Below are 144179 nucleotides of genomic sequence, written 5' to 3' on the forward strand. Positions count from 1 at the left end.
CATTCAGTGTTAAGTAAATTGGTTTATTATTGTCACATGTACCGAGGTACAGTGAAAAACTTTGTTTTGCATGCCATCCATACAGATCATTTCATCACATCAGTACATCGAGGTTGTACAAGGGGAAAACAATTACAGAACGCAGAATGGAGACACGAGAGACGGCAGATGCTGGAATCTGGAGCAACACAAAAGACGCTGGAGGAACTCAGCGAGTCAGGCAGCATCTATGGAGGGAAATGGGCAGTCGACATTTCAGGTCAAGACCCTTCATCTGGACTGGTCAAATGAAGTGTGGATGAAGGGTCTCGACCCGCAACATCAACTGTCCATTTCCCTCCACAGATGCTGCCTGACCCGCTGAGTTCCTCCAGCGTCTTTTGTGTTGCAACAGGATGCAGAATGAAGTGCTACGGTTACAGAGAAAGTGCAATGCAGGAAGACCATAAGGTTCAAGGCCCTAATGAGGTAGGTTGTGAGGTTAAGACTCAATCTTATCGTACTAGGGAACCGTTCAATAGTCTTATAATAGGAGTGTAGAAGCTGTCCTTGAGCCTGTTGGTACGTGTTTTCAAGCTTTTGTATCTTCAGCCCGATGGGAGGGGGGAGAATAGAGAATGTCCAGGGTTGGAGGGGTCTTTGATTATGTTGGCTGCTTTACCGAGGCAGCAAGAGGTGTGGATTGTGTAGTAAGTATTCAACTGCAAAATCATGGAAAACTTTAAAGCCTAGAACGACCGGTCAGTTGGATTTTCTCAAAACGATAGGCTATTTAGAAAGCGTTGAAACCTAGGATATGAATTACAGTTAATCAGGGGTTTCAGATAATGTCCGTGAGAGAGAACACAATGTATGCCCACTACCTGGCCTTCATGAGCTTTGTCAAATCAGCAGTGACAACGATGGGTTGCCAGTTCATGATGAGATCGTGCAGGGTCTGCCTTCCTCTTTATAAAAAGTAATTTGCAAACATAAAGTAACTTTAATATAGAGCAGTCACTAAAGTTGTCACTGGAAAAGTGGAAAAGTCACTGTCTATTGCATGTTTTTTTTGATCCCCAGTGAGAAAAAACAGAATCAGTTATCAGAAATCTTTGGAAGCAGAAGTCATGCCAAAAGAGTGTGGACTGGCAGTGTCTGGCTCTGTTTAAAAAGGGGAAAAGGAGAGGTCTGGGAAATTAGCGTCAGCCTTAACGCACTCTATGCAAATCTTGAGGAATCATAGCACGGGGTTGTTGTTTGTTCAGTGCTGGCATTCTTGTCTCTGTTCAGGAACTCAAGAGGTGCAAGCCCTCATCCAGCAACTTCTGTGCTTAGCTGACAATGAGGGAGTGGTGTACTATCAGATGAGATTTCACATTCCTGCAGGTGGATTTAAAAGATCCAATGATTATGTTCAGGAAAAAGCAGTGGAATTCTCCAGCTCTTGTCATGGATGTTCATCAGGCAATGAACCTGAGATATTGGGTTCAAAATTGGCTTGGCTTGGTAACAGGAGAAAGAGGGTGATTGTGGAGGGTCGCTTTTGTGATTGGAAGTGTGTGATCAGCAGTGTACCACAGGGATCAAGTGCTGGGACCCTTGCTGTTTGTCACATACACTCATGATCTGAATATGAATGTAGGAGGTACAATTAGGAACCTTGCAGATGACACAAAAAAAATGATGTTGTGAACAGTGAGGAGGATAGTCTTAAGATACAGAATGATGTTGATCAGTTGGTAAAATGGGCAGAGCAATGGCAGATGGAATTTTATCCTGATATGTGTGAGGTGATGCATTTTGAGAGGTCGAATAATGGTAGGGCGCACACCCTGAATGGTAGGGTCCTACAGAGTATTGAGGAACAAAGGATCCTGGTGTGCAAGTCCCTGAAGGTGGCAATGCTGGTAGGTAGGGTGATGAAGAAGGCATATGGGCTGCTCACCTTTATTAGCCAGGGTATGGAGTATAATTACAGAGAGGTCTTGATAGAACTTTATAAAACACTGCTTAGGCCACAGTTGGGTGTACAGTGCACAGTTCTGGTCACCACACTACAGGAAGGATGTGACAGCACTGGAGAGGGTGCAGAGGGGATTCACCAGGATGTTGCCTGGGATGGAGTGTCTCAGTTATGAGGAGAGAATGGAGAGGCTGGGTCTGTTCTCCTTGGAGCGGAGGGGCTGGGGGGTGGGTGGGGGGACAGATAAAGGGGGACAAAATTATGAGAAGCATAGGCACGGTAGTGTAGCGGTTAGCGCGACGCTATTACAGCGCCAGTGATTGGGGTTCAATTCCGGCCGCTGTCTGTAAGGAGTTTGTATGTTCTCCCTGTGTCTGCGTGGGTTTCCTCCAGGTGCTCCGGTTTCCTCCCACATTCCAAAAGACGTACAGGTAGGTTAATTTGGGTTTAAAATGGGCGGCGCGGACTCGTTGGGCCGGAAGGGCCTGTTACCACGCTGTAAATAAAAATTTTTAAAAATCTTAATAGGTCCGGTGGATAGTGGTAAACTTTTCCCCGTAACAGAGGGGTCTATAACCAGAGGGCATTGATATAGAATGGGAGATAGAAGGTTTAGAGAGGATCTGAGGAAGAACATTTTTACCCGGGGGGGGGGGGTGGGGTTGGAATCTGAAACACACTGCCTGAGGGGGTGGTGGAGGCAGAAGCTCCCACAGCATTTAAGTATCCAGCTGAGCACTAAGGCGGAGAAGGGTAGAGACCAAGTGCTGGTAATTGGTGTAGGTGGGTATTCATGGTCCCATGGAACATCAATAGGCAAGTTGTGTTTGATGAATTTAGTGAATAGTTTGAGAAAAATCAGAGACTGATATTAAATGAAGGAGCTGAAATGCATGTTGTACCTCTGTATATTTTGAGATCTGTTATGGTAGATTAAGACACACTGACATTAAAAGGAGCATAACATGGATTGAAACAAAAAACAAGGGGAGAAATAGTGTTCCTTTGGATTACTGGGGTGCGAAGAACGGTGGGCCCCGGGGTCCCGTGTTGGAATGTTTTTATTTGAATCGTGTTTTGCAACAGGGGCGATACCCGAGATAAATGGCCTGAGTCTGGAAGTCCTCCGACGGTCCGGTAGAGACAGGGAACTGAAATGCGGCGTTAGTTATAAGTACCGTTACACTGATATCCTCGGTCGCATCCGCGGACCCGCCGTTACCCCACTGGCTGCGGGTGGAAGGGGAGACAACGGGACGCTGCCCTGCCCCATCTGCCTGGGCTATCGCCGAAGATGGAGTTGTGCTCGCCAGAGTTTGTCTCATTTGATTAAATCAGCCCAGCCGACGGGATGAGGCGGGAATCTATGCGGTGAATGATTTCAGTCTCACATCAATATTTCTCCGGGCAAGTGTTTGTCAGCTTCTTCGTCTTAGATATCAGGGAGTTAATCAAAGCTTTTCATGTGGAGCATCGGTGGTTCAGTGGTAGAATTCTCGCCTGCCACGCGGGAGGCCCGGGTTCGATTCCCGGCCGATGCATCGTTTTGCATGAAGCACAAATGCTTTGTAATTCATTTCTTTACTTTGTAACTTGCTTTTAAAGAAAAGAGAATTTAATTAAATCTATTCATTCATCAGTCTTTTAGCATTCATTTGACGTGCAGTCTAATGTCTGATTTATCTTTAAACGGTTTTAAAGCAATTACTCAGCAAGGGCTGAGTAAAAGATTTGGAATCAACACGAGTTCAGTTTGACTGAACATTATTTCCACACTTTTTATTCGATTTTCGGCTATTTAAACACTGGAGAAGAAGGCCGAGGAGAGGCGATTTGACTGGATGAGCCAACTAGTGTCAAAATGCGAATTCCACACAATGGATGGAAAATTTTCACAACTGTCAAGTTTCACAACTCCCGTCGTGTGACCCAAGCATTCAGCTTAGACGAGGGTTGGATCACTTGGCGCTTTATTTTAGTGCTAATCGCACAAAATTTAATTTTTATCATGTCCAGCACTTATTGCCCATCCCTAACTGCCCCTTGAGAAGGTGGGGGTGAGCTTCCTTCTGGAACTGCTACCGTCTTTCTGGTGAAGGTGCTCCCGCGGTGCTGTTGGGGAGGGAGTTCCAGGGTTTAGACCCAGTGACAGTGAAGGACTGGCAATATGTTTCCAAGTCAGGCTGGTGTGTGACTTGGAGGGGAACCTGCAGGTGGTCGTGGTGTTAACCTGCACCTGCCGCCCTTGTCCTTCTGGGTGGCAGAGGTCACAGGTTTGGGAGGTGCTGTCGGAGTAGCCTGGGTGAGTAAATGCAGTGCATTGTGTAGACGGTGCACACTGCAGCCACCGTGCTCCGGTGGTGGAGGGAGGGAGTGTTTAGTGGGGGTGGATGGGGGGGGTCGATTGAGCAGCTGCTTTGTCCTGGATGGTGTCAAGCTTCTTGAATTGCTGCACTCACCCCAGAAAGTGGAGAATATTCCTTCGCACTTCCTGACTTGTACTTTGTAGATGGTGGAAAGGCTTTTGGGTGTCAGGAGGTGAGTCACTTGCTGCAGGATGCCCAGCCTCTGACATGCTCTTGAAGTTACGGTACATATGCGCCTGGTCTGGTTGAGTTTCTGGTCAGTGGTGACCCCAGTCTATTGATGGCAGATGTCGTGACTGTGAATGAGCCACACAGAGACTGGAGCCGCAGATATTTTTATAACCTTTCAGTTCAAAGATGATCAGATACACTTTCAATAGTTACAATTGCATGGTTTACTTCAACATGTTGGATGTAGACAAATGGAAGCTCCACAAATCCACAGAATTGCACTCTTACCATGGGAGCACATCTTAACTGACAAAATATACCCTGAATATTCAAGCACCTTTGCTGGGACAAACTGGTTCACAATGTTTGTCTAAAAGCTTTTGAGGACAAAACCCAGACACCCACATCATCCTGCTTTTACCACAGTGCTGTGAGGGGTGGCCCTCTGGATACACATACACCTCAAGTATCGACTGACAGAACAAGTATGACCATAACCGCATGTTATGTGATGAAATAGTGAGCCCTGTCACAATGGCACAAAGCTCAGGATGTCCCACGCTTAATGGCTGATTTCAATGCCTTGAATAAGCTTATTGTAATGATGGATGTCAAATTATTTAACAAAGCATATTTATACAAGTGTCATTGTTTGGGGTCATGGTTTGCATATCATCTTGAAGCAAACGTAAGATGGAGACGAATTTCTGTGGACAACCGAATTCAAAGGTAATGCTCCATATTCCCTCCTGACTGATGGATTGAGCAAGACAGTTAGAGTTTCTTTTTTTTCTGTTTACAAAGGTGGTTTGTTCAGTGATTATAAGAATCACATTAAAACAACACTACACTACCGCATGATACACACCATATACAGATTCAAACTAGAACACAGTCATGTCTATCCAGAACGCACTAAAGCCCCTGTGGCGCCCACTGGTCCTGGAAATCCCATATTGTACTCGTGGATAGCACATGCTCCTTCTCTAGAGAACTTAACACGGTTAAATGGACTTAATGAGGTCACATGGACTTGATGAGGTTACATGGACTTGACAAGGTTACGTGGACTTGATGAGGTTATGGGGTGGACTTGATGCGGTTACGGGGACTTGACGAGGACTTGAGATTACGTGGACTTGAGGACTTGACGAGGTTATGTGGACTTGAGGTTATGTGAACTTGACGAGGACTTGACGAGGTTACGTGGACTTGATGAGGTTACAGGGACTTGACGAGGACTTGACGAGGTTACGTGGACTTGAGGACTTGAGGTTACGTGGACTTGAGGTTACGTGGACTTGATGAGGACTTGACGAGGTTACGTGGACTTGATGAGGTTACGGGGACTTGACGAGGTTACATGGACTTGACGTGGACTTGACGAGGTTATGGGGACTTGACGAGGTTACAGGGACTTGACGAGGACTTGACGAGGTTATGGGGACTTGATGTGGACTTGACGAGGTTACATGGACTTGACGAGGACTTGATGAGGTTACGGGGACTTGATGAGGTTACGTGGACTTGGTGAGGTGACATGGACTTGAGGACTTGACGAGGTGACATGGACTTGATGAGAACTTGACAAGGTTACGGGGACTTGACGAGGTTACGTGGACTTGATGAGGACTTGATGAGGTTACGTGGACTTGACAAGGTCACATGGACTTGACGAGGTTACGTGGACTTGACGAGGACTTGACGAGGTTATGGGGACTTGAAGACGACCTGACGAGGTTACGTGGACTTGATGCGGTTACGGGGACTTGACGAGGATGACGAGGTTACGTGGACTTGAAGACAACTTGACGAGGTTACGTGGACTTGACGAGTTTACAGGGACTTGACGAGGTTACATGGACTTGTGGTCATCATTGCAATACGCTGCATTTGAGGAAGTTGTAACAGGGAACTCTATAAACAGTGTTAAGTTTGACCAATTTTGTACCTCAGCAGAACGATCTGGGGCCTGCCTGTTTCTTTTTCCTGATGCATCAGCCATATTTAGCTCTGAATAACCCATCTTGTTGCTGAAGGTTCGAGCCTCCGAATCATTGAACAGCTCCATTCTTTCAGAGTCAAAGCCTTTGGTGAGTTTGAAAAGGCCATGTACAGTACCTGGCGCCGATCCCTGCCTTTCCCTTGTTCTCACACAGGGAAGATCACATCCACTGTGCCTTTGGATAGATGGAACCCACACTGGGATTCAGGGAGCAGGTCTTCAGCCTCTCGGGGGTGGTGGTTGAGGAGGAGCTGGAGGTGACTTTCCCTGTGACAGACAGCAGGGAGACCCACCTGTAGTAACCACCGTCGGACCTGTCTCCTCTCTTGAAGATGATCACAATCACGGCACCTCTGAGGTGCCCTGGAAAAAATCCTCCTCTTTCCAGATGTGGGCGATGAGTCTGTGAATTTGTGACCGATGGTCTTCACCAGTGAATTTTAGGAGCTGAGCGTGGATACAGTCTGCTCCCGAGGCCTCGTTATGTTCAGGTTGGGTGATGGTCTTCGTGCTGGTCAGGAGTGGCAGTGAGGCTGGACCGGAGAGGCTGCTGTAGGGTGGAGTTGAGGGCACGCACACCAGGGACCGAGTCACAGTTGAGGAGTTCCTCCAGTGGGAATTGACTCCCTCTCTTTCCCTGATGAGTTCACCCCCCATTCTGTGCGTGTCATGGCTGTCAACAACTTGCTGAGCCTACTGCCCCTCTCCCACGCACCATCTATTCTTTAGATCACACGTTTTCTGCTGGACTCCAGTCTTCAGGTACCTGTAAAGCTGCTCCTTTTGCCCTGAGGCATGGTGAGACTTTGCATCCAGGAACACCTTGTGTTTGTGGTTAACTACCTCATTCACATGGCATAATTCCTCGCTCTTCTTGGTTGAGAAGTCAAGAGTCTCATCACGGGTGTCAATTATGGCAGACTTCAGGGCAGTCCGTACCCTGTGGACATGTGTGACTCCAGCAGTCGACAGGTTTCCTGAGGCACTGTTTGTGTAGAGCCAACTTTGTGAGGTCCTTTAGAGCTTTGACATTGATCTTATGGTAACACTTCAGCCGACGCTGATGTGCTGTGGCAAGGTTGGTGGAGGGAATGGTTGGTTGGTTGAGTCGGTGGTAAGGAAGGCAAGTGCAATGTCAGCATTCATTTCAAGAGGACTAGAATATGAAAGCAAGGATGTAATGCTGAGGCTTTATAAGGCGTTGGTCAGACCATATTTGGAGTATTGTGAGCAGTTTTGGGCCCCGTATCTAAGGAAGGATGTGCTGGCATTGGAGAGGGTCCAGAGGAGGTTTATGAGAATGATCCCAGGAATGAAAGGGTTAACGTATGAGGCCCCTTTGATGCCTCTGGGCCTGTACTCAATGGAGTTTAGATGGAAGAGGGGGGATCTCATTGAAACCTACTGAATATTGAAAGGCCTGGATAGAGTGGACGTGGAGAGGATGTTTCCATCAGTGGGAGAGTCTAGGACCAGAGGGCACAGCCTCAGAATAAAAGGACATCCGTTTAGAACAGAGATGAGGAGGAATTTCTTTATCCAGAGGGTGGTAAATCTGTAGAATCATTACCACAGACGGCTGTGGAGGCCAAGTCACTGGGTGTATTTAAAGATAGGTTCTTGATTAGTCAAGGCATCAACAGTTACAGGGAGAAGGCAGGAGAATGGGGTTGAGAGGGAAAAATAAATCAACCATGATCGAATGGTGGAGCAGACTCGATGGGCCGAATGGCTCAGAGTTGATGAGCTGGAGTCGCAGCTACAAACACTGCGCAGCATAAGGGAGGGAGAGAGTTATGTAGACACGGTGCATCAGGTGACAGTCACCTCCCCTTAGGGTAGGTACATCTGAGGTTCAGGAGGCAGATAGAATGGTGACGGTCAGGGGAGGGAAGAGGAAGAAGAAGTCAGGCAGGCAGGCAGGACAGAGAGCCCCGGAGGCTGTTCCCCTCAGTAACAAGTTTTCTGCCTTGGAAGCTGTTGAGGGGGATGACCTGCAGGGGCCTAGCTGCAGTTACCAGGTCTCTGGCACTGGGACTGGTACTGCTGCTCAGAAGGGAAGGGTGGGAAAGAGACATGCGGTAGTGATAGGGGACTCGATAGTCAGGGAAACAGACAGGAGGTTCTGTGGCAGTGAGCATGAATCCCGGATGGTATGTTGCCTCCCAGGTGCCAGGGTCCGGGATGTCACTGATCGGGTCCACAGAATTCTTGAGTGGAAGGGAAAGCAGCCAGAAGTTGTGGTCCATATTGGCACAAATGACATGGGTAGGAAGGGGGAGGAGGTCCTGAAGAGTGAGTTCAGGGAGCTAGGCAGAAAATTGAGGAACAGGACCTCAAGGGTAGCAATCTTGGGATTGCTGCCAGTGCCACGTGATGGTGAAGGTAGGAATAGGAGGAGGTGGCAGATAAATGTGTGGCTGAGAAGCTGGTGCAGGAGGGAGGGTTTTAGATTTCTGGATCATTGGGATCTCTTCTCGGGAAGGTGGGACCTGTACAGAGAGGACGGGTTACACCCGAACCAGAAGGGAGCCAATATCCTTGCGGCGAGATTTGCTAAGGTGGTACAGGAGGGTTTAAACTAGTTTGTGAGGGGGAAGGGAACCGGAGGAGTAGGTCAGAGGAAGAAGGGAATGGGGAAAAGTTAGATCAAACAGGTAGAGAGGCTTTGGGGAAGGAGAAGCAGAATACAGGCTGTAGAAGTAGTAAGGTAGAAGGACTGAAGTGTGTTTACTTAAATGCAAGAAGTATCAGGAATAAGGGGGATGAACTGAGGGCTTGGATAAGTATGGGGGACTCTGATATCGTGGCTATTACTGAGACATGGCTAACGTCAGGAGAGGAGTGGATATTGAATATTCCTGGTTTTCGGTGTTTTAAGAGGGATAGGGAAGGGGGGAGAAGAGGTGGAGGGGTGGCGATACTGGTCAGGGACACTGTTATGGCTGTGGAAAAGATGGATGTTGTAGAAGGATCATCTCTAGAGTCCGTATGGGTGGAGTTAAGGAACAAGAAAGGAGCAGTTACTCTACTAGGAGTATTCTATAGGCCCCCTGGTAGCAGTAGAGATATAGAGGAGCAGATTGGCAGGCAGTGTTTGGAGAGAAGCAGAAATAACAGGGTTGTTATAATGGGAGACTTCAACTTCCCAAATATAGACTGGAACCTGCTTAGTGCCAAAGGTTTTGATGGGACAGAATTTGTTAAGTGTGTCCAGGAGGGATTCCTGACACAGTATGTTGACAGGCCGACTAGAGGGAATGTCATGTTAGATCTAGTTTTAGGAAATGAACCGGGACAGGTGAAGGATCTATTGGTGGGTGAGCATTTGGGGGACAGTGACCATTGCTCCATAACCTTTAAAATTGTCATGGACAGGGACAGGTGCAGAGAGGACAAGAGGTTTTTCAATTGGGGAAGGGCGAACTACGAGGCTATAAGGAGAGAACTTGGGAGTGTAAATTGGGATGTCCTTTTTGAAGGAAAATGTACCATGGGGATGTGGTCGATATTCAGGGATCTTATGCAGGATGTTAGGGATAAATATGTCACGGTGAGGCAGAGAAGGAATGGCAGGGTGAAGGAACCGTGGGTGACGAGAGAGGTGGAACGACTTGTTACGGAGAAGAAGGTAGCATACGTGAGGTATAAGCAGCAAGGTTCAGACAGGGCCCGTGAGGAATATAGGGTAGCGAGGAAGGAACTTAAGAAAGGGCTGAGGAGAGCTAGAAGGGGACATGAAAAGGCTTTGGCTAGTAGGGTTAAGGAAAGATCCCAAGGCCTTTTCAAGTACGTGAAGGGTAAGGAGGATGGCTAGGGTGAAGGTAGGTCGATTAAGGCAAAGTGGGAGAATTTGCCTGGAGCGGCGGAAGTGGGAGAAGTTCTGAATGAGTACTTCTCTTCAGTATTCACCAGGGAGAGGGGTCTTGATGATGCAGAAGGGAGTGCTGGTAGGGGTAATGTTCTCGAGGTTGTTGATATCAAGAGAGAGGATGTGTTGAAGTTGTTAAATAATATTAAGACAGATAAATCTCTGGGGCCTGACGGGATTTTCCCCAGGCTGCTTCGAGAGGCTAGGGAGGAGATTGCTGAACCGCTGGTAAGGATCTTTGAGTCCTCGTTGTCTACGGGGGTGGTGCCGGAGGATTGGAGGATTGCGAATGTGGTTCCCTTGTTCAAAAAAGGTAATAGGGATAGGCCAGGGAATTATAGACCGGTGAGTCTCACGTCTGTGGTGGGTAAGCTGTTAGAAAGGATCCTAAGGGATAGGATTTATGAACACCTTGAGAATCATGGACTGATTAGGGACAGCCAGGATGGCTTTGTGAAGGGAAGATCTTGCCTCACAAGCCTGATAGAGTTCTTTGAGGAGGTGACCAGGAAGATTGATGAGGGCAGTGTGGTGGATGTGGTTTACATGGATTTTAGTAAGGCATTTGATAAGGTTCCTCATGGTAGGCTTCTTCAGAAGGTCAGAGGCCGAGGGATCCAAGGAAGCTTGGCTGTGTGGATTAGGAATTGGCTTGTCTGTAGAAAGCAGAGGGTTGTGGTGGAGGGAGTGCCCTCGGATTGGAAGGCAGTGACTAGTGGTGTCCCGCAGGGATTGTTTCTGGGACCTCTACTTTTTGTGATATTTATAGATGACTTAGATGAGGGGGTGGAGGGCTGGTTATGTAAGTTTGCGGACGACACTAAGATAGGCGGTGTTGTGGATAGTGTGGAGGGCTGTCGGAGCTTACAGAGGGATATTGATAGGATGCAGAGCTGGGCTGACAAGTGGCAGATGGAGTTCAATCCGGAGAAGTGTGAGGTGGTACACTTGGAAGGACAAACTCCAGGGCAGAGTACAGGGTAAACGGCAAGGTACTTGGCAGTGTGGAGGAGCAGAGGGATCTGGGGGTTCATATTCACAGTTCATTGAAAGTTGCCTCACAGGTGGAAAGAGCAGTTCAGAAGGCCAATGGGATGTTGGCTTTCATAAGTCGTGGGATTGAGTTTAAGAGCTGCGAGTTATGATGCAGCTTACAAAACTCTAGTTAGGCCACATTTTAGAGTACTGTGTTCAGTTCTGGTCGCCTCATTATAGGAAGGATGTGGAGGCATTGGAGAGGGTGCAGAGGAGATTTACCAGGATGCTGCCTGGATTGGAGGTATGAATATGAGGAGATGCTTAAGGTGCTAGGGCTTTATTCACTGGAAAAGAGGAGGATGAGAGGAGACATGATAGAGGTATATAAAATATGAGAGGAATAGATAGAGTAGACAGTCAGCGCCTCCTTCCCAGGGCACCAATGCTCAAGACGAGAGGTCATGGCTTTAAGGTTATGGGTGGGAGGTTCAGGGGAGATGTCAGAGGGAGGTTTTTCACCCAAAGAGTGGTTGGTGCATGGAATGCGCTGCCTAGGGTGGTGGTGGAGGCAGATACATTGAACAGGTTCAAGAGCTTGTTGGATAGGCATATGGAGGAACGTGAGATAGAGGGATATGCGAGAGGAAGGGGTTAGGTAGTGTGAGGGTGGTCTGATGGACGGCACAACACGGTGGGCCGAAGGGCCTGTTTTGTGCTGTATGGTTCTATGGTTCTATGTCTTATGGCCTTATGGTAATAGAGCCGATCAGGAGGTGGTCAGTCCGGCAGTCACTGGTACTTGTCACAGCACCGGTGATGCGAACATCCCTGTCACAATATAACACTTGCAAGTGTTTGGCTCAGAGATACTTCCATGATATTGCCACGTTCCTCTGACGAAATATGATAAAACTGTGGTCTTCCCTGCTCTTCGTCCGCTGATCACACCTTACTGGAGTGCTGCATCTTTTCCCACTGAGGAGGATCACGCTGTTTCCCTTTGGTCCGCCAACTTCCATCACCCTGCTCCTGATTGAGGGTAAGCTGGTCTTATGCTAACGAGGAATGGTCAGACACGCTGGGCTTGTATCCGGGCTTGTAAAATGCTATGTGCCTCTGTCAGTCGGTCTGGACGGTGGTTTACAGGCCCTGTCCGAGACTGTGGGGGGCGAGGCGGGTGTTGTTGTGTTTACCTGGATGGTCGGTAATATTATGTTCTTTATGTGGTCTGAGATGGAAAATGATTTGAGGAGTGTGTGAAATATGCAATAAAAACAAACTAACTGTAAAAAAGGAGTGGTACTGAGGGAATAGCACACTGTGGGAGGGGCAGTACTGAGGAAACCCAGCAGTTTGCGAGGGGCAATACTGATCCCTGGTCTCTCTATGCGGGAGTTCTCCCCCTTTACATTGGGGACCTGGGGTGGAGGGTGTTGCACAGGGCCGTGCCGTGCAACCGGCTTCAGAGCCGGTTCACCGACACCCCGGCTGCCTGTCACTTCTGCAGCCGGGAGGAGACGGTGTACCACGCGTACGCGGAGTGCGAGAGGTTGCAGCCCCTCTTTGCGTACCTGAGGGGGCTGCTGCTTAGGTTCTGGCTGCACTGCAGCCCGACGCTGTTGGTTTACGGGCACCAGGTGCGGCGCGGGGCAGGGCGCGCGGAGGATCTCCTGGTGGGTCTTGTGCTGGGCCTGGCCAGGCTGGCCATCCACGGGACGCGGCGGCGGGCGGCCGAGGTCTCCGGCCGGTCCGCCTGCCTGCCTGTCTTCCGTGCTTACGTGCGCACGTGGGTGTCCTCGGAGAGGGAGCGCGGGGTCTCCGCGGGCACCCTGGCTGAATTCCGCGCTCAGTGGGCCCCTCAGGGGATCACGTGCGTCGTGGACGGTTCCAATGTGATTCTGATCTGAAGTGTTGTGTGTTACGGTAGCGGGCGTAGTGTTGCGTGTGTGTCTCGCAGGTATTAGCTTGCTTAGTTGTTTCTTTCTGTATTAGATGCACTGTATTGATATTGGTTGTTTTTTGTAGTGCTTTTAGCAAATAAACGTTTTGTAAAAAAAAGGAGCGGTACTGAGGAAACCCAGCAGTTTGCGAGGGGCAATACTGATCCCTGGTCTCTCTATGCGGGAGTCCTCCCCCTTTACATTGGGGACCCGGGGTGGAGGGTGTTGCACAGGGCTGTGCCATGCAACCGGTTTCAGAGCCGGTTCACCGACACCCCGGCTGCCTGTCACTTCTGCGGCCGGGAGGAGATGGTGTACCACATGTACATGGAGTGAGAGAGGCTGCTGCCCCCCTCCGTCTATCTGAAGGGGCTGCTGCTCAAGTTCTGGCTGCACTTCAGCCCGACATTGCTGATCTACGGTCATCCGGTGCGGTGGGGGGGGCGGGTCGCGCACGGGATCTCCTGGTGGGTCTTCTCCTGGGCCTAGCCAAGCTGGCCATCCACGGGTCCCGATGGCGGGCGGCTGAGGTTTCCGGCCGGTCCGCCTGCCAGCCCGTCTTCCGGGCTCACGTCCGCGCGCGGGTGTCCTTGGAGAGGGAGCACGCGGTATCCGCGGGCACCCTGTGTGAATACCGCGATCAGTGGGGCCCCCCCAGGGGATCGCGTGTGTCGTGTATGGTGTGAACGAGATTCTCATCTGAAGTATCGCGGGTGCGTTTTGCAGTAGTTTAGTTAGCGTGATCTGCTGTAGTTCTGCGTCTGCTTCGTTCTTTTTATCGTCTTAGTTGCTGTAGTTTTTAACACTATGTCATTTTGTAGTGCTTTTAGCGAATAAACTTTTGTGTAAATCAAAATGAAGCATAAAATTGGATTGAGACTAATGGGGAACTGGCTGGTCCTGGTTCAGTGCTGGTTACTGGGTGTAAGCCTCCCCTGCCAACATGCTTTCAAATAGGTTTTTGAAAAATGTTCTGTTTTTTTCTCGCAGGGAACCTGATTTAATGTGGAGCCAAACAGGTCCATGTTTTAGTGCACCAAATATAGTGAAATCCAAGTTACAGGCATTAATGTGAAATGGAGTTGTTAATTTGTTCTGATCATAAACATAATTTCCAACATATCCCCCTTGTAAACACAGGATTTGCAATTGTATAACCTTTTCATACACTTTATTTCCTGCAAAATCAACTCCTCCAAATTTCATCAAACAGCAGTGCCGAGCACCTGAGCTCCGTCCGCCGTGACCTCCTGGATCTCCCCAGTGGCAGCCATTTTAATTTCCCCTCCCCATTCCCACCCCGACCTGCCTGTCCTCGGCCTCCTCCACTGCCAGGGTGAGGCCAAACACAAACTAGAGGAATAGCCCCTCATATTCCCCCTGGGGAGTCTACACCCCGATGGCATGGACACCGAATTCTCCAACTTCTCCAACCTGCTCTCCCTCTGTCCCTTTCCTCTCTCCTCCTGATCTCCCCAGTTCCTCCTCCACCCACCCCAGCCCCCACCACCCTGTTTCTTTCCCCTCCCCCACCCCCTGCCCATCACCCACACACCCCTCCCACTGGGTCCCCTCCCCCCACTGTTCCCATCTGCCCTCCCCACCTCCCTTATTTGGTTCCAGGCTCCACCTTCCTCTCCTATCAGATCCCACCATCTGCAGCCCTCTGTCACCTCCACCCCTCACCTCCCAGCCTCTGTCACTAGCTCATTCCTGCATTAGGGACATCTCCAAACCCTACCCTCAAGGAAAGGAGACTTCATCTCTTCTCCTCCAGTCCCCAGGAGTGACCACAGACATCTGTCTGCACTGCAGGTTTACCCAGAATACAGGCAGTCAGAGACTGCAGTCATGTCCGTATATAGACTCCCCTGGAAACCTCCTGCGAGAAACACCTGGCTAACCCCTGGAGAGTCTCCATGATCTACTTGTTCAAAGAGTATGTCTGCTGTTCCTTATCAGTCCCTCTGAGCTCCTGTGAGCAGTCTCCCACCCCACTTCCAACCATCCTTCAGTCACAGCACTCTCCAGTAACTGGAAGAGTGTTCCGTGCATCATGGTATATCCCTTTAAGACCCGATTGCAAAAATCACCAAGTTCCTGGGTTACCTGCTGAGGACGAGAGGGAATGCCAAGCTGAGAAAGACACTGCCCGTGTTTGAGAGGCATTCCGTAATGAAACCCAATGGCGCTATTCTGTGAAGGCCTTGATCTTCAAGCAACTTTCACAAGCAGCATTAGGGCGACCTGCAACAATGCAAAGCAAAGCAAGGCTTAGTGTGGAGTAACTTCTGGGCTGTTGAATTTATATAGCTCCTTTAGAAAGGTTGTACTCTGCACCGAAATTTGGTTTCATGACAGCCAAAGGCACCAACTATCAGGAGGCGGAAATTAAAATACCTGTTAAATGCCTATTTAGAATTTCTAGAGTAGTTAATCTGTGTCACTTCTAACATGACTTTAACCTGACTCTTCTCAACTTTCAAAGCTTTTTAAAGAAATTATTTTGGGATACATTGTTCATACAGCAACTGGTATGTTAATGGTACGCTGGAACACGCTGGCTTCCAGAAATACTTGTTTAGTATGAGCATAATTTACAAGGGTTATCAGCACGGATGAATGACATCATGGCATCACAATCATTTACTTTCCGTGTCCTGGTGCTCTATTTATTGTATTCACCCTGGGCTGCGTCACAATGAATACAATAGATCACCGAGACACTGAAAGTACATTTTAAATAAATTCTTTGCTTGTCAGATTGTTAGATAATTATTTCTTTCTGCAGAGGTCAGCTGGCTTCCCAAATCTTGTGATCTGGTCCCCTGGGCCTGCACGGAACATTAGACTCTCTCAGCGTGTGCTTGAATGGGTCACTGAACATGGCAGGATGTAAAACACGGGAGCTCAGACTGTGAACGTTGACAGTGAATCATGGAGGGGAGGGGAGGGGAGGGGATGGGAGGGGGAATATTACCATCCAGCCCAACCTCATTTCTGTAGGTGTACTTGCTGATGCTTTTTGTCACATAGTAATTGGAGAAACAGGGAGTCTTGGGCAAATCTCCCCTTCCACCTCCAGAGTCCCCGTTGCTGGTTTCAACCTTACAGTAGAGGAGAGGGGAAGAGAGGCAAATAAGCAGCATCTCCAGAAAGCACATTAAGTGCAGAAATTCACCAAGAAAACAACATAGGAGAAGGTCATTCAACCCTTGAGAGGTTCCCACCACCTAATAGGATTGTGTCTGATCTGCATGTGCTTTTAAAGCAAGAACAATAAAATGACCGTCATAAAATCAGAGAACATTTCTGATGTAGGAGGAGGCTATTCAGCCCATTATATCCGTGCAGTTAAAAAAAGCTCCCCAGCCTAACCCCACCTCCCAGCACTGGGTCCGTAACCCTGCAGGTTATGGCTCTTGAACTGCACACCCAGGCACTGTTTAACGGTGGGAAGGGTTTCAACCTCTCTCACCCTATCAGGCAGTGAGTTCCAGGCTTCCCCAACCACTGGGAAGGGGGAGGGGAGGGGGGGATATATTTTTCCTCCCCTCTCCTCCGATCCTTCAAACAATGCTATTAAGATAAGGTACCTTTAGTACATCGAAATATGTACATCGAAACACACAGTGAAATGATCTTTTGTGTAGAGTGTTCTGGGGGCAGCCCGCAAGTGTCGCCACGCTTCCGGGACCAACATAGCATGCCCACAACTTCCTAACCTGTACATCTTTGGAATGTGGGAGGAAACCGGAGCACCCGGAGGAAACCCACGCAGACACAGGGAGAACGTACAAACTCCTTACAGACAGCGGCCGGAATTGAACCTGGATTGCTGGCGCTGTAATAGCGTTACACTAACCACTACACGACCGTGCCTGCCCTGTCACTAGTTTCTGACTCCCTTGCTAAGGGATATAGATCCTTAATATTTACTCCTTCTAGGTACTTCATCATTTTATAGACTCAGTTGTCTCTCAGCCTCCTCTGTTCCAAAGAGAACAATCCCAGTCCATTCAATTTCTCCTCAGAGCTACAATTTTCCAGTCCTGGCAACATCCTGATAAATCTCTTCTGCACCCTTTCCAGTGTAATCTCACCTCTCCTGTAATGTGGTGACCAGAACTGTACCCAGTGCTCCATCTGTGGCCTGACGAGTGCTGTATACAGTTCTAGCATAACCTCTCTGCTCTTATATGCTCTGCCTCAGTATGCGGAGTATGCGGGCTGTGGGTTTGCGAGGAGGGTATGGCGAAAGATGCAAGGGTCCTTGTCACGGTTCATCCCCAGCAGCTGCGTAACAGAGGATTCTCTGATCTACGGGCTGTTCCCGGGGACACACGCAGAGACGGACATCAACTGCTGCTGGAAGGTCATCAACTCGGTGAAAGACGCCCTTTGGTCTGCCCAAAACTTGTTGGTCTCCCAGCACTGCGAGATGTCCGTAGGGGAATGCTGCCGGCTGGCACATTCCAGGCTGCAGGAGTCCATGCTGAGGGACACACTGAAGCTGGGCGCAGCCAACGCAAGGGCTCGGTGGGGAAGGACTACAGTTTAGGGGTCTTCTTCCACTGGAGAGGGAGGGGTGGGGTCAGGCGAGAAAGCCCCTTAAATATTGTAAATACGGGATTGGGGTAGCCCCCAGGGAGCCACATGAGTGGCATCGGTATTGTTTTTTATATAAGGTAACACTAATGAATGATCCGAACACAAATGTAAAGGTTTGCACTGTTTTATTATTGTATATAGTTGGTTTTTTGTGATGAATAAAGTTTATTTTGGAATAAAAAAATATGCTCTGCCTTGGCTAATAAAGGAAAGTATCCCTGATACCTTCTTCACCACCTTGTTGACCTGCCCTACTACCTTAGAAATGGTCGGTCCTGGTACAAACAGAAAGAAAGAGAGGGTTATCCAAAGCTGGAGAACTCAATGTACAATCCTGCAGGCTGCAACATGTGAAAGATGAGCAGTTGTTCCTCGTTGTATCACAGGCCTTGAATCAAGCAGGTTAAAAATTCAGTCTTTGCAGTCGCATTCTGAAGCAAGCAAAGGTAGACGACGAGAAGTTGTGATATGGAATGCAGCGTTTGAGGGCTGAAGGGGCGGAGCAGATTTAATAGCACTTTCAACTGGGAATTAGATAAATACATGAAAGGGAGCTATGCTCTGTGGTATGGGAAATGGCCGGAGGACAGGTATGTTCTGATGGGAATGCTTGTTGAACCATTGGGTTGTGTGGGATCCTGCTGTGCTACACTATTCAATGATCCAATGATCTGACAATAACAGCCTGTAGTCAGAGGTGTGTAAATCACACAAATCCATCTTGTATTCAGCTGTGTGGTGGAGGAGATTCAACAAACTGCTCTTCAGCCATTTTCCCAGCACAAAATGTGGTTCCTCTCCTAAAGAGCTGAATGTCTGGAGCTGGAGAGAGAGGATCACCCATACCGGTCACCCCAGGCGATCCCTTCTTCTCCACCTACAGTTACCACCTCTGGCTGGACACTTCCTGGGAGGCGTCATCACACCACCTCCAGCCGGCAATGTACCACAGAAAGCATCTGATCCGGATGCATCACAGCAACTGCTCTGCCCGGGACCCCAACAAACTGCAGAGAGTTGTGGACACAGCCCAGTCGATCATGGAAACCAGCTTCTCCTCCACTGACTCTGTCTACACTTCCCGCTGCCTCGGGAAAGCAGCCTACATAATCAAGAACCCCTCCCATCCCAGACATTCTCTCTTCTCCCCTCTCCCATCGGGCAGAAGATACAAAAGCTTGAAAGCACGTACCACCAGGCTCAAGGACAGCTTCTATCCCGCTGTTATCAGACTCTTGAACGGACATCTTGCACAATAAAGATAAGCTCTTGATCTCTCAATCTGCCTTGTCATGGCCCTTGCACTTTACTTGTCTGCCTGCACTGCACTTTTTCTGTAACTGTAACACTATATTCTGCATTCTGTTTTCCTTTTCTACTTCCTCGATGTACTTATGTATGGAATGATCTGTCTGGATGACATGCAAACTAAAGCTTTTCACCATATCTCAGTACATGTGATAGTAATAAACTACTTACCAATTACCCTGTCATTGGGCAAGCCTTGCACGATGTCTCCCTGTGTATCCTGGAAAGACCAGAACCAATCAGCTTTTTATCACCAGATCAAAAATTCCTGAACTTGGTCAAACAACCATTTCTTCCCATTTCTCATGATTTCACAACTAAAGTGTTCAAAGAAAATCAACACAGTTTTTTAAGGTCCCTATCAATTTTCCATTGCGTTGGGCAATCTTGCAAGGTGGGAAATGTTGCTCCTTAGGCTTGTTGAGTGATGCTTCTTGGAGATGTGATAAAGTACCAATGAAGCTTATATTCTCTTCGTCCTTGGGGTGACCTGCACTAATGAGCCTTGGACCTTTGGTATCTAAGCAAAGCTCTCTCAACTGAATTATTGACAGTAGCTTCTCCACAATGAAGACAACATCTACAATCACTGGAAATGCGGAATGAGAAGGCCTGAGCATCAACTCACAGCACCCCCACATATCCAACCACCCTTCACCGTCCAAAACCTAGCCATTAATTTGAGGTTCAGGCTCTTTTCTTGTAGATCTGAGACTTCATTTACACAGCTAGAATGGATGCAAATCAAGCAGACTAGAACCAGGCAGCACGGAGGTACACAGGGGCGATGGGAGGGGAGGGGGAGTGTGATCACTGGGGTCTTGTTGGTGGGAACATTGGTGCTGAGGACAACAGTGGCCGCCCCTCCCTTGCAGAACTCATGTGAGCATCCTTGTCCCCCTTGTCCCACAAAGACAAGCTTGGCTATTTACGCCCTCCCTTGTGGGTTTTACCGAGCAGGGTGACCACCCATCACACTCAGCCTTCAGGGTCCGAATGACATCATGACATTCTAATTTGCATATGTTAATAGGGCTCCCAGCTTGGTCACATGGGCACCGAGAACAAGGGCTTAATTGCTGGGGTAGTGAGATGAATGGATCGGGACACAGTTCCAGCCATAAGCATCCCATTCCATGCGGTGGGCTATGCATTCCATTCTGTGCACACCTGACCGATCAATATGGTAAAAGCTAAAAAGAAAGAATCTGTTTTCTCTAACACTATTGAAGGCTTTTCCAAGTGCTATGTGGGAACCACAGTGGCCAGTGAGCACAGAAAGCTCCTGTAACAGTAACATGATGAAGACCCAGAAAATCTGTTTTTGAAACCTTGTTGGCCACGACACTGAGACACACTCCCCCTGCTTTTTTGCAATACGACCACGGGATATTTTATATCCAGCCTGTGGTCTCATCTGAAAAGCAGTACCTCCAACAGTGCAGCACGCCCTCCGTATGAGACTTGGAAGGTCACTCAAGGCTCTGGGTTCAAGTGCTACGCCGGGGACTTGAACAGATGATGGCCTAACACCAAGGAGAGAGTGACACTAGCTCAGCCCCGGCTTGCTGAGAAGCTGGAAGGTGAAAGAACCTTCCTTGAACCTGCCCTTCGTTCTGCTCTCAACGTGCAGCTGATAAAATCGCCCCTGGAGTGTTATAGCCTGATCGTAAGTTCACACTCCAGTCTAGCAAGGCTCCAGGCCAGAGTTTTACCTCACAACATAACCCTTTTAAAAATACTAACCACCGTAGCGACACAATGCAGCATAACAACAACATTCTGGAAATCAATTCTAATAATAGTTATGCAGATGGCTAAAAAGTTACCTTGGTATCCATTACCCAGACCCTGTACAAATCCAGATTATTTTAAGGGTGAATTCTTTGGAGGATTCTATTTTTATTGGAGTGATGCAAGCAATGGGAATTCCATCGACGTCAATGGAAGCCTGAATTGACGTCCTCCTAAGCGGGGTTTGGCTGCACAAAGATCCATTTTTTGGCACCAACACAAAGAAGGTGTAGTATTACTGCACAATGCAGTGTAGTATTACAATCCAGTCCAACTGCATTCAGCTAGCTATGGCCTGGCACGGCTCAGTCCACTGTTCACTCAAACAGAGAGACTACTGTGGTATGAAGAAAAGAAGGAAACATAGATTTAATTACTCTGCAGATTTCTTTGTGCTGTGTCGTGAGCAATCCTTTTCCTCCGGTTCTGGCAATGGGTCCAGAATGGAAAATCAGTTGTAAGTATAAACTCAACCCAGGCTGTCCTACTGTAAGCTTTCTATTAGATTGGAAAGATTGTGCATTTTAATATAACTAACGCAGTGTCTTTATTTTCAGTGTTCTGCAGCAGTTTTTAATCTTCCCATATATGGAGGCAGTTCCTGGTTTATTAGCCCACTAGCATTGCCTTTAAGTGGGAGGTTTGGTTGGGGGGGGGGGGGGGGATAAAAATGTTTGGCAAACCCTTTGATTCTTTGTTTGCAAACAACATCATTCAGTATCATAAATCACAGTGAAAAGTTGCCCTTGCATTCCTTGAACATCTCCCTCCCAAATGGAAAGTGGCCTTGCCAAGTATGTTTTCATGAGGACTGTGGCTCTGTAATTGCATGAAAGAATGTGAGATAATTAGGCGAGTTAAACTGTTGGACAACTGTAGGTTGGAGCATTGTGAAACCCAGCAGTCATGAGAAACTAAACTGGAGAATGATCTCCAGGCATGAGGCTTCGACAGACCCTGACTCCTAGGCAGTAGTTTTGGGCCAGGGGTTAGGGCATTCTGGTGCTGGTTGTTCTACTTTCTGTTGTTGAATGTATATTTATTTATTTGCTCTGTGTGTGTGTGTGTGTGTGTGTGTGGTCCCTTCATGAGCTCAGATATATTTCCAGAGCACCTTTCACAGTCTTGAAATGTCCCAAAGTGCTTCACAACCAATGATGCCACTATTGTAAAGTTGGAAAGGTGGCTTTGCGGACAAACTGAATAAGTATTTTGCGTCAGTTCTCACTATGGAAGATACCAGCAACGTGCCAGAAATTCGAGAGAGTCAGGAGGCAGAAGTGAGTGTAGTCGCTATTACCAAGGAGAAGGTGCTTGGGAAGCTGAAAGGGCTGAAGGTGGATAAGTCACCTGGACCGGATGGACTACACCCCAAGGTTCTGAAAGAGGTAGCTGAAGAGATTGTGGGGGCATTAGTAGTGATCTTTCAAGAATCATAATAGTCAGGAATGGTTCCAGAGGACTGGAAAATTGCAACTATCACTCCACTTTTTAATAAGAGAGGGAGGCAAAAGACAGGAAATTATAGGCCGATTAGCCTGACTTCAGTGGTTGGTAAAACTTTAGATTCCATTATTAAGGATGAGGTTTCAGGGTACTTGGAAGCACATGATAACATAGGCTGAAGTCAGCATGGTTTCCTTAAGGGGAGATCTTGCCTGACAAATCTGTTGGAATCCTTTGAGGAAGTAACAAGCAGGATAGACAAAGGAGAGTCAGTGGGTGTTGTTTACTTGGATTTTCAGAAGGCCTTTGACAAGGTGCCGCACATGAGGCTGCTAAACAAGATAGGAGCCCGTGGTGTTACAGGAAAGGTACCAGCATGGATAGAAGATTGGCTGACTGGCAGAAGGCAAAGAGTGGGAATAAGGGGGGCCTTTTCTGGTTGCCTGCCGGTGACTAGTGGTGTTGGGTCCACTACTTTTCACGTTATATGTTAATGATCTGGATGACGGAATTGAGGGCTTTGTGGCCAAGTTTGCGGATGATACAAAGATAGGTGGAGGGGTAGGTAGTGTTGAGGAAGCAGGGAGTCTGCCGAAGGACTTGGACAGGTTGGGAGAATGGACAAAGAAGTGGCAGATGGAATACAGCGCAGGGAAGTGTACGGTCATGCACTTTGGTAGAAGGAATAAAGGTGTAGACTATTTTTTAAATGGGGAGAGAATTAAAAATCAGAGGCGCAAAGGGACTTGGGAGTCCCATTGCAGGATTCCTTAAAGGTTAACTTGCAGGTTGAGTCAGTAGTAAGGAAGGCGAAGGCAAATGCAACGTTAGCATTCATTTCGAGAGGACTAGAATATAAAAGCAAGGGTGTAATGCTGAGGCTTTATAAGGTGTTGGTCAGACCATATTTGGAGTATTGTGAGCAGTTTTGGGCCCCATATCTAAGGAAGGATGTGCTGGCATTGGAGAGGGTCCAGAGGAGGTTTACGAGAATGATCCCAGAAATGAAAGTGTTAACGTATGAGGAGCATTTGATGGCTCTGGGCCTGTACTCACTGGAGTTTAGTAGGATGAGGGGCGGGCCTCATTGAAACCGACCCAATACTGAAGGCTGGGTAGAGTGGACGTGGAAAGGATGTTTCCATCAGTGGGAGAGTCGAAGGACCAGAGGGCACAGCCTCAGAATAGAAGAACGTCCCTTTAGAACAGAGATAAGGAGGAATTTCTTCAGCCAGACGGTAGTGAATCTGTGGAATTCATTGCCACAGACGGCTGTGGAGGCCAAGTCATTGGGTATATTTAAAGCGGTTGATAGGTTCTTGATTAGTAAGGGTGTCAAAGGTTACGGGGAGAAGGCAGGAGAATGGGGTTGAGAGGGAAAAATAAATCAGCCATGATCGAATGTCAGAGCAGACTCAATGGGCCAAATAGCTTGATTCTGCTCCTATGTCTTATGGAAACAGGATAACTGATTGGTGCGCAGTAGCGACTTGATTATGACCAGCTAATGTTTCAGTGATGTTAGCTGAGAGATAAATATTGACCAGATCTGCCATCTCTTTTCCATAGTGCTGCAAGAGCTTTTACAGCTCCCCGAAGGAGCAGACAAAGTCTCCGTTTAACATCTCATCCACAAGACAGTTTAGCCTAAGAATTACTTTCCATTTTGATGGCATTGATACAGTGTTGAATATCACCCTAATGTTAGAACCATAGAACCATAGAACAATACAGCACAATACAGGCCCTTCAGCCCACCATGCTGTGCCGCCCTTCAAACCACACCTAAGACTATCTAACCCCTTCCTCCCACATATCCCTCTAACTTAAATTCCTCCATATGCTTATCTAACAACCTCTTAAACTTGTCCAACGTATCAGCCTCCACCACCACCCCAGGCAGCACATTCCATGCACCAACCACTCTCTGGGTGAAAAACCTCCCTCTGATATCTCCCTTGAACTTCCCACTCATTACCTTAAAGCCATGCCCTCTTGTATTGAGCATCGGTGCCCTGGGAAAGAGGCGCTGGCTGTCCACTCTATCTATTCCTCTCAATATCTTGTACACCTCTATCATGTCTCCCCTCATCCTCCTTCTCTCCAGTGAGAACAGCCCTAGCTCCTTTAGTCTCTCCTCATAATCCATACTCTCTAATCCAGGCAGCATCCTGGTAAATCTCCTCTGCACCCTTTCCAACGCCTCCACATCCTTCCTATAATGAGGCGACCAGAACTGGACACAGTACTCTTGTGTGGCCTAACCAGAGTTTTGTAAAGCTGCATCACCACTTCACGGCTCTTAATCTCGATCCCCCAATTTATGAAAGCTGACATCCCATAATCTTTCTTAACTACCCTATCTACCTGTGAGGTGACTTTCAGTGATCTGTGGATATGAACCCCCAGATCCCTCTGCTCCTCCACACTGCCCAGAATCCCACCATTTACCTTGTACTCCGCCTTGGAGTTTGTCCTTCCAAAGTGTACCACCTCACACTTCTCTGGATTGAACTCCATCTGCCACTTGTCAGCTCAGCTCTGCATCCTATCAATATCCCTCTGCAAGCTTCGACAGCCCTCCACACTATCCACAACACCACCGATCTTTGTGTCATCTGCAAACTTGCTAACCCAGCCTTCCACCCCCTCATCTAAGTTGATAATATCACAAAAAATAGAGGTCCCAGAACCGATCCCTGTGGGACACCACTGGTCACAGTCCTCCAATCTGAATGCATTCCCTCCACCACAACCCTCTGCTTTCTACAGGCAAGCCAATTCTGAATCCACATGGCCAAGCATCCCTGGATCCCTTGGTCTCTGACCTTCTGAAGAAGCCTACCATGCGGAACCTTGTCAAACGCCTTACTAAAATCCATGTAGACCACATCCACTGCACTACCCTCATCAATCTTCCTGGTCACCTCCTGAAAGAACCCTGTCAGGCTTGTGAGGCAAGATCTTCCCTTCACAAAGCCATGCTGGCTGTCCCTAATCAGTCCATGATTCTCTAAATGCTCATAGATCCTATCTCTTAGAATCCTTTCCAACAGCTTACCCACCACAGACGTAAGGCTCACCAGCCTGTAATTCCCTGGACTATCCCTACTACCTTTCTTGAATAAGGGGACAACATTTGCCACCCTCCAATCCTCCGGTACCATCCCCGTGGACAACGAGGACTCAAAGATCCTAACCAACGGTTCAGCAATCTTCTCCCTCGCCTCACGAAGCAGCCTGGGGAATATTCCGTCAGGCCCCGGGGACTTATCTGTCCGAATATTTTCTAACAGCTCCAACACATCCCCTCTCTTGATATCTACATGCTCTAGAACATTACCCTCACCAACATTGTCCTCAGCATCATCAAGACCCCTCTTCTTGGTGAATACTGAAGAGAAGTATTCATTGAGAACCTCACCCACTTCCACAGCTTCCAGGCACATCCTCCCACCTTTGTCTCTAATCGGACCTACCTTTACTCTAGCCATCCTTCTGCTCTTTACATACGAGAAAAAAGCCTTGGGATTCTCCTTAACCCTACTTGCCAAAGCCTTTTCATGTTCCCTTCTCGCTTTCCTCAGCCCTTTCTTAAGTTCCTTCCTTGCTACTCTATAATCCTCACGAGCCCTGTGCGATCCTTGCTGCTTACACCTTATGTATGATGCCTTCTTCTTCCTAACTAGTTGTTCCACCTCTCTCGTCACCCACGGTTCCTTCACCCTGCCATTCCTTCTCTGCCTCACCAGGACAAATTTCTCCCTAAACCTGAACATCGACCACATCTCCATAGTACATTTCCCTTCAAAAATGTCACCCCAATTTACACTCCCAAGTTCTCGCCTTATAGCCTCATAATTCACCTTTCCCCAATTAAATATCTTCCCATCCTCTTTGCTCCTATCCCTGTCCATGACAATACTAAAGGTTATGGAGCAGTGGTCACTGTCCCCCAGATGCTCACCCACCGATAGATCTGTCACCTGACCCAGTTCATTACCTAAAACTAGATCTAATATGGCATCCCCTCTAGTCGGCCTGTCAACATACTGTGACAGGAATCCATCCTGGGCACACTTAACAAACTGTGCCCCATCTAAACCCTTGGCACTAAGCAGGTGCCAATCAATATTTGGGAAGTTGAAGTCTCCCATTATAATAACCCTGTTATTTTTGCATCTTTCCAAAAACTGCCTCCCAATCTGCTCCTCAGTATCCCTGCTGCTACCGGGGGGCCTATAGAATACTCCCAGGAGGGTAACTGCCCCTTTCTTGTTCCTAACTTCCACCCATACTGACTCTGGAGAGGATCCTTCTACATTATCCACCCCTTCTGCAGCTGTAATAGTATCCGTGACCAGTATCACCATCCCTCCTCCTCCTCTTCTCCCCCACTCCCTATCCCTTTTAAAATGCTGAAAACCAGGAATATTCAATATCCGTTCCTGCCCTGATGTCAGCCATGTCTCTGTAGTAGCCACAATATCATAGTCCCATGTACTAATCCAAGTTCTCAGTTCATCTCCCTTATTCCTGATGCTTCTTGCATTTAAGTAAATGCACTTTAGCCCATTCGCCTTACTACTTCTATAGCCTGTACTCTGCTTCTCCTTCCTCAAAGCCTCTCTACCTGTCAGATCTGACTTTTCCCCGTCCCCTTCTTCCTCTGACCTACTCCTCCGGTTCCCTTCCCCCTCGCAATCTAGTTTAAACCCTCCCGAACCACCCTAGCAAACCTGGCTGCAAGGATATTGGCCCCCCTCAGGTTCGGGTGTAACCCGTCCTCTCTGTACAGGTCCCACCTTCCCCAGAAGAGATCCCAATGATCCAAAAATTTAAAACCTTCCCTCCTGCACCAACTTCTCAGCCACGCATTTATTTGCCATCTCCTCCTATTCCTACCTTCACTATCGCGTGGCTCTGGCAGCAATCCCGTAAAAATCGTTCTTTGTAAAAATCCTATGATGATCGAGATTTTCGATTGTGAAGTTCCCAGGCCAATGGTGTTGTCCTTCCACGTGCACTGGTGCACTTTGTCAGTTTCAGCACATGCTGCCGTTGTTATAAATTCTTGCTGCTGCCAGCACTTAGCCTTGCAGCTAGCAACCTTGGCAGCCAGCTCTTAAAGGGACACATCACAATACAAACAGCACCCCAGCTAACGGGGAGTGTTCCTTCTTAATGAATAAATACTTCAGTGGGGGAAAGGGGAGATGGGAGAGTGCACCAAAGGGGGACAAGGACAGGCCAGTGAAGAGCAGTGCTTGCTGGAGGCATGTTTACAGTGTTGGGGGCCAGGGCTACAGCCAGGCACTATGGGCAGGGAGACTCTTCCAGCGACCTCCCTGGCCATATCCTTTCAGGAGAGATTCTTCACCTCCCCCCCCCCCCCCATGACAGGAGTTCTGCTCAAGGAGACTCCCCTACAAAGACCCCGCCATAAGTTTGGGGTTCAGCTTAGTTGAAAATCCAATGGTATTTCAACAGGGTGGCTCCCGTGTAATGTGGGGTGAAGCCTCTGTCGGCAGTGGGGGATGAGCGGGAAGCTGCTGTTGGTAGGGGGAAGGACTTCTTAAAAAGGAAGATATTAACGCATGTAGCAGAATTAACACTGAGGCAGCAATGGATGAGTTTGGTCATTGAATGAAGGTGGCTGCATTGGAAGGCTTCATGTGAGATCTTGTGGCGTCTTCAAAGTTTGCTTTCAATGGAAAACCAGGCCAAGGTGACCAAAGAGAAAGCTGAGAATCATAAAGGAGACAAGAAATGAGGCCGGTGTTTGCCTGTAGGAGAAAAAGATTGCTTGGTATCTATGGGAGAAAACTTTGGGTCTAGAAATTCACCTGCGCCATTTTTTCAGCATGAAAATGGCATCAGCAATCTCCCTAACGTAGCTTCAAGAAGCCTGAAGAAATGATCAGAGTTGTGAGGGTGTGTCTGACAACAGTGCCCATGGGCCTCCTCCTGTAATGTTTCAGGAACAGCGCATGTTAATGTCCCACGTTAGTAACACCGCTGCTCTCAGCTCTGACCTCAGGAAGTCACCCACATGACAAGCAGCACTCTTCCAGCTACTGAGGAGGGTTGCAATGAATGAGTGCAGGTTGGCGGGGGTGGCAGAGTCTCAGCGGAGGGGCAGAGGACACAGGATGAAGAACAGTGCAGGCAGGAGGCAGCTTCCCTGTGTAGCAGGCACTGCGACTCCTGGATTCACCCCTAGAAGGCGCATTTGTTCACAGTGCAGGACTCCCACCATGTTGGCATTCGGAGAGGGCACCCACACCCTTACAGAGACCGTGCTGGCAGTGTCCTGCCGTGAGTGCTAACTCTTTGGTTGGATGTCTTTCTCCTGATTTGACTCAAAAGAAAAAAGAAATAGAAACCAGAGAGGCCACTCAGCCACTCATTCCTGCTCTGCCGTTCAATAAGGTGATGTCTGACCTTTTCCCTCAGTGCCATTTTCATACACTAACCTTATATTCTTCGATTCCCCTAATCTCCAGAAATCTATCGATCTCTGTCTTGAATATACTCAGTGACTGAGCCCTCCACAGCCCTCCTGGGGAGAGAAATCCTCTGGCTGAAGACACTTCTTCTCATCTCTGTCCTGAACGGCCAACCCCTTATTTTGAGACTGTGGCCCCTGAACCTTCGCTGCACTTCCTCTACCACAAGTATATCCTTCCTTAGATAGGGAGACCATATCTGTATAGAATATTCCAGCTGCAGTCTCACCAAGACCCTATATAAATGGAGCAAGGCATCTCTACTCTTGTACTCAGATCCTCTTGCAATAAAAGCCAACACACCAGTTACCTTCCTAATTGTTTGCTGTACTGCATGTTTAACTTTCAGTGCTTCGTATACAACAACATCCAGGTCCTTCTGAACACCGACGGCTTTCAATCTCTCACTGTTTAAATATACTCCACCTTTTTTCTACCAATGTGGATGATGTCATATATATCCCATTATATTCTGCTGCCACATCCTTGACCATTCAGTTAGCCTATCCATATCCCCCCTGAAGCCTCTCTGCACACTCCTCACAGCCCACTTAGATATACTACACTTGATCCCCTCATCCTAATCACTGACATAGATTGCGAACAGTTGTGCCCTAGCACCGATGCCTACAGGACAGAGAACAGAGAGACTGAGGGGTACAGGTACATAGTTCCCTGAAAGTGGCATCACAGGTAGACAGGGTGGTGAAGAACGCATTTAACACGCTTGCTTTCATTGGTCAGGTAATTGAGTGCAGGAGTTGGGACGTCGTGTTACAACTGTACAGGACGTTGGTGAGATCACACTTGGAGTACTGTGTGCAGTTCTGGTTGCCCTGCTATAGGAAGGGTGTCATTAAGCTGGAAAGGATGCAGAAACGATTCACAATGATGTACGAGGATTGGACGGCTTGAGTTATAAGGAGAAACTGGACAGGCTGGGACTTTTCTCCCTGGAGTGTAGGAGGCTGAGGGGTGACCTATGGAGGTTTATAAAATCATGAGGGGCAGAGATAAGGTAGATGGTCACTGTCTTTTCCCCAGGGTAGGGGAGTCTGAAACTAGAGGGTAGAGGCTTAAGGTGATAGGGGATAGATTTAAAAGGGACCTGAGGGGCAATATTTTCACACAGAGGGTGGTGGGTACATGCCAGAGGAAGCTGTAGAGACAGGTACAAAGACAATATTTAAGACACTTGGATAGGCCCATAGATAGAAAAGGCCTGGAGGGATATGGGCCAAATGTAGGTAAATGTGACTAACTCAGATAGACACCTTTGTCGGCATGGACATGTTGGGCCAAAGAGTCTGTTTCCGTGCTGTACAACTCTGTGACACATCACTGGGTACAGCCTGCCAACATCAACTGATAAGAACGGGGTTAATCAGGTTTCTTCCTGCCTCCCCGAGCCAATATAAATTAATCAAGTTTCCAAATAACTGACCTATCCAGCTTCATACTTTGCACACATTTGACTGTGACCTGACATTTTCCAAGTTCAGCAGAAAGTCACCCTACTCTTTGCAACAGCTGCTCTCCCATTCTGTGCATGTGAAGGTAGCAAGAGCTGCATTTAAATCTTTGATTTAACTTAAATCTATGAAACAGGACATTCACCTGCTTGTCTGAAGAAAGCATTAAGTCTCTCAAAGAGCAGATTTTCCAAATGTATTTTTGCATTCCCGTGCGATGATTTGGTTTCTCTTATTCCTGTGTCTTATTTAAGAAAAGAAAGCTCTTGCTTTTTTGCCACACAGGGGGTAGCACAGTGGTGCAGCTAGAAGAAATGCTGACCCACGGCTCGAGAGACCCAGGTTCAATCCTGACCTCGGGTGCTATCTCCGTGGAGTTTGCACGTTCTCCCTGTGACCGCGTGGGTTTCCCCCCGGGTGCTCCGGTTTCCTCGCACATCCCAAAGACATGCAGGTCAATGAGTTAATTGGCCGCTGTAAATTGTCCCCAGAGTGTGGGTGGGTGGGTGGGTGGGTGGGGGGTGTTGAAGGAGATGTGTAGAGAATAAAATGGGATTAGTGTTGATGGGTGTTTGAAAGGCCTGTTTCCATCCTGCATGAATATGAGATCTGAATTTCCACTTTAATGTTTGATTGTTTTTTGTAGCTGTTTGGAAAACCAACATTTCCGTTGAAATGAAAGGAGCCAAATCACACCAAGCACGTTTTAACAGATGCACTTACAAAATTTCAGTTCTGCACAAACAGGTGAGGAAAGAAGAGGCATCAAATGGGAATGGGATGGGACCACTGTACCCCGCTTACTTTCTGATCTCTACAGAGAGCCACTCGTCATGGCTCCTCTTCCTGCTCCCGCACCATTACTGCAAGTGTTCCCCAAGGATCTATCCTTGCCTCTCTGGTGTCTGGGTTGAATCTTGCCAGTCCAGAAATTCAACCTGGTACTTCCCTTTGCAAATTATGTTTACTGGGAGAAATCGGGTGATGTGGCTCCGAATCCCACTCTCAACCCACCCAGGTCTTCACACTGACGCTTTGCTCCACAGCTGTGTGGTTTAAAGAGACCATCTTGAGCAGATCCCATCCTGACACTGGGAACTCAATTCAGAGAGGTCCCTTTAAGTCACTTACTTTTGATGGTTCTCCTTCGGGCATCTCCTCCCACCTGCTCCAATACAGTGGTACTGATGCCCACACCAAGTTCACCCGGCTCTCTGACTCCTGACTGATCACATGAACTACCCCACCAATTGCTCAAAGAACCCTTGATCACCTGACCCCAACGCAGCAATCATTCAACCTAACCACACCCCCAGGTACTGAACACCCAACCTGATCCCCTTCCATTCACCCCGGGCTCTGACCTCAGCCCAGCCCAGCACTGATAACCCACCTGGACCCTCCTCCACCTCAGGCACTGATCCCTCCCTCCACCAAAGACCACTTACAGATCTCCCCCACCACCCCACCCACTGTAACCCCCAACTCCCCCTCTACCATTGCCGATGGCATCCCATTGACTCACCACCCCTTCAACCCGGGAGCTCAAACCTCACTGGCATCTTCCTCTACCTTGACCCCTCTTCGGAGACATGACTTCCTCCCACCCCCATGAGCCCCAGACTGGGATCCAACCCTGGCCTCACACTGTACCTGACACAGCAGGGCAATATCTGCAAAGCAAGGGCCTTTCCTTGTGTAAGGTTGATTAAGGAGCTCCCTGTATTTCAAAGCAGTAGGCTCAGTACCAAAAGCATCGCAGTGGTTGATTAACGCCTCTCTGCAGGACGTCCTAGCCATGTAGAGTTAATCGTAACGTTAGTCTTTACGTTGGACAGGGTACTTGGAACTCACCACAACTTGAGAAGGAGAGTTGTTCACTGAAGGAAAATCAAAAAAACTGCAGATGCCAGAAATAAAAAAACTGGAAACACTCAACAGGATAGGCAGCATCTGTGAAGAGAGTAACAGTTATCATTTCAGGGTAAAGACCCTTCGACTGCTAACTTAAATGTTGTGTTTTAACTTATTGAGGGCCAAAATGATGATCCAATGTCACAGTGTGTCATCTGTAGGGATCCACCAGGAAAGGGAAGCCTCGAACTATCACAGAGGACTTATAGGTTGACATCTGGAGACCATGCTGTAACGACAAGCCAACTGCTATTGAAAAGCAAAAAGCTGCAGATGATGGAAATCTGAAACAAAAACAGAAAATGCTGGAAACACTCAGCAGGTCAGACAGCACCTGTGGAGAGAGAAACAGAGTTAATATTTCTTGACATGTTTAAACAAGAAAAGCAAATATTTGAAAAAAGTGACAACACAAAGTCTTGAAAATATGTGTACTGTCCAGAAGTAAGTACATGTGAGTAAGTCTTACCTCTTTGACACAGATTACGAAGTGTAAAATATCACACTCTGGCAGAGAAATTTAGTTCATATTTAGCTGTTGACATGTGCTGAAGTGTTGTAAGATTCAACTGCAAAGAGAAATAGAACCATAGAAAACTACAGCACAGAAAACAGGCCATTCGGCCCTTCTAGTCTGTGCTGAAACATTATTCTACTAGTCTCATTTACCTGCCCCCAGCCCATACCCCTCCAGACCTCTCTCATCCATGTATCTATCCAATTTACTCTTAAAAGTTAAGAGCGAGCCCACATTTACCACATCAGATGGCAGCCCATTCCACACTCCCACCACTCTTTGAGTGAAGTTCCCCCTAATCTTCCCCCTAAACCTTTCCCCTTTCACCCTAAAGCCATGTCCTCTCATACTTATCTCTCCTAATCTAGGCGGAAAGGGCCTACTTGCATTAACTCTGTCTATGCCCCTCATCATTTGTAAACCTTTAACTCTGCCTATGCCCCTCATCATTTTGTCAACCTTTAACTCTGTCTATGCCCCTCATCATTTTGTAAACCTTTAACTCTGTCTATGCCCCTCATCATTTTGTAAACCTTTAACTCTGCCTATGCCCCTCATCATTTTGTCAACCTTTAACTCTGTCTATGCCCCTCATCATTTTGTAAACCTTTAACTCTGTCTATGCCCCTCATCATTTTGTCAACCTTTAACTCTGTCTATGCCCCTCATCATTTTGTCAACCTTTAACTCTGTCTATGCCCCTCATCATTTTGTAAACCTTTAACTCTGTCTATGCCCCTCATCATTTTGTAAACCTTTAACTCTGTCTATGCCCCTCATCATTTTGTAAACCTTTAACTCTGTCTATGCCCCTCATCATTTTGTAAACCTTTAACTCTGTCTATGCCCCTCATCATTTTGTAAACCTTTAACTCTGTCTATGCCCCTCATCATTTTGTAAACCTTTAACTCTGTCTATGCCCCTCATCATTTTGTAAATCCTTCACCTCAACTATGCAATCCAGAGAAAAATGAGTAATCTCTCAGCAGAGGGCACAATGGATTTGAAAAAAAAACTGACAAAATTGCTGCAGTTAAAATAAAACTATTCCTTTCTGAACCAAACATGTTTCAAATGACAGAGTGGACATCTGGCTCCAGAAACAAAAAAAAAATTGGAAGGATTCCAGAAGCTAAGGAGCACTGAAGAAAACAATGTCATTATTTTAACTAAATTATATAAAAAAAACTGAGCTTCCTTCCCAGACAAGCGCAAATCAAGGGCAAAGAGTGGGTATGGGATCCATTTGGAGATGCATTGGAAAACATGAATCTACAAGAAAGAATTACAACTGCTTGAGTTATCTTGCAATTGCAGTTTACAGAAAAAAAATATTGAAATGAACCTTCACATGCAGTGCTGTTGGTTAACATCTGACTATTGCTTGCCATGCTATGATCATCTTGGCTTTCAGCACGAATTTGGGTTTCCCCTGCTTCGACTCAGCTGAAGAGCAGCAGCAGATTGGACACTGAGCACAATTTTTGGATTAAGCTGCTGAAAATTACATGAAATCTCACTAATCTCTTCAAAGTAAAGTAAGCTTAGGTGTTTCATAAATGGAACACACTGATTATATGACAAAGCATAAGTACTACATTTGAAATTTTGATACTTTTTAGAGCAGTACTTAACCCTTCCATGCCCAATTTTCCGTATTATTTTCAAATTACAAAACAGTGCTTGGGAACTTTTTTTTATTTATTCATTTTTCGCCATCTGGATATCACTGCTAAGACCAGCATTTATTATGCATCTGTAACTAAGCGGCTTGACAGACCATTTCAGAGACATTGGGCCCCACAGTTGATATTAATTTCTGTCTTTATCTTTAAGAATTCTGCTCTTCTTTAACTTTTAGTGTTAAAGTTAAGCTTACGTTATTTTCTAGGTCAGAACTGGTCATCAAAGATTACAAATGGATCCTGGTACCAAAAAGGGTCGACAGCTACTGCTATAGAAGAGAGCAACGGTGTTGAAAACATGGAACACATAAGTGGGTACCAAGTCAAACCAAAATTATTAATGGAGGTTGGTTTTGAAGTGGCCCAAATGGTTTACTGATTGGAGTGGTACAAGACATTGTACCAAAACTAGGCAGTTTGTATCTTACATTATGCCCAGCACTGACCTTGACTGCTGAGCTGGACTCATTTACTGAGGGCAATTGCCCTCACTGACTCTGATCCTTGGACAGATAGCTGCAAGACTCTGCCATTTGCCTAATAAAGGAAGGCATCTAGGATACTTTCCTTGGGGGCGACACAGTGGCACAGCAGGTAGAGCTGCTGCCTCACAGCTCCAGAGACCCGGGTTCGATCCCATCCTTGGGCGCTGTCTGTGTGGAATTTGCACGTTTTCCCTGTGACTGCGTGGGTTTCCCCCGGGTGCTCCGGTTTCCTCCCACATCCCAACAACATGCAGGTCAGTAGGTTAATTGGCCACTAAAAATTGTCCCCAGCATGTGGGTGAGGGGTAGAATCTGGGGGGAGTTGCTGGGAATGTGGGGAGAATGAAACGTGGGATCGGTGTAAGTGGGTGGTTGATGGTTGGCACGGACTCAGTGGGCTGAAGGGCCTGTTTCCATGCTGTATCTCTCTCTGACTCTATCAGTTAAGGCATGGAAAATAAGAAAAAGAAAGTTATGGTTGAACCGTATACAACACTTAGTTAGACCACAACTTGAGCACTCCAGTTCTGGTCACCGCATTCCAAGAAAGATCTGGAAAATTATAGGTTTGAGGAAAGATTGGATAGACTGAGGTGTTTTCTTTGGAACAGAGGAAGCTGAAGAGAGACTTAATTGCGGTGTGTAAAATGATATGAGGTCTCAATAGGGTAAATAGGGAGGAGCTCTTTCCCTTAATAGAAGGGTCAAAAACCAGGGGGCAGAGGTTTGAAGTAATTGGTGGAAGGGTTAGAAGGGAGGGAATATGCTTTCACCCAGAAGGTGGTGGGGTCTGGAACTCAGTGCCTGAGAGGGTGGTGGAGGCAGGAACCCTCCCTACAGTTAGACAGAGCCTGGGTGTGGCCTGCAGGGCTATGGACCCAGTGGGGGACGGTAGGGTTAGATCAAATGTTAGCATGGTCAACAACTTCCGCCATCTCCAACGGGATCCCACCATCAAGCAAATCTTCCCCTCTCCACCCCTTTCTGCCTGTCGCAGGGACCGCTCTCTCCGCGACTCCCTCGTTCACTCCTCCCTCTCCACCCATCCTGCTCCCACCCCGAGGACTTTCCACTGCCCTGGCCATAGGTGTAACACCTGCCCCTACACCACCTCCATCACCTCCATCCAGGGACCCAAACAGTCCTTTCAGGTGAGACAGAGATTTACCTGCGCCTCCCCTCATATCACCTACTGCTGTTACGTACCAGCACCAAAAGAAACACACCGAGTCATGTATGTGTTAAAAACTATTTTATTAATAACTACTTATGATAATAAGAAAAATAAAAGTAAAAAAATGTTAGAATGTTAGAAATAAAAATGTTAGATCTTAAACATTAACCCCAAAAACTAAACTCGAAGTGGGTGTGTGGCAAATTCCCAAACTCCAAGTCCAGGAATGGTTCTCAAAGTTCAGTTCAGCAAGCCGGAAGGTGAAACGTGAGCAAAGGCTTCAGAAACAACCACCTTCTTCCACGATGGAACCCAATATGACACCTCAGTGTCTACTCAGCAGTGACTATTCCACCGCTTTGCTCCGAAGCATCTGCCACCCCGAAAGGCACTCGAATTGTGGCCGTCCACACAGATACCTGTTTCCCACTACAGGTTAACAACAAAGTGGACTCCACTGGATTGCTCCAAAAATCCATAGGTGGATTGTAGTGACAGACACAGTTATTATTTTTCATCCATCGATAGAGACTAGCAGGCTGGTCTCTCTCTCTCTCTCTCTCTCTCTCTCTCTCTCTCATCACGCCCCACACACACACACACACACACACACACACACACACACACACACTACTGTGCTCTATCTTAAAGGGACATTCACCAATAGTAACCTAGCCCGTAACACTGCATTTGGTGCTCCAAGTGTGGCCTCCTCTGCAATGGTGAGACCAAACGCAGACTAGGTGACCATCTCGTAGAATACCTGCGCTCTGTCTGTAACCACGATCTGCATCTCCCCGTCGCCAGTCACTCCAACTCCCCCTCCCACTCCATCACAGATATGTCAGTCCTCGGCCTCCTCCACTGCCGGGAGAAATCCAAATGCAAACTGGAGGAACTGCACCTCATTTTCCACCTTGGGGCCTTACAGCCTAACGGCATGAACATCGAATTCTCCCCCTTCAAGTAACCACAACCCCTCCCCACCCCAACATCCCTCTTGTTTTCTTCCCTTTCTCAGCCTCTCTCTCTTTTCTCTCCTCGCCTATTTTTCCCCTCTCCTCCCCTCCCCCCATGGGGCACCTGCCTCCATACCTGTGACCCATCCCCCGGTGGATCTGCTTTCCCCTCCCCACCCCCCCCCCGCACCTGCCCATCACCATCTCTTACCTGCATCTCCCTATCACCGCCCTGTGCCCACCCCACCTCCCCTCTTTTGTCCACCTATCACTGCTCTGCTTTTCCCTCCTATACTGTATATCAGGCTTCCCCTTTTCCTATCTTCAGTCCTGAAGAAGGGTCCCGACCCGAAACGTTGACCGTCTGTTCTTCTCCACGGATGCTGCCTGGCCCGCTGAGTTCCTCCAGCATCTTGTTGCTTTTTCATCTAGATTCCAGCATCTGCAGTCCTTTGTTTCTCCAACAACTTCTTTTCGTTTGGATCGATTAACGACAAGAGCACAATGCCACTCTCCAATGTCATTTCACTGCAGGACTTCCTAAGTGTTTTTCTGTTGTTAACAGCGAGGGATTAGAAGACCTCTCATGAAAATTCCTGGCACACAATTTAATGGTCCAACTCCTTAGACAACTGTTAAGAACTCTCTGAATAAAATATGTACTTAAATATTCGGTGCTCAAGCTCCCTTGCCTCAGGGCTGTTTATCTAAAATCAGGTTGAGTCCATTGATAGTGTATGCACAGAAAAGGCTGGAAACGTTCAGCAGGTCAGGCAGCGTCTGTGGGTAGAGAAACAGTTAATGTTTCAGGTCCGAGACACTTTGTCTGAAGGACCTTGGACCTGAAATGTTCTCCCTCTCTCTAATCCCTGCAATTTATTTGTATTGTTGTTGCCATGTCAGTTGTAGAGGATCAATAGTCCTTATCAGAGAGCCCAGAAGCAAATCCATAACTCCACTGAACTGGGAAAGAATCTAGCGAGACTGGACCAACATGATGTCAATGCTAAGTATAGCAAAAATCTATTAAAGGTGGAATAAACAAACTGGTTCAACAGAACTAAGACTGTTTGTTTATTGAATGAAATGTGACTGAACTCTGCTGGTTGGATTTTTACCATGTTGGATAGCAGTCCAGATGAAGGGTCTCAACCCAAAATGTTGACTGTCCATTTCCCTCCACAGATGCTGCCTGACCATTGAGTTCCTCTGGCAGTATGTGTGTGATCATTGTTTCCTCAGACAGCAAGCTTATTGCACTCAGTATTTCCGGGTGTCTCCCATCGAAGTGTTGACCAGACCTGAGTCTGCTTAGCTGTGTAGTCACAAAGAATGTGACAAAAGCACAGACCCATTGCTCTCCCCTGAGACTGCTGCTGAATGCCATATTGCTTTGCATTTACTTTCAGTTAATTTTGTGGTCATCAAGTTGAGAGACATTACAGCTGGGGAGTGGAGCCGATTTTAGATTACCTATGTAAACATCAAACTGGCACTGGTTAAGTATTAAACAGCCAGGTGTAAAAATCTCTCGCCTCTGTCCCAAACACAACCTGAAACCTTTATTTCAGCTTCTCTCTTTCCCACGTTGACATTGCCTTTTTGTGCTGATGGAGCACCTACAGATAGATCAAGGTTATCTGAATTGATCTTAGATATGAGCCTTAGATCCAACAAACAGAAATGGTTAAACTAATAATGTAGACTGGCTGTTGAACCCACAACCCAGAGGTTAAATCCCAAATCATTCGTTAGATATTGTTCTTGGGTCTGAAGGGATCAAGGGCTATGGGCAGAAAGCTGGAGCAGGGGACTGAATGTGAATGATCAGCCGTGATCATTTTGAGTGGTAGAGCAGATCTGAGCAGCTGAGTGGCCTACTGCCGTTCCCAATTTCTATATTTCTATAGAGAAACATTCTCGCCTCTCCACTCTCAGTTCTGAGGCAGGGTTTTGACCCGAAACATCGATAATTCCTTTCCTCCCGCAGATGTTGCTGAGTTCCTCCGGCAGATTGTTTTTTTATAAGGTCATCTTGGATACTGGGTTAACAGTCATTTATTTTTCAGAAATTATTCCTTCCTGTATTTACCTTAAAAGTACTATTAATTCTCTAAGTTATACAATTATTTATAAATTCATTATATATTATAGTTAATTAATTTATAAATTAGCTAATTGCATACAATTAATTATATAAATTCTAGAAGTACTTTAATGCATTCACTTGAAATGACTTTGTTCACTGATTCAATGGAGGCACTAACCTGGGTTAACCATCCCAATAAAAAAAAACAGAGAAACTGGTCCCCATTGGATACATGCAGTGTAACATTGCATGATATCATTTCTGGGACCAATTCATTCCAAGAAAAGGAGATAAAAATAAATGTTTCTCTTTAACTGCAAAATGATCTAAGTTATTCAATGTTTGAAGCACTTGATAGATAAGACAGCACTAAAAGCAGCATAAATAATGCACTGCATTATTTACAGATGGGAATGTGGCAGTTAGCCACTGGTAAAAAGTAAACTTTGCCAACAAAGTGTGGAACAAGGGCCAGGTCATTGTTAGGTCCGCATGGTGTAACTGTGGGCTCATGTATTGTAAGGGACAATCCCTGTATTAGTACCTAGTTTACAATCCGCCCACAATATCTGGGAATAATACACCATTTTTTGTCTTAAACCTAATAACAGACTTGGCAAAAATGTTACAGCTTTCTGGCCAAAGTAACTTAAAACATGGAGCCCACACCTGCTAATTCAAAGTTGAAAGGAGTCCATAGTAACAGGTTGGGGGGGGGGGGGGTCAAGGGAACTGTTATTACTGATTCTTTTCAACAGGAAGTGTTGAAAATAAAAGCCTTTCTAATTCCATGTCATTATTTGTGGGGATGGATGAATATTTTGTATTTGTCAAGGTACTTGATGGCAGTACTGAAACAGGAGACTGGAGATACACGCAGGGGAAGAGAAAATTCCAGTTTTGGGTGGGAGAACGTTCATCAGCCGGTCTTACAAGAACCGTGTAAGGTGAAGTTGCAGGTGGCGCGATAATAGAAAAGGTAAAGAAGGTGAATGTCCATAGTTCTGTTCACCTCTTTGGGTTGTCACAGAGCAATGAAGTGTAGGGAAACGTGACAATTTATGCACACCAAGCTCCCACAAACGGCAACAAGATGATCAGAAAATCTGTTCTGGTGATGTTGCTTGCAGAGTAAATATTGGTCCGGACACCGTGGAGAACTCCCCTGCTCCTCTTTCTGACAATGCCAACGTCCACCTGGGCAGTCAAAGTTCTCAGTTTCTTGACTTATCTGACATGAGGCACTTCCACACTGCAGGACTCCTCCAGCTTGTATTAAAGTGCCGGTCTCTGGAGTGGGGCATTACACCTTTTTTTTATACTCTGTATCATTGCACGTATGTCTGTAAACCAATGAGGAGGTTTGGGAAGATATCCTTGTCTTGATATTTTGTAAGGTTTGTTCTATCATATGCATGTAGATAAAGTTGTGGACACAGCCCAGCGCATCGCGGACACCAGCCTCCCCTCCTTGGACTCTGTCTTTACCTCTCGTTGTCTTGGTGAAGCAGCCAGCATAATCAAAGACCCCACACACCCGGGACATTCTCTCTTCTCTCCTCTTCCATCGGGTAGAAGATACAGGAGCCTGAGGGCACGTACCACCATACTTAAGGACAGCTTCTACCCCACTGTGATAAGACTATTCAATGGTTCCCTTATACAATGAGATGGACTATGACCTCATGATCTACCTTGTTGTGACCTTGCACCTTATTGCACTGCACTTTCTCTGTAGCTGTGACACTTTACTCTGTACTGTTATTGTTTCTACCTGTACTACATCAATGCACTCTGTACTAACTCAATGTAACCACACTGTGTAATGAATTGACCTGTACGATCGGTTTGTAAGACAAGCTTTTCACTGTACTTCGGTACAAGTGACAATAATAAACCAATACCAATACCAACACCAAGGTTGTTAAATGATGATATATTTGTAAAATGGAGAGTGAACATTTAACGTGCTACTTGGAGGTTAGGCACTGCATTGCCACAAAGAAAAACTAGGTATACAAAATTAAAAGCAAAAATATGTTTGTAATCCAGATTCACGATGATGGGAGGAACTGCTTCCAGTGGCAGGGTGTTGGTCACCAGAGCACGCAAATTTATGGTAGCTGGCAAAAGAAGGAGGGAGGAAGATGGGAGCTATTTTTATGCGGCAAGTGGTGGTGATCTGGAATTCAAGGGAAGTAGAAGGACATTCAATAGTAACTTGTAAATAGGAATCCAGAAGCAAAATGCTGCATAAGAACAGAAAAAGAGAAGCAAGTAGGCCCTTCGTGCTTGCTTATTAAGACCTTGGCTGATCTTTCTTGTCAGCGTCACTTTCCCACACCAACCCCATATCCCACAGTATCCAACAATCTCCCAGTCTCTGCCTTGAATATACCCAGTGGCTGAGCCTCCACAGCCCTCTTGGGCAGTGAATTACAAAGATCCACCACCCTCTGGATGAAGGGGTTTCTTCCCATCTCTGTCCTGTGTGGCTAACCCATAATTTTGAGAGGGTGACCCTGATCTAAGCCCCCAACCAGGGGAATGTCAACCACATCGACCCTGTCAACGTCCATAAGAATTTATTCAATAAGTTCACCTCTCATTCTTCTGAACTCTGGACAATGTAGGCCCAGTCTGCTTTATTTCTCCTTGTATAACAAATCTACCAACCTTCACTGCACTTGGACCTATCAAAGATATATCCTTCCTTTGGTAGAAGACTTGACACAACATCTAAGGTGTGGCGTCACTGGGCTCAGTACAATTGGAGCAGGACACCTCTACTCATGTACACAGATCCTCTTGGAATAAAGACTGTTTGCCTTCCTTATTGCTTGCTGAACCTACATGTTAGTTTTCAGTGACTTGAATGCAAGGACACCCAGGGCATGTTGAACACCAGCACCTTTTAATCTTTCATTGTTTAAAAAATATTCCATGTTGCAGGTGTATAAAACTTTGGTTAGGCCACACTTAAGAGTATTGCATGCAATTCTGGTTGCCCCATTACAGGAAGGATGTGGAGGCTTTGGAGAGGGTGCAGAAGAGGTTCACCAGGGTGCTGCCTGGAGTAGAGGGTATGAGCTATAAGGAGAGGTTGGACAGACTTGGTTTGTTTTCTCTGGAGCGGCGGAGGCTGAGGGGAGACCTGATAGAAGTTTATAAAATCGTGAGAGGTGTAGATAGGGTAGACAGCCAGTAGAAATGTCAAATAATAGAGGACACGGATTTAAGGTGAGAGGGGGAAAGTTCAAAGGAGACGTGCGGGGCAGGTTTTTTACACAGAGAGCGGTGGGTGCCTGGAATGCGCTGCCAGGGGTGGTGGTGGAGGCAGATACGATGGCAGGGTTTAAGAGGCCATTAGACAGACACGAGAATATGCAGGGAACGGAGGGATATGGATCACGTACAGGCAGAAGGGATTTAGTTTAATTCAGCATCGTGTTCGGCACAGACATGGTGGGCCGAAGGGCCTGTTCCTGTGCTATGCTGTTCTGTGTTCTACGTTCTAAAACTGGAAATACTCAGCAGGTTAGGCAGCACCTGCAGAGAGAGGAACAAAATCAATGTGTAAGGTTGATGAACCTTCAAATAAGAATTGGATAAATACTCGCAAAGGAAAAAATAGTGCTTCTGTAGGGATTGGAACTACGTAGAAAGCTTTTTCAAATACCTAGCACAGGTAAGGTAGGCCAGATGGCTTCCTTCTGTGCTGTACAGAAGGGACTGCTCATGCTGAGCTTTGCAGATCCTTGGTTTGTGGTGTATTGGCTGACACTTTTCCTGATTGGTCTTTTGCAACTCACCCTCAAGGACTAGATGTCTTTCTCTCCCATTTTCTTTTCAATTAAAGGTCTTGTTATCATCTAAATATTTAATTTTAATCATCTATTTAGGGATGGAGAGTTCCAGCAATATAAACTGATCACATTCCTTTGATGCTACGATCCAGTTGCCTGGCAGGTCAGTGAGGTAGCTGGGAGATCCAACTGCTCTTTCATTTGTTTTCTGCATATTGTTACAAAGCATTGTGATCTCTCCTGCCCTCCACCACTGTGAATGGTGAAGATGAGTTCTTGTGTAACAGAAGGAGTGTGGTGTACTGTGTTGCTAATTAGCTGCTACTGTGATAATCAGGGTGAATCAGTTGCAAGGACAGTGGTGCAGCCCTATCATGGTTGTCAGGCTATTTCAAAGGTCGTGACGTCAGGCCTCAACAGCAACAAGTGTTACAAGCAGGGTAGATTCTCAGTCCCCAGATCAAGTGTTGTTTTATTTTAAGTTTCAAATCTGGTACATTTCTCAAGGTGACTGCATGATATATGTGTATGACTCTGTTATTAGAGCAGGGGTATGGAGTTCAGCTGTACCACAGCCAAGTGATAAAGCAGGTGGCTTCATCAGACCTTGACTACTATTGTTGAGTTGGAAAATATACTTCAGTCACCCAACGTGAACCAGTTCACGCAAGGTTGTAAAGAGCTGAGGAGTGACCTTTTCTGAGTTTTTTAAAAGTGTGAAGTTATTAGCTAGGGAAAACAAAGATACGACAAATCTGCGAGTAGGGGAGGCCAAAACAAGGGAACAGAACAGCAAGGCTGTCTCTGGTAAATCCAATAGGGATTTCAGGAGAAACCTCTTTACCCAGGGAGTGGTTAGAATGTGGAACTCAATCCTGTGGAATGGTTGGGAATAGTAAAGATTCATCTAGAGGGAAGTCAGATAAGAAGTCGATATAAAGAGCAAAAAGGAGTATGCTGGAAAGATGAGATGTGGCAGGGTGTGAAGCATAGATGCCTGTACAGACCAGTTGAGTCAAAAGGCCTGTTTTTGTGCTGGTGCAAGTGTAATTCCAGCTAATATGCTTGCTATAGTTTGGGTATCTGGTTGTATTTCAGTGGGCATCATGATGGGGATGGCTCATTTCCTTGGCCTTTCTTCGGAGGATCAGGAATGTGTAAACATTGAAGGGCAGATTCTGAAAACACATATGTGTTTGCTAGCTGTAGTATCAGCAGCAGTTATTCAAGCTCCAGTCAATACTGTACATGGAGAATTGCAGCAACATAGGCAAGTGCTCACCACCTGGAGGTTTAATATGCAACAAATAAGAGATGTTGTAATTTTAAGGGATCCTATTGTTGACTGCATTGTACCAATGGGCCATAATTTGAAAAACTTGTACCATCCAAGTTAATGCTGTAGGTTTCAACATTGTTTGTAAACATTTTTCTTATCATTTTTAACCATTCAGTACGTTAGGTTTCAGCTGAATATTAGCTGTTCTCTTGTATCTGAGTGAGAAAGTTGTGGTTTAATTTCCTACCAATACTAACTTCAGCAGAAAATCTAGATATCTATGGTACAGAAGGGTTGTGGCACTATCGAAAGTGCCATCTCTCAGATAAATTGTTAAACAACGTCTGTGTCTACCCTTCCATGGGATTAAGCGATCCCACTCCTCTACTTGGAGAAGAGCTGACGTGTGTTGCTGGTTGTCTTGGGCAATATTTATTCCTCAACCAATCAATAAAAAAAAAATCTGGTTATCGACGCACTGCTTTTTGTGGAAGCCGAAAAATCAAGTGTGTAAATTGGTCTATTTGCTGCATTAACAACATTGACTACTTTTTACATCTTGCAAAGGATTTTGGAATATCTATATTTTGAGGTCCAGGCATGTGTATTTTTGGTTGACTGTTTCCTCTCCCCAGTGTTTAGTAAAGGCATCACCAATCCCCAAATTGTTTGCATTACTTTCTACTACTGCAAATAACATATACACACGCTCCGATGGTGCCTTTTGATTTCTAATTATAGTTTTTTGTCAGTACTTGCTTGCAGGTGGGGACATCCTTTTCCCATGGACTGCACACACTCACCTGCGGCTATATTTAGCTACCTCCTGTGCGTCAATGGAGCTCCGCTCACGTCACAGAACGACGCCGCCAGCCAAATTCCGCCGCCAGTCATTGGCTTAATTCCTAGACAGGCACAGCCCACGGGCTGTTGGACTGGCCAATGGGAGGGGGTCCGTCCCGCCTCGAGCCGCGCCCCCTAGACGTAATGGATAGTTCATTACAGTGAAATTGACAAGAGTGATTCCCAGAAGCTGGAAGCTTGTCAGTCAGTGACCGTGGCTGCAAAAGTGCCCGTGATCTGCGGCAGCTCAGCAGGTGTTTCAAACCTGATACTACTGTTGCATAGCTGTGCAGCTGAAATCATCCTCTGGGATTTAAAAAAAATCAATACATCATTTTGATCTGGATTCTTAAAAACAAAACAAAAAAGATAAATATATATTTTGCAATCAGGTATGTATTGCCAATAGAACTCATTTTCTGATTGTTTTAAGATAACAATAATTGCAAATTGCATCTGGAGGATAGGTAAGTAGGATTTTTTTCGATGGTTTTTCCTCTACACGGAGGGGTCAAGAAAGTAGTCTTTTGCACGTGTTTATTTTGCTTTTTTTTTTGCTTTGTGATCATTTGTTTTCTTTTGATTGCAAATGTTAAAATCAAAGAATACGAAACAAAAGTGCGGATCATTCTATTTACGGCATACCTTAAGCGATGTTATGTATATTGCACGAAAGTATAACTTGTTTCTGTTTTGTTAATGTATTCTGCACAAAATTTTGTTCAATTGTATTTGCATTTGCATGCATTAAGAACATGTTTCATTCGTTTTAAAAGCGAGTATAGGGTAAGCCCTAGCAAATTGTAAAGCTCTTAGTTTAAGTTCAGAAGGCTGTGCAGACCCGCTCCATATCAGCGTGTAGGAGGGGACGGAAGGGTGGTGCGGACTTGCAGGACAATGTGAGTGAATAAAAGGAGTGACCCGATACAAGAGTAGGGTTAGCACCCAGCGCTGACAGTTACTAAGGAACCTACAGATGCTGCAACCCTTGCTTTTGCAATGCTAGAACCGTCGAATTCTGAAAATAAATTGCATGTAAATATTGAACCAATGGGGGAATCAATTCTTTGCTCCACTCCTCTTTCTGCCATGAACTAAGAAACGCAACATTTGACTGATTATACATCCAATAGTCATGGAAAATGCATTGTTAGAATGAGAAGGTTTTCACTTCAAAGCCCTCAAAACATGACCTTGGCAGAAAGAAAAGATATCTTCAGTGAGATGGTTTCTGAAACAGCTGTGGGACTGCTGAGAAGTCAGTGAGATGTGCCAGTGATGCAGCACTGGTCTTATTTTTAGACCTGGTCTTTTGCAAAAGACGAGTAGCATTTCTTTCTTCCAGCAACTTTCTCCTGAAGGCAGTTACAGGTCCTTGGGTATTGGTTGATATCCAGTATCTTACGCAAGTGGCTGTTCATGTGTCTAGGCGGTGAGCGTTGACCAGCAATTCAACCATAGATAGTACCATACTGTAAGTCCAATTCCTGAATCGAAATCCACTCATGCATTTTCAGCAGGGATCACAGGAACGGGAGCCCTGCCTGGTCTCCCTCTGGAACACTGCAGCCAATTCTAACATCCCTACTGCTACTTCAACTGAGTCCACCTAACTCAGTCCAGGCTCTTTGCTGGGAATTTAGTTTGGGCGCTCACTGGTCTGTATAGCCACGAGTTGCAACAATTAATGCATTTACTTGTGGACCTGTGCAGTTAAACAGCCTTTTGACACTTCCGATTCTGGTACTGAAAAGAGAGTGCAGGAAAAGAGAGAAGATTGTAATAAGTTTTGAAGATATATGCAGTAAATCATGAATAAAATTACACAATGGTTAAAATCACAAAAGATTGGCATAAGTATTTTGTTTGGAATTGGAAATGCTGCTGTTGTGGAATGGAATTTTTATATATAAATGATTAAAAAAATTTAAATCGGAAGGACGTCTGTGTGCCTAACTTTGATAAATAAAATGTTTCAAGATACAAATATGTATGAGAGGAAATATGCATTAATTATGAAATCCAGGGTATATGTGTGCTTTGGCCATTGGGGAGAAGGCTGCTGACAAGTGTAAATCTAAAGCAGATTAACAGGTGCCTTTATAGCCAATAATATGATACGCATTGCCTCTTTGATTGTGTGCCTGGTATAGCAGTGATATTTATTTTTAAAAATGTTTTATTGACTGTAATAGCACAACTTGATTTTAAAAGTATCGAGTCATTAAAAAAATCCAATTGGAAAGTGTATTAGTCCAGAATTTGCAGCAAAGCAAAAGTGTATTTAGTACGCTCGCTATTAATGTGTAAGTTGCTCAGCCTCTTGTGTTCAGGAAGGGATGTAACACGAGTTGTGAATCACCACAAACCGATGGCATTTTCAGTTCACATGTGCAGCAATGTATGGGGCAAAGTTTTTTGGCCGGAAAGTTTGGGGAAACCTCACCCGAATCAAACACATAACAAATTCTTGCCCATTGTATTAGTTTTTGATGTCTTTCAATTCCCACACCATTGCCCTCCCTCACTCCATCCTCCTGGTTTAGATTCATAGAGTTGGACAGCATGGAAACAGGCCCTTCAGCCCAACACATTCATGCCAACCAAGATATCTTCCTGAGCTAATACCATTTGCCTGTGTTTGACCCATATCCCTCTAAACCTTTCCTATCCGTGAACCTGTCCAAATGTCTTTTAAACGTTGTAACTGTACCTGCCTCTACCTCTCCTCGGGAAGCTTGTTCCATATCCCCACCACCCTCTGGGTGAAAAACTTGCCCCTCAGGTCCCCTTTAAATCTTTCCCCTTTCAACTTAAACCTCTGCCTTCTAGTTTCAGACTCCCCTACCCTGGAAAAAAGACTGTGACCGTTCACCTTGGTCACCCCCCAGCCTCCTTCGCTCCAGGGAAAACAGTCCCAGCCTGTCCGATCTGTCCTTATAACTCGAGCCCTCCGGTCCCGGCAACATCCTCGTGAACCTTTTCTGCACCCTCTCCAGCTTAATGACACCCTTCCTATAGCCGGGCAACCAGAACTGCACACAATGCTCCAAGTGTGGTCTCACGCTGTAACACAACATCCCAACTCTTGTACTCAATGCCCGGATCAATGAAGGCAAGTGTGCCAAGTGCCTTCTTCACCACACTGTCTACCTGTGTCGCCACTTTCAGGGAACTATGTACATTAAGTCTCTCTGTTCTGTAACACTCCCCAGGGCCCTGTCCTTTACCATGTTTGTGTAGCAGGCACCATCATGGGGTGTGTGGAGGCTCATATTGTTCCTGTACATGTGTCTCCACACAGTAGGCTCAGCTGCCTGGTTAGAGAGTGACGATCTCACTGGGAGAGTGGTAATGCCTACGTGTGGAAGGTGCAGATACAAGGCAGGTTAGCTCATCTGAGTGGCTCTCTAGTACCTGATGCCCCCTCCACAGTCCCCTTTCAGCACAACTGCAAGGAGCTTTTATACTACAGTTCCACTGGGTTGTATTCGTCAAGTATTAATGAAAATAATGAAAACCATAACCGCAATTTTGGAATCTAAAAATTCCAAAACAGTGTGTTAGATCTTTTGGAATCTGAATGTTCATATTTTGGGTATGTAAAATATCTTGATCGGAAATACTCACAGAACCTAAATAATTGTATTTTCTCACATAGCTGACAATCTTGCAACAGAATAACTTGCATCCCTCCCATGTGCTTTAAGAAGGGGTTGAGGTGGGGAGCAGAGAGAGGAAGATGCAAATTCAGGTGGTGAAAATGAATAATGTGGAGGGAGAGGGTGGAACTGTACAAGAGTTAAGTTTGAATGTGGAAAAAAGATGTTTAATTTTTTGAAACTTCTATTTCTTTCTCATGGTATAAATACACTCAATTGAAGGAGATGCTTCTTTAAAGCACAGAATGTGGGGCTGTGATATTGTTACTGAGAGACAAAGGCTAAAAGTCCTCACAAAGCTAGTGCCAGCCCTTTCCCCCACACCCAGAGCAGCACCAGTGGTGCAGTGAGCAAGGCCGCTGTCTCGCAGCTCCAGTAAAACCAGGGTTCGATCCCGACCTCTGGTGCTGTCTGTGTGGGACTTGCAGGTTCTCCCTGTGACCGCGTGGGTTTCCTCCCATGTACCAAAGACGTGCGGATGGGGGGGGGCGGTGGTTAATCAGCTGCCAGTGTGTGGGTGGGGGGTAGAATATGGGGGGAGTTGATGGGAATGTGGGGAGAATAAAATGGGATCAGTGTAAATGGGTGGTCGATGGTCGGCACGGACTCGGTGGGCCGAAGGGCCTGTGTCCGTGCTGTGTGACTCTATGACACCCCCAGCCAGGCTGTTGTAGAAAACTTAAAGATGAAATTCATAGTGTTTAGCAGGCATCTGTTTTATCCATCCCCACACGTGCACAGTTTCACATGGGTGTCTTTGGTGGGTAATAACGGGAGCACTGTGAGGAAGTTCTCCATGAAGGAACATCCCTTTTTAGCAGACATTAGTTTTTTTTGCAGAGTCGGTTAGGTTTTACTTGAATTAAATGGAATTGCAAAGCAGGATTAGCTCAGATGACAGTGGCCACGACTAAGTAGTGAAAGGTTTGCAACAGCAGTGAATGTTAGTAGAATGGTCCTCACCATCACCGACCTAAAGAAGGGAGCCTCAGCATCAGAATCCCTTTTAAAATGATGCTGTCAACCAGCTTGATGTAAATGTCTGTCATAAGTATCCAAGATCTCATAAAGACTGAATTTAATGCTGCGCCACTGGTGGTCTTGCCTGCTGTTGTCTGGACCCCAAGCTCCAAGATTCCCTCCATGCATCTTCCTACCTTCCTATCTCTTTCTCCTTTTAAGATGCTTCTTAAAACCTATGTGGTTTGGATAAATTTGTGGTCACCTGATCAAATATGTTGCTGGGTGCCAAAACTTTTGAAGTGGCTTTGAAAATTTGTATCCCTATAGCAGCTTTCGTGATGTCAGATCATCCCACAGCACATTACAACATTACACTTTTGAAGTGCGGTCGTCTGTAATGCAGGAAACACGACAGCTTGTGAACAGCAAGATTCCACAAGCAATATTGATGACGACCAAATAATCCATTGTAATAAAGTTGATTGAGGGATAAACGTTAGCCAGGGCAGTGGGAAGAACTCCTCCACCCTTACTCGAAATAGTGCTGTGGAATCTATTATATCCACCTGAGGAATAGCACAGAAGCTTCACCCCAAATCACCCCTAAAAGTCTATAATGTTCTGCTCGCACTGCACCAGAGTTTCAGTCTGTAATTTTACGCACAAGATTCTCAGATCCAAGCCCACAGCCTTCCAGCTGCGAGCCAACAGAGCCCCAGTTGTCACTACTAGCCGAAGTGCGATACAAATGGATATAAAAGTTGTTGTTGTTGGGGTAGCTGTAGCCTATAAAGGGAATCCAATGGTGATACTTGACTTTTTAAGTGGCAGCTTCAGATTGACTTTATCAGAGAAATAGATATAAAGTTACATCATTAATTGATTCCATGCTGTAATTTGCATGCTGTGTTACTCTAATGTTTTAAATTGCTCTGCTGTATTTTCTTTATCATAGTCCATGTATCTCATCTCCGTTCTGTGAAGAAACCACTCACCCTGAATGTAGTTCAGAAGGTTTTTCAGCTGAATTATTTGGAGCATGAGAGTGCCTGCTTCGATCTTCATTTGTAGTTGAGTCAGGAGCACCCTGCTGGTGATGATACTAGATGCCAAACATGGGAAAGTGTTCCACTGTTTAATACTACCTCACTCCGACAAAACAGTGGTACTTCTGTGGACAACTTTTTCACACCCTGGCAATGAGTCATTGATAACACCTGGATTGCCACCGATTCAAGTTGACCACAATGATCTCATTACTCCAGCTTAGAACGACATGGTTTGCGTTTTCTAAATAAACCTACAATAAGACATTAAGTTACTCCAGAGTCATGAAATAAAAAATAGGTGAACATGCCCATCTTTTAAAGGGGAACAACTAATAAAAATCAAACACTAAGAAAGAAGAAACACTAAATTAAATAGTATTATTTTCAGTGCCCAGTATGAGCTGAAATGTTGGTGAAAGGTCTGATTTCGACTAAATCACAGAACACGGCAAACAGTTCTGGTCTCCATATTAAACAAAGGGTATAGAGGGCATAAAGAAGATGTACATGGCTGATACAAGGATAGAAAGATCATATCTATCAAGAAGGATTGAATAAACTGGGTCCTTCCCTCAAGAAGGGCAGCACAGTGGCGCAGCGGGTAGAGCCGCTGCCTCACAGCACCAGAGACCCGGGTTCAATCCCAACCTCCAGCGCTGTCTGTGTGGAGTTTGTACGTTCTTTCTGTGACCGTGTGGGTTTCCCCCCCGGGTGCTCCGGTTTCCTCCCACATCCCAGCGACGTGTGGATCGGTGGCCGCTGTAAATTGTCCCCATTGTGTGGGTGAGAGGTAGAGTCTGGGGGGAGTTGGTGGGAATGTGAGGAGAATGAAATGGGATCAGTGTAGGATTGGTGTAAGTGGGTGGTTGATGGTCGGTACAGACTCAGAGGACTGAAGGCCCTGCTTCTGTGTTGTATCTCTCCATGACTCTACAAGAGACGGCTTTGAAGCACCCATATGGCAATCTTTGAAATACTGAAAGATTTTGACGTTTCCACTTGTGGGAGTGCCCAAGAGGAAGCCACAAATGGAAGGTCATCAGTGATAAAAACAGTTCAGAACTCAGGAGAATTCAGGAGGATCCGAGAGAGTGGAGAGATTGTGGACCTCGCCACAAGGAGAAGCTGGAGAAGCGAGCACAGGGAGGGGAAAGAAACAGAAGGACATATAGAAGGGGATAACATGGACCTATAGAATGTAAACAGCTCTAGAGACCAGTTGACTTGATTTTTGTGCTGTTGACCCTATGTAACTACTTGAGCACAGTTCAGCCTATCCGGCCCACACATACTCCTCACTGGATTTATCCACATTAACATGGTTTTTTCATCAAAAGTTGCAGTTGCTCAGCCTTGCCCATGAAACTGCACCTTGCCCCTCCTCTCCACCATGGCAATAAGCTGTCGCTCTCTTCCCTTGGAAACAAACAGTTGAGACAATCATGGGATCCAGGCTGACTCTCCAGCCTTGCTGTTGAGAATGTATTTATGTTTTGGCAATGTGCTCCCCTACAAGCCCCTCCCCCCTCCTGGGAACATGCTTTCTCAAGGGCCAACAGCCCTCCTGTAACTAACCCAAGCAGCCATTTTGTATGCAGTTGTTGAGGGGCGATGGGCTATACAACTGCAGTGGGCATCACACGGTAGTCTCTCCTAGGATTGTCCACTTGTATGCGACTCCAGTTGAAGTTGCAGGTTGACTATCAGGAGCAAGGAACCTTTGTCCCATACGCCCCCATGTCACCTCAAACTTCACCTGTGCCGTTCCTGGACTGAGACCAGCTGATGTAGCGTGGCCTTCAGAGTTTCCTGATCTGTGCAGCCTAGGACTGCGGTCTCTGCTGATTGCTGGATTCTCATCAAGCACAGGTACTCCAGCGGGGAGCTTCTGTTCTAATTGTTTTTTCTAAGGATCATTTGGCACCTGTAACAAAACCTGGCATATTGCTCATGGTGCTTGAAGCTTGAATACTTTCCTCTTCCGTGATTTGTCGTAAGGGACATTTTCACATTTCTTAGTTTACATTCTGTACCTCTTTCCATCACAATCTCTCAGCATCAACCGCTCTCTCCCCTCCCCGCTCCCTTCATTGTCCCCAGAACAGCCTTGAAGTCTGCTCCAAGCTTTTTCCTATGAGGGAGTCTGTGAGAGGGGCTCAGGGATAACCAACTGATTGTCTTTTACATTCCCACTTGTGTTGGGAATGCCCAACATTCACGGTATCATAGCCTAAACTATGTTTCAGCTTTGTACCAACCCTTCACCACTATGCTGCCTCTAGCTTATTATTTATGGAATCTATTTATTGCAAGGAACTTGTGTGTCTAACAAAACAGAAAAAATATCTAGCACAGATGTAAAATGTTCCAGTGGGCTTCACGAGAGTGTTATCAATCAAATTTGACACCAAGCCACGAAAGAGATGTTAGGATTAGCACAGGTGATAGCTCAAAGAGGTAGAGCTATTTGTAATGAAGAGGAGAGAAGTGGGGAGGTTTAGCAAGTGATTTCAAGAGATTATGGTCTTGAGAATTTTAAAAATTAAGGACTGTCAGTCGGGAGCCAAATTATGTAAGTGACACAGGGATGATGGGTGGAAAGGAGTTAAAATCTGGGCTGCAGAACTTTTCAATGTAGATATTTTTTAAATAAATGAAATGATGACCTTAGTAGACAGTGAGAAGAAAAAGTGCCTCACATTCGACCTGACCTACATATCTCGCTCATAGACTGATCACTCTTGGGTTACCAGATTAGATCACAGGTGCAATGCTTTTGTTAACCCTGGCACTGCTCCATTTTATGGGTGAGGTGTACACAGTGCTGTGTCCCAATCTCCAAGGCAGTTTCACAAACTGTTGTGCAAAATGAATCAATGATTGTTGTCTCCCTGTATTAAGAAAATTGAAGAATCTCCGTGACCTGTACATTGGTATTGGAATTGGTTTATTATTGTCACTTGTACCGAGGTACAGTGAAAAACTTGTCTTGCATACCGATCGTACAGGTCAATTCATTACACAGTGCAGTTACATTGAGTTAGTACAGAGTGCAGTTGAGAGAATCTTGGGCAAGGTGGGTCAGTGTAGAATCTCAAAAACATCCTTCTCCTGGACTGTTCAGTTTATTATCCACATGGGCTTATTATTGCCGAGCAAGGGGTAACCTAGTGAAGGTAGCCATGTTGATTTCCAACAGCCTGTCTCACATTGGTTTGCAATCAATGTAGGCTGTGGCTGACATACAGTTTTGGCACCACTTAGCAATTGCCTGAGGAACTTGCACCTGTGGTGTTGCTGGCCACATCTCCATTGCTACAGTTTCATCAGCTTCCCTTGCCTCCAGCGAGGAGCTGCCTCTTGCTGTGCTGTGTATGGTTGGCTCTGCCGATGCCACAGCCAAGCCACCATTCAAGTTTATTGTCACAGGCCTACCTACACAGGGTAGAAATGCCATGAAAATTAGCCTTTTGCAGTAGCAGCACTGTATATTACAAGACGAGGACAGACAAAAGCTTAAATATACATTATCCATTCCTCACAGTGAGTCTGGACAGAGAATATCGGAGCGTGTTTGACTGGATGGGAGGGGCATTGTGACCAGGAACAGCATAGTCTTAATCAGGTGTAAGTTCCCCAGGTACTGCTGCCAAAACTGTACCACAGGTGAGAAAATGAGAGGGTTTGTTGTTGGGGGAGGGGGTTGGTTGGTTAATGAGGAAGAAACAGAAAAAATAGCATTCTGCCGCTGGATTGGCTAACTATCCTTTAAAGTTCTGTTCTTCAAGCCTCTCTCTAGGTGTGCCAGAAACACCAGGAATGCCCCCACTTCACTTACCTAATGCGGAGAGAGCCACACATTCTGCTGCACAACTAAGGAAAAGGAAAAGTCCCGCAGATGCTGGACGTCTGAAATAAAAACGGAGAGTGCTGCAAACACTCAGCAGGTCGGGCAGCGTGGGTTCTGACAAAGTATCTCCAACCTGAAGCAATAACCCTGCTTCTCTCTCCACAGATGCTGCCCGACCTGCTGAGTGTTTCCAGCATTCTTGCTTTAAAGACACAATTAAGAAATATTCTTTGGGATTTATTTATCAACCGATATGCAGCTCCCCGTCTGTATTTTTCCTTTAACCCCCCCCCCCCAGTGTTTTTAAATGAAGAAACCCAGGCCATATTGCAGGAGCCCGGCCACCCGGAACGGGCTGGGACCAGCAGGTCAGTGGAGGCCCACGCGTTCATTTTAACCCCGGCAAGCGTGACAGGAGGGTGCGTGAAACTGTTACGCTGAGCAACACATCCTTCCCAACTTTTTTTTAGTTTGGAGAGTGTTATTAATAACTGAACTTTTATCTCTCCACAGACGCTGCGCGACCCGTTGAGTATTTGCAACGTTCCGTGTTGTCGGTTTAAGATGTGAAGTTTATATGTTTTTGTTTGAAGGCTGACCGTCACATTATCTTGTATACTTCCAAGGCGATACTTTGGCTGCCCGTGTCGAGCGCTGGGTGACGTTCACTCTCGCTATCGCCGAGGGGACATCCCTCCGTTTTTGGAGATAACAGAAGGGGTATCCCGACACCCAGGGGCGCGCAAAGTTTTCGTGCCTTTCATGTACTGTACAGAAATGCGCTTGCTGACTTAAACGGGTAACTCCACTGTCTTTCCTTTGCAGTTGTGAAATGGGATGAATAACATCTGCTGTTAGAAACGAGCTTGCAAGGGAAGCGAACTTTGAGCTCACAAAGTTGCAGGGGAACTCTTTCACCGAGGGGGGAACTGTTGGAACGATCGCCCATTGCCGCTTCTGCCCAAGCACCCGAGCTACACACGCTGACCGAGACACCTGTGGTCAGTGTTTTAAGGATCACCCTGCCTAACGCTCGGGATTGCGTTTCACTCGTAAACGAGGGTCAGAAGCTCCTTATTTCCGCAAATATTTCTGTTTACAAACCCCGGATCGCTGCTGCTGTCAGCGTTAAACAGTTGTGTTCCTGGCGCTGGGAAAAGGGGGACTCCCCGCCTTGCCACCTTCGGATCTGCTCTGGGAGTGTTGGGACCCCGCCGGGTGATGGCTCCACCCCCAGTCAGAAACCAGGACCATGCAGTAAACACACACGTCTAATCCCACTTGAAATTTCCAATGCATCATTGCACAGCGGTGCAGGCGCCCTGCAACCGCCACAACCTTTAGGCTCGGTCAACCTCATCTGCAGCGATAAGGGAAGCGCATTTGTGTGAAATGTGTGCTTTGAAGTTTGGTCCCACATTGATCCATGATCTAGAGTCATGGTCAGTCCTTTACTGAAGTCAGAGCGCGCACACACACACTAACACACACTCTAACACACACACACACTCACAAACACACACTAACACGCTCACACACACACTAACACACTCACACAAACACTCACACACAAAACACTAACTCACAAACACACACTAACACACACACACAAACACACACAAACACACTAACTCACAAACACACACTAACACACTAACTCACAAACACACACTAATACACACACTCACAAACACACACTAACACACACACACTAACACACTCACACAAACACACACTAACACACTCACACAAACACTCACACACAAACACACACTAACTCACAATCACACACACAAACACACACTAACACACACACTCACAAACACACAGTAACACACTCACACAAACACTCACACACAAACACACACTAACACACACACACACAGTCACTAACACACACTAACACACACACAGGCAGCATTCTGTAACAACATTGCCCCGGGTTTATCTGCCCGTGGTGTCCACGATGGGGCCTCCCCTCCGTCCAGTTCTGCTGGGGTTCCTCCTCTTGCCCCCACTCCCACACGAGGTCAGGGGAAGACAGAACACCCTTGCACTCCTGTGCCCCCTTTCCTCTATCTTCATGAGACATGGAAATGGTAAACAGATCTTTTTGTAAACAACAAACAATCTGCTGGAGGAACTGAGTGAGTCCAGCAGCATCTGTGGGGGGGGGGGGGGGAAGGAACCTGTGGGGGGAAATGTTGCTCCAGATTCCAGCATCTGCAGTCTCTTGTGTCTCCTTTTTGTAAGCAAAGCGCATAACCCCCTGTATCTTTATTTCATACTTGTTTGTGTGAGGTGCACCGTCAGGTCCTAAACGCTAGCAAGTGGTTCGTTGGGTTGATGTATGGTGTCTGGTCTGATACTGGGGAAGGCAGCTCTGAGGAACAGCCAGAAGAATGGACTATCTGTGGCACCGATTGAAGGGTTAACATTGGTCAGGTTGCCAGAGAGGCTTTCCTGCACTGCCTGAGCTGGAATGGGAGATGTTTAACCCCCACCTGAGCTAGCAAATGTGGCCTCGGCTGAAAGACAGTACTTGTGATAGGGCGGTAATGCACTAGGATATCAGTGGTTCTCATTCAGGCGTGAGTACCTGGCTGTTGTTGATGTTTCTATTTATCTACTGGGCAGGCACGGTAGTGTAGCGGTTAGTGTAACACTTTCCAGTGCCAGCGACCCGGGTGCAATTCTGGCCGCTGTCTGTAAGGAGTTTGTACGTTCTCCCCGTGTCTGTGTGGGTTTCCTCCGGGCGCTCGGGTTTCCTCCCACATCCCAAAGATGTACGGGTTAGGAAGTTGTGGGCATGCTATGTTGGTGCTGGAAGTGTGCAGGCTGCCCCCAGAACACTCTACACATAAGATGCATTTCACTGTGTGTTTCGATGTACATGTGACTAATAAAGAGATCTTATCTTATCTCCAACATTGCTGAGGGGAAGGGGCAAGAGGTCTGAGTGACTGCTGGAGTATAAACTCATCCCCAGGAGGTCTGACCTCTGCAGAAACAAAGACCTCCGAAGGACCCTCTCCATTGCTTTGTGGCCTTGGCAGCACTGGCAGGTTGTTTGCCCCCGCACCACTTGCCTGTGGATGATTTGAAGATGTGAGCCAGTGTTGGGTTGGGGAAGGCTCACTGGTGCTTCTCCCAGAGCACAGTGAAACCGGTCAGTGAGCTGAGATCTGATACAGTGTACAGCTTTAAGAGCTGGGGGATGAGGAGGTGTTCACGACTTGCGGGAGATGGAAGCTCAGTGTGGTCTCCTGATTAAGTTGTTTGCAGAGATTAGGGGATAATTTTTCTGATCTTTTTCACATTTTGCCTTGTGATTCTGATCTGCAGTTTCAGCACTGAGGGAGTACAAAGTCACTCACTTGCTTTATTGAAGCTTTAAGATTGTATATACTGGCTGGTGTCCTTCTCTCTGATGTTTTCATGTTTGTATTGGTGACCTAGAGAAATATCTACTGTGAGATAGAATGGTCTCCCCATCCTATCAATACTTAGAGTAATATCCACTGTGCCATAACATGGGTTCCTCATCCAGTGGTTATCCTGAGTAACTTGAATGGTCTCCCATAGACTGCATACATTAATGATCTACTGCGGGTTTGAATGATCTGCTCATGTGGTGGATACCTTGACAAACTATCCGCTGTGGGCTAGAATAGGCTTCGTATACAATGTATACCTGCACCGTGTGATAGAATGCCCCCCTGACTAAGTATCTACAATGGGACAGAATGGTCACTTAATCTCAAGGTAACTTGAGGAATATGTATTTCGAGATAGAATGGTCCCTCGGTGCAGGGGGCACCTTGAGTGAATATCTACCGTAAGATAGAATGGCCTTAAACAGCAATAGCTTGAGAGAATATTCACTCTGGGCCTCTTAATACAAGGGATGCCTAGATTAGGTGTTCACTGTGGGATATAATTCGTTCTCTGTAAAATGGAGATTGTAAATATCTAACATAGAATGTTCTCTCCGTGCAGTGGGTATCGGGAGTATATATGTTCTGTGGGATAGAATCGTCTCTTCGTGTAATGGACATCTGGAGTAAACACCTACTGTAGAACAGAATCGTCACCATACACATGGGTACCTTAAGTAACTATATATATTGTGAGATAGAATAGTCTTCCCATACAATGGATACTATATATTGATACCATACTATCCATTGAGTGAGTATCTACTGTAGGATCAAATGGTCTCTGCATACAGTGGATACCAAATATCTACTTATGGGACAATGTGGTCCATTAATACATAGATCATAGAACACCACAGCACAGTACAGGCCCTTCGGCCCACAATGTTGTGCCGACATTTTATCCTGCTATCTAACCCTTCCCTCCCACATAGCCCCCCATTTCTCTATCATTCACGTGTCTATCTAAGAGTCTCTTAAATGTCCCTAGTATATCTGCCCCCACAACCTCTGCAGACAGTGCGTTCCACGCACCCACCACTCTCTGTGTAAAAAAAAAACTTACCCCTGACATCTCCCTTATACTTTCCTCCAATCACCTTAAAATTATGTCCCCTCGTGTTAGCCATTGTCACCCTAGGAAAAGGTCTCTGACTGTCCACTCGATCTATGCCTCTTATCATCTTGTGCACCCCTATCAAGTCACCTTTTATCCTCCTTCTCTCCAAAGTGAAAAGCCCTAGCTCACTCAACCTATCCTCATAAGACATTGGATACATGGAGAAAATATACATTGTGGATTAACATAGTCTCCAGATACAGTGGATACCTTGAGTAAGTATCTCCTGTAGGATAAGATGCTCACCTAATACGATGGATACCCTGACTAAATATCTATTTTGGAATGGAATGGTCTCCTCAAACACTGGATACCTTGAGATGATGTCTACTGTGGGATACAATAGCCTCTTCATACAGTAGATGCCTTGAGTGAGTGTCTACTGTAGGATAGAATGTTATCCCCATTTACCCTCAGAAACCTCTGAACTGAATTGCTGAAGGAATGGCTGTTTATTCAGTGCGCTGTGTTCACGAGTCACCCAGATGTTGAGAAGCAGACTCCAATAGGTGGAAGTCAAGTGTCAATGATGTTAGTGGCTGTCGCAGAGAGGCAGTTAGTGGCTCCGTCAAGGACTGGGTAAATCTGGCATGATTGTGTGGTAGCTCGATCAGCTTGTAGCTTTACTGAGCTATTCCCTGTTTCTATGCTGTCAGCAACACCTTACAAACTGCCCTTATTGCTTTATGTGCCAGAAGCTGCAGCCTGTTGTTTCCTGCCCTTCTTGTACCCTTTAGGACTCGTACAGTCTTCTATCAGTAATGCTAACTACTCTTCAAACCAAGCCAGTTCAGTGGACAGTTTTGTCCAACTCATCACACATGAGATAGATTCCTATTTCAAACTGATTGCTGGATTTATTGATCGAAATTATGCAAGCCAGGCAAATACAGAACAGCACAGAGTGTGTCCAATGAGAGCCACAGGTGGCCAGATGTTTTAGAACTATCCTCTGCTCTAGACACAGTGAATGGAGACAGACAAGATGAATCTCCTCAGTCCTTCTGCTGTTCTAACAGTGTAATCTTGGCAGAAGCTCCAGGAAATTCACCCCATGACTCATTTTACATATCGGTTGGAACACTCTGTGTGACTCTCTTCTGGGTTGAGGATTGGAGAGTGGGTCAAATTCATTTCGCACAGGACCACCTAAATCTTCTTATACTTTCGTAGTTCAGTCTTTCTTTCTCTCAGGCCAAAGGTTTGGTCTATTTTTTTTTTGCCTTTTGAGTTTGGCTGGGCGCACAAACGCCAATACTGATGTTGTAGTCCTCATGACATCCTGGTTCCTCCGATAGCCCAATCAGACTGATCCTCAGGGAGGGTGTCATTCAGTTCTCCTGGGTGAGCTCTTGCTGGCTCAGTGAACAACTTCACGTTGTTTGGATGCTGAAGTTACAAACCCACTTCCAGAAACAGGACCCAATGGACCTGATCACTCAGTTTACCTTTACACTGATGTATTAATGTGTATTTATACCCAAAACCAGGGCTGTCCCTCCCTACGGTGACCAGACCTTAGAGCTTGTCACTCACCTTAAAAGCATGCAAGGAGAAAATGCTTCAAAAAAGCTTAAGTCTATGTAAACATAATTTTAGTCATTTGTTAAAAAAAGAGTGGTAGGAAGGTAACAGGAGATTAAAAACAGGAAAGTGCCTCGGTATTCTCCTGCATTCTAAGGGAACACATTTTATTCAATTTCTTTCCTCAAAAAGTAAGGAAGTAATTTACCACTTCTGCATTCTCCGCGCAGAACCACATTCGAAGGGAATAATGATTAAGGAATTAGCTTTGAAAACAGCTCTCAGCTGGGGGCCACACAACTGAGCCCTCAAAGATGTTGATTTAAATGAAATCCAGAGGTGTGATATTGGAGAAGGACCCTGCCCCAAGGGCAGGAGTGGAAATCTGAAACCATCTCCTCTCCAAAAGCTACTGAAGCAAGGGGCGACGAAAACCTTAAAACTGAGAGCGAGTTAGCTGATAAGCAATAGGATTACGGGTTAGGGAAGTGAGCTTTGTAAATGGAGTTGGTATTTGAATGGGAACAGGCTCAAAAGAATGAACACTCCTCCTATTCATATGTTGCTATCTTTTTACTGGTGTAGACCATGTCATTGCCCTGTGTGTCATATCCAAAGCTGAGTATATTTTTCAAATTTCTTCAGTAAAAATATAAATAAAATCTCAGGATGGCAGCAGCTATCCATTTTCTAGAGGGAGATGATATGGGTTTTGATATTTGTACATCTGTATCTCCTAGTGATGACAAATGGCGCTTATGTGTGCTTAAGAGTGTCTGCTGTCATGAAGCCAACACGACTGCTTGGATCGTAGCCTTGTGTTCTGTTACATTCAGTTTATTTGAAGCCACATGAATCAAGTCATTCTGAAAAAGGACAGCATTTCACGTCAATGACCCATTTTCTTTCAGGTGAGATCCTGGGTGCAGGCTCGAAATATGGCCAGCAGATTTGGCATAAATCTCTGGAGCCTTGAGTTAAAAGTACGATAATCATTGGCAATAGTCAATGGACTGAAAGGGATGAGGTCCAGAGCTCCAGCCACATCTGACCTGCACTATATTGGTTTCATTGGGTGAAAAAGAGAACAATTCCATAAGAGTCATACAGCATGGAAACAGGCCCTTCAGTCCAACTTGTCCAAGCTGACAAAGGTGCTCATCTAAGCCAGTCCCATTTGCCCACATTTGGTCCTAATCCCACTAAACCTTTCCTATCCATGTACTTATCCAGCTATCTTTTAAATATCGTTATTGTACCCACCTCAGCCACTTCCTCTGGCAGCCCATTCCCAGTACTCACCACCCTCTGCATGAAGAAGTTGCCCCTCAGTCCCTTTTAAATCTTTCCCTCCCAACTTAAACCTATGCCCTCTAATTTTTGGTGCCCTTTCCCTGAGAAAAAGACTGTGCACATTCACCCTATCTGTGCCCCTCATGATTTTATACACCTCCATAAGGTCAGCCCTCAGTCTCCTACGTTCCAAGGAATAAAGTCCTAGCCTGCCCAGCCTCTCCCTATAACTCAGGCCCCTCGAGACCTGGCAACATCCTCATAAATCTTCTATGCACTCTTTCCAACTTAATTGCATCACCCTGTGCTCTTGACAGTTAGACTAACATGCTATCAAAACGAAGTAAGAGTTAATGTATAAAACACACAGTCATCTCATAAAATTAATCTCTAATCTCAGTGGTAAAATAAAAGCTTTGTAATTAGATTTTGACCTTGTCTATAGTCTTTATTTCTGAAGTCATATTAATGAAGGAAGATCAAAATAAGCTGTGGTGTGACTAGGTTTTGATCTGTTTTGTTTTCAGAGATGCCTTGTCTTCAGGCACAGTATGCGACATTGCCACAATGTGCAGGACCATATGAGGACCACAGTTCTGACTTCTTGACTTCAGAGTTTGTCAAGTTTGGAATGGACCTCACCACCACAGAGATCGCTGCCACCACCTCTCTACCCAGCTTCAACACTTTCATTGACAGCAACAATGGAGACTTTGATGCCTATTTGTACCAACTGATGGTTTCCAACCAGCAGTCTCCATTTAAAGTGGAGGATGTTCAAATGTTTGGCTGTTACCCAGGCTCAATCAACATGCATTTAGAAGAGGTGACACCTCAGTGTGGATCTTCTCAATACTACAATGGCTCTTGCTCTATTCCATCATCTTCAACCCCTGGCTTTCAGATGCAGCAAGTGTCCATTTGGGATGAAGCGTTTCCTCATCATTCGCTCCAATATAGCGAGATGGATCACTTGTTAGATCAACAAAAAAATGTTTCCCAACTTTCGTTCTTTTCCTTTAAACAGTTACCTTCAGAGTCCCCTGGGCCACATTGCCACATGAGACTTGATGCAAGTTCCCATGGACCTAATACTGTCCACCAACTAGTTGACACCATGTCTTATGATATCACCAGCCATGCCTCAATGACTTTTCCTCCCTTACCCATGGACCATGGACCACGGATCTTGGATAGTCCCATTGTAATAGATAATCCCATCCCCTCTCCGCCAGCTCGGAATCCCCCTTCCAGCGAAGGCCAGTGTGCTGTATGCGGAGATAATGCTTCATGCCAACATTATGGTGTACGAACATGTGAAGGATGCAAAGGTTTCTTCAAGGTATTTGATCAATTACTTGAACCTTAACGACGATCGGGGTTAATTTTAATTCTGTGTGATAGTGCAAACTGGGCAATTGCAAATTGCCAGCCTGTTTTACATCTTTTCAATTTTTATTGCTGTTGGTTTCACCCCATCTGTTTCTGTGTCCTCCCGTTTGTGGCAATCCAGCACATTAAAGAAATGAAATAGATCCTGCAACAGCTCCTTAACAGAATGATAGTTGTTACTTGGAACATTGTGCACAAAGGATCTTCACTGTGATGTGTTGCACATGCAGTTGTTCGCAGGGGCCCATTGGTAACATACCCCAACTTCAACAGCTTAGAGAATGGAGCATCAGTTGATCAGTTTGCATGACATATTATTGCTATCACACTCTCCTCTCTGCTAGCTCTTGGAGCTCTCTGAACATTGTCATTCTTTTATGCAGGTTTCCCATACGCACTTGCACCACCTCAGCTTTGATTTTCACCATAACACTCTCCCAGCTGTGACTCGTTCCCTGACCTTCTGAAAGTCGATGAGGCAGTGCATGGAAACATTTCATTGTATTCTATGAAAAGACTTTGCAAGATCAGAATTTTGCCTCAAGATTAAAATCCTGCTTAAGTCTCTGGCCATTTTTGAGACTGCAATGCAGCAAGTAAACTTGGGGCCAGACACACAAGTTGTTGCAGTGTTACTACAGAGTCCATTGAGTCAATCTGCAAACTATCCAAATATCAATGGAAGCAAGAGAGTAAGGCAGGCAATTTTTTTTAGAACTAGGAACAGACTGTGCTTAGCACGCCACTCAAATTTGTGGCATGTTGAATGCTAGGATAACTGATAACATTGAACTTTCAAAAGGAAATTGGATATACACTTGAAAAAGAAACATCTGTGGAACCATAGGGAAGAAGCAGGCAACTGGTATTAATAGGATATCTCTCTCAGAGAGCTGGCATGGCATGATATGATGGGCCAACTGATCTCCCTCTCTGGTGTAAGATTGTAAGGTTGACAGACATAATATCAAACACAACATCTGAACTTCATTATTTGGGCTGCTACTTCTGGAATTTATACTTAAAATTGTTGCCCAATTGTGATTAGGGTTGTGTCATTTTCCTGTCCAATAGTAGTTGGAGGGAGAATTATGTGTGGGGCCATAGGTGGGATTGAGGGGTGACTTCTGACGTTTACTTTCCTTCCAGTGACAACCCTGAATGAAAGGAAACTTTGTATAGCATTCAAAGCCTCAGGTCATCTCAATGTGCTCTGCAACAAGTTACCTTCTTCACCAAGCACGGTCACTGGGGCTTCACTTCATCCTCTTTTGTAAGCACCAAATTTGGGCTGTGAACTAAGTGTGTTGAACCTCATTTCTGTTGTTTAACGGAGCTGAATTTCAGAAGAGGTTTTCAATGCGCTTAGCACACACAGAAGGGCAACTTCCATCCCATTGTTTTGTAGCCAACTATTTTCCTACTTTGAAGGTTCCACAACCAGAAGATGAGATAGATGGTGTTGTATCATTAGTGATGTTGGCAAGGGACAGCTATTGTCCATAACATCCAGTGCTCTCCTTTGGAATACTACCATGAGATCTTCCACATCTACCTCAGGGCCTTGGGTTAAAGTCACAACCAAAAGATGACACTGCTGCCCGTTGCAGAACCCCCTCTGGTATTGCACAAGGGAGCGTTGGCCAAGGTTAGCCAACGCTGCAGAGTGGAATTTGAATCCATAAGTTAATAATAAATATTTGCACGTCACTGGACACAGGAGAGCGTCAAGAAGGAAATAGGTTTTGAAGTTCAATTTATAATTTAACTCAGGTAAAAGACCTACTTGTGATACAGTGGCCCTCTGTGTACAAGCTTAAAGAAGTATTGCGCAAAATAACTCCCAGAAAATAATGGTTCTTTCAAATGTCTCATTGTGTTTTAATTGGGAGTGGGATTTGACCTTCCAATGAGATATAATGGAAAACGGACTTGATTTGTATTTTAAAAACTCCATTTAGGCTTCATTTTTTTTCAATGCTTCTTTCATATCTGCTAAGTATAAAATAATTTGAACTTAGCCTCAAGGCTAATGCTGTGTGTGCCTGCTCATTCTCAGACTGGTTCTCTGGGAAAATGCACGCTGGGGTCATTTAGTGCACAAGTAGAAGAGTCAAGTGGCTTTTGTTAATGTGCTGTTCATTGAAGGCAGAGGTGGAAGAAGAGAGGTATCTGAAGGGAGAGATCAAACCAGTGAAATAAGACAGTGAAAGGAAATATCACCCAGAGGTGCTCGCTTTTCAAGCACATTTTTTCAGGATATTCATTGTTTAGCTTTGTCAAACCTATCCATCCAAACGCCTAAGAAAAAATTATCTTTTAAGATTTAACTGAAGCAATATTTTATCATCCTGCAAGTTCCATAACAATGGTTATACCGAGCCCCATGCCACTCCACTTACAACTCAGAACTGACAGAGAGTTAAACAGCATGGAAACAGGCCCTTCGGCCCAACTGGTCCATGCTGACCAAGATGCCCATCTAAGCTAGTCCCATTTGCCAGCGTTTGGCCCATATCCCACTAAACCTTTCCTATCCATGCATCTGTCCAACTGTCTTTTAAATATTGTGAATGTACCTGCCTCAACCACTTCCTCTGGCAGCTTGTTCCATATACCCACCACTCTCTGTGTGAAGAAGTTGCCCCCTCAGGTCCCTTTTAAATCTTTCCCCTCTCACCTTAAACCTGTGCCCTCCAGTTTTTGATTCCCCAACCCTGGGAAAGAGACTGAATGCATTCGGCCTATCTGTGCCCCTCATGATTTTACACATTTCTATAAGGTCACCCCTCAGTCTCCTACGCTCCAAGGGAAAAAAAAAGTGCTAGCCTGCCCAACCTCTCCCTATAACTCAGTCCCTTGAGTTTAGACAACATAGCTGAAGTATAACAATACTTTGCATTTAATGGCACCATTAAACTTTTAAACTTTTATTCACGCAGCATGGTAACAGACCCTTCCGGCTCAACGAGCCAGCGCCGCCCAATTACACCCATGTTAAAGACCTAACCCGTACGTCTTTTTGGAATATGGGAGGAAACCGAAGCACCCAGAGGAAACCCACGCAGACACGGGGAGAACGTACGAACTCCTTACAGACAGCGGCGGGAATCGAACCCCGATCGCTGGCGCTGTAATAGCGTCGCGCTAACCGTTACATTGCCATCTTACCCATATTAAGATAATAAACTATCCCAAGATGCTTCATGAGGGTGTAAACAGACAAACAAATGATACCATAAGTACGCAAGAACATCACCACTTTCCTGCATTAACCCCATAGCCATTAATTCCCTTAGTATCTAAAAATCTGTCGATCTCTGTCTTGAATAAATTCAGCAAATGAGCCTCCTGAGTAGAAAATTCTAACAATCCTCTGGGTGAAAAAAATTATTTTTTTCAGGGAGTACAGACCCAGTCTGCTTAACTTCTCGTCAAAGGGCAAAGCCCCATCTCGGGAATCGATCTGGTGAACCTTTGCTCGTCTCCCTCTGTCGCAAGTATATCCTTCCTTTGGTAGGGAGACTGGACCTGTACACACAATATTCCAGGTGTGGACACACTTAAGTTCAGTTATACACCTCTACCTTTGTGTACAACTCTCCTTGAAATAAAGGCCAACATACGATTTAATTTCCTAATTGTTTGCTGTATTTGCATGTTAACTTTCAGTAATTGGTGTACAAGCATACCCAGGTCCCTCTGAATAACAACACCTTTTAATGTCTCACCACTTAAAAAAATGTTTTCATATTTTTTCAACATAATTGGATGACTTTGCATTTTTCCACATTATCTTCCCTCTGCCATATTCTTGCCCATTCACTTAGCCTTCCATATCCCCCCTGGAGCCTCTCTACACCCTCCTCACAGCCAACACTGCCACCCAGCTTTGTATCGTCAGCAAATTTAGATGTATCGCAACAAACAATCTGCTGGAGGAACTCAGCGGGTCGGGCAGCATCTGTGAAGGGAAATGGACAGTCGATGTTTCGGGTCGAGACCCTTCACCTGGACAGAAAGATAGAGGGCAGGTAGCTGGTATAGAGAGGTAAGGGGGAGGGCTGGGGCAAAAGATGGCAGGTGAGGGGGGGAGAGTGGAGACAGTGACAGAGGCTGGGAGGTGAGAGGTGGAGGTGACGGAGGGCTGCAGATGGTGGGATCTGACAGGAGAGGAAGGTGGGGCCTGGAACCAAATAAGGGAGGTGGGGAGGGCAGGTGGGAACAGTGGGGGGAGGGGACCCAGTGGGAGGGGTGTGTGGGTGGTGGGCAAATTCCTTTCATCCAAGTCATTGATGAAAGTCCTATTAATTTCTCCACACTATTGTCTATTAATCTGGCTTGTTGAATCTATAAGTAACTTAAAGCGAGTATTGTACTCCCCTTGTTACATACGTTCTGATTTATACTATGTCCTACTGAACCACGGGGTGGTTATATGGAACCAGCTGCCAGAGGATGAGGTAGAAACAGATACAATTACAATGTTTAATAGACATTTGGACAGGTACTTGGATAGGAAGGGAATAGAGGGATACGGGCCTAATGCAGGCAGACTGGATGAGTGTGAATAGGTTTCACAGTCGGCATGGATGAGCTTCTGTGCTGAACAGCTCTATGACGCTCTATTTGTGGGCTCCTGTGTACAAACCCCCTCCAGTGTTCTCTGCTGTTCCTCAGCTCCACCCAAACCCATTCTACCTGCTGAGTTCCTGTTCCCAGCCCGTATCCCGTCCCTCATTGTCAGGACCTTCCCCTTTTCCACTTTGCCTGTCCGTTCGACAAGTTAACGCTCAGCTTTGCTCACTTTGCAACCACATCTATAATTATTACTATAACAACTATTAGATCATAACCATTTATTTCTATTTGTTTAATTAATTAATCTACCTTGTTAGAAATGCTGTGTGCATTCAAATAAAGAGCCTTCAATTTTGCCTTTTTTTCTCTTTGTCCCTACTCGGACTCTAATTGGACATCTGCTTGTACGTTTGCATGCTCTGTTCCTTCCCGGCACACTCTGGTTTTTAATACCATTTGACTACCCTGCACTATCACCTTATCCTTTCTCTTTAACTTCCAAATTTTCCCTCACCTGAACCCTTTCCCCCAATACTTCACACTTTATCTGCAGCCTTGGGTATTCGATTCACTCAGACACTGATCCCAGCCCGTTTCAAGTGAAGCCTGCACCGGTGGAACCTCTTTCCCCAGGGCTCGTGCCAGTGCCTCATGATTGAAACCCATTCCTCCCACACCAATCTTGAGCCATACCTTCAACGTTCTGATCTTATTGAGCCTACATTAATTTGCATGTGGCTCAGGTTGTAATCTGGCCCGTAAAGTTATTGGACTGTTAGTCAATGGCTTGATTAAAGAGCTAGGTTTTAACAAGTGTTTTAAAGAAGCAGAAAGGGAGGCGAGTTGAAGAAGATTACCGAGGGACTTGGGAGCTACAGTCAGTGATGCCAGTAGTAGAGTGAAGGAACTTGGTAAGGCTATATTTTTTTCAACCTTTCCTATCCATGTAACCTGTCCAAGTGTCTTTTAAAAGTTGTTAATGTACCTGCCTCAACCACTTCCTCTGGCAGCTCATTCCATATACCCACCACCCTCTGGGTAAAAGAAGTTGCCTCTCAAGTTTCTATTACACCTTTCCCCTCTCACCTTAAACCTATGCCCTCTAAGATAAGATTTCTTTATTAGTCACATGTACATCAAAACACACAGTGAAATGCATCTTTTGCGTAGAGTGTTCTGGGGGCAGCCCACAAGTGTCGCCACGCTTCCGGCGCCAACATAGCACGCCCGCAACTTCCTAACCCGTACGTCTTTTTGGAATGTGGGAGGAAACCAGAGCACCCGGAGGAAACCCACGCAGACACGGGGAGAGCGTACAAACTCCTTATAGACAGTGACCGGAATTGAACCCGGGTCGCTGGCGCTGTAATAGTGTTACACTAGCCACTACACTACCGTGCCTGCTCTAGTTCTTGATTCCCTAACCTTGGGAAAAAGACAGAGTGCATTCACCCTATCGATGCCCCTCATGATTTTATACACCTCTATAAGATCACCTGTTGGTCTACAATGCTCCAAGGAAAAAAGTCCTAGCCTGTCCAACCTCTCCCTATAACTCAGTCCCTCAAGTCCTGGCAGCATCCTTGTAAATCTTCTCTGCACTCTTTCCAGTTTAATAACATCTTTCCTATAACAGGGTGACCAAAACTGAACACAGTATTCCAAGTGCGGCCTCACCAGCGTCCTGTACAACCGCACCATGACCTCCCAACTTTTATACTCAGTGCCCTGACTGATGAAGGCCAGTGTGCCAAAAGCCTTCTACACCACCCTGCCTACCTGTGACTCCACTTCAGGGAACCAGGTACTTGTACTCCAAGGTCCCTCTATTCTGCAACACTCCCCAGGACCCTGCCGTTCACTGTGAAAGTCCTATCTTGATTTGACTTTCCAAAATGCAACACCTCGCACTTATCCGAATTAAATTCCATTTGCCATTCCTCGGCCCACTTACCCAGCTGATCAAGATCCCCCTGTAATTTTTGATAACCATCTTCATTGTCCACTATACCACCTATTTTAGTGTCATTTGCAAACTTACTAACCACGCCTTGTACATTCTCATCCAAATCGTTGATATAGATGACAGACAACAATGGGCCCAGCACCGAGCTCTGGGGAACACCACTCGTCACGGGTCTCCAGTCCGAGAAACACCCTTCCACCATCGCCCTCTGCTTCCTGCAACCAAGCCAATTCTATATCCAATTAGCCAGCTCTCCCTGGATCCCATGCGATCTAATACAGCTGCATTATGTTTTATACAGCTGCAACATGACTTGCTAACTTCTATACTCAATGTCCCAACTGATGAAGGCAAGCATGTGACATGCCTTCTTTACCACCCTGTCCACTAGTGTTGCCGCTTTCAGGGAGCTATGGACTTGGACTCCAAGATTCCTATGTACATCAATGTTCCTAAGGATCCTGCCATTTGCTGTATACTTTCGTCTTGCATTTGACCTCCCAAAATGCAAGACGTCACACTTATCCGGATTACACACCATCTGCCACTTCTCTGCCCACGTTTCCAACTGATCTGTATCCTGCTGTATTCTTTGACAACCTTCCTCACTATCCACCACTCTGCCAATTTTTGTGTCATCTGCAAACTTACTAATCAGCCCACCTACTTTTTCACCCAGGTCATTTATATACATCACAAACAACAGAGGTCCCAGCACTGATCCCTGTGGAACACCACAGGTCACAGACCTCCAGTCAGGAAAACATCACTCTATCACTACCCTCTGCCTTCTATGACCAAGCCAATTTTGGATCTAATTTACCCACTCCTCGTGGATCTCACGTGTGACTTAATCTTCTGGACCAGCCTACCATGAAGGACCTTGTCAAAAGCTTTACTAAACTCCACGTAGGCAACATCCACAGCTCTACCCTCATCAATCATCTTCATCACCTCCTCAACAAACTCAATCAAGTTCATAAGACATGACCTTCCCTGCATAAAACCATGGTGACTATCTCTAAAAAGTCTATACTTTTTGAAATACAAGCAAATCCTATCTCTTAAGAATCCTCTCCAATAATTTCCCTACCACTGATGTCAGGCTCACCAGCCAATAATTTCCTGGTGTGTCTCTTAAACAGAGGAACAACACTGGCTACTTTCCAGTCCTCTGGGACCTCGCCTGTGGCTACAGAGGATACAGAGATCTCTGTCAAGGCCCCAGCAGTCTCCCCACTTCCCTCAGTATCCTGGGATAGATTTCATCAGGGCCTGGGGACTTATCCACCTTAATGTTTTTCATGACACACAACAACTCCTCCTTCTTAATATTAACATGCCCTGGAATATCAACATACTCCTCCCTAATCTCACCATCATCCACGTCCTTCTCCTTGGTGAGTACTCATTAAGGACCTCACCCACTTCCGCTGGCTACACGCATAAATTCCCTCCTTTGTCCTTGGGTGGATCTACCCTTTCCTTAGTTATCCTCCTGCCCCTATAAATGCCTTGGGATTCCCCTTAATCTACTCGCCAAGGCTCCTTTTACCCTCCTTAATTCCCTGTCTGAGTTCTCTCCTGTTTCCTTTATATTCCTGAAGGCTCTTGTCTGATTTCAGCTTCCTAAACCCGACATATGCTTCCTTTCTCTCTTTGACTAAGCTTACAATACCTCTTGTAACTTACCATCCTTATACCTCATCCTCATAGTTGCCCTGAACTCTAAGGCACCGGCCTTTAAAAGACTCCCACTTGCCAGATGTTGATTTACCCTCAACCAGCCACTATCAATCTACTCTCGCCAGCTCCTGCCTAATACTGTTGTAATCTGCCTTTCAGCCTAGGGCCAGTCTCATCCTTACCCATAACTGTCTGTTACAGAGTTGTGATCACTGTTCTCAAAGTGCTCTCCCACTGAAACTCCGATCATCTGGCCAGGCTCATTCCCCAATACAAGATCCAGTCTGACCCTTTCCCTGGTTAGACTACCTACATACTGTGTCAAGAAACTCTTCTGGATGCAGCTAACAAATTCTGCCCCACCTAAGCCCTTGGCACTAAGGGAGCCCCAGTCAATATTGTGGAGGTTAAAGTCACCCACTACAACAACTCTGTTACTTTTACATCTTTCCATAATCTGCCTACGTATCTGTTCCCCTGTCACCTGGTAGTGATTGGGAAGCCTATAGTATAACCCCATCATAGTGATTGCACCTTTCTTATCCCTGAGCTCCACCCATATTGGTTCACCAGATGAGCCCCCCAGGATGTCCTCTCTAAGTGCTGCCGTGACATTCTCCCTGATCAGTGGTTTAACTCCTCCACCTTTTCTACATCCCTCTCTAGCATGTCTGAAGCATCTGAACCCTGGAACATTGAGCTGCCAGTCCTGCCCTTCCCTCAACCAAGTCTCCGTACTGGCTACAACATCGTGGTTCCATGCACTGATCCAGGCTCTAAGTTCTGACCCGTAACACTCCCTGCATTGAAATAAAGACACTTCAGCCCATCAGCCACCTGGCCCTGTCTGTCCTTCCTTTCAGACTTACTTGACCTCAATCTTTCCACCTGCTGACCCGTAACTCTGGCTCCCACTATCCACCACCCCCCGCCGCACTAGTTTAAACCCTCCTGAGTAGTACTAGCAAACCTCCCTGCAAGGATATTGGTTCCCCTCCAGTTTAGGTGCAACCCATCCCCCTTGTACAGGTCCCACCTGGAAGAGATCCCAATGATCCAGGTATCTGAAGCCCTCGCTCTTACACCAGCTCTTTAGCCACACATTCAATTGTACTATCTTCCTATTTCTGGCCTTACTAGTATGTGTGAATCAAGGATGTTTCAAGGGCAGGAAGGAATATAGGGATGGAGGTGGTTTATAGGGATTGGGAGGGGTATAGGAACTGGAAGGGGTTACAGACATCGGGAGAGATGTCAGGGCTGGATAGGGAGGGGTGAGACTTTGGTTTCAATTCAGTAATTCAATTATGATCACCCTATTGAATGTCAGAATTAAATAAGAGAGCTGAGTCTGTTTAATAGAGAAGGAACATCTAAGGTGAACATTGAAGATATGAAGTACAAGAGCGAGCACTAGCTAGGCCTCGGCTAGAATATAGTCACCACACTTCAGGAAGAATGCCACGGCCTTGATTTCCTCGTATGGTCCCAGGATGAGGGGCTTCAACCATGTGAAGAGACCAGAGGAGGTGGGGTTGTTTTCTTCAGAGCAGGAGGATTAAAGAGGGACACAATGGAGTTTTTGATGCAGTAAATAAGGCGAAACTGTTCCAGTGGCAGGAGGGTCAATAACCAGAGGGCACAGATTTACATGGCAAAGAATTGGAGGGAAGGGAGGAGTCATTTTTTTCATGCAGCAAATTGTTGTGGTGTGTTGCACACTGCCTGAAAGGATGGTGGGAACAGATTGAATGGAAATTTTCTCAAAGGAATTGGATTAATACTTGAAGGGGAAAAAAAAACCCAGCAGGGCCATGGGGAAAGAGCAACATGTAGGACTAATGGAGAGCTCTTTCAAAGAGCCAGTGCAGGCACACAACCCAGCGGCCTCTTCCTGTGCTTTAAGATTCTTAAATGGTGAAAACGTTATTTGTTGTCTTTTAAATAAAATAGATACAAAATATACCAAAGACCAAAGCAAAATACTGTAAGTGCTGCAAATGTGAAATTAAGATGATAAGTGATGTCACTGGCAGAAACGTGTGTCCTGGATAAGCCTTTGGCAAAGTATGCATCAGTACTCACTGGTATCGAGTTCTTTTGGATCAGCTCCCAGGTTAGTATTTAAAAATGGATTTGGCTGTACCTTAAAGTTTTATGTAACTCCCTGTCTCCCATAACACTGTAAAACTATATTAAATAGCCTCTTCTAAACTATCCATGATGAAAATAACATTTGAAAGTAATGCATTAATGGTAACTTTGTGTTGCAATAGTAGTGTAACTGATACTTGGCTCCTTAAGGTACCTTATCTCAACTTGTGGTTTAAGCTGATAACACAATGGGGATCTGGGGGAATACCAAGGTGATTACATTTCTGAGAGAGACCTTTATATCTCACTCGTGACTCACTTGTGACTAACTCGTGCTTTCACTGAAAGCCAATGACATGAGAATTCCCCCACCCACTCTTCCTCCTCACACAATCAGTTACTCGCACATAAATTTCAAGATCCGCAAGTTTCAGGAAGCAGGCTTCTTGCACAGCCGTGACGTGGTGCTTTGAGCTGACTCCCTTATCTCTCTTCACAACTCTCATCATGTTTTAATGGCTATCTAAGTTTCAGGGACGTGACAGCTTGAGGAGCGAGAGCTTGAGTGAGCTTTCCATCCCCTCAAGCCTGTTCCTCCATTCAAAAGATCGTGCCTAATTCATATCTGGACTTTATTTATCTCTATGTCCCTGACAAAACTCAACAAAAAATCGTTGTCTTCAGCCCTAAGTGACCTTGCTCTAATTTTAGGGTCATTCCCCCTTTGTTCTGAACTCACCACCAGAGAAAATAGTTTCGTCCAGCTACCCTATCAACTTCTTTATTCCCCTTAAACACCTCAGTTAGATCATCCTTCAATCTCCTATAAATGACACAATACAAGTCTAGACTATGCGCACTGTCCAACATCAAACAAACTGCTGGAGGAACTCAGCTTCTGTGGAGGGAAATGGACAGTTGACGTTTCGGCTCGAAACGACTGGACCCACTGTTCCTGGAGCTCTTTCACTGCCACCTTACTCAAAGTCACTTTTGAGCTTTTACTTGTATTACTTGATTGACTGGCTAAAAATAATTCTGGTTTGCTTTCTTGTCATTTATATGTGTGTTCTGAAATCACTGAATGTCATCCAGGTGTGAAATTGCACTGTGTGATTAACAAAAGATCAAAGCTAAACATAGACCAAAACTATGCGATCAATTTGTGAATTCACAGTATGCTGGCCAGCTAGGGGATACTGTGCCAACCCAGGACATGCACAGGAATTTAAATTTGGGGGCAGTCACAGATGAACCTGACCCAGGAGTTTTCCAACAGGCTAGTGATGAAGGATACGAACAGAACCTCTCGATTTCTCTTCCCCCTGATCAGGGCTGGTAAGGACAATTGTAAAAGCCCAACTTCCAATGCAGGGTTGGATTAACTATTAAAGAGAGTGCAGGCTAGGAAGCTCTCTATCACAGCTCAATAGTATACCATTCAGTTATTTGCAAGCAACCAGAATGTATTTTACAAGGTAGATGATTTAGTTTTAAGCCAAGCAATGTATTTTCAATCGTCTTGTATTTTCTTTGGCCGATTTGTCAGCATTGTAACATTTTTTCACCAATTCTCAGTGCTTCAAGGGAAAAGGGCGTTCAAATGATGTACTGCTCTATTTAATGAGAAAACACTGTTAAAGTGTGTGGCAGGATATTGGAGTGGCTCTTCCCTGAAAGAAGTGACCGACATGAGTATGACCAATGATTGCACAACTCAATATGCCCTTTAAACACTAAATTTTCCTGGTACGTTGTCAAAAACAAATCTGTTTTTCATCATGTAACGTTGACAACACAGATATTCAGCACAGCTGTGACATTGTATCTGGGAGAGCGAGGGGGAGTGGGCAGATAGATTCAAGACAGTTGTTTTGCAAATGTTCTAACGTCCTATCAATAGGCTATTTGCTTAGCAACAATATATCTGCTGCAATATGTCAGATAAGCACATTATCCCTGTGAGGATTATTTATTAAGTTCAAAATGGATAAATACCTTTACAGAATGGCCATCATTCTACTGTTGGATCATAACACATTGCCCATGCACTGCCAAGACAGCGTGGTGGATGCAGGTTTTATTGTGGTTTTCCAAAGGGGATTGGATAACTATTTGATGATAAAAAGTTTGCAGTGTTGTGAGGAAAGTGTGGGGAGTGAAACAGACAGTATTGGTGCCTAAAGAGCTAGTATAGGCCCAATGGGGCAAATGGCCTCCTTTTGTGTGATACCAATTCTATGATTCCATGTTTTTATGAATAAAAGGATGATAAATAAAATATCCCCCCCTATAGTACATTGCTCGATATTTTTTTATGCAGCTTGTGAGGGCAGTGTTCACACCACTGGACCCTCAGGTCAAGGGAATCCCAACTGGGTGGGTGTATGAAAATGCAGTGTGAGTAGTCTAGGCCCAGTTTATTATAGGCAGGCACACACAGCATGAAAACATCCATTTCGCTTCCCATCGTTCGGGAGCAGGCAGTGTGTCAAGCTGTGCACCACTTTTCACATTTTCGTGGCACATGTTCATTCATGACAGCGCACCAGTTTGGAAGCACTAAGTGAGAGGAATCTTGATTTTACCACAGTGAGGATGCAGGGAGGAGGAATGGTGTGCAGGGTGGTAGGTATAAGATAATCCAATGTGTTGTGGAAAACCTTTGTTCATGTAAGTGTGTCTTGGGCTGGAGAATGTTGGGGAAATAATGATCTATCTCATGCTTTTGCTTAACCTTAAAACAACGGAACTTCTTCAGTCTTTCAGTGCAATAATCTCCCAGCTTTATTTGATTCTCCTGATCTGCTCTCCTTGGCAAATTCAGGAGAGAGTTGAAAGGCATAATCCATTGATAATTGGTTTATTATTGTCACATGTACCGAGGTACAGTGAAAAGCTTTGTGTCTGTGTGCCATCCAGACAGATCATTCCGTAAGTAAGTACATTGAGGAACAAAAGGAAAACAGAATGTAGAATAAAGATAAGATAAGATAAGACATCTTTATTAGTCACATGTACATCGCAACACACAGTGAAATCCATCTTTTTGCGTAGAGTGTTCTGGGGGCAGCCTGTGAGTGTCGCCACACTTCCAGCGCCAACATAGCATGCCCACAACTTCCTAACCTGTACGTGGGAGGAAACCGGAGCACCCGGAGGAAACCCACGCAGACACGGGGAGAATGTACAAGCTCCTTACAGACAGTGGCCGGATTTGAACCCGGGTCGCTGGTGCTGTAATAGCGTTACGCTAACCGCTACACTACCGTACCATGTTACAGTTACAGAGAAGGTGCAGTGCAGGCAGACAATAAGGTGCAAGGGCCACGACGAGGTAGATTGTGAGGTCAAGAGAGATCAAAAGTTCACCTTTATCGTACAAGAGTCTTATAACAGTGGGATAGAAGCTGTCCTTGAGTCTGGTGGTGTGTGTTTTCAAGCTTTTGTACCTTCTGCCTGATGGGAGGAGGGAGGAGGGAGAATGACTGGGGTGGGAGGAGTCTTTGATTATGTTGGCTGGGGTTATTATGCTGACTGGGCTTAACTTTAATTTGTCAAAAAAGCTACCATCAAGATCTTATTTGTTTACCTTACAAGGTCAAATACATATAGACAATGGTGGAGGTCGGGCAGTGTCTGTGGAAAGAGAAACAATTACCATTTTGGGGCGAAGACTCTGTCAGAACTGGCAAGAAAAGCAATTTCTGTTTTTATTTCAGATTTCCAGCAGCTACTGTTTATTTTGATTTTCAAAGTCCTCTTAATGTAAGCTGAGTGTATAAAAAATTTCATCCAACCCATTCAACCCATGTTCGCATTTGAGACCTCCAGTCTTCCCCTCTCCCCCTTCACCTGTCCCCACTGCTTCCTCCCTGCAGGACATCCCATGGGTGTTGAAGTCCTCCATTGCTTTACCCAGGCTAGGGCGTGGGTGGTGAGTGCTGGCAAGCTATTCCCGCCCACTGGGCTTTATTGAAGACCTAGCTCTAACGTCGCTCCACTGGAGCTTTCTACTACCCATCACTCAGTTACAATGAGAAGCAGCAGCCCCCGTGACTGGTCATCTATAATTCTTTTGTCCTTCCTGTTCGTGGCACTGAATCGGACTTCTGTGTCTTTGCTTCTCTTCGTCGAAGGTCAGTCCCCGCAGCAAGCACTGGATGAACCCACCACCTTGCTGGTTTGTTTGGCTCACTTAGAGAAAAGGCAATGCAGCTTTTAACTGAGGCACCTAGAATGGCAGGTTTGCTAATTGGTAATTGGTTTATTATTGTCACATGTACCGAGGTACAGTGAAAATCTTTTGTCTGCGTGCCATCCAGGCAGATCATTCCAAACTCAGTACATCAAGGTAGTAAAAAGGAAAACAGAATGCAGAATATAGTGTAACAGTTACAGAGAAAGTGCAATGCAGGCAGACAATAAGGTGCAAGGGCCACGACGAGGTAGATTGAGAGATCAAGAGTTCATCTTTAACAGACAAGAGGTCCGTGCAAAAGTCTTATAACAGCGGGATAGAAGCTGTCTGTGAGCCTGGTGGTACGTGCTCTCAAGCTTTAGTATCTTCTGCCCGATGGAAGGGGGGAGAAGAGAGAATGACTGGGGTGGGAGGGGTCTTTGAGTTAGACTTTCAACCTTCAAGGTATAAATTATGCTCTGGTACAGGAATGGGGAGGAGTGCTGAGAAGTTTGTTTGTTGGTAGGTTTCTGCATGCATCCAATTGTTGTGAGACGTTGCCTCACGTATCTGTCTGCCGGATGCTCCTTAGTTAGGCGCTCTTCTCACTGGTAATTCCCATTTGTTTCCACAGCGCACAGTTCAGAAAAATGCCAAGTATGTTTGCCTAGCAAATAAAGACTGTCCTGTGGATAAACGGCGACGGAATCGATGCCAGTTTTGCCGCTTTCAGAAATGTCTTGCAGTGGGCATGGTAAAAGAAGGTAAGCCTTTGAGCAATTCTGTTTGTCAACCACCAATCCCATTAATTACACCTGCCTTTCTGCTAACACTAGTGATCTAATTCCAGCCACCAAGTAATCGTATTATCAAAGGGCATACAAATAGGGTGCGTTTGCCATTTCAAATGCAAGTCACTTCTTTACATACTCCCTTGAGATATTTTTGCAATGGGGAAGTAGCAGTTTCAGAATCTACCCCCTCCCACCTTTTGCTATCATCTGTGAGGCTTTGTTTCACAAGCCTCTCCAGTGAGTTATCGGTCTGTGTTTTGGTGGTTTATTTTCAAGAATGATTATATTCAGAGACAAAGATATTCAAAGGCCAAGGTCACTATAGCCAAGTCAGTAGGGATGAGGAAGAGACCAAGAGTTGGATTTGCAGCAAGTGCATTTGATATTGATAACCAGAGATAAGTATAGACATCCTTTCTGTTCCAGAGGAGCAGAAGACATCCATAGCAACGTAGTCACAATTCAACCTCATGCAGCAAACACTTGATCGTTTTGGAGAAACTATGTATCATGTATAAATTCTCAAACCACAGTGAATCCTTCCTCAGTGGATACTTTTTGGAAGGAAGTCACCCTTGATCAGGGGGAGTGCTTGTGGAATGGCATTTGTTCTCTTGCCAGTTCAGAGGACGCCGCTATTGACATTAAATGAAGAGTGACCAAAGAAGGCCGAGAGACCTCAGAGGTTGCAGGTGGTGACTGAGCACTCAGTCTGTGTAGTGTCACTGACACACTGCAGCAAAAGGTTCTACCTTGCTCGGGCTAAACACAGCAAGTGAGCACACAGTTAAACTCGTCTGTTTAATCAACCATATTTTAACATCGGCAGTCACTTTCTCAATTCACAATCCAGAGGCTCGAATCAATAATCTGTAAACTCAGATTCCGCTGTTTCACTTTGAAAATTTAAATTCAGTTTAAAAGTCTGGGAATACCAAACTGGCATCACAAAACATGATAATGTAGCTGTTAGATTGTCATCAAAGTTATCTGGTTCACTTATGTCCTTCAGGGAAGATGCTGTCCTTGCCTGTTCTGACCTATCTGTGACTCCAAACCCTCCAATGCGATTGACATGTCATTGCTCCGTGAAGTGGTTCAGTGAGCCACTCAGTTGTTTGGGAAGGACAATACATGTACTCCCTCTATGGCGAGATTATCCTTCCTTGGTGAGGAGACCAAAACTGCACACAATGCACCGTGTGGTCTCACTGTGGTGGTCTATAGCTGTAACAAGGCATCCTTGCTCCTGGACTCAAATCCTCTTCCAATGAAGGCCAGCATACAAGAAGGCTAAGATACTTTGACATACAAAGTGATCGACAGGAACAAGGGCTCCCTGATCCCTTTGAACATCAACATTTCCCAGCCTCTCAATATTTAAATATTACTTTGTCATTTTGTTCTTCCTACCACATTTATCCGCATTATTCTACACCTGCTGGATTTTTCTCCACTCACTCACTCAAAGCCTCTTTACGTCCTCCCCACAACCCACAGTACAACTTAGTTCCCATCAGCAAACGTAGAAGAATTACATTTGAGTCCCTCATCCAAATTATATCAAAGTATATAAGCTGAGGCCCAAGCAATGACCCCACTTGTCACTACCTGCCACCCCAAGAAAGGCCCATTGATTTCTCCTCTCTGTTTCCTGTCTGTCAACCAGTTTTCAATCCATTAACTCCAATCGCATGTGTTTTAGGTTTGCAGACAAACTTTTATGTGGGACCTTCCAGCATCTGCAGTTTTTTGATTGACAGTGTCAGACTATTTTTGGATGAGTCTATGGAACAAGTCTATTAATCTTGGCTCTAAGTTCTCAGAACTTTGTGAGGAGGGCTTTCCAAGGGCTGGGCTGGTTGTACCTTTGTCATGTCTGTGGCACTTCTGGGTCTTCCACAGGGACTATGTCATGCTGTATTGACTTGATACAGTTATAGCTCCTCCTTGGCTATTTCAGAGGGCCATTGAGAATTAACTACAGTTGGAGTCTGGAGAAACATGGAAGGTCAAGGTAAGCACAGAAGGCATTAGTGAACCAGATAATAATGATCCAGCACTTTTGTGGTCATCTTTGTGATAATTTTTGATCATTTAATTAATTGATTTTGAGTTCCCGGCTGCAGTGGTCAGATTTGTATTCAGATCCCCAGATCTATCAACCAGCATTTTAACCCATGCTGTTCCCATAACGGCATAACACAAATCAAACTGTTAAGAAATGGAATTAAACAAAAATAAAAAAGCACAGTGAATCTGTGAGACAGGCAGAGACTTTTTCCCAGGGTGACAATGACTAACACGAGGGGGCATAATGTTGAGGTGACTGGAGGAAGGTATAAGGGGGATGTCAGGGGTAAGCTTTTTCACACAGAGAGTGGTGGGTGCGTGGAACGCACTGCTGGCAGAGGTTGTGGGGGCAGATACATTAGGGACATTTAAGAAACTCTTAGATAGCCACATGAATGATAGAGAAATGGGGAGCTATGTAGGAGGGAAGGGTTAGATAGGTATTAGAGCAGGATAAAATGTCGGCACAACGTCGTGGGCTGAAGGGCCTGTACTGTGCTGCAGTGTTCTAGGTCCTATAATCTCTCTCAGTTCTAGTGAGCACATGCTTAACTTGATTATTGGTCTAATACCCATGCCCCCCCCCTTCAAAAGTAATAAACGTTTTGAATATTCTATAACTTCCTGTGACATAGAGCATACTTTGATTCAGTAAGGCTGCAATGTGAGCTCCGAAGTTCGTGGACCACTTGCACAGTAGCAGTTGCGCAAAAGTTAGCAAACAGCAATTATACCGCCCCTTTGCTTTGAAGCTGAGATTGAGTTAAAAGGAATATGAAAGTGTGGTATATTTTATAATTGAACACAGCTATCACTCACAGTAGGATTTAAAAGCTTCAGACTGGTTTCCCAGAAAGCGGTTTCCAGACATCCACGCCCTTCACAACAAAGCCAACTGTGAAAACTTTCTCTTTGCAGCAATCACAGATGGGGCAGATCATCGCAATTGTTTGGCTCTGACTCTGTCTCCCATCCTGATGACCAACATGAAAGTTCCAGTCAGCTAAATGAGGATTTGGCAATCAACACTTGTCATTTGGTCTACCTGGCCTGAGATGGCTCAGTCAGCGTTTGAAGTAACATTCACAGATGTGGCAAAATATATTTTTGGCTTCCACCTAAACAGTTTGTTCCCAGCCAGCAGTAAACACCAGCTGGCTGACAATCAAGATTGTATTCAGTAATTAAAATAAAAGGCATGATCAGTCACTCCTGGTTAGAAATAAGACAGATCTCTGGCCTGTCACGCATGTCATCTTCTCCCATGATAGAAGTGCCACAACCCATGGAGGAGTTGGCCTCCTCCCCAGAGGTACAGTCACAGCACGACACTTTGGGAGACTGACATGACTTGAACCAAGCAGCAGCCCTTCCTTTGGTGATACTCGGTGAGGAGACACAGAGTGTGCTGTGGATCACGGAAATGTCCAGGAAGGGCTGTCTATTGTTGGGCAGAGGTTCACTGGGGGTGACTGATCCTCTGCTGAGCTTCAGTGTACTGGGACTCCCAGGTCAGCCTTGACAATACGTGGTGCCACATGCCAAGGAACCATCATGCATCACTTGTCTCTTTATGAAGCACACCCGAAGCTGATCCTTGGGGGTTCTGGCACTCCGCTGTCTTCTGCCTTGGAGAAAAAGCTGTCTATTCTCCAGCTCGCCAACAAGCCGCAAGCAACATCGGTGGCTCCTGCACAATAGAGCATCTCCCACAAGAGCTTTCTGATAAAGCTGAAGGCTTAATGAAAGCTTAGTCCCTAGGTGCTCAGGAGATGCAGAGACTGGTTATCTGTGCCAAGTCTTGGCTGCTGGAAGTGGTATGTACGCAACTAACAGAAGCACGTGGATATCTTGCAAGAAAGCATTGCCATCATGCAGTTCTGGATGGAAGAAACCCTCCACTCCAACCAAAGTTAACAGTATAGACACACAATACACACACACACACACACACACACACACACACACACACACACACACACACACACACACACACACACACACACACACACCAGCATACCCAAACACAATCATACCTACTGGTTTCAACTACATAGAGGTGGTGGCTACTGGAATCAGAAGAAGAAAATAAGGACACCTTATAGCAAATTGACACAAACGACTCAACGCATAAAGGAATCATGCTGAAGTAATGCATGAGACACAAGTGGACTGCAGAGAAAGTCCATTTAACACATTCTTTCCATGTTGAATGAATAAAATAATTACAATAAAAACTGACTGTTGTTTTTATTTGTACTGTGTCTTCAGAAAGTCACACAGCAGCATTTAGGAACGGTAACAGTATATAGAGGTGACTGGGAAATGTCAGTGACCCCCAGAAGCAGGATAGTCGAGCTGTGAGATTTGTAGAGTGAACTTGTCACAGGGGAGATGTTTTCACCTCGAAGAGCTGCTTTGGTTTCCCGAACTGACTGCTCTGGTGCTGGTGGAACATGCTCACCTACGTCCTCCCTTACAGGGCTTGTTGCTACTTCTGAGCAGCGTCATGGTCACATCAGTCTCCATGGCAACACCTGGGAGTATGCAGCGCTCTCCCTTGTCTCTCTGGGCCCACAGCCAGCTCTACCCTCCCCACTACCACCCCAGTGTCGTGTACCCCAGCCATTGCTCATTACTACGATGCTCCTATGTCAGTCATAGAGACACACAACATGGAAACAGGGTCCTTCAGCCCACTGAGCTGTGGTCAGTAAATTGGAGTCCAATGTAGAGGTCTTTGCTATCCAGATGTTCCAGAGATGAGTAAAATTGCCAATTCATTGGCAGAGCCCAAGCAGCTAACAGAGGGCAGGGCAAGTGGACTGGGAAGGAAGTTGGCGAGTTGTGTCCTGGCTGGGAAAGTTGACGAGGGTTGAGGCTTCTGCACACCAGCTGAGGAGAAGCTCGAACGCAAAATTCCAGGCTGCATCTCCAAGGGTGTGCCGAGGACGGTGCTGTCTAAAGTGAGGCCCCATCTGCTCTCATGGGTGAATGTGAAAGATCCCACGGCAGGGGAGTTATCCTCAGTGACCTGGTCAATGTTCATCCCACCAGCAACGGCACCAAAATATCGACTGGCTGGTCGTTATTGCATTGCTGTGTGTGTGAGATCGCCGTGCACAAATTGGCTGCTGTGTCTCCTGCCTTCCAACAGTAACTGCACTTGAATGAGTGCTGCAAAATCCTGAAAATTACACAAAAGGGGCAAAGGCAGTACAGGATATTCTTTCTTTTTTAATCAGGGACAGTGGCAAATGCCTCAGTTGGCCCCTTTGGAGTGTAGCACAAGAGGACAGAGGAAAACGATGGGTTTATCCAAGGAGATTCAAATCTGGAACAGCAGAAGGGTAGTCATGGATTCAAATAGAGGGAGGGAGCATACATGAGAGGAGAAATGAAAGGTGCTCTGACTGGATATGGGAATGAAAGGAAATTAGGAAGAGAAAATGGAAATAATGAGCCACAGTCAAATGATGTGAATGCCCAAAGTTGGACACTGAGCCCCAGTACTGGAATGTCATTGTTTTGTAGGCAGGTATAGGTCAGCTTAGAGCAGTTATGAGCCAATGTGCAAGTTCAGAGACAGTTACAGAGCCCAACAACTGTTTGGGGAACAGAGTATCAGTGGGTGCACTGTTCCCTATTGCTGGCTGCTTTCAGGTGATATAACAACTGCTTTATTTTAGGTAACGGATACAATGTGTGTGGAAAGGCATGTTGGAGCATTGCTATTTAACAAGACCTTTAAATGCAGTAAAAAAAAGAGTAAGCTTGGACCGGTAGATAATGGCTGTATAACTAAGCAAGGCACACAAAATGCTGGGGGAACTCAGCAGGTCAGGCAGCGTCTATGAATCCATAGATGCTGCCTGACCTGCTGAGTTCTTCCAGCATTTTGTGTGCCTTGCTCCAGATTTCCAGCATCTGCAGTCTCTCTTGTGTCCCTGTGGCTCTATAACTAACTCATCTACATGAGGAATTTCATGAGAGTCCCAGGAAGTGACCAAACACTTTGTGTAACTCTCAATTCCGCTCCCCATTAATGCCCACTTTGTACATCCAGTTGCTCCAATGGCGAGAAGGACTCCTCAGCCTAAGAGGCTTAAAAGAATTTCTAACTCTTTTTTTCTTCCAGTGGTCCGCACAGACAGCCTGAAAGGTCGTAGAGGTCGACTTCCATCCAAACCAAAGAATGTTCAAGAAGCCACGCCTTCAAATGCTCCAGTTAGTCTCATCACCGCGCTGGTCAGGGCACATATTGATTCCAACCCAATCATGTCCAATCTAGATTATTCCAAGGTAAATATAAGGAAATAAAACAGTTGGGAGGTTGAAAAGAAAAATGTTTGTATTGCGGAGACGGAAGCAAGATACCAACCTGATAAATGATGCAAACACTTGGATATACATGTCTAATTACCAGCTTGCAATCCAATGTCATTCTTCTGACTTACTCGCTTGTCACTGGGGCCGATTTCATCAACCAATGCAATTGAAGGCTAGGGCTCCTTTAAACTGGAGGTGCCATCTGTGGGCACCACCGAGCAACACAAAGGCCTCGCAGCAAATTGCCAGGGAAGTCCTGGAGTTGGGAGGAGAGCGTGGAAGGGGGGGGGGGGGGGGGGGGGGGGTGGCGAGTCAGGCACCTGGGCCAAAAGCACCAGAGGTTATTTTTGTGAAATCGCAAAAATAGTTTCTAACTTACCCTTCCAGGTCCTCTTCAGTTCTATTGTCCTATGAAGCTACACTCAGCTCTGGGCTAGAGCAGCAAGCATTTGTGCATCATTCTTTGTGTGTTTTGACAAGCGTTAGGTGGGCATGGAAAGGTGGCAAACTGGTTCCACTTTGAAGGACTTCCCTTCAGTCCTTCTGTAACAACACCACCCCACCTGCCTCATGACACACCATTTGCTAAGAGGCTGTTTGCTCTTTTGAAATTGCGCCCCAGACCTTTTCTGCAAACATAAAATGGCAGTGAATGCATCACTAAATATTCATCTCAGCAAATTGTAGTTAGCATGCACCAGTGCAAAGGATCAGAAGGCAGCAAATCTGCGGCTCTGCGCGAAATAAAAAAAGCTTGGCGCCAACTTCACGGGAGCAAGTGTGCAATTTTGCCTTCAGAAACAATTTAAACGTCACCAGTCCAGCTCAGGAATAAGTCCAATCACAAAGCAGCTTGCATTTTTCTAATTGGAGGAGAAATTCGACCAATTCACAAAAGCCAGAAATGCCTTGTCGAAACCCAGGCTACTGCTTTGCAAAGAAATCTCAATTTGCATCAAATAAATCATGATGGTCTTTTTTTCTTTGCTGTTGTTGATTTTAAAAGAAAATGTCAGAGTTGTTCTGTCAAGCAGAAATATTCTCTTCTTGATTTGAAATATCTGTTCCAGTTTCAGGAATGCAGCACTTACCAGTCAGAGGAGGATGAAGCAGGCGAAGTCCGACAGTTTTACGAGTTGCTGGCAGGTTCGATGGAAATGATACGCAAGTGGGCAGAGAAGATCCCAGGGTTCAGTGGTTTTCCCAAGGAGGATCAGGATCTACTTCTGGAATCTGCCTTTTTAGAGCTCTTCATCCTCAGGCTGGCCTACAGGTGGGTATCTGAACACAGCTGCTCCTGCTGTGTCAGTGTATCGCCCTCCACTTTTGCCCCAACGTTTCCCCCTCCCCTCCTGAAGACAATTTTGGAGTACTGTACCATGGTAACATCATCCCTTCAATAGCTAGCCCTTCTTCTGTGCGCTAAAGACATAGAACATAGACGTAGAACAGTACAGCAAAGACATCTCGACTTTCTCTGGCAGCTTTCACAGCCTCAGCTTGTCCCAAAGTGCTTTGCACCTAGTGACATCTTGTTTGACGTGTAACCACTGTTGGAGGAGACGGAAATGTGTGTAGTCAATTTACACACAGGAAGACATCTCAAACAGAAAGGCAATAATAACCAGATCATCTGTTAGTAATGCTAAAGAGAATGCTGCAAACAGAGTTAACACTCGACCTGAAATGTTGACTCTGTTTCTCTCTCCACAGACGCTGCCTGACCTGCTGAGTGTTTCCAGCATTGTCTGTTTCTATTTCAGATTTCCAACATCTGCGATATTTTGCTTTTCATCTGACTAGGCCGTGCAATAAGAGCTAAGCCAAACCCTGTCCTCAGGCAATGTTGGTGTGTAGTCGTTCTTCCAGTCATGGGATTACAAAGAGGAAAGGGAAATGGTTGGAGACACCAGGGACTGCAGATGCTGGAATCTGGAGCAAGAAACAATCTGCTGGAAGAACTCAGCGGGTCGAGCAGCATCTGTGGGAGGAAAGGAATTGTCAACATTTCAAGTGGAAACCCTGCACAGGACCTTTCCTTTCCTCCCACAGATGCTGCTCGACCCGCTGAGTTCCTCCAGCAGATTGTTTCTTGCTCCAGATTCCAGCGTCTGCAGTCTCGTGTGCTGGAGAAACTCAGCGGGTCAGGCAGCATCTGTGGACAGTCGACGTTTAGGGTCAAGACCCTTCATCTGGACTCTTTTAGCACCCCCCCAACCCAACTCAGGATTGTTGCTTTTAGCCGCTGTTGCCAAATTGTGCTTCACTTATTATTAAAACCAACTGCTTCAGCAAAATATGTCCAAGCAGAGAAGTTGCAAAGAGCATAAATTAAGAAATCATCACAGAACAGTGGTAGGGAGTGAATATATCCATCGTTTGGCTGAGAAATCCCAGTCTGTAGCATTTCTTCAAATAGTGAAACATTGTGCGAGAAATTAAGTCAAAGCTATGCTGAAGCTGATACGTTAGTGTGAAAAATGAAGTAAGCACTTCAATTTATTGGACCCTCTTCCTATTAAACCCAAGGCGGACAGAATGGTCAATTTCCTTGAACCCACTGCACCTCTCTTAAAGTATCATTTGGTTGTAGGTCCAACCCCGAAGAAGGCAAGCTTATCTTCTGCAATGGCGTTGTTCTCCATCGCCAGCAATGCGTGCGAGGCTTTGGCGAATGGATCGACTCTATCGTCAGCTTCTCCAGCACCCTGCAACGGATGAAGATTGACGTGTCCAGCTTCTCCTGTCTTGCAACACTGGTGGTCATAACAGGTGAGCTATAATCTCACTTCCTGTCTTCCATTACCATAGAACCATAGAACCATACAGCACAAAACAGGCCCTTCGGCCCACTGTGTCGTGCCGTCCATCAGACCACCCTCACACTACCTAACCCCTTCCTCCCGCATATCCCTCTATCTCACGTTCCTCCATATGCCTATCCAACAAGCTCTTGAACCTGTTCAATGTATCTGCCTCCACCACCACCCCAGGCAGTGCATTCCATGCACCAACCACTCTTTGGGTGAAAAACCTCCCTCTGACATCTCCCCTGAACCTCCCACCCATAACCTTAAAGCCATGACCTCTCATCTTGAGCATTGGTGCCCTGGGAAGGAGGCACTGACTGTCTACTCTATCTATTCCTCTCAATATTTTATATACCTCTATCATGTCTCCTCTCATCCTCCTCCTTTCCAGTGAATAAAACCCTAGCACCTTAAGCCTCTCCTCATATTCAATACTCTCCAATCCAGGCAGCATCCTGGTAAATCTCCTCTGCACCCTCTCCAATACCTCCACATCCTTCCTATAATGAGGCGACCAGAACTGAACACAGTACTCTAAGTGTGGCCTAACTAGAGTTTTGTAAAGCTGCATCATCACCTCACGGCTCTTAAACTCAATCCCGCAACTTATGAAAGCCAACATCCCATTGGCCTTCTTAACTGCTCTTTCCACCTGTGAGGCAACTTTCAATGAACTGTGAATATGAACCCCCAGATCCCTCTGCTCCTCCACACTGCCAAGTACCTTGCCGTTTACCCAGTACTCTGCCCTGGAGTTTGTCCTTCCAAAGTGTACCACCTCACACTTCTCCGGATTGAACTCCATCTGCCACTTGTCAGCCCAGCTCTGCATCCTATCAATATCCCTCTGTAAGCTCCAACAGCCCTCCACACTATCCACAACACCGCCTATCTTAGTGTCGTCCGCAAACTTACTAACCCAGCCCTCCACCCGCTCATCTAAGTCATCTATAAATATCACAAAAAGTAGAGGTCCCAGAACCGATCCCTGCGGGACACCACTAGTCACTGCCTTCCAATCCGAGGGCACTCCTTCCACCACAACCCTCTGCTTTCTACATGCAAGCCAATTCCTAATCCACACAGCCAAGCTTCCTTGGATCCCTGGGCCTCTGACCTTCTGAAGAAGCCTACCATGAGGAACCTTATCAAATGCCTTACTAAAATCCATGTAAACCACATCCACCGCACTGCCCTCATCAATCTTCCTGGTCACCTCCTCAAAGAACTCTATCAGGCTTGTGAGGCAAGATCTTCCCTTCACAAAGCCATCCTGGCTGTCCCTAATCAGTCCATGATTCTCAAGGTGTTCATAAATCCTATCCCTTAGAATCCTTTCTAACAGCTTACCCACCACAGACGTGAGACTCACCGGTCTATAATTCCCTGGCCTATCCCTATTACCTTTTTTGAACAAGGGGACCACATTCGCAATCCTCCAATCCTCCGGCACCACCCCCGTAGACAACGAGGACTCAAAGATCCTTACCAGCGGTTCAGCAATCTCCTCCCTAGCCTCTCGAAGCAGCCTGGGGAAAATCCCGTCAGGCCCCGATTTATCTGTCTTAATATTATTTAACAACTTAAACACATCCTCTCTCTTGATATCAACAACCTCGAGAACATTACCCCTACCAGCACTCCCTTCCACATCATCAAGACCCCTCTCCCTGGTGAATACCGAAGAGAAGTACTCATTCAGAACTTCTCCCACTTCCGCCGCCTCCAGGCAAATTCTCCCACCTTTGTCCTTAATCGGACCTACCTTCACCCTAGCCATCCTCCTACCCTTCACGTACTTGAAAAAGGCCTTGGGATTTTCCTTAACCCTACTAGCCAAAGCCTTTTCATGTCCCCTTCTAGCTCTCCTCAGCCCTTTCTTAAGTTCCTTCCTCGCTACCCTATATTCCTCACGGGCCCTGTCTGAACCTTGCTGCTTATACCTCACATATGCTACCTTCTTCTCCCTAACAAGTCGTTCCACCTCTCTCGTCACCCACGGTTCCTTCACCCTGCCATTCCTTCTCTGCCTCACCGGGACATATTTATCCCTAACATCCTGCATAAGATCCCTGAATATCGACCACATCCCCATGGTACATTTTCCTTCAAAAAGGACATCCCAATTTACACTCCCAAGTTCTCTCCTTATAGCCTCGTAGTTCGCCCTTCCCCAATTGAAAAACCTCTTGTCCTCTCTGCACCTGTTCCTGTATATGACAATTTTAAAGGTTATGGAGCAATGGTCACTGTCCCCCAAATGCTCACCCACCAATAGATCCTTCACCTGTCCCGGTTCATTTCCTAAAACTAGATCTAACATGACATTCCCTCTAGTCGGCCTGTCAACATACTGCGTCAGGAATCCCTCCTGGACACACTTAACAAATCCTGTCCCATCTAAACCTTTGGCACTAAGCAGGTTCCAGTCTATATTTGGGAAGTTGAAGTCTCCCATTATAACAACCCTGTTATTTCTGCTTCTCTCCAAACACTGCCTGCCAATCTGCTCCTCTATATCTCTACTGCTACCGGGGGGCCTATAGAATACTCCTAGTAGAGTAACTGCTCCTTTCTTGTTCCTTAACTCCACCCATACGGACTCTAGAAATGATCCTTCTACAACATCCATCTTTTCCACAGCCGTAACAGTGTCCCTGACCAGTATCGCCACCCCTCCACCTCTTCTCCCCCCTTCCCTATCCCTCTTAAAACACCGAAAACCAGGAATATTCAATATCCACTCCTCTCCTGACGTCAGCCACGTCTCAGTAATAGCCACGATATCAGAGTCCCCCATACTTATCCAAGCCCTCAGTTCATCCCCCTTATTCCTGACACTTCTTGCATTTAAGTAAACACACTTCAGTCCATCTACCTTACTACTTCTACAGCCTGTATTCTGCTTCTCCTTCCCCAAAGCCTCTCTACCTGTTTGATCTAACTTTTCCCCATCCCCTTCTTCCTCTGACCTACTCCTCCGGTTCCCTTCCCCCTCACAAACTAGTTTAAACCCTCCTGTACCACCTTAGCAAATCTCGCCGCAAGGATATTGGCTCCCTTCTGGTTCGGGTGTAACCCGTCCTCTCTGTACAGGTCCCACCTTCCCGAGAAGAGATCCCAATGATCCAGAAATCTAAAACCCTCCCTCCTGCACCAACTTCTCAGCCACACATTTATCTGCCACCTCCTCCTATTCCTACCTTCACCATCACGTGGCACTGGCAGCAATCCCGAGATTGCTACCCTTGAGGTCCTGTTCCTCAATTTTCTGCCTAGCTCCCTGAACTCACTCTTCAGGACCTCCTCCCCCTTCCTACCTATGTCATTGGTGCCAATATGGACCACAACTTCTGGCTGCTCTCCCTCCCACTCAAGAATTCTGTGGACCTGATCAGTGACATCCCGGACCCTGGCACCTGGGAGGCAACATACCATCCGGGATTCATGCTCACTGCCACAGAACCTCCTGTCTGTTTCCCTGACTATCGAGTCCCCTATCACTACCGCATGTCTCTTTCCCACCCTTCCCTTCTGAGCAGCAGTACCAGTCCCAGTGCCAGAGACCTGGTAACTGCAGCTAGGCCCCTGCAGGTCATCCCCCTCAACAGCTTCCAAGGCAGAAAACTTGTTACTGAGGGGAACAGCCTCCAGGGCTCTCTGTCCTGCCTGCCTGCCTGACTTCTTCTTCCTCTTCCCTCCCCTGACCGTCACCATTCTATCTGCCTCCTGAACCTCAGATGTACCTACCCTAAGGGGGGTGACTGTCACCTGATGCACCGTGTCTACATAACTCTCTCCCTCCCTTATGCTGCGCAGTGTTTGTAGCTGCGACTCCAGCTCATCAACTCTGAGCCGAAGTTCGTCCAGCCTCAAGCACTTACTGCAGATGTGGCCATCTTGGACCGCAGCAAGGTCCACGAGTTCCCACATCAAACAGCTGCAGCACACCACCATGTCCTCCATCTGACTACCTTTTTTTTTCCCTAGTTAGTCCCACCTACAAATCTATAATGACCAAAAGCTAAACCTTGCCTTTACCTACTTACCAGCTACTTACCCTCCTTGCCCCTTCACGCCGAAGCCCCTTAAGCCAAAGCCCAGAACACTCTGCTGCTACTCACTCCGCTGCCCGCTCCGACGCTGCCCGCTCTCTAGGCTGTTTGCTTTTTAAGCTGCCCACGCCGCGCCTGCGCAGTCCAGCCCCCACTCGACTACTTAAAAAACTTATTAAAAAATCTAAACCTTACACTAAAAACCCTAACAAAAACTAACCCTTACACCCAAAAACCCTAATAAAAGTGATAAACAGAGAAAACACTTATTAAGATGGGACCACTCCATCTCTAGTCCAATGCAGCTCCCCTCCACTCATCTTTTCATCCAGCTAACATTTCATGCGGAAATCTTAAAGGAGCATCGCTGTCAAGAAGTATCCAGCTTTTAACCCCACTCAGTGTAACACCACAGTGATGCCATGAAGTTTGGGAATGTCAGTTTTAAAATCATGATAAAGTCATGAGTGACTGAAGCCCTTCTTCTCCAACATAATCAACCTGCTTTCACTAATTGTCCACAAGTTCTCTGCACAACCTGAAAAAAAATAAGAAAATGCTGCAAACAACAGGTCAGGTAGCATCTGAGGAGAAAGGAACAGAGTTAACCTTTTAGCTTGATAACCGCAGATGAAACTGACCTGAAATGTTAACTGTTTCTCTCTCCACAGACGCTGCCTGACCTGCTGAGTGTTTCTGGCATTTTCCATTTTTATTTCATATTTCCAGCATCTGCAGTTCTTTGCTTTTGGATCTCTGCACAATCATTGATACCTGCAGAAATCATATTAAATGTGTAATAAGAGCCTTGCGGATGTTTATATGACCCTGGTAAATGGTATTCCATAGCTCAACTGGCAAATTGTACCCGTGCAAAGCAAGTTAAATGCTGAATTAAGCAGTGATTGATTTAAAGCAGTTGCCTATGTCCAAACTCGAAAGGTTTACAGTCTATCATAGAACGATCTCTGATCTCTAGGGTGAAAGGAATTTCAGGGTAACCAAGGAATAGGCAATAAATCTGGCTTTGCCAATGTCTTCTGCCTCCTGAGATTACTTAGAAGTAAACATAACTAAATTAACTGATTGACTTTTCTATCTGCTTTTTAATTTTCTTGCTTTTTCCTCCTTCTCTTTGAGTCAAGAGATTTTTTTCTCCATCTAAGTAGAACAGGCCCCTTAGCCCAGACCTCCAACTCTGAAGGAATTTCATTGTGGCCTAAGGGATGTCTGAAACCAAGACTGTACTTTGTGAATGGGAATCCTAAAATCCAGTTTGGTTATCTGTTTTCCCTCCTTTCTCTCTCGAGATTTAATTAAAAAGCGTGACCTTGAAATTAATGACTTCGACCACATTGTTGGTTACCATAATGTCTTTTCAGGTCTCGTAAGCAGTACGACTTCCATTTTTTGTTCAGAATCAGAATCAGAACTAGGTTTATTATCACTGACTTATATGATGTGAAATTTGTTGTTTTACAGCAGCAGTATAGTGCTAAGACATAAAAATTACTATAAATTACAAAATAAATAAATAGTCCAAAATAGAAAGAATAATGAGATGGTGTGTATGGGTTCATGGACCGTTCAGAAATCTGATGGCTGAGGGGAAGAAGCTGTTCCTGAGATGTTGAGTGTGGGTCTTAAGGCTCCTGTACCTCCTCCCCGATGGTAGTAATGAGAAGAGGGCATGTCCCGGGTGGTGAGGTCCTCAGTGACGGATGCCGCCTTCTTGAGGCACCTCCTCTTGAAGATGTCCTCGATGGTGGGGAGGGTTGTGCCCATGATGGAGCTGGCTGAGTCTACAACCCTCTGCAGCCTCTTGCGATCCTGTGTATTGGAGCCTCTGTACCAGGCAGTGATGCAACCAGTCAGAATACTCTCCAGGAGTGCTGTCTGAGTGCTGTCCTTTTAAATAGCACAGATTCATGGGAAGTGGGGTTAGTAACACCTGGTTGTTGTGAGGATTAAGATCTGTCCTTTCCCAGACCAGTGAGGTGGGAAATTACACTGGAGACAAATTCTGTGTGTTGTACCACTGTTGGCGTTATCAAGGGAAGTTTTACACCAGGGAACTGGGGGAGCAAAAAACCCACTGAAAAGTCAAATTTCTGGTAGGTGCTAAGACCCCCCAAAATGTGCACAATATTGCTGTACTCCGGTTAACCTGATTTTCAGCAGTGCAACACTGGCTTGTTTTGTAATGTGCCAAAGAATTTCTGGATCTCATCTGTTTATTCAGGAGAGAGCAACAACTTCTTTCAAATGGGCTACATTTGCCTAAATGATTCTTGGCTGTAAGGTTTAAATGATTGTCTGTAGCTTTGCATCCAGTTCTAAAAATGGATTTCATGGCGCCTGTTTGATCTTGTGATGTTTCAGACCGACACGGCTTAAAAGAACCCAAGAAAGTTGAAGATCTGCAGACCAAGATTATAACTTGTCTGAAAGACCACGTCACCTCCAGTGCAAGCGAGCAGATGAGGCCAAACTATTTGTCCAAGCTTTTGGGCAAACTACCTGAACTGTGTACCCTCTGCACGCAAGGACTGCAGCGCATTTTCTATCTGAAGCTCGCTGATCTGGTTCCTCCACCTGCCATTGTCGATAAACTATTCCTGGATACTTTGCCTTTCTAGACAAGCTGCCAAGCTCTGTGACTTTAGAACTGGACCCAGCCATCAGATTTGATGTTGCAGTATGAGCAGGGAGTTAAACTTACACTGGAACCAGTTCAAAACTGAAAAGGCTGCAGGAATTGGACAAGTATGCTATGTGCTATTTGGGTTTGCTGCTTTTCAAAATGTTTTTATTTTATTCAGCATACAGATTGTTGAAATAAAAGTCCCTTTGCTGTGCTGCAGCTTCTACAATGCAATCTAACCATGCAGCTGCTCTGAGGTTTGACAAACAGCACTGGTTAGAAGTTCTCTGCCCCTGTGTCATTATTACCCTCAGTCTCAACATACAACCGAATGCAATGCAGTGACATTTCTGTGCTGCATACTCTTATTCCCTGTAGTTTGTTATGATCAAAAGAGTTACAAATGAGGGTTGAAAAACATCAATATTGGAGCAGGTGGTATTTTTAAAAAACTGAGCTCAAGACTGCATTTATTCCAATTATTATCCACCAAATGAAATGTAAATATGCTCTCTCTGTCTGGGCTAGGTTTGTAATCATATACCGGAAGCAGAAAAACATATCTGCCTTCCCATCCACCTGGGATGGATTTTGAAAGGACAATATTCATTAACACTGCAACTGTTCAATCTTCAAAATGCCAGTCCTGGACAGTCCAAACTGAGAAGCCTGAGGTGTGACAGGATGAGCCTTGAATGTGTCCCAGACAAACTCTGCATGAATATTTCACACACTGGCTTAGTGATAATTTTCATCAAAACTCAGAAGGAATACAGCCTTGCCCAGAGACAATGAACTCAAATCTCTTCATTGAGGAGACTAAACTCTTGTGCGATGGGGTACAAATTATTGGTATTACCCAGGATGTTTTAAAATGATTTCTTCTGAGTGCTGTGATCAAAAGTGGACGCACTTGAATTCATAGCACTGTCTTACAGAAAAGTTTTGAGATTTGTATATTATAGAGCAAAGCCTCTTGTACCAATTGAAGTCACTGGCACTTTCTGAGGTGAGCGGGAGCGGAGGGTAGGAGAGGCGGTGTTGTTGGGAGCTGTGGGGAGTGCGGTCCAATATATATTTCATGAATACACCTCTCATTAGTTGAGCCCTCAGTCACAACATCCAGTTGTGAAGGTATCATCCACCGATTACTTCTGCTTATTGAAGCTATGGTGAACCTTTTGAAAGCACTGGACAGGATTCTGTTGCCGCATTGTGTCCTGTTCTGATGGGCAAACTTTGGGAGAGATGTTTGGGAAGCTTTCAAAAGTGGAGGGAAGATTCCTGGAGTAGGATGTAGGAATAAGGGCTTCCATTCACAGGAGTGATTTGATACGCTGGTGGGGGGGGGGGGGGGGGGGGGGGGTAATCTCTTTCCTGTAGCAGAGACTCAGAATGGGTTTACATCCAGTAGAAAGCAAGGATGAATCTGCCTCCATCAGCTAGGGAACTGCACATTGGGGCCCACCGACCCAAGCACACAGACATCAGCTGGCTGCAGGTCCTCTGAAGTTTCCTGGGGGACATTTGGGGAGTCTGGCCTAAGCGACAGGCTTCAGGTGGCAAGGCTGATGGGAGCTGGGGATGGTGGAGGGAGGGCGCGGTGGAAGGGTAGGGAGGGCCGTTCAGCCATCAGACAGGAAGGGTGCAGGAAAGAGATTGGGAGCTGGTGAGGGTGAGGCAGGGCCAGTGAAGGGGGAGTTGAGAGGAATGAAGTATGAAGGTGGTAGGGGGACTGAAGGAGAAAGGGAGGCAGTTTGGGAAGGGGGGATGGAAGCAGGGAGGAGATTAGCTGAAGAGACTGAGAGGGGAAGGCCGAGGAAGAGGATATGGACAACAGTGTGTGCGCACGTGTGTGTGCCAGTGTTTGGATGTGCAGCAGAGCCTGGTCTCCAATCACCTTGTACCTCTTTGTATTGGACCAAGACCTCACTCTGACCAGCCCATGTGGTAACTTGTGCCAATACACACACACACACACACACACACACACACACACACACACACACACACACACACATCCCCAACACCTCCGAAATGGGGTAGAAACAAGCCACCCTCAACCCCGATGGACTGCCTGAGAGAAGAAGACCTTTGCTTATTTACATGGACTATGAGCATTTTCTACTGACTGCCTCTGGCTTTCGCTTCTTGTCTTATGACAAAAGAAAAAGAGACGCTTATATTTTGCTTGTGCCTTTCACAGCATCAGGTTGCTCTGAAGCACCTTAAGCCCAATGAATCACTATTATAATGTAGGAAAGGTTCAAGTCAATTGGTCTACTGACTGATTGGCCTTGTATGGGAGCAACGATGAAACGGATATATCACACTGTTATAGTCAGGAATAATTATCTGAATTTATGCTCTCTGGAAAGCATTATGAATGGGAATAATGTTTTTATCTCATATGGGGAGGACTGTAGTACTCAACATGTCCGATGCCATAATGGAAATGTGTACATTTGATATTGGTTAAAAGCCCTACATGATATTTACAGTGCCTTGCCAGTCATTGTGTACAGAAGATGCTTGATTCTGATGTTGCCAGGAAATGATATAAGTCATTGCATTGTTTTGTCATGCAGTTGAGTCCTCATCTGTGAACTTCTAAGGCTTGCTTTTTGGTTTGCAAAACTGGTCTCTTCTGCTGCTGCATGTAGACCTCCGCATGGGTCGGCCCAAGCACCCAGTGACGCCCACGGTTCGGGGCTTCCACCAGGCTTCTGTGATGGGTGTAACTTGAAGCGGGCTATTCCACTCATAATCTGGATGGAGGAGCTGTGGAAATCCTGGAAAAAAGACCTGAATAAATCCCCCTCCTGCCCAATACCACCTGGATACTGTAGCCTGCCCCTGTTGAGGTCTGCCTATGTTATTATAGTGTTGCAATGTAAAGTGTGGTTGCAAAATGCATATACTTTTCTATTGTTAATATATATTTTTAAATCAATATTTTTCAATGGTAGGATGTGAAATCAAGATGTCTCTTCTCGCTCAATGTAAAAGAAAAGCTGTCTACTTGGAGACAAAGCACTCCAGTTCTTACATCTGTTCTAAACACATATGAAGTGTTTAGTGGGGTCATTTTGTGCCAATAAAGCTTCCCTCTACTCCAGCATTGTTCGTGAAGTTTCTTCCTTGTGCACTGCACATTCACAGATGACCACACTTTCACATCCTGATAAAAGAGCCAGTCATGGAAAACTTGTGCAGAAATGGTTCTGCCTTGGATTTCTCATGGACACCACATATAACATGCAATACAAACGGGGTCCTAAGCAGATCACTGGCAGTGATCTCAGTAGGAAACCAGGAGACACCAGGCAAGAAGCATTGAACTGAATGTTTGGACTGCTTTGGACAATCGGACACGTTAACAGAGCAAGAACCCCACCCCTCCTGCACCACACATCCCAACCCACCACCCACTGCACCCAACCATCTACACTGTGCTCATCAGCAACAATGAAGGTCATTGTTGTCCTCAATAATGATGGAAAAAACATGTTCTCAATCCCTAAGGTAGACAATGGCCTCCTTCCATACAATAATGGTTCCATGGTCCCTCTGGGGTTTGTCAGTTTCCAATGTTATTCCTGTATTGATTCAATACAGGGTCTGTCTCTTTCCTCAGCGAGCTGTAAATGTGTAGAGGCTTTGGAGAGGGTGCAGAAGAGGTTCACCAGGATGCTGCCTGGATGAGAGGGCATGAGCTATGAGGAGAGGTTGGACAAACTTGGACTGTTTTTTCTGGAGCGTCAGAGGCTGAGGGGAGACCTGATAGAGATTTATAAGCTTATGAGAGGCATAGATAGAGTAGACAGCCGGTACCTTTTACCCAGGGTCAGAATGTCTAATACTAGAAGACATGCATTTAATGTGAGGGGGGGAGGGTATTCAAAGGAGATGTGTAGGGAAAATTCTTTACACAGACAGTGGTAGGTGCCTGGAATGTGCTGCCAGGAGTGGTGGTGGAGGCAGATACAATAGCGGGGTTTAAGAGGTTCTCAGGTACATGAATGTGCAAGGAATGGAAGGATATGGCGATTGTGTAGGCAGAAGGGACTAGCTTAGTTAGGTTTTTAATTGCTAGTTTAATTATTTTGGCACAACATGGTGGGCCGAAGGGCCCATTCCTGTGCTGTGCTGTTCTGTGTTGGATATCTAAGATTTAACACTGGACAACATGCACACAAGATTGGCAGCTGCAATCTTCCAGCAGTTCTGTCTTCCCCATGGTACAGAGCTTCAGAGGCGGTATTGCCATTTGTTCATTGCTTTTATCTCTCAGCATGTGGCTGTTACTGGAAAACCCATGTACTTGAACATGCCAGTCCTCTGAAGTGCATTTAATGACTTAATTCTAAGCTGGCCATGCAAGTCTGTAACTTTTGAAAAGATCATTGGCTACTCAAAGCAATTATTTCTAAATGCACATCCATATGATCCCACACCCAAGCCAAGTGAATCTACAAGGCACATGGATGAATCAGCCAGCTATTGGAGTAGGTACTTGGAGTGTGTTAACAATGAGAAGGTGGCAGATTATGGATAGATGTAAAACCAACAAGGTAGTTGTAGTGGGTGACTTTGATTTCCCCAACATTGACTGGGGCTCCCTTAGTGCCAGAGGCTTAAACGGGGCAGAATGTGTTAGCTACATCCAGGAAGGTTTCTTGACACAGTATGTAGGTAGTCTAACCAGGGAAAGGGCCAGACTGGATCTTGTATTGGGGAATGAGCCTGGCCAGGTGATCGGAGTTTCAGTGGGAGAGCACTTTGGGAACAGTGATCACAACTCTGTAACAGACAGTTATGGATAAGGATGAGACTGGTCCTCGGGGGGGGGGGGGGGAGAGCTAAATTGGGGAAAGGCTAATTCCAACAATATTAGGCAGGAGCTGGGGAGAGGAGATTGGGAGCAGCTGTTACTGGGTAAGTCCACATCTGCATGTGGGAGTCACATAAAGACCAGCTGGTTAGAATTCAGGGCCAACTTGTTCCTGTGAGGAAGGAAGACAGGGATGGCAGAGTTCAGGAACACTGGATGACGAGAGATGTTGTAAGTTTAGTCAAAATGTAAAAGGAAGCATATGTCAGGTTTTGGAAGCTGAAATCAGAGGGGCCCTTGAGGAATATAAAGGAAGCTGGAGAGAACTTAAACAGGGAATCAGGAGGGGTAAAGGGACGATGAAATGTCCTTGGTGAGTGGGATTAAAGAGAATCCCAAGGCATTTTGTACGTACATTAAAAACATGAGGGTAAGTAGAGAGGGGAGAGGACCACTGAAGGACAAAGCAGGGAATTTATGTCTGCATCCAGAGGAAGTGGGCAAGGTACTAAACGAGTACTTTGCATCGTTATTCACCAAGGAGAAGGACTTGGAGGACAGTGAGATCAGGGAGGGGTAAGCTGATATTCTAGGTCATGTTGATATCAAGGAGGAGGAGGTGTTGGGTCTCCTGAAGAACATTAAGGTGGATAAGTCCCCAGGGCCTGGTGGGATCTATCCCAGGTTATTGAGAGAGACAAGAGAGGAGATTGCTGGGGCCTTGACAGAGATCTCTGTATCCTCTTTAGTCATAGGCAAGGTCCCAGAGGACTGGAGAGAAGCCAATGGTGTTCCTCTGTTTAAGAAGGGCAACAGAGACAAACCAGGAAATTATTGGCTGGTGAGCCTGACATCAGTGGTGGGGGAATTATTGGAGAAGATTCTTAGCGATAGGACCTACTAGCATCTGGAAAAGCATGGACTTATTAAGGATAGTCAGCATGGCTTTGTACAGTGGAGGTCATGTCTCACAAGCCAGTGAGTTTTTAAGGAGGTGACGAAGATGATTGATAAGTGTAGGGCAGTGAATTTTGTCTACATGGACTTTAGTAGAGCTTTTGACAAGGTGCCACATAGTGGGCTGGTCCAGAAGATTAAGGCACATGGAATCCATGGAAGCTTGGGAAATTGGATTCAAATTTGACTTGGCCATCAAAGACAGAGGGTAGTGGTGAAGGGGTGTTATTCTGACTGGAAATCTGTGACCAGTGGTGTTCCGCAAGGATCAGTAGTGGGACCTCTGTTATTTGTGACATGTAAAGATGATTTGGACGAAAATGTGGGTGGGCTGATTGGTGAGTTTACAGGTGACACAAAACTTGGTGGAGTTGTGGGACAGTGAGGAAGGTCGTCAAAGGATTCAGCAGGATGTAGACCTGTTGGAAATGTGGGCAGAGAAATGGCAGATGGAGTTTAATCCGGACAAGTGTGAGGTGTTGCACTTTGGGATGTCAAATGTAAGGGGAAAATGTACAGTAAATGGCAGGACCCTTGGGAGCATTGATGTACAGAGGGGTCTTGGGGTGCAAGTTCATAGCTCCCTGAAAGTGACAACACAAGAAGATACGGCGGTAAAGAAGGTGTACAGCATACGTGCCTTCATCAGTTGGGGCACTGAGTATAAAAGTAGGGAATTGCATCTGTATAAATCTTTGGTTAGGCCGCACTTGGAGTATTCCGTGCAGTTCTGGTGGCCCCATTACAGGAAAGATGTGTAGGCTTTGCAGAGGGTGCAGAAGAGGTTCACCATGATGCTGCCTGGATTGGAGAGTATTAGCTATAAGGAGAGGTCGGACAAACTTGGATTGTTTTCTCCGGTGTGGCGGAGGCTGAGGGGAGACCTGATAGAGGTTTATAAAATTATGAGAGGCATAGACAGAGTAGACAGTCAGAATCTTTTTCCCAGGACGGAAATGTCAAATATTAGAAGGCAGAGCTTTAAGGTGAGAAGGGGAAAGTTTAAAGAAGATTTTCAAGGAATATATTTTACACAGATAGTGGTGGGTGCCTGGAACGGGCTGCCAGGGGAGGTGGTAGAGGCAGATACAATAGAGGCGTTTAAGAGGCATTTGGACAGACACATGAACAGGCAGGGAATGGAGGGAGATGGACCGTGTGCAGAGAGATGGGATTATTTAGATTGGCATCATGGATGGCACAGACATGGTGGGCCGAAGAGCCTGTTCCTGTGCTGTACTGTTCTATATTTGATGTCACGCTTAAGATTTTAAATCTTGCAGTGGGGTTACAGGGATTTCCATGCGGCTCAAAGCCTTCAAAATTCAAGCAGATAGGCACAGCCTTGCTTTGGAAAGAGATCTAACCATGGAACTATTGAGTTACCGTGGAGCTGGGAGTTTGACGGTGCCTGGGTGCCTCTGCAGCAGAACAGCCAGTGTAGGAGAGATTGATGTATCAGGAGGTCATTGCTGATCTCATCACTTGAGCTCTATCCATGACCTTGTACAGCAGTCACGGTAACTTTACTTACAAGGACCTCCTCAATGCTTCCCATGACCATCATCTGTATACATTGCTATATCATCCTTCATGTTGTTGCACACCTTTGTGTTGAATACAGTATCAGAACTCATTGCAACATATAAGGGAGAGTGTATTATTTTTATCTGAATAAGAGTGAATGCATTGAATGTGATCAGGCATTACTTTGCTTTTCCCCTGGCCCTCACAAAATACTGGTTTGCCTCTTGCATTACTCCAAAATATTGACTGGAATGGTTTACAGACTCGGAGCAGGGCTGCTCTGTACTGCGATCAAAGAGCAGGCCCTGTGTTTTCAGGGCACCTTCTTTCATTGGTGCAATGGTGACACAGATTGGGCACCAACTTGAGAGCTAACCAATGCATGCACTGTACTGCAGGGTAAGTTTCCCCTCCATTGACTGATCTGTGCGAGTGAAGACCTTGCACAGGCTCTCAGAATTCACCACTTTTTGTTACCTGAATTTAATCTCTAACCTTTGAAAACTGCCAACTATTCTGCATTAGGGTTTAGACCACAACATGTTGACACTGGCAACAGACAGGGAGAGGAAATTGATGTGTTTCAAAAATACTGAACAGTTGTGGACCAAAGGCCTCTGCTAAAGCTGCCACGTGCACACAAACAGATTGCAATGTTACCCTGAGTTTCAATTGCCAATTAATTCCCCATCCTACTCGTACTCTGACCTCCCTATCTTTGTCCTCATACTGTTCCCTCAATACCCAACGTAAACAGTTCAACTTCGAAAAGGCACGTTAAAACCCTCAGGACTCAACACTGAATTCAACAATTTCAAATAACCAACCTTTCCAGTTTGAATCAGAGGTGGCCAGTTCTGGTGAAATGTCATCAACATGTAACGTTAACCCTTGTTTCCCCAACACCCCCCACCCCGCCCCACCTGATGCTGGATATTTCTAGGATTCTCCGTTGCATTTCAGATTTCCACTATCTGCAGTATGTGTACCAGTTCCAGTTTCTTTCTCTCCTCTGTCCCCACTCGTCTTCCTCTATTTACCCCTCTTTCAGAGAGATCAGCTGTGAGTAACAAGCCTTCCCCAACCTCTCCCAGCCAGCACCACCACCCCCCATACCATTCAGTGCCCTGGTCTGCACCCTATCACACACCTTCCCTCTGTTCTCTCCCCCCTCCCCAATCTCTGCAGTTCGATTTCTACTTTTTTCCATTTCTGACCTGAAACATTTCTCTCTCCACAGATGCTACCTGACCATGAGACCATAAGAGCAGAATTAGGCCATTCGGCCCATCAAGTCTGCTCCGTCATTCAATCATGGCTGATCTTTTAACCCTATTCTCCCGCCTTGTCCCCGTATCCCTTAATCCCCTTACCAGTCAAGAACCTATCAATCTCTGCCATAAATGCACACAATGACTTGGCCTTCACAGCCGTCTGTGGCAAAGAATTCCATCACCATCCTCTTCTTTCATGAAATTCCTCCTCATCTCAGTTTTAAAGGGACGTCCCTTTATTCTGAGGCTGTGCCCTCGGAGCCGGGACTCTCCCACTGATGGAAACATCCTCTCCACGTCCACTCTATCCAGGCCTGCTGAGTGTTTCCAATGTTTCCTCTTCTTATTTCAAATTGCATTGCTTACCATGGCGATAATCTTTGAGGATGTATCAGAACACCTGTATCCAGAGCACCTTCCAGCACACATTGCATGGTGAGAAGTGAGGAGCAGATACACAATGATATAACTCTTCCTTTGCTTATCTGAAGCTTGAAGTGACACAGCAGAGTTAGTCAGCAGAATAAACCTCTACTGAGCCCCAGCTAGTGCTTCAACACACTTGTAGAGTCATAGAGTCATACAGCGCGGAAGCAGGCCCCTCAGCCCACCGAGTCTTCACTGACCACCAACCACACATTTACACCGATCCTACACTAATCCCATTTTATTCTTCCCACACAATTTACAGCCGCCAATTAACCCACCAACCCGCAGCTCTTTGGGATGTGGGAGGAAACCGGAGCACCTGGGGGGAATGTGTAATCTCCGCACAGACAGCACCAGAGATCAGGATTGAACCCGGGTCTCTGGAGCTGTGGGTCAGCGGCTGTACCCGCTGCGCCACTGTGCTACCTCGGATTCTGCTTTCCATATTCCCATATTCTACCTCCTCACCTGCAAGCTTCCTCACGCATGGCTCAGGACAGATGTTTATGTGGGACGTTATCCTGTGCTGCAAGTCTCAGAGTTGAGTCATTCAGATGTTGCAATGCATTTTGCTGCAGGGTTGCCAGTAAAGCTGTGACGCAGTAGTAACAGCTTCATCACTAAAGCAACAAGTCACGGACTCAAATGCCATTCCATGGACATGACCACATAAATTTACACTGGGATTGAGTCACCTATTGAGTGTGGCTGAACTGCCACCGATGCAGTCTGACTGCTGTTCAATCTGGATATACAGTAGTTCCTGCACAACTCAAGCATCCCAACTTTCAACATTGCAGAGTTCTAGCTCATTAGTTACCAGTTGCATTTTCACCCACCACTGGACGACAAGCCTTCTTCACCCTCTCTACTCACTGACAACCCAATGGGAGAGGACCCCAATTTGGTTCACTTGTCCCTCATGTACATTTGGAGGATATCTCCAGTGCCTTGAGATCCCTGCTGTAGGTGGTCCAGGTCTCAGAAGTGTACAGGAGGGCAGGGATTACTGCTCCTTGGTAGACCGGGAGCTTTGCACCAGGCCTGAGATCTTGCTCTTCAATCCACCAAAGGCTGTGTGGTACACTGAAGATGGTGCTGAATTTCATCTTTAATGTCTGCCTTTGCTGAGAAATGACTCCAGAGATACCGGAGGCGATCCTCGCTTTCCTGGCTCTCACCGTGAACCTTTCCCGTGGGAGGGCAGTGAGGGCCAGCGGGGACAGGTTGGTGAAGGACCTTGGTTGTGTAGACATTGAGTGCAAGGCCCATCCTCCTGTGTACTTCAGTGAAAGCATTGATGATGGCTTGGTGTCCGATCTCTGAATGTCTGCAAGCACAAGTGTTGTCTGCATGCTACTGAGGTTGGGGTGACCTTTGTTCTGGAGTGCAGTCACCGTAGGTTAACCAGCTTCCTATTAGTGCTAAAGATTAGCTCCACTCCTGCAGGAAGTTTGTTGGAGGTCAGGTACAACATTGCAGCGAGAAAGATTAAGGAAAGTGCTGCGCAGTGATGCAGCCTCGTTTGACACCGGGCTGCACTGAGAATGGGTCTGTTGTAGACCCCATGGCTAACATCACAGCTTACAGGTTGTCATGGAGAAAGCATAAGATGGAGCTGAATATCTGTGAGCAGCCGAATGTGAGCAGTGTGTTCCTCAGTCCCTCCCTACAGATGGTCAACAAAGGCTTTGCTGAGGTTCAAGGCCAAGTATGCTGATGGTCTCTGCACTTTTCTTGGAAATAGAAATTCTGGAAACACTCAGCAGGTCAGGCAGCATCTGCGGAGCGAGAACCAGAGTGAATGCTTTAGGTCCACTGCACCTCTGGATGGACGGAACCCACACTGTGCTTCAGGGAGCAGCTCTTCAGCCTTTGGGAGGAGGTGGTTGTGGAGGACCCTGTTGATGACTTTCCCTGTGACAGACAGCAGGGAGTTCCCTTTGTAGTTAGCACTGTCCTTGAAGATAGTCATGACAATGGAATCTCTGAGGTCCAGTGGAATATTCTCCTCTCCCCAGACGTGGATGGTGGAGCTTTGTGACTGAAGCTCTTCAAGGTCATGTCTGCTCCTGAGGCCTTGTTATTTTTGAGTTGGGACATGGCATATTAGCCTTCTTGTTGGCCAGAACGGGCGGCAAGGCTGGTCTGGTTAGGCTGCTGTGGGATGGAGTGCAGAACGTTCACATGGAGGGTAGTCTCACAGTGGAAGCCCATGTGTCAGCTTGTATGCTATTGCGGTTGGTACCATTTCTTTAGGAGGGGGAAACCAGAAGGGGAAGGTCACCTTCATGGAGTGAGCTCTGCCATGAACTGGTCCAGTGTCTTGGTGACTCACCCTTCAGAACTTGTGAATGCCTTATGGCCCTTCGTCTCACTTTAACATGGAACCAACACACTACAGTGATCGGAGCACCTGTCCCAACTCTGAAAGCTTCGGACAGTGCCAAGGAGGACAAAGGGAGACAAACCAGTCCTCCTGGGGACAACTTCAACACCAGGATAGGAAGGAACACATCTCTCTGGCAAGGCAGGATCTGCAAGCAGGAAGATTAACTCCAGAGGGGTCCTTCTTTTGACAAGTTATGTCGTGATGCATGAATATGATAGTGGTTTGGATGAGGAAATGGAGGGATGGGTTAGTAAGTTTGCAGATGACATGAAGGTTGGAGGTACTGTGGATAGTGTAGAAGGTTGTCATAGATTACAACAGGATATAGGCAGGATGCAGAGCTGGGAGGAGAAGTGGCAGATGGAGTTCAATCCGGAAAAGTGTGAAGTGATACACTTTGGAGATCGAACTTGAAGGTGGAGTACAAGGTTATTGCAGGATTCTTATCAGTTTGGAGGAACAGAGGGATCTTGGGGTTCTAGTACATAGATCCCTCAAAGTTGCCACACAAGTTGATAGGGTGGTTAAGAAGGCGTATGGTGTGCTGGCCTTTATTTGCCAGGGGACTGAGCTCAAGAGCCGCGAGGTGATGTTGCAGCTCTGCAGAACTCTGGTCAGACCACAGTTGGAGTATTGTGTTCACTTCCGGTCGCCTCATTACAGGAAGGATGTGGAGAGGATGCAGAGGAGATTTACAAGGATGCTGCCTGGATTCGAGAACACGTCTTATGAGGATAGGTTGAACCAGTTAGGGCTTATCTCTTTGGAGAGACAGAGGATGAGAGGCGACTTGATAGAGGTGTATAAGATTGAGAGGCACAGACAGAGTGAACAGTCAGCACCTTTTCCCCGGGCGGTAATGGCCAATACTAGAGGTCATCTGTTTAAGGTGCGTGGAGGAAAGTTCAGGGGGGATGTCAGAGGTAGGTTTTTTACACAGAGAGTGGTGGGTGCCTGGAATGCACTGCTGGGGGTGGTAGGGGCCGATACGATAGGGTCATTTAAGAGACTCTTAGATAGGCACATGGATGAAAGGAAAATAGAGGGTTATGGGAGGTGGAGAGGGGATAGATAGAATGTCGATAAGGTTTATGTAGGTCAGAACAACATTGTGGGCCGAAGGGCCCGTACTGTGCTGTACTGTTCTATGTTCTATAAGTCAAGGATCCTTTTGCAAAGGGAGGTGTTGTTACAGGCAGTGTAGTGTGGTGTTAGTCATGGTCAGAGCAACACAAGGATGGTTTTTGTTATGTGGATAGTCCAGGAGAAATGAAAAGAATAAAATATGGATATATGTACAGTTTTCATCAATCTTGTCAACACAGAGGGTCAGTGGGCTATTCCCCATGCTGGACTGGAGGGCTTGAGTTATAAGGAGAGACTGGACAGGCTGGGACTTTTCCCTGGAGCGAAGGAGGCTGAGGGGTGACCTTATAGAGGTTTATAAAATCATGAGGGGCATCGATAAGGTGGACGGTCACGGTATTTTCCCCAGGGTAGGGGAGTCTAAAACTAGAGGGCGCAGGTTTAAGGTGAGAGGGGAAAGATTTAAAAGGAATCTGAGGGGGAAGTCAGATGGTGGTGGGTGTGCACAATCTCTGTGTGTTCCTGACACACAGATTCAAGGTTCCCAATGCCATCCCAAAGCTCCTTCTCCACGTTGAGCAGCTGTGGGCCAGTGGGTCAGTGGGGATGTTGCATTTCTTCTTTTGAGCACATCCCCAGACCTTTTCCTCTGTCCACTTGGGATAGAGTGTCTGCTTTGGGAATCGGATAGAGTGTCTGCTTTGGGAATCTGATATCAGGCATGTGAGCTACATGGCCTGCTCAGCACAACTAATTAAAAGTAACTAGGGGCTCAATGTTGAGGCCACGTTATCCTCCAACAATAAAGGTTTACGACAGGACCCTGGAAAAGTTGGACCACTTCCCATATCTCAGGAGCCACCTCTTGGCAAAGGCAGACACTGATGATAAAATTCACCATTTCCTTCAATGCACTAGCACAGCCTTTGGTCAATCGAGGAAAAGAGTGTTTGAAGATCAAGGCCCCTGACCCTGCAGCAGTGATCCCTGCCATCGACTCCCTAGAGCAGGCATCTCAAGATCTCAAGAGAGATCCCACCAACACCGTCTCTGCAAATTCCTCCAAGTTCACCAGAAAGGGTAAGCAAACAAACATCAGTGTCCTCCACCAGGCAAACATCTTTCTCAGTAAGATAGAGGCCTTGTTCAAAGACCTACACCCCAGTCTAACACCCAGCCATCTCCAGTCATGACACACGGTTGAAAAACGTGAGCCAGTTCAAGCACCTGAACAGTACCACTCTCTCTGGACAAGGAAATTGACCCTAGGCTCAGTAAAGCCAGCCAGGCCCTCAACCAACACAACATTCATTTCTCAAACAAACTAAAGATCTGCAGTGCACTGATCCTAACCCTTCCTTCCATGGTCACGAGACAAGAGCCCGTTACGCTTTCTGGTGGGATTGCATGCTCAACATTGAGGTTCTTGTTTTCCTTGGAGCGGAGGAGGCTGAAGGATGACCTGATAGTGGGACACTGGGGGAATCTGAGGGGGATAAAGAAAGCAAAGATAAGTCTGTGGATGCTGGAAATCTGAAATACTGGGAATAAAATTATGAAGGGCATAGTTGGGTAGTTCGTCAGAACGTTTTCCCCATGGTAAGGGTATCAAGGGCATAGGTTAAAGGCGAGAGAAGGAGTTTTAAAGGAGATCTGAGGAGTAAGGTTTTTACACGGAGAGTGGCTGATATCTGGAACGCGCTGCCAGTGGAGGTGGTGGAGTCAGATACAATCACTATATTTGAGACATTTAGACAGATGGTTAAATAGGCAAGGCATAGAAGGAGCAACAAGCAATCTCAACCCGGTGGGTCGGGCAGCATCTGTGGGGGGGAAAGGAATTGTTGATGCTTTGGGTCAAAATGTCGACAATTCCATCCCCCTCCACAGATTCTGCCCGACCCGCTGAGTTCCTCCAGCAGATTGTTTGTTGCTCCAGATTCCATTGTCTGTAGTCTCCTGAGTCTCCAAGGCACAGAAGGACACAATACTAATGTGAGCAAATGGGATTAGTGCAAATGGGCAAAAAAAATCAGCATGAACGCAGTGGGCTGAAGGGCCTGTTTCGGTGCTGTATCGCTCTGTGACTGTATGACTCTGTGAACCAGAATCAAGGAAATGTTGCTGCAGATGTAATGTAGGTGGGCAGCACATTTCACCAGAATGCAAGAGCCCTGCCTCCAAAGCAGATTTTATCTGTGGAACTCAGATAAAGCAGAAGAAAGAAGGGTTATTTGTACAGATGCTTCAAAGACAATCTGAACAGAATCCCAAAACCTTTGTGTAACTGACTCAAGACAGAACTCACTGGCAGCCAGATCACAAGATCAGCATCCAATAGTCTTGAGCAAGATCAAACACCAAACCACAGGTCGGATTTCTGACAGCATTGATATCGGTGAAAGATCGAGAGACTTAAATGTAAGGGGCATGATTAAGAAGCTTCCAGATTGTGCAAGAATTAGCCATGTGGTTGATAGTGAGAGAGACAGATGCAGGTTGCAGGGAGGTATCAATGCTCAGATCAACAGAGATATGGTGGAGAGAATTGACCCTGGAGAAATGTGAGCTAACTGATTTGAGAAGAGCAAAGAATAAATGGCAGGGCACTGAGGGAATTTGAGGGAAAAACAAAAATAAAAACTGCAGATGCTGGAAATCGGAAATAAAGTCAGAAAATGCTGGAAACACTCAGCAGGTCAGGCTGCATCTGTGGAGAGAGAAACAGAGCAAATGTTTCAGGTCGAACCTACTGAGTATTTCTGGGAATTTGAGTCATAGTTCGATTACAGTACAAAGGGCATATCCGGAACTCGCTGCCGGGGAGATGGTGCAGTCAGATACAATCATTACAATTAAGAGACATTTAGACAGGCACTTTTCCTGTCTGTGTAGAACACCCCCTCAACCCTGCTCCCCACTCTATCCCCATAGCCCTGCAAGTTTATTTCCCTCCAGTCCCAATGTAATTTCCTTTCAAAATTATTGACTGTCTCTGCTTTCACCACCCTCGTAAGTAGTGCTTCAGGTCATTACCACTTGCTGCATAAAATAGTTCTTCTACATGTCCCTCCCTGTATCTCGTGCCTGATCTCTGACCCCTAATCCCCAGGAGATTCAGCTGTTCTTTGCCCACTTTACCCAAACATGTCATAATCCTGTGCCCTTCCATCTCAATTCACCTAAACCTCCTTTGTTCCATGTTGAACAATTCCAGCTTCTTCATCCTAACCTGTCGGGACTTTTTTCAGCCTTTGGTCCATCTCGTCCATGCCGACTAAGGTATCTTCTCGAGCTTGGCCCATATCCCTCCAGTGGGCACCACTTGTTGGCCATTTGCTCCCCTCACCTTACAAAATGGAAAACATTTGTGCCTCAGTCTGCATGGAGTGCAAGGTGCTGATGGTGCGTCAAGGACAGTGAGGCACTGACAACAGCAAGTGCCTTGAACTCATCATTATTCCATGAGAAGATTCTGGGCCATTATATATTAAACAAGATAAAGACTGTAATATTTTCCATGTGTTGTAAGTCATACCCAGTCATGTCCTGGTCAGGCTATTTATACTCCCCTCTTCAGGATCAATTGAGTTACCACTGAACCTCCTTTATCCAAAAAGGCTGTTCATTATTTTATTTAATATGCTTGAATTTAACTTACAAACACATGAAAATGTCATTAGCTTGATTCTTTTTCAAAATGTTTAATTCATAATGGCTCAGAATTCACTGGAAAGATTAAAGAGTTTAAAGGAGTACAATGATTAATAAATTATATTTAACTTTAAACAAGAAATGAGCTGAAACTTTCAGCTCACCACTGCATCGCCATAATAAATCGATTGCACGCAGCATCTATCTTCTCTCTCAGAGATGTACTGCAGTTGGTGCCAATTAATAGTAACCTATGGGCCATTTGATGGTGTGAACTTAGAGCAACAAGCAATGAAGTGGTGGGTAATTAGCACAGCACCATGGTGATTGTTTATTGATTAAATCATCAGCACCTTTACCTTGGGGCTGATAAATTTGGACCAATGGAGCCGAAAGGTTGGAAGTGGAACATGCAACAAGATTTTCTGAAAAAAACTTGATTGTTGTTTGGAACTCATTTTCCTAGCTCCCTGGGCACGCATGAGTGGTTATGTGGGAAGCTGAGAAGAACAGGCTGTGCCAGGACTACCATTACACTTCAAGCTAAGCACGCATGGTAGGAGGCCAGTTGTGGATGTGAAGTGATTTAAGTGTTTCCATATCACAAAACCAGGGGGAAACAGATGCCCGATGTGTGTGCGAATCTGAAAAAAATCAGGCTACTTTTGTATTTTGAAAAACACATTTCCCTCATTTCAGGTGATAACACAACAGGAATAACAAACATCACCGCTGCAGCAGAAAGTTAAACCAATTGCACCATGGTACTCGACGCTTAAAGAAACTAGTTCAAGTGCCAATTGATTTCAAACAAAAGACTTACATTGCTGTCGTGCTATCCATCTCCTCAGGTCACCCCGAAACATTTTACAGCCAGTTAAGTACTTTTGGTCACTGTTATGAAGCTGGAAAACCAGCAACCAATTTACACACAGCAAGCTCCCACAAACAGTCATGTGATAATGATCAGATAACCTGTTTTTTTTCCAAGACATGTGTAGTGGATAAATATTGACCAAGATATCGGGGATAATTTTCCTGTCCTTCTTTGGAATAGTCTCATCCAATCTCTTCCATCCTCTTGGTGCTGGGGATGTTAGACAGTGCAGTACAGAAAGAATCTAGGTTTAACATCTCAACTAAAAGAGGGAAGCTCCTACAGTGCATCACCTCCTCAGCTCTGCGCAGGAGTTAGACTTCAAACCAAAACGTGGTGACTCAGAGATAAAACTTTACCAACCGACCACAACTAACTTCGCCATGACAAAGTGTAGAATACACTTTGCATTAGTAATCCTCTCATGTCTAAGACAAAGGTCATGGATTAAAGCTCTTGCCTTTATTCCGTTTGCACAGTCTAGGGTGACAGTTAAAGGCAGAAGGAAGTATGGCATTGTTAGAGGTGTCACCTTCAGGATTAATTACATACGAAGCTCTGAGATCCAGTAAATAATTATTGTGTTAAATTATATTGATTGGAGATCGTTCTAAGCATCGCTATCCATTACCAGAAGCAGTTTTATATTGGTGGCTGAGAACTAGACTGAAGCCACCTAGCTTCATTTAGATTCCTGAACAACCCTGACAGAAATCTCCCTTGATCTTACTTATTGCCAAATCCTCCAAATCCACCGGAAGGATAATTGAACCTATGTCAGTGTCCTCTCTCGGGCCAACATCCCCAGCACCAAGGCCCTGGTAACACTCAGTTGACTCCATAGGGCAGACCATGTCACTTGCATGCCCAGCACTAGATTCCTGAAACAGACCCTCTATCCTGAGCTCTGTCACAGGAAGGGATCACCAGGGAGACAGAGGAAAAGATTCAAGGATGTTCTCAAAATCTCCTTGAAGAAATGCACCACCCCCCCTAACTCCTGGGAACCTCTGGCCCATGACTGCTCAAAGTGGAGGAGCATTCAGGATGGGATTGGGAATTTCTTTTTTCTCTCTCTCAACCATGCACAAGTTTGTTCTGTTTTGTTTATTTTGCTCATGTGTAAATTATGTATAATTTATGTTAATTTAAGTTTATGTTAACTTATGTTTGTCCTCGTCTTGTAACGTACTGTGCTGCTGCTGCAAAAAGCTAAGTCTCATGGCATTTATACCTGTGTGTGTATGCCTATGACAATAAACTTGAACTTGACCCTTGAGTCCGTGCATCGGAAGCACACGGAGACCCTGTGTAAGTGGTGGAAGGAGTGCCCCACCTCACAAACTACCCACCCACTCCCTCACACACCCCCTGCCCTGTCTGTGGAAGATCCTGTGGGTCCCAGATTGGCCTCATCAGTCACCTCAGGACCTGAGGAGAAGCAAGTCGTCCTCGAACCTGAGGGACTGCCTGAGGAGGAGGAGGAGATCGGGGACTGAATGTAAAGAAAACCTATGCAGGCAGTCCCCGGGTTACACAAGGGTTCTGTTCCTGAGAACTGTCTGTAAGCCAATTTCTCCATAAGTCAGAAACATCCGTTTTCTACAGCTACCCACATTGCATCGCTCTTGCATTGCACTTGCTACAATTTTTTCATTTCATTGAATAATCACCCTAGCACAACCCAGGATGAAACTAATGGAATATAAACTATATCCAGTCATTAATAAATACTGTGAAACATTTTATTATTATTATCACCAGCTTGAAAAATGCTTCAAAAATGTATGGGCAAGTTTGTGTAATGTTGCATTTCCGTAAATCAGCTCAGGGAGCCCCTGTATATCATTTCAAATGAAAAGATCAAATTTGAAATACTTATCAATTTAAAACTGTTAACAACTCAAAGCATTCGTTGTGAGCTTTGCCAGGAGCAGCTACTTGTGCTCCCAGTAAAGCTCAACCGTCTGCCTCACTGTCTAATAATATACCTGTGTTCAGTAGTTTCTAATTTTACTGTCCAGATATTTCACTGCCTAGTCACTGTGTGTATGTGCTGTTAACTAAATTGGCCACAACTACCAAAATACCACCAGAGTAGCGATGGGCCCTCCAGCCTCTCTTTGCTGTTCTACGGTCTGGTAATTGTAAAAAAAAGTGGTAGAGTTTCCATTAGTTACACATCTGGAATCTTAACCACTTTATACTCAGGTTTACGATAATCTTTTATGCTGGTTTAACTTTCAATCCGATCATCAGGATCATGTCTCATCCATGAACTGGTGGAACCCCCTGGCAACAGTTCAAGGTTTTGATGATTGGGCAAGTTCGATGACTTTCTCCAATTTGCCATCGTCACCAACACTTGTCCTCTCACCCCTTCCCTTCCAACCATCCAAGAACCCAAACAGTTTTTCCAAGCGAAGCAGTGATTCACTTCCACTTCTTCTAACCTCGTGTACTGCATGTGGTGTTCACAATGTGCTCTCCTCTATGCTGGAGATACCAAACACACATCGGGTGACCATTTTGCAGAGCTACTCAGTCTGGTCCACAAGGACAACCCTGACCTTCCAGCTGCCTGTCACTTTAATTCTCCATCCCACTCCCCCTCTGACTCCTTTCTCCTGCACTGTTTCAACGAAGCCCAACGTAAACTCAGGAAGGGCACCTCACCTTCAGACTGGACATATCACAGCCCTCAGAACTCCACACTGAATTCTCCAGTTTCAGATAACCTGCCTTTCCTGTTTGCATCTCACATTTTCAGCAATCACTCTTTTGCCTCGGTCATCTTCAGGTAAGTTCACATTCTGTTTATCTCCTCCTCGTCTCACCTTCTCCACACGCACTTTCCCCACCCTCTCCCAGCCGCTCCACCACCACTTGTGTCTCTCAATCTCCCCTGATCTCTGCCCAACTACAGACCTTCCCTTTGTTCTCTCCACCCCTCCCCCTTCTCACCTCTAACTTCAGATCTGATAAATGGTCTCAGACCCGAAATGTTAACCCCGTCTCTCTTTCTCTCTCTCTCTCTCTCTCATCACAGATGCTGCCTGACCTGCTGTGTGTTTCCAGTGTTTTCTGTTTCTATTTCAAATTTACAGCACCTGCTTTTAGATTGCTGCTCTTCAAGTTCATAGAATCTCCTCATAAAATTATTGAAGATTTACAGCACAGAAAGAAGTCATTTGAAAAAAAGTTCCAACTCCCAGCTCTAGGTCTATAACCCTGCAAGTCACACCCAGGCACTGTCTAAGTGTGGGGAGAGGTTTCTGCCTCCACCACACTCTCATGCCATGAGTTCCAACCCCCCCACCACCCTCGGGGTGAAAACACTTTCCCTTCCCCCCAACCCTCCCACCAATTATTTTAAATCTCTGCTCTCTGGTTTTTGACCCCTTCTGCTAAGGGAATTATCTCCTTCCTATTTACTTCATCCCTTGTAATTTTATAGACTCAATCCAATCTTCCCCCAGCTACCTCAGTTCCAAAGAAAACAACCCCAGCTTAGCCAATCTTTTCTCACAGCAACAATTTTCCAGTCTTGGCAAAATCCTTGTAAATCCCTCCTGTGTCCTTTCCAATGCAATTTTATCTTTTCTGTAATGTACTGACCAGAACTGTATGCAGTAATCAAGCTGTGGCCTTCCCTGCTCTTAACCCCCTTATTGACCTGTCCTGCTACCTGTAAGGATGTGTGGACGTACACTCCAATGTCACTCTGTCCCTCCACATCAGAATCAGAATTCAGAATCAGATTTATTATCACTGTCTTATATGATGTGAAATTTGTTGTTTTGCAGCAGCAGTACAGTGTAGACATAAAAAAACATAAATCACGAAGTAAATAACTAGTGCAAAATAAAAGAACTATGAGGTAGTGTTCATGGATCATTCAGAGATCTGATGGCGGAGGGGAAGAAGCTGTTCCTGAATCGTTGACTGTGGGTCTTCAGGCTCCTGTACCTCCTCCCCGATGGTAGTAACGAGAAGAGGGCATGTCCCAGGTGGTGAGGGTCCTTAGTGATGGATGCTGCCTTCTTGAGGCACCGCCTCTTGAAGATGTCCTCGATGGTGGGAGGGTTGTACCCATGATGGAGCTGGCTGAGTCTATAACCCTCTTCAGCTTCTTGCGATCCTGCGCATTGGAGCCTCCGTACCAGGCTGTGATGCAACCAGTCAGAATGCTCTCCACTGTACATCTGTAGAAATTTGCAAGAGACTTTGGTGACATACCAAATCTCCTCAAACTCCTAATGAAGTAGAGCCACTGGCGTGCCTTCTTCATGATTGCATCAATGTGTTGGGCCCGGGATAGGTCGTCTGAGATGTTGACGCCCAGGAACTTGAAGCTGCTCACCCTTTCCACCGCTGACCCCTCAATGAGGACTGGTGTGTGTTCTCCTGACTTCCCCTTCCTGAAGTCCACAATCAATTCCTTGGTCTTGCTGACGTTGAGTGCGAGGTTGTTGTTGCAACACCACTCAACCAACCGATCTATCTCACTCCTGTACGCCTCCTCATCGCCATCTGAGGTTTTACCAACAACAGTGGTACCATGTGATATGACTCTTGCTACATTTCTATTTCAGACACCTCTGTCTGTTGAGTGTTGACCATCTTCAACAAAAGCTATGCCACTGGTCGCTCCATCCTTGCCACTCACCTCACTGAACAGTAGCATAGAGAAGCCAACGGGCAATGCACTGGTGACAAGCTTGGGAGGTAGCTGCATGAGGGAGTAGCAGGGCAGCAAGATCATAAGAAATAAAAGCAGGAGCAGGCCATTTGGCTCTGCGGACCTGTTCTGTCATTCAATTAGACCATGGCTGATCTCCGTCTTGGACACACAGCGACTGAGCTGTCACACCCCTCCTTGGGTTGAGTATTCCAAAGATTCACCACCCTCTGGGTGAAGACATTTCTTCCCATCTCTGTCCTGAATGGCTGATCCTGTATTTTGAGACAGTGACCCCTGCTTCTAGACACTCCAACCAGGTCATCAGCCCCACATCTCCCCTGTCAAACCCCCCATGAATTTTATACATTTTAATGAGATCACCTCTCAGTCTACTAAATTCTCAAGAGTATAGACCCAGTCTACTTAATTTCTCCTCATAGCACAATCCCCCTCGTCCCAGATATCAATCTGGTGAACCTTTGCTGCACACACCTATCACAAGTACACACTTCCTTAGGGAGACCAGGCACAATGTCCCAGGTGTAATCTCACCTGGGCCCAATGGAACTGGAGCAAGATATTTCCACTCTTTTACTCAAATAATTTTACAATTAAGGCCAACATACCATTTGGTATTGGTATTGGTATTGATTTATTATTGTTACATGTACCGAGATACAATGAAAAACTTTCATTTACGTGCCATCCAGACAGATCATTCCATACATAAGTACATTGAGGTAGTACAAAAGTAAACAGAATGCAGAATAAAGTGTTGCAGTTACAGAGAAAGTGCAGTGCAGGTAGACAATAAGGTGCAAGGGCCACGACGAGGTAGACTGAGAAATCAAGAGTTCATCTTTCAGCATGTGAGAGGTCCATTTAAGAGTCTGATAACAGTGGGATAGAAGCTGTCCTTGAGCCTGGTGGTACGTGTTCTCAAGCTTTTGTACCTTCTGCCCGATGGGAGAAGGGAGAAGTGAGAATGACTGGGGTGGGAGGGGTCTTTGATTATCATAGCTGCTTTCCCGAGGCAGCAGGAAGTGTAGACAGCATCAGTGGAGGGGAGACTGGTTCAGGTGATGTACAACTCTGTGCAATTTCTTGCAGTCTTGAGCAGTGCAGGTGCTTTTTATAGTGCATCTGTAAAAATTGGTGAGGGTCAACAGGGACATACTGAATTTCCTTAGCCTTCTGAGGAAGTAGAGCTGTTGTTATGCTTTCTTGGCCAATGTGGCTGGACCAGGACAAATTGCTGGTGATATTTGCACCTAGGAACCTGAAGTTCTCAACCATCTCCACCTTAGCACCATCAATACAGACTGCACCCCGCTTCCTGAAGTCAATGACCAGCTCCTTTGTTTTGCTGACATTGAGGGAAAGGTTGTTGTCTTGACACCATGTCACTAGGCTCCGTGTCTCCTTTTGTACTCTGACTCATCATTATTTGAGATACGGCCCATTGCAGTGGCGTCATCTGCAAACTTGTAAATGGAGTTAGAGTGGAATTTGTCCACACATTCATGAGTGTATAGAGAGTAAGGTAAGGGGCTGAGGATGTAGCCTTGCAGAGCACCAGTGTCAAGGGTAATCGTGGAGGAGATATTGCTGCCTATCCTTACTGATTGAAGTCTGTTGGTCAGGAAGTCAAGAATCCAGTTGCGGAGGGGGGTGCAGAGTCCTAGGTCTTGGAGTTTGTAGATAAATTTGTTTGGAATTATGGTGTTGAAGGCAGAGCTGTAGTCAATAAATAGTAGTCTTTGTTATCCAGATGCTCCAGGGATGAGTGCAGAGCCAGGGAGATGGTGTCCGCTGTGAACCTGTTTCTGCGGTAGGTAAATTGCAGTGGGTCGAGGTTGTCCAGGAGGCTGGAGTTAATGCGTGCCACGACCAACCTCTCGAAGCACTTCATGATGGTGGATGTCAGAGCCACTGGGCGGTAGTCATTAAGGCACATTCCTTATTTTTCTTTGGCACCAGGATGATTGTGGTCTTCTTGAAGCAGGTGGGACCCCAAGATCCCTCTGTTCTTCCACACTGATAAGAATCCTGTATTAACCTTGTACTCTGCCTTCAAGTTCGATCTTCCAAAGTGAATCACTTCACACTTTTCCGGATTGAACTCCATCTGCCACTTCTCTGCCCAACTCTACATCCTGTCTATATCCTGTTGTAATCTATGACAACGTTCTACACTATCCACAACGCCTCCAACCTCCATGTCATCTGCAAATTTGCTAACCCACCCCTCCACTTCCTTATCCAAATCATTTATAAATATCACAAAGCGCAGGGGTCCCAGAACAGACCCCTATGGAACACCACTAGTCATTGACCTCCAGGCAGAATACTCTCCATCTACTACCACCCTCTGCCTTCTATGGGCAAGCTAATTCTGAATCCACACTACCAACTCTCCATGGATCCCATGCCTCATGACTTTCTGGATGAGCCTACCATGGGGAACCTTGTCAAATGCCTTACTAAAGTCCATATACACCACATCCACCTCTCTACCTTCATCTATTTATTTTGTCACTTTCTTGAAAAACTCAATTAGGCTCGTGAGGCACGACCTGCCCCTCAAAAAGCCATGTTGACTATCCCTAACAAGACTATGCTTCCCAAATGCTCATAAATCTTGCACCTAGTAATCCTCTCCAACAGCTTATCCACCACTGATGTAAGACTCACAGGTCTATAATTCCCAGGGTTATCCCTATTAACTTTCTTGAACAATGGAACAACATTTGCCAACCTCCAGTCCTCTGGTACCCCCCACCACCCCCCCCCCCCCATGGCCAGGGAGGACACAAATATCATCGTCAACACACCAGCGATCTCTTCCTTCACTTCCTGTAGTAACCTAGAGTATATCCCGTCCAGCCCTGGGGACTTATCCATCCTAATGTTTTTCAGAAGCTCCAACTTTACCTCTTTCTTAACCTCAACAGATCCATCACATTAGCCTGTTCTACACTGACCTCATGTTCATCAATGTCCCTCTCCCTGGTGAGCACTGAAGCATTCATTAAGGACTTTGCCTACCTCCTCCGCCTCCAGGTACTTGTTTCCCCTTTTATCCCCAAGTGGTCCTACCCTCACCTTCGTCATAATTCTGTTCTTCACATACGTGTAGAATGCCTTGGGGTTTTCCTTAACCCTACTTGCCAAGGCCTTCTCATGCCTCTTTCTACCTCTCCTAAGTCCCTCTTAAGATCCTTCCTGGCTACCTTATAATTCTCAAGAGCCCTGTCTGATGTTTGCTTCCTAAACCTTAAGTATGCTTCCTTTTTCCTCTTGACTAAATCTTCCACCTCTCTTGTTAACCATGGTTCTTCACCCTACCATCATTTCCCTGTCTCAGTGGGACAACCCTATCCAGAACCCAATGCAAGTGGTTCCTGAACAACCTCCACATTTCTGCAGTGCATTTCCCTGAGAACATCTGTTCCCAATTTATGCTCCCAAGTTCCTGCCTAATACCATCATAATTAGCCCTCCCCCAATTAAATACTTTCCAATATCGTCTCTCCTATCCTTGTCTATGGCTGTGCTAAGTGTCAGAGAGTTGTAGTCACTATCTCCGAAATCCTCGCCCACCGAGAGGTCTGTCACCTGACCAGTTTCATTGCCTAGTACTAGATCCAGTACGGCCGCTCCTCTAGTTGGCCTGTCCACCTACTGTGTCAGGAATCGTAACAAACTCTGCCCCACCTAAACCTTTTGCATTAAGGAGGTGCAAGTCAATATTAGGGAAGTTCAAATCACCCATGACAACAACCCTGTTATTTTTGCACCTTTCCAAAATCTGCCAACTCATCTGCTCGTCACTAGGGGGCCTATAGAATTCTACATTTCTATTTGTGCTACCAAACTGGATGACCTTACATTTTTCCATATTATCTTCCAACTGACACATCTTTCTCCATCTCCTCCAAAGCGCCCCTGCATCCACCTCCTCACAACTTACACTACCACCCAGCTTTGTGTCATCAGCAAATTACCCCCAATACCATGCTCTCTAATTTAGTTTATGGGGTTCTCTAAGTTGAGGGGTGATGATGGGAGGGAGTGGATGTGGGGTTTCTGCCAGTCAGTTTGAGAGATACGACCACCCTCAACCATCCCTCCTGTACATGGAAGGGGGAGATGTTCCTGGGAATGAACAATATTGAGGTCCCAGGCAGAGAAACGAGAAGGGGAAGGTGATATTAGCGCTGGTGGGGTCGTACTGTTGGTGATATGAACTACAGACGGGGTCACACAAGAGCCAAGACATAGAGAGAACCTTGTCGGGACATAGTCAGAGATTGTCACCAGCGACACGTGTGGTTGGTGTAACTGGGGACTAGGGAAACAGCTGTGAGCACATGGTCTGACAGGAGGCACTAGAGAAGGGGAGCAAGGTCATGTGTGGATCAGATGCTGTTGGATCACTCAGTGTGTGGCCTGGAGGATAAGAGTTAATAAAATTGAGGAATTAAAGGCTCAGGAGCAGCAAGGACAGAACTTGGATTAAAGCCACAAGCAGAGAGTGGTGATAAGGGGTTACTTTCCACACTGGGGGATGATGGACAGAGGTGTCTCCAGGGGTCAGTGCTGGGACCACTGCTTTCTATATATATTCATGACCTAGACACGGGTGTGCAGGGTAAAAGGTCCAAACCTGCTGACCACCCAAAGGTTGGAAGTGCGATGAGCTGTGAGGAGGACAGTAACTGTCTGTTCCAGGACACAGGCAGGTTGGCAGAATGGACAGGCAAGTGGCAGATGGAGTTTAATACAGGAAAGGGTGAAGTGAAACACTTGGGCAGAAAGAACAAGGAGAGACACGATGGGCTCAGTGGCACAGTGCTAAAGGGTGTGGGAACAGAGGGACCTGGGTGTACATGGACATCAGTCCTTGGAAGTGGTCGGGAATGTTGAGAGAGCGGCTGGTGAAGTGTTTGGGACCCTGGGATTCAGAGACAGAGGCACAGAGAACAAACACAGGGAGGTAATGTGGAACCTGGACAAACACTGGCTCGGCCACAGCTGGAGGAGTGCGGCCATTTCTGGTCACCACACTTTGGGAAGGATGTGAAGGTCCCAGAGAGGGGCGGAAAAGGTCTACTGGAACGGTTCTGGGGGTGAAGGGTTCCAGCCGTAGGGTTAGACTGGGGAAGTTGGGCTTGTTTCCCTGGAGCAAAGGAGGTTGAGGGGAGACTGTGGAGGTGGACAGGGTCATGAGGGGTTCAGCCGGGTTTATGGGGGGAGCTGTTCCCATTGGTGGAGGGGTCAAGGACCAGGGGGCACTGAGTTAGCATCTTGTGCTGAAGACACAAGGGGGGTGTGAGGGAAACCCCTTCACCCAGAGAGCGGCGATGGTCTGGGACTCACTGCCTGTAGGGGGTGGGGACAGTGTCAATCAGGGCCTTCAAAAGGGAGCTGGATCGGCACTGGAGGGAATTATCTGCAGGGGGTGAGGAACGAGCAGGGGAATAGGGCTGGTGGGACTGTCTGCAGGGAGCAGGCATAGACAATGTGCTGAATGGCCTCTCTGGTGCTATCAGAATTCTGTGATTCTCTGCTGCTGGTGGAACCCTGCTGCGTGCTCACATGATGGTCTGTTTTGGACTCACACTTAGGAAAAGTACTTTATTTGCTGAAAATTACTTTAGGATGCCCTGAGGTGGTAAAATGTGTGACAGAAACAATTGCCCGATTTTACTCAAGAGTAACATCTGCAGTTGCTACTCACAACACCACTTGTGTATCACTTTGCTGTAGATAACAATTAGCTGAATTGCTTAATAACTGATGTCTCCTTAAATCGCAGGCCATGGACACGTGCAAAAAATGAGTGATGGTGAGTTCATGGTCTGTTTTCCATCTCCCTCCCTTCTCCCAACTCCACTCTCATTGAAGTTTATCAGGACAGCTGTAAAATAGGCAGCCAACTTGCTATCGCTAATTTATAGACCGTCATACAAGGTCAGGATCAACACAGTTTCTTTTGTCCTTTTTACATCATGCCACCAGATGTGGCTCATTTGGTAAGTTCTCTTGCTTTTGAGTGGGAAGGTCAAGTTCAAGTCCCACTTCAATGACAGGAGCACACATTCCAGGCAGATGTTCCCAGTGCCGTACACAAAACTACTGGAAATCAAATGATTTAGTCGCTATTGCATGCTGAGAGAAACGTACACTTTTGTTAGGGCTTCCTGTGACTTGGAGTACATAAAAGGTGCATGGTAAACCATCTATGTCTGCAGAAATCTCCACAAAATGTCAAAGTCAAAGTCGAGTTTATTGTCAGATGCACAAGTCCATGTATGCACAGGTGCAATGAAAAACTTACTTGCAGCAGCATCACAGGCACGTAGCATCAGATAAGCAGCATTCACAAGAAAAACAGAAATTATACACAATTTTTCAAGAAAGAACACAATTAGAACAAAAAAATCACAGTCCATTTTAATACAAAGTGATCAAAGTGGTCACAGTGTTGCTAAGCTATCGTGATTAGGGTTGTGCCGGTTGGTTCAGGAACCGAATGGTTGAAGGGAAGTAGCTGTTCCCGAACCTAGTGGTGTGGGGACTTCAGACTTCTGTACCTCCTGCTCAATGGGAGCTGCGAGAAGATGGCACGGCCCGGATGGTGGGGATCTTTGCTGATGGATGTTGCCTTCTTGAGCCAGTGCCTCTTGTAGCAAATGTCTTGGAGAATCTGGCAATGCGATGGTTAACAGCTACTGCCATGTCATGGCTTACTGGGACAAAAGAAGCAGTAACTGCAGAGAGACTTTCTTGACCGTTATACCTTACCAACCATGAATGAGTTTAGGATTCATCTTCAGTGCCCATGTCAGGACAGGTCATGTCTTACAAGGAGGTGACGAAGGTGATCAATGAAGGTAGAGCTGTGGATGTTGTCTACATGGATTTTAGTAAGGCATTTGACAAGGTCCCAAGGGTGGGTTAATAAGTTTGCAGAAGACACAAAGATTAGTGGAATTGTGGATAGTGCATAAGGTTGCTAAAGGATACAGCGGGATATAGATCGGTTGCAGATGTGGGCAGAGAAATGGCAGATGGAGTTTAATCCGGGAAAGTGTGAGGTGTTGCACTTTGGGAGATCAAACATAATGGGAAAGTACACAGTTAATGGCAGAACTCTTAACAGCGTTGATGTACAGAGGGAACTTGGGGTCCAAGTCCATAGCTCCCTGAAAGTGGCCACACAAGTCGATAAGGTGGTAAAGAAGGCATATGGTATGTTTGCCTTTATTGATCGAGGTATTGAATTCAAGAGTCAGGAAGTTATGTAGCAGCTTTATAAAATTCTGGTTAGACCACATCTGGAGTATTGCATTCAGTTCTGGTCGCCCCATTATAGGAAGGATGTGGAGACTTTGGAGAGGGTGCAGAAGAGGTTCACCAGGATGCTGCCTGGATTAGAGGACATGTGCTATAAGGAGGGGTTGGACAAACTTGGGTTGTTTTCTCTGGAGCGGCGGAGGCTGAGGGGAAATCTCAGAGAAGTTTGTAAGATTACGAGAGGCAAGACAGCCGGTATTTTTTTCCCAGGGTCAAAATGTTTAATACTAGAGGCCACGCATTTTAGGTGAGAGGGGGAAAGTTCAAAGGAGATGTGCGAGGCAAGTTTTTTTACACAAAGAGCGGTGGGTGCCTGGTATGCGCTGCCTGGGGTGGTGGTGGAAGCAGATACGATAGAGGGGTTTAAGAGGCTCTTAGACAGGCACATGAACAGGCAGGGAATGGAGGGAGATGGACCGTGTGCAGGCAGAAGGGATTAGGTGTCATTAGCTTAATTGGTTCAGCACAACATCGTGGGCAGAAGGGCCTGTTCCTGTCCTATACTGTTCTGTGTTCTATGTTGGGGCTGCTTTTCAAAAAGAACCCTAGAATTGGCCATTGTCCAATGCATCCTATCTGGGTGGGTACTTGATCTATTTCTGTTTTCCAGGGCTGTTGCCAAAATGATTCATGCATCCCCTGGGGGCATCTCTGCGATCAGAGCAACTGCTGTGCTTCAGAAGGTGGCTTTATAGGGTTCTGGCAGAGCTTCGACACAGTTCAAGTTAGCCAACATTCACCGGAATGTGCCACACAGAATCAAAAGTGGACAGTTTTGCAGAGTGCCCTGCCTCTTCTGCATTGTATTTGTCACGTTTTGAGATGGACATCGGGCATGGCTGGTGGTTGCAACAAACAAGGTTTCACTAATAATATCAACTAATTTTTCTGCTGATTCGGTTAATCTGCCCATCAGTCTCTTGGAAATTCTTGCCCAAATCATTAACTTTGGCCCAAAGGTTAAAAATGAGCAAAAGCGATGTGTCATACGTTCATATTGGCTCCTCTTGCTGCTTTTGGAAGCTTCCCGGGGAACCCCACAAATTCTCCTTCCTGTTTATATAAAATAACATAAAAATTGCAACACAGAAGCTGGCCTTTCGCTCCACACCGTCGGCAGGTCAGATCCCATGGGCTCAAACTGTTCCTTTATTCCTCCCACCTTTCAGCTGCTTACCTAACCCGTCCTTCAATGGTGACGTGGCCTCCGCTCCAACCGCTAACTCAGCCAGTGCATCCACAGCCTCACCGGTGTGTGCATCTTACATTTAGTCTCAAATCCAAATCCCCTTTCTCTCGACCTTCAGTCATTTGAAACAGTCTGTTTCCAGCTAGCTTTCAGAATGTTAAAGACCCATAACCTACTCGGTTGTTATGTTAGGATACCCATTATTTCAAGTACTTATGCTGGGCAGTATCCAAGTGAACTTGGTCAGTATCCTCTAAATTACTCCAAATTACTCTTCCCCTTCTCCCAGATTAGCCGCATTCAAAATATAGTTATGAATTTTAACTGGCATTGAATTCCAGCTGCCATTTTCACCATCATATCAATATCTCCTTTGCAGTGGTTTAGGGCAGCACAGTGGCGCAGCGGGTAGAGCCGCTGCCTCCCAGCTCCAGAGACCCAGGTTCGATCCCGACCTCCGGCGCTGTCTGTGTGTGGAGTTTGCACGTTCTCCCTGTGACCGTGTGGGTTTCCCTCGGGTGCTCCGGTTTCCTCCCACATCCCAACGACGTGCGGGGTCGGTGGGTTAATTGGCCGCTCTAAATTGTCCCCCTAGTGTGTGGGTGAGGGGGAGAATCTGGGGGGGAGTTGGTGGGAATGGGATTAGTGTTGGTTGAGGATTTATGTAAATGGGCGATTAATGATTAACTCGATGAGTTGAAGGGCCCGTTTCCTTGCTTTACCTCTATGGCACTTTATTTTGGTCCTCGGGATCCTGGCTCCTATTTCATTCTCGCTGTACATTTGAACCTTGCTTCCTCTCAGCCCTGCATCCAAACCATTGATGTACACAGTGGAACAAATAGGAAGATCAGGGAAGCATCCAATTCCTTCACCTGATTTTTCTCACTCTTTATCCTGTCCAGGTGATGCTTTATCCAGACTATCTGTTGATATCACCATGACCGTTGATGAGGTTCATTGTTGACTTACAGCCAGACTCACAGTAAACAGTCCATTTTACAGCAAACGGAGTTACTTTACCCATCAAACAGCCTCCACTTAAACAGCGCACCACAGCAAACAATCTACGAGAGACTGCAGTATTTAAATGGAGTCTCTTGAACTGAAGCAAACACAACTCGTGAGTAATTACATCTGCCAATCAAAGTGGGATTAATTCTCCAGCAAAAGGGTGGAAAATAGTTACACAATTCAAATTCTGTGTATAAGATTAATTCCAGTCACTAACAGCAGTGTGTGATCAGGGGGAAATTGCCGAATCAACTTGACTCTGGCTGGGAAGAGGGTGTCAACTCAATGCAGTCAACTCAATGCCCAGAAACAGACTCCAGCACTTTATTAAGAAAAGATATCGAGAACTGCTCATAGCAACAAAGGTTAAGTAGGAGTGAATTCACTCTAAAGAGAATTTAAATGTACTTTGGATTTTAAAAAATTCTTTTAAGAATTTATGCCATTTAAAAAAAATTGCTTTCCTGTTCAACACAATTAGCCTTCAGGAGGCAAAAATGGCCCCTTTAGACCTCTTCCGACTTCAACCTCCAACTCCACGTCCTCCATCTCGCCCGCCTCTAGTCTGAAGATCTAGAAGACCATGTCAGAGCTGAACAGGAACCTGGGTGTGTAGCACGACCGTCAAACGCCTTCAAAGTTGAGCTTACTTCATAACCACGGTACAAGTGGTGCAGACTCACGGCATTTCAATGGATTTCACAGGCCAGGGATCACCACTGTTTCTGTGGGTCAAAGGGCAGGGGGGCACATCTGGGACAGTGACCATGGATCCCGCATGAAGCTACATCTGCCCTGCCCTCGCCATCCGCATCAACCTGACAGTCAGTGCTGTGAGCCTCACCCTCATGCTGACTGCAGATTCCGGGCCAACTGAAGGGCTGTGAGAGCTGAGAACTTCGGTGGTGTCGGGGAGAAGTGTGGATGAGAGACAACATAAATTTCCCCGAGCCCTACGTGAGGAAAGTTGTGCTGTCTCTCACCCACAGCTCCAGCTGGTTTTACCCTCCATTGTAAGTCAATATTCAGCTAATCGCATAACCAATGGATACCCCCCAACAATCACTTTGCTGACGATTGAGTGTAGACAGACTGGATGTGTCCTTCCTGTGCCGGGACATACCTGGGCGATTTTCCACATTGTCAGGGAGATGCCAGTGTTGTATCTATCCTCGAACAGCTTGGTCAGAGACACATTCAGTTCTGGAGTACAGCTCTCCAGTACCACAAATGGGATTATGTCTGGTCCTGTAGCCTTTACTGTATCCGGTGCTCTCAGCCGTTATCACGTGGAGCGAATCGAACCGACTGGAGACTGGTTTCTGTGTCGGCGGGGATCTCAGGAGGGAGCTGAGACGGATCGCCCACTCGCCACTTCTGACCGAACATGGGTGTGAATCCTTCCGCCCTGTCCCCAGCACCCACACGCTGGGTCCCACCGTCACTGAGGACAAGGATGCTCTTGGAGCCTTCTCCTCCTGGCAGATGTTTAATTGTCCACCGCCGTTCACAGCTGGATGTGACGGGACTGCAGAGCTTGGATCTGATCCGTTCGTTTGCTGCTTTCACAGATATAATCCCGTGTGACAGCTCCCATCAGGTTGACACCTCAGTTTTAGATCTGCTCCTGGCATGCAGTAGTACACTCCTCATTAGACCAGGGGTGATCCCCTGGCTGACAGTAATGGTGGAGTGAAGGATAAGCCAGGCCATGAGGTGACAGATTGTGGTGGGGACATTTCTGCTGCTGCCAGTTTTGATCTGTTGGACCTGTTCGGGATCTTTCCCACTTAACACACATATCACAAGGGGATGTGTCCCCAGTATGAAGATGGATCATTGTCTCCACAAGGACTGCAGTGGTCATGTCTACCAATGCTGTTATGAACTGATCCATTTGCAAAAGATAAAATGGTGAGGAGAAGGCTTATATCTGGTTTTTGGTTCACTCACTATCTGCTGCCTCAGTCTGTGGTTGTACTACACGCACACCGCGATCGACGTTTAATTTCCCCTCCTCCTACAATTTATGGAGTATTCTGGCTCCTGGAGAGGTCAGTAAACTGCTTCCAAACTTGTACTGTTGCAGGCGCCAGCAGAGCCACCATGCCCTGCCAAACTTCACTGGCCTCCTTTCTTCAGACCCAAAGCACTGGATCTGCCTTCAGCACAGTGGTGGCAGAATGTGCACCCTTGGATGACGAGAGATGTTGCAAATTTAGTCAAAAAGGAGGCATATGTAAGGTTTAGGAAGCTGAAATCAGACAGGGCCCTTGAGGAATATGAATGAAGCAGGAGAGAATTTAAACAGGGAATCAGGAGGGCGAAAAGGAACCATGAAATGTCCTTGGCAAGTAGGATTAAAGAGAATCCCAAGACATTTTATACATACATTAAAAACAAGAGGATAACTAGGGAGAGGGTAGGACCAACAAGGAATTTTCCAACAAGGAATTCCCTCCTTGTCACACAAAGAAAAAAGAGGGAATTTATGTCTGGATCCAGAGGAAGTGGGCAAGGTACTAAACGAGTACTTTGCATTGTTATTCACGAGGATAAGGACGTGGAGGACAGTGAGATCAGGGAGGGGTACGCTGATATTCTAGGGCTTGCTGATATCAAGGAGGAGGTGGTTTTGGGTCTCCTGAAGAATATCAAGGTGGATACATTCCCAGAGCCTGATGGGATCTATCCCAGGTTATTGAGAGAGACAAGAGAGGAGATTGCTGGGGCCTTGACAGAGATCTCTATATCCTCTTTAGTTATAAACCAAGAAATTATATGCTGTTGAGCCTAACGTCAGTGGTAGGGAGATTACTGAAGAAGATTCTCAGGGATGGGATCTACTCACATCTGATAAGCAAGTTTGTCAGAGTTTGAGGAAGGTTGTGAAAGGATTCAGCAGGATGTAGACCAGATGGAAACGTGGGCAGAGAAATGGCAGATGGAGTTTAATCCGGACAAGTGTGAGGTCTTGCACTTTGGGAGGTCAAATGTAAGGGGAAAGTATGCGGTTAATGGTAGGACCTTTTGAAGCATTGATGTACCGAGGGACCTTGGGGTGCAAGTCCATATCTCACTGAAAGTGGCAACACAAGTAGACAGGCTGGTAAAGGAGGTGTACGGTATACTTGTTTTCATTGGTCGGGGTGTTGAGTATAAAAGTTGGTAAGTTATGCTGCAGCTGTATAAAACTTTGGTGAGGCCACATTTGCAGCACTGTGGACAGTTCTGGTCACTGCATTACAGGAAGGATGGGGAGGCTTTGGAGAGGGTGCAGAGGAGGTTCACCGGGATGCTGCCTGGATTGTAGAGTATTTGATGTTGGACAAAGTTGGGTTGTTTTCTCTGGAGCGGCTGAGGGGAGACCTGGTAGAGGTTTATAAAATTATGAGAGGCATAGATAGGGTGGACACTCAGAGTCTGTTTCCCAGAGTGGAAATGTCAAGTACTAGAGGGCATAGATTTAAGGTAAGAGGGGGAAAGTTTGAAGGACCACGTGCAGGCAAGATGTGCAGTTTAAGTTGGGATCATGTTCAGCACAGACATGGTGGGCCGAAGAGCCTGTTCCTGTGCTGTACTGTTCTGTGTTCTGTGTTCAATGTAATACACTATTACAGTTCTGCATCATCCTTGACCCTGGCACTAAGTTGGCAATAAGTAAACTGCTGGAGGAACTCAGCAGGTCAAGCAGCATCTGTGGATGTAAAGGAATGGTTGATGTCCTGGGTCGAGATCCTGCATCAGGAGCAGGCAACACACCATCCAGGATTCACGTCCACAGTCGCAGAAGTGTTTGTTTATTCCCCTCACTACTGAGTCTCTTGTTGCCCTGTTACCCTTGGAGTTTTGACCCTCCCCCCTAGTACAGCTGATCCACCCCCAGTACTGGGGTCTTGGCTCTGACTGGATCCTCAGAGATACCTTGACCAACAAGGAGAACCTGTTTTGGATGAGATGGACGACCTGCCTGCCTCCCTTCCTCTGCCTGGTGGTCACCCCTCCTTCTCTTCTGCCTTAAGTACAGGAGACGCTTGAAGTCTGAAGTAAAACAGAACACAGAATACTCAGCAGGTCAGGCAGCGTGAGCCACTTGACAGGGAGCTCAGTCACATTAACAAAATTGTTTCTGACTGATTCCACACACAATAACACAGTTATATGGAAATAGAAGACCATTCTGGTCATCAGTCATATTCTAAACTGAATTAGATTGCAGCTGATCTGTACCTTAACCTCACTTAGTGCACCCTTATATCCTTATCCGACAAAACGCTTTCCATTTTAGTTTTGAAGGTTCCAATATTCCGCCAGTAACCACAATTCCAGATTTCCTGAACCTTTCGTGTGAAGACATGCATTTTGACATCAGTCCTGAATAACCTGCCTCTCATTTTAAGAATTTGTCTTTCACGAGGAAATGGTTTAGTTATTATCTCACCGAATACATTTAATGTCTGCAATACTATCAAAAGACCTGTATAGAGCAACATTAAGCATTGAGTGAAGAAACTCACTCACAGTGGGCTCTTGATGATATGTTACTCAGTCATGATCCAAAAGTTTATGTCAGCTTTTGGGGAGCAGAGCATTGGATGCATCCAGTTAGCATTCCCTGAAGGTACTTAAGTTCAGGGCACACACATTAAGAATCGTCGTGAGCCAAAGTAGGAGAAAGGATCTGGTCCAGTTGGAACTAAACCCCGACAAAAGTCAATGTCTGGGAAAATACAGGATTGCATTAAAGGAGAAAATTCGGGAATAAATAAGTCTGGCAACTAAAAAGCTACAAAGGGTTAAAACGACATTTTAAAAAGAAGTTCTGATGATTGAATTCCACTTAACATTTCACTGAAAAAAAAATCACAAACAGGATTCAATGCCAAGAATTTCAAAGCTGTCCGCTGTTGTGCTGTGGACAACTTCAACTTCAAGGGAAGGATTTCAAGGCAAAGTCAAAAGGAAATGTTTAGCAGAACAGTCCAAGGGAAGAGTTTGAAGAGACTGTAAAGAGAAGTACTGTTTGAGCTTTCGTAGGCAGCAAGAGCGTTAGCAAGACAGGAGTGCTTTGGGGAGGGGATTGTGGGTTGCAGTGAGTGAAAGAGCAGCTTCTCATGCTGATTCTGCACTACAGTGTAATTGTGAAATGTTTTTCGGAGAAGTATTGTATTTTAGACATTGTACAAAGAATCTGAGTTGCTCTCACTAACAGTCAATGGTGCGGTGGTCAAATCATCAGAATGGAAATTTGTTGACCCAACCTAATAAGCTGGAGACACCAGGTGCTGGAACAGTCCTGTTGCAGGGTCTTGATCTGAAACGTCGACAGTTCCTTTTCCCCCACAGATGCTGCTCGACCCGCTGAGTTCCTTCAGCAGTTTGTTTTTTGCTAATCAGCTGGAGAGTTCCAATCTCACCATGGCAGTGGGCTGTGGTGGGCGAAGAATTAAAATCAATGAAATAAATATGCTGACATATTAAAAGGAAGAATGGTAGGGTCAGAAATAGGGACCCATTTGTGACTCCAATCCAACACCCATGAGCTGCTCTGGATGGGAGGGTGTCAATGCCCAGGACCAAGACTGACTTGGTAGTACCACACAGACGGACATAGGTACCAGACTGGGTCTGTGACAGGTAATGGGATAAACCTACTTGACCTTGTCCTCTGTGTTGTACCCAGGGCAAACGTATCTGTCCATGACAACATTGGTTGGAGCGACCACTGCACAGCCCTTGTGGAGACATCTCCTGTCTTCACACCGAGGACGCCCTCCACTGCGTAGCACTACAAGTGTGCTAAATGAGATGGACTCAGACTGGATCCGCAGCTCAAGGCTGGGCAACCCTGAGGCTCTGTGGACCATCAGCAGCAGCAGAGCTGGATGCACCAGGCTGTATCCCCTCATGGTGTGGTATACCTCGCCCTCATACTACGGTTTTCATCAGTACAATCAAGGCAGGGGAATAACCCTGGCTCAATGAGTGCAGAAGAGTTTGAGGTGCCACATGGTGAAGTTACAACACAGGACCATAGGCATGTTCAACAGCAAAGAAAAAACCATCCAATAGATAGACCCATGGAGACACAAGAGATTGTAGGTGCTGGAACCTGGAGCAACGAAGAAGATGCTGGAGGAACTCAGCGGGTCAGGCAGCATCTGTGGAGGGAAATGGACAGTTGATGTTTTGGGTCAAGAGCCTTCATCTCGGAATCAGAATCAGGTTTGCTATCACTGACATATCTGGTGAAATTTATTGCCTTGCGGCAGCAGTTCAGTGCAAGGACATAGAGTCAAAAATTACGACAAGTTACAAAAATAAATAAATAGTGCAAAAGAGGAATAACGAGGTAGTGTTCATGGACTGGCCAGAAATCTGATGGCGGAGGGGAAGAAGCTGTTCCTGAATCGTTGAGTGTGGGTCTTCAGGCTCCTGTACCTCCTCCCCGATGGTAGTAACAAGAGGAGGACATGTCCAGGGTGGTGAGGGTCCTTAGTGATGGATGCCGCCTTCTTGAGGCACCGCCTCTTGAAGATGTCCTCAATGGTGGGGAGGGTTGTACCCGTGATGGAGCTGGCTGAGTCTACAACCCTCTGCAGCCTCTTGCGATCCTGTGCATTGGAGCCTCCATACCAGGTGGTGATGCAACCAGTCAGAATGCTCTTCCCTGTACATCTGTAGATATTTGCAAGAGTCTTTGGTGACGTACCAAATCTCCTCAAATGCCTAACGAAGTAGAGCCACTGGCGTGCCTTCTTCGTGATTGCATCAATGTGTTGGGCCCAGGATAGATCCTCTGAGATGTTGACGCCCAGGAACTTGAAGCTGCTCACCCTTCCCACCGCTGACCCCTCAATGAGGACTGGTGTGTGTTCTCCCGACTTCCCCTTCCTGAAGTCCACAATCAATTCCTTGGTCTTGCTGACGTTGAGTGCGAGGTTGTTGTTGCGACACCACTCAACCAGCCGATCTACCTCACTCCTGTACGCCTCCTCATCGCCATCTGGACTGAAAGACAGAGGGGAGATGGCCAGTATAAAGAGGTGGAGGGAAGGCGTGGGGCATGAGCTGGGAGGTGATGGGTGGATCCAGGTGAGGAGGGGGGATGGACAGATGGAGGAGGGGGGAGTGGAGACAGCGACAGAGGCTGGGAGGTGAGAGGTGGAGGTGACAGAGGGCTGCAGATGGTGGGATCTGACAGGAGAGGAAGGTGGGGCCTGGAACCAAATAAGGGAGGTGGGGAGGGCAGGTGGGAACAGTGGGGGGAGGGGACCCAGTGGGAGGGGTGTGTGGGTGGTGGGCGGATGGAGTGGGTGGGGGGAGGGGAAGAGACAGGGTGGTGGGGGCTGGGGTGGGTGTGGGAGGAACTGGGGAGATCAGGAGGAGAGAGGAAAGGGACAGAGGGGGAGCAGGTTACCTGAAGTTGGAGAATTCGGTGTCGGGGTGTAGACTCCCTGGGGGAGTATGACGGGCTGTACCATGCGACCTTACAATTCAAGGATTGGATCAAATCTCTGCAGTCCTGCCTCATCTCCTCATGAACAGCAGGGCAATTAATCAGCTGATGGGAGGAGGGAGCTCCAAGAGCATTCCCCTCTGCAGCGATAGCAGGGCCCAGCGTGTGAGTGCTGGGAACAAGGTGGAAGCATTGTAACCACCTTCAGCCAGGAGTGAATGATCCATCCTGGCTCCCTCCCAATCCCTCTACCATCACAGAAACCGATCTTCAGCCAACTTGATTCACTCCACACGATACCAAGAAACAACAGAGATCACTGGATTCAGCAAAGGTGATGGGACTGGGCAATATTCCAGCTGTGGCACTGAAGATCTGCACCTCAATCGAGCTGTTCCAGTACAGTTACGATGCAGGCATCCCCCCGAAAGTGTGGAAAACTGTCCAGGTCTGTCCCACTCACGGAAAAAAGACAGGGTAAATCCAATCCAACTGAGGGTGGGAAGTGTAACTGACAGTGCTATCAAGTGGCTCTGACTCACCAATAACCTGCTCACCGATGCCCAGTCTGGGTTTCACCAGGACCACTCCACTCCAGACCACATCCCAGCCTGGGTCCAAACCCGGAACAAAGAGCTGAACTCCAGAGGTGAGGTGAGAGTGACGGCCCTCTATCAGGGCAGTGTTTGACCGAGTGTGGCATCAGGGAGCCCTGTGAAACTGGTCAGTGGGCGATAAGGAGAAACACTCCAGTGGGTGGAGTCACCACCCCACACGAAGGATGATGGTAGAATCATAGAATGGTCACAGTACAGGAGGAGGCTGTTTGGTCCATCATGTCTATGTCAGCTCTCAAGCAGAACAACCTAGTTCCAAATCCTGGCCCCTTCTCCATAGCCTCACAAACCTGTCCTCACCACCTATTTCTCCACTTCCCTCCTGAAGCCACTGTGGAACCTGCCTCCACCACATCCTCAAGGAGCACATTCCAGGTTCCAACCACATGCCACGTAAGAAAGTCTTTCCTCATGTCAGTTCTCGTTCCCTTCCCCTTTATTTTATTCCTGTGACCTCTAGCCCTTGACCCCTCCACTAATGATAACAGCTTCCCACTCCAGAGCCTTTGTCATTTTATGCACTGGCATCAAATCTCCCCTCGGCCTTCTCCTCCCCAAAGGAACAGTCCCAGCTCCCCAATCTGTCCTTGTAACGGTTGTCTCTCATCCCAAGAACCATTTCCATTCACCTGTTGTGGACCCTCGCTCATACCTCCATATCCTTCCTACATTGTGGTGACTGCAGTCGAACACAATACTCTGTTCAGTAAAGGTTCAGCATGACTTCCCTGCTTTTGTACTCTGTGCCCTACTGTGAAAGCCCAGAACTGTGTGTGCCTTAGTAACCACTTTCTCAACTCGCCCTGCCGCTTTCAGTAGCCCAGGTCTCTCTGCTCCCGCACCCCTTTTACAACAGTATCCTTTATCCTATATTGCCTCTCCTCATTTTTCCAATTAAAATGCATCATGTCACACTTTGCCACAGCAGGAGCACTGTGTGCAGTTCTGGTCACCACACTACAGGGAGGATGTGACTGCACTGGAGAGGGTGCAGAGGGGATTCACCAGGATGTTGCCTGGGATGGAACGGTTTGGTTACGCGGAGTCACTGGACAGACTGGGTTCGTTTTCCTTGGTGCGGAGGAGACTAGGGTGGGGAAGGTCCTGATAGACGTATACAAAATTATGAGGGGCAGGGATAGGGTGAATAGTGAGAAACTTTTCTTGATAACAGAGACGTCAAACACCACAAGGCTTGGGTTTAAAGTAAGGAGTAAGAGGTTTAGAGGGGATCTGAGGAGAATGTTTTCCCTCGGGAGTGGGGGTGGGGTTGGAGTCTGGAACGCACTGTCTGAAGGGGTGGTGGAGGCAGGGACTCTCACAGTGTTTAATAAGTGTCTGAACCAGCACTTGAATCACCAAGGCAGAGAAGGGTGCGGACCAAGTGCTGATAATTGGGATTGGTGTAGTTGGGTAGTCGATGGTCGGCATCGACTTGGTGGGCCGAAGGGCCCGTTTTCTGTGCTGTGTGACTCTAAAATTGACCTGCCCATTCCACCAGTGTGTTTATATCCTGTTGCAACTTATTGCTATCCAGTTTGTAGTTCACAATTTTGTGTTATCCATGGAGTTAGAAATAGGGGCTTGCACCCCCAGGTCTAATATATCGATCAAGCAATGGCCCCAACACTGTTCCTGAAGGAACACCACTATTTCCCTTCCTACAGTCCAAAATACAACCACCTTCCATTTTATCAATGTCACTGTTATGCCATGTTCCTTAACTTTGTTGATAAGCCTGCTACGTGGCACCTTTATTACAAGAGGGTTGGAGTTTAGAAATAGAAAAGTATTGTTCCGGTTGTACAAGGTGTTGGTGAGGCCACGCCTGTGGTACTGTGCACAATTTTGGTCCCCTTACCGAAGAAAGGATGTGGTAGCACTGAAGGCAGAAGAAACAGATTCACCAGGCTAATTCCTGGGATGAGAAGATCGTCCTAAACAGGTTGGGTCCGTATTCTTTGGAGTTCAGAAGAATGAGGGGTGATCTTATTGATCTTAAGGGGTCATCACAGTGCAGATGTTGAGATGTTTCCACTAGTGGGAGTGTCTCAAACAGGAGAGATAGCTTCAAGACTAGGGGCTGGTCACTTAAAACTGAGATACAAGGAAATTTCCTCTTGCACAGGGTAGTGAATTTCTGGAATTCTCTCTCCCAGAGGTTTGTAGAGGCAGGATTGTTGGATGTATTTAAAGTGGACGTAGATCAGGGGAATGAGGGCTACTGCACAGGGGAGGAGTTGAGACCTGGGGCAGATCAGCCATGACCATATTGACTGGAGGGGGCAGGTTTGAGGGGCTGACTGGCCTACTCCCACTATTTTCTCATGTATGTGCACCACATTGACCCTTTCTATTATCATATCAAAAAATTCTATCTAATTCGTTAAACGTGATTTTCCCTCATTAAGTCCTTGCTGGCTTGCCTTAGTTAATCCACTTGCCTCCAGGTGATAACTAATCCTGTCCTGGACCAACCTTTCCCATCACCGAGGAGGAACTGCCTGGCCTATAGTTGCTGGCTTAACCTTACTCCCTTTTCAAACAAGAGAGTAACATTTCCTATTCTCTAGTCTTCAGATGCGACCCACAAGCGTTTGTGGTTGTCCGAAGTCAATCATCCCTGCCCCAGGACGTCACTGCAGGAGTTCCTCAGGGCAGTGTCCTGGGCCCAACCACCTCCATCAGTGAGCTTCCTTCCATCAGAAGGTCAGAAGTGGGGATGTTCACTGATGATGCACAGAGTTCAGTTCCATTCACAGCTCCTCAGCAGATGAAGCAGCCCATGGCCTGCATGTAGCAAGACCTGGAAACCTTCATGTCACATAAAAGTGCCAATAATGACCATCTCCAACAAGAGAGGGTCTAACCACCTACCCTTGACATTCAACAAAATTATGATCGCTGAGTCCCCTACCATCAACATCCTAGGAATCACTGTTGACCTGCATCTCAATCAGACCAGCCAGATAAATACGGTGGCTACAAGAACAGGTCAGAGGGTAAGGATCCTGCGGTGAGTGACTCACCTCCTGACACCCCAAGGCCTTTCCCCCATCTACAAGGCACCAGTCAGGAGTGTGACGGGACACTCCCCACTTGCCTGGGTGAGTGCTGCTCCAACAGCTCTCGAGAAGCTCAACACCATCCAGGACAAAACAGCCGCTTGATCAGCACCCATTCACCCCCCTAAACACTCCCTCCCTCCACCACCAGCGCACAGTGGCTGCAGTATGTAAAACCTACAAAATGCCCTGCAGTTACTCACCCAGGCTACTCCGACAGCACCTCCCAAACCACGACCTTCACCACCAAGACGGACAAGGGTGGCAAGTGCAGGGGAACACCACCACCTGCAGGTTCCCCTCTAAGTCCCCCACCAATCCTGACTTGGAAATATACTACTGGTCCTTTGTCATCACTGGGTTCAAGTACTGGAACTCTCTCAAACACCACCAGAAAGACTGCAGCAGTTCAAGTAGGCATCTCACCCCTACCTTCTCAAGGGCAATTAGGGATGGGCAATAAATGCAACACTTACATTTATGAATAGAAAACTTATGGCATTAAATGCCCTGCATCAAGATCAATCACTGGTGCCCCCCAGTGGTCACAGATGAAATGCTGTCACTGCCTTCAAATCAAATGACACGTGCTTTAAGGTGTTCTCCAGGACAAGCTTTTGATCAATCAAGTCAGATCCTGCCACCACCAACGCACCCAATCCCACCCACCACACCATCACCACCCCTCAATCCTACTCCTCACCCCACATCCACTTGGCTCTACAAAACCACAAATCATTATTTTCTCACTCTATTTCATTCAAGTCACAATAATCTTCGGCTTGCCTGGAGTTTAAATGCCAGCAAGACTGGTTGGGCAGATCGGACCATTTCTATGCTGTATATTCAATGTAACAATCACTGCTCTGTTGAAAATTCCTGTCATGTTTCCCAAGCTGCCTTGATAAGCTCATTGATTGGAAGGAGTGATTCATTAGCCTCTCCAAAATGAACTCTAACAGACTGGCACCAATTTGTCATCTCTTCCCCTTCTACCTTCAAGCCCTTCTTTCTCTTATGGTCACTTTTATTTCTCTGTGTTATTGCGACTGCAGCAGTACACGGCCTTTAGACAGGGAGGGTCAGATCACCAATCCAGACTGAGCACCACCCTTCCAAACAAGTCCAGTGCTTCCTGAAGGGTCGGTGTCACTGTCATACTGATTCCAACAGTGGAGCGGCAACTTCCAGTGTTTTCCCAGCTGGAAAATTTGCTTCCGAATCAGGGAAGACCTGGTGAGGGTTCAGCAACTCCATTCACTTCACTGGAAGGAACTTAGGCAAGCTTCAGCCAATTAGCATTTGCTTTATTTAGTTGAATTAACTTATCTGAACTTGGTTGATTCTGACTGTTTCTTTTGTGTTTTAAGGGTTTTAATCATTTTAAAACATTTTAATTTTCAAAATTTATGAATTTAACTCTTTTAATATATGATATTTTGACTGCTGATGATCACGGATATTTAAAGTCTCTTAGCAGGTTGAACAGCCAGTAAGCCTGGGACACAGGGTGTTGAAGCATTCAGGGGCGGGGCTCGTTCCCTTCAGCAGGCCTTTGCCAGTCAGGACAGAGCTTTGAGCAGCAAGTCGCTACTCCATACAAGAGCCAACGTCAAAGTGGCGTGCGTGGATGGCTCACCACTCTCCCAGCAGGACCAGGCAATACCGTACCATGGCGGAGCTGACTGCAAGATATATGTTTTGCACCATGGATTCAGATTCCAATTACTTTCACGGTAGTGTAGCGGTTAGCGTAACGCTATTACAGCGCCAGCGACCCGGGTTTAATTCCCGCCGCTGTCTGTAAGGAGTTTGTACGTTCTCCCCCCTCGTCTCTGTGTGTGTTTCCTCCGGGTGCTCCGGTTTCCTCCCACATCCCAAAGACGTACGGGTTAGGAAGTTGTGGCCATGCTACGTTGGCGCTGGAAGCGTGGCGACACTTGCGGGCTGGCCCCAGAACACTCTACGCAAAAGATGTATTTCACTGTGTGTTTCGATGTACATGTGACTAATAAATAAATATCTTATTGTTATATACACCAAGGTGCATTGAAATTCCCTGCTCCTTATATATTAATGATTTGGATGAGAATGCAGGTTTCATGATTCGTAAGTGTTCAGATGACACCAAAACTGGTGGACAGTGAAGAAGGTTGTCCAAGGCTACAACAGGACCTGGATCAACTGCGAAAGTGGGCCAAGGAACGGCAGATGGAGTTTAATTCGGACAAGAGTGAACTCATGCATTTTGGGAAGTTAAACCAGGGCAGGACGCACACAGTGAATGGCAGGGCCCTGGAGAGTGTTGTAGAGCTGAGAGATTGAGGGGTACATAGTTCCCCAAAAGTGTTGATGCAAGTAGACAGGGCAGTGAAGGCGAGGGTTCCTCCTCTGAAGGACACCAATGGATTTTTGCGACTTGGTTACCGGTTTTGGTGCCGGTCCTCAATGAGCATATTTACAGACTTCAACATCACTATTTGCTTTTAAGAGTTATGGGATCAAGGACTTAACACAAGAGTTCAGGCCATAGTGCTGGTGGCTTGGTAAAAAAAAATCTCAATCCTGTCCCAGAGGTCAGCTTTCTTTCTGGTGCACTGGGACCAGCAAGGAGGTTTTGGTACAAATTAATCCAAAAAAAAATGGAAAATATGGTAACCTCAGGGCACTAGGACCCCGAGTACATTGTTATGCAGACAATGAGGAGGGTTTTACATTTGGAATAGCACCAAATAGTGTTCTGAGAACTACTTAATAAAGATAGTAAAAGGATGGCTTCTCGCACAGCTCACATTGGACCATTTCACAATGAATTGAGACTCCACAAGTTGGATCCATGGACAGGTGTTGCTTTGATAGGAAAGGTAATGTCAGGACAGGTAACATCGTTCACAAGCACTAGACCTTGATTTTCCAACACCTAGCTTTGTATCTGCACCACACCCTACTTCCCGACCTGCACCTGACACCAGTGTCGTTCATTGTCTTCAACAAGCAGCTCATTAGCTGAAAAATCAGCACTGCTCTCAGCTCAGTGGCACAGTGTTAAAGGGTGTGGAAACAGAGGGACCCGGGTGTACATGGACATCAGTCTTTGGAAGTGGTGGGGAATGTTGAGAGAGCAGCTGGTGAAGTGTTTGGGACCCTGGGATTCAGAGAGAGAGGCACGGGGAACAAACACAGGGAGGTAATGTGGAACCTGGACAAACACTGGCTCAGCCACAGCTGGAGGAGTGCGGCCATTTCTGGTCACCACACTTTGGGAAGGATGTGAAGGTCCCAGAGAGGGGCGGAAAAGATTTACTGGAACGGTTCTGGGGGTGAGGGGTTCCAGCCGCAGGGTTAGACTGGGGAAGTTGGGCTTGTTCCCCCTGGAGCAAAGGAGGTTGAGGGGAGACTGTGGAGGTGGGCAGGGTCATGAGGGGTTTAGCCAGGGTTATGGGGGGAGCTGTTCCCATTGGTGGAGGGGTCAAGGACCAGGGGCCACCGAGTTAGCATCTTGTGCTGAAGATACAAGGGGGGTGTGAGGAAAACCCCTTCACCCAGAGAGCGGTGATGGTCTGGGACCCACTGCCGGTAGGGGGTGGGGACAGTGTCAATCAGGGCCTTCAAAAGGGAGCTGGATCGGCACTGGAGGGAATTATCTGCAGGGGGTGGGGAACGAGCAGGGGAATAGGGCTGGTGGGACTGTCTGCAGGGAGCAGGCATAGACAATGGGTTGAATGGCCTCCTGCTTGGTAATTCAAGTGCTGGTCCAGATACTTCTTAAATGCTGTGAGAGTCTCTGTCTCCACCACCCCCTCAGGCAGTGTGTTCAAACTCTCTCTGGGGGAAAATATTCTTCCTCAAATCCCTTCTAAACCTATTACCTCCTTACCCTAAACCTATGCCCTCAGGTTTTAGAGGTCTATTATGAGGAAAGGTTCCTCATTGTCCACCCTATCTGTGCCCCTCGTGATTGTGCGCACCTCTATCAGGTCCCCCCTCAGCCCCTCCACTCCAGGGAGAACAGACCCAGCCTCTCTGGTCTCTCTCCATAACGGAAACACTCCATCCCAGGCAACACCCTGGTGAATCCCCTCTGCACCCTCTCCAGTGCAGTCACATCCTTCCTAAGGGATGCAAGTCCATATCTCGATATTGCTGGAAAGCATTCTGAGGGATAAGATATACTTACATTTGGAAAGACAGGGGTTGATTAGGGGTAGCCAGCATGGCTTCATGCATGGGAGATTTTGTCTTACGAATTTGATTGAGCTTTTTGACGGTGATGAGGAATGTTGATAAGGGGAGGGTGGTAGACGTAGTATATATGGATTTCACTAGGGCTTTTGATAAGGTTTCCCCATGGTAGGCTGCTCTGGATGGTTAGATCACAATGGGGTCCAAGAGGAGCTGGCAAACTGGGTACAGAATTGGCTGGATGGTAGGAAACGGAGGGCGATTGGGAAGGATGTTTCTCAGACTGGAGATCTGTGACTAGTGGTGTGCCCCAGGGCTCGGTGCTGGGCCCCTTGTTGTTTGTCATCTACAGTATATTAACGGTTTGGATGAGAATATACAAGGAGTAGTTAGCAAGTTTGCAGATGACACTAAAACAGGTGGTGTCGTAAACAGTGAGGAGGAGTATCGAGAACTGCAGTGGGACCTTGATCGACTGGGTAGGTGGGCTGGGGAATGGCAAATAGAGTTTAATTCAGCTAAGTGTGAGGTGTTACGTTTTGGAAGGACACATCAAGGTAGGATGTTTACATTGAACAGAAGGACCCCAGGGTACTGTTGGAGAACAGAGGGACCTCAGAGTACAGGTGCATAGTTCCCTTAAAGTGGAGTCACAGGTAGACAGGGCAGTGAAGAAGGCTTTTGGCACACTGGCCTTCATCAGTCAGGGCACTGAGTATAGAAGTTGGGAGGTTATGTTGCAGTTGTACAAGACACTGGTGAGGCCACACTTGGACTGTTGTGTTCAGTTTTGGTCACCCTGTTATAGGAAGGATGTGATTAAACTGGAGAGGGTGCAGAAAGGATTTACAAGGATGATGTCAGGACGCGAGGGACTGAGTTACAGGCAGAGGTTGGACAGGCTCAGCCTTTACTCCGTGGAGTGTAGGAGGCTGAGGGGTGATCTCAGAGAGGTGTATAAACTCAGGAGGGGCATAGATAGCGTGAGTGGTCTTTTTTCCACAGTTGGGGAATGGAAAACTAGAGGATGTAGTTTTAAGGTTAGAGGTGAAAGGTGATAAGAAGTGGAGGGGCAATTTTTTTTACAGACAGGCAGGGGGGTGGTAGATATATGGAACCAGCTGCCAGAGGGAGTGGGTGAGGCAGGTACATCAGATACACTGAAGAAGTATGTGGACAGGAGTTTAGAGGGATATGGGCCAAGTGCTGGGAAATGGGATTAGCTTGTTCGGTGTGGACACGTATGGGCCGGGGCCTTTTTCCGTGCTGTACATCTCTATGACGCTGTTTCCCTGAAGGTGGCAATGCAGGTGAATAGGGTGGTAAAGAAGGTGCACGGCATATTTGCCTTCATCGGTCAGGACATTGTGTATGATAGTTGGGCAGTCATGTTGCAGCTGTATAAAACTTTGGTTCGGTAACACCTGGAGTATTGCATTCAGTTCTGATCACCCCATTACAGGAAAGATGTGGAGGCTTTGGAGAGGGTGCAGAAGAGGTTCACCAGGATGCTGCCTGGATTATAGAGTATTAGGTTTCAGGAGAGGTTGGGCAAACTTGGGTTGTTTTCTCTGGAGCGTCGGAGGCTGAGGGAGAACCTGATGGAAATTTATAAAATTATGAGAGGCGTAGATAGAGCAGACAGTCAGTCTTTGTCCCAAAGCGTAAATGTCAAATACTAGAGGTCATACATTTAAGGTCAGAGGAGGACAGTTTAAAGGAGATGTGTGGGGCAAGTTTATACACAGAGAGTGGGAGGTGCCAGGGGAGGTGGTAGAAGCAGGTATGAGAGCAACATTTAAGAGGTATTTAGACGGCCACATGAACAGGTAGGGAATGGAGGGATAACAGACCGTGTGCAAGCACGTGGGATTAGTTAGATTGACATCATGGTCGGCACAGACATGGTGGGCTGAAGGGCCTGTTCCTGTGCTGTACTGTTCTGTGTTGTGTTCTATATTGTAGTGAACAGAACTGAACACAGTACTCCAGCTGTCACCAAACCAATGTTTTATAATGTTGTACCATAACCAATGTTATATCCTATGCCCCAGTAAATGAAGGCAGGCATCCCATATGCCTTTTCTAACCAATCTATCTACTTCTGCTGCCACCCTCTGGGACCTACATTCTTGTACACCAACATCCCTCTGTTCCCTCATACTCCCCAAGGCCCCATCATTCATTGTTTATGTCCTACCCTTATTAAACCTCCCAAAAACGCACCACCTCACACTTAACAAGATTAAATTCCATCTGCCATTGCTCTGCCTATCTCACCCAATATCGATCAGTAATCCAAGACCATCTCCTCACCCTCAACAACACCACCTATTTCATCATCTCCAAATTTATCACACCCCCAACATTGATATTCAAATCCTTAACATAAACAACAAACAGTGAGCGTCCCAGGACGGATCCCTGTGGGACACCACTGGTCACAGGCTTCCGATCACACAAACACCCCTCCACCATTACCCTCTGTCTCCCATCACCAAGCCAACTTTGGATCCAGTTTGCAAGCTTGCCTTGGATCCCATTGTCTCTAACCGTTTGGACCAGACTTTCATGCAAGACCTGGTCAAAGGCTTGTAGACTACATCAACTGTAATGCCCTCTATTTTGTTACTTATTTAAAAAACAGTCAAATTCAACAGGATCTTCAGCCAACGTGGTCAAGTGGTCTATCCCTGATCATTCCCTGTCTTTCTCAGTGTAGATTAATTCTGTCCCTCAGAACTTTTTCCAGTAACTTCCCCACCACTGACGTTAGACTCGCGGGCCTGTAACTACCTGACTTATCCCTGCTGCCCTTCTTGAATAATGGAACCACATTCACTGTCCTCTAGTCATCTGGTACCTCACCTGTGGTCGGTGAAGATTTAAACATCTCCTTCAGGGCCC

At 46.3% G+C, this 144179-nt stretch overlaps 1 protein-coding gene, 1 long non-coding RNA gene and 1 other non-coding gene across 3 annotated transcripts; all 3 read left to right on the plus strand.

The window, feature by feature from the left end:
• Nucleotides 1–3415: 3415 nt before the first annotated feature.
• trnag-gcc (transfer RNA glycine (anticodon GCC)) lies at nt 3416–3486 on the plus strand. The gene has a single exon. It is a non-coding gene; the product is annotated as a tRNA-Gly (tRNA).
• Nucleotides 3487–21345: 17859 nt separating this feature from the next.
• Nucleotides 21346–40903, plus strand: LOC127567057 (uncharacterized). Its single transcript, XR_007955840.1, has 4 exons — nt 21346–21446; nt 31063–31163; nt 34740–34844; nt 40662–40903. It is a non-coding gene; the product is annotated as an uncharacterized LOC127567057 (long non-coding RNA).
• A 4491-nt stretch (nt 40904–45394) lies between these two features.
• Nucleotides 45395–95089, plus strand: LOC127567048 (nuclear receptor subfamily 4 group A member 1-like). Its single transcript, XM_052009711.1, has 7 exons — nt 45395–45560; nt 62594–63408; nt 78600–78729; nt 84971–85134; nt 86232–86434; nt 87755–87933; nt 94409–95089. Exons 2-7 carry the CDS (start codon nt 62596–62598, stop codon nt 94663–94665), a joined length of 1746 nt encoding a protein of 581 aa, XP_051865671.1. The 5' UTR covers nt 45395–45560; nt 62594–62595; the 3' UTR covers nt 94666–95089.
• Nucleotides 95090–144179: the final 49090 nt, after the last annotated feature.

Source organism: Pristis pectinata, chromosome X (genome assembly GCF_009764475.1).
Source record: "Pristis pectinata isolate sPriPec2 chromosome X, sPriPec2.1.pri, whole genome shotgun sequence".
Classification (NCBI taxonomy): Eukaryota; Metazoa; Chordata; class Chondrichthyes; order Rhinopristiformes; family Pristidae; genus Pristis; species Pristis pectinata.

What these genes read in the sequence shown, in the direction of transcription:
- LOC127567048 (XM_052009711.1), top strand. Translation starts at nt 62,596, where the DNA reads ATGCCTTGTCTTCAGGCACAGTATGCGACATTGCCACAATGTGCAGGA. An exon ending in GATGCAAAGGTTTCTTCAAG is followed by an intron (nt 63,409 to 78,599) that starts GTATTTGATCAA and finishes TTGTTTCCACAG; the next exon opens with CGCACAGTTCAGAAAAATGC. An exon ending in AACACTGGTGGTCATAACAG is followed by an intron (nt 87,934 to 94,408) that starts GTGAGCTATAAT and finishes GTGATGTTTCAG; the next exon opens with ACCGACACGGCTTAAAAGAA.